Source organism: Quercus robur, chromosome 10, assembly GCF_932294415.1.
Source record: "Quercus robur chromosome 10, dhQueRobu3.1, whole genome shotgun sequence".
Classification (NCBI taxonomy): Eukaryota; Viridiplantae; Streptophyta; class Magnoliopsida; order Fagales; family Fagaceae; genus Quercus; species Quercus robur.
The window spans coordinates 39,914,292-40,026,772 of record NC_065543.1 but is presented as its reverse complement, the minus strand read 5'-3'; the positions used below and the strand labels follow the sequence as shown (position 1 = coordinate 40,026,772).

General features: G+C 35.3%; 7 protein-coding genes across 16 annotated transcripts; 5 read left to right on the top strand and 2 right to left on the bottom strand.

Moving 5' to 3' along the window:
- The first annotated feature begins 15,277 nt into the window (after positions 1-15,277).
- Positions 15,278-17,319, top strand: LOC126701628 (probable xyloglucan 6-xylosyltransferase 5). The gene has a single exon (XM_050399908.1). It carries the CDS (start codon positions 15,654-15,656, stop codon positions 17,034-17,036), a length of 1,383 nt encoding a protein of 460 aa, XP_050255865.1. The 5' UTR covers positions 15,278-15,653; the 3' UTR covers positions 17,037-17,319.
- A 5,518-nt stretch (positions 17,320-22,837) lies between these two features.
- Positions 22,838-24,910, bottom strand: LOC126702969 (uncharacterized). Of its 2 annotated transcripts, none has more exons than XM_050401854.1 (2): positions 24,217-24,910; positions 22,838-23,441 (listed from the first exon to the last, which is right to left on the bottom strand). In XM_050401854.1, exons 1-2 carry the CDS (start codon positions 24,802-24,804, stop codon positions 23,355-23,357), a joined length of 675 nt encoding a protein of 224 aa, XP_050257811.1. In that variant the 5' UTR covers positions 24,805-24,910; the 3' UTR covers positions 22,838-23,354. The 2 variants fall into 2 exon arrangements, with proteins under 2 accessions (XP_050257811.1, XP_050257810.1); XM_050401853.1 differs by having other exon boundaries at positions 22,838-23,444; positions 24,217-24,907.
- A 2,886-nt stretch (positions 24,911-27,796) lies between these two features.
- LOC126703432 (uncharacterized) lies at positions 27,797-30,460 on the bottom strand. The gene is made up of 2 exons (XM_050402391.1): positions 29,751-30,460; positions 27,797-28,479 (listed from the first exon to the last, which is right to left on the bottom strand). The coding sequence occupies exons 1-2, from the start codon at positions 29,753-29,755 to the stop codon at positions 28,047-28,049; spliced, it is 438 nt and encodes a 145-aa protein (XP_050258348.1). The 5' UTR covers positions 29,756-30,460; the 3' UTR covers positions 27,797-28,046.
- Positions 30,461-45,105: 14,645 nt separating this feature from the next.
- LOC126703021 (putative pentatricopeptide repeat-containing protein At5g37570) lies at positions 45,106-52,723 on the top strand. Of its 6 annotated transcripts, XM_050401916.1 has the most exons (5): positions 45,106-47,565; positions 48,647-49,099; positions 50,049-50,863; positions 50,970-51,231; positions 51,776-52,723. In XM_050401916.1, the coding sequence occupies exon 1, from the start codon at positions 45,564-45,566 to the stop codon at positions 47,319-47,321; it is 1,758 nt and encodes a 585-aa protein (XP_050257873.1). In that variant the 5' UTR covers positions 45,106-45,563; the 3' UTR covers positions 47,322-47,565; positions 48,647-49,099; positions 50,049-50,863; positions 50,970-51,231; positions 51,776-52,723. The 6 variants fall into 6 exon arrangements, with proteins under 6 accessions (XP_050257873.1, XP_050257870.1, XP_050257872.1 ...); XM_050401913.1 differs by lacking the exons at positions 50,049-50,863; positions 50,970-51,231 and having other exon boundaries at positions 45,106-45,373; positions 45,477-47,565; XM_050401915.1 differs by lacking the exon at positions 50,049-50,863.
- A 16,181-nt stretch (positions 52,724-68,904) lies between these two features.
- Positions 68,905-76,331, top strand: LOC126703022 (uncharacterized). Of its 4 annotated transcripts, XM_050401919.1 has the most exons (6): positions 68,911-69,126; positions 71,293-71,385; positions 71,543-71,670; positions 71,753-71,788; positions 73,656-74,109; positions 75,029-76,331. In XM_050401919.1, exons 3-6 carry the CDS (start codon positions 71,653-71,655, stop codon positions 75,100-75,102), a joined length of 582 nt encoding a protein of 193 aa, XP_050257876.1. In that variant the 5' UTR covers positions 68,911-69,126; positions 71,293-71,385; positions 71,543-71,652; the 3' UTR covers positions 75,103-76,331. The 4 variants fall into 4 exon arrangements, 1 of the variants encoding a protein (XP_050257876.1); XR_007647915.1 differs by having other exon boundaries at positions 68,905-69,126; positions 69,555-71,385; positions 71,543-71,788; XR_007647914.1 differs by having other exon boundaries at positions 68,905-69,126; positions 69,486-71,385; positions 71,543-71,788.
- A 7,162-nt stretch (positions 76,332-83,493) lies between these two features.
- LOC126701504 (uncharacterized) lies at positions 83,494-92,402 on the top strand. The gene is made up of 18 exons (XM_050399637.1): positions 83,494-83,828; positions 84,433-84,534; positions 84,739-84,821; positions 84,952-85,036; positions 85,124-85,210; positions 85,910-85,971; positions 86,080-86,348; positions 86,436-86,496; positions 86,959-87,136; positions 87,818-87,856; positions 87,965-88,026; positions 88,160-88,196; positions 89,911-89,960; positions 90,065-90,131; positions 90,780-90,855; positions 91,320-91,399; positions 91,479-91,547; positions 92,120-92,402. The coding sequence occupies exons 1-18, from the start codon at positions 83,766-83,768 to the stop codon at positions 92,153-92,155; spliced, it is 1,506 nt and encodes a 501-aa protein (XP_050255594.1). The 5' UTR covers positions 83,494-83,765; the 3' UTR covers positions 92,156-92,402.
- A 16,004-nt stretch (positions 92,403-108,406) lies between these two features.
- LOC126701503 (probable receptor-like protein kinase At5g61350) lies at positions 108,407-111,633 on the top strand. The gene has a single exon (XM_050399636.1). It carries the CDS (start codon positions 108,583-108,585, stop codon positions 111,211-111,213), a length of 2,631 nt encoding a protein of 876 aa, XP_050255593.1. The 5' UTR covers positions 108,407-108,582; the 3' UTR covers positions 111,214-111,633.
- The last annotated feature ends 848 nt before the right edge of the window (positions 111,634-112,481 follow it).

The window sequence follows — 112,481 nt, the reverse complement described above, 5'->3', positions numbered from 1 at the left end:
TTCATGGCCTCAGGAAAAAGACTGGGAGGCTTATGTTTAAGATTTCGTTCACAAAGGCATCTAAAGGAATGTGTTTTAACAAAATAAATTGGAAATAAACCCAGCCAACTTCTTATCTTTGATAATCCTGCTTAGACCAACCATAAAGAAGGCTCTTGTAAATGCAAGGCACTATTTCATATCCTTGTGGTGCCACACAACCCTCTCTGCTCCCCTAGCATGCCCTTTTGCACATAAAGTGCTAATTATTGTAGTGACTGTAACTGTCAGCCTGTATCTTATGGCCTGTTTGGATGTTAAAAAAAGGAGGGAGAGTAAAGTAGAGGGAAGGAGAGTAGTTCAATTACCTTGCTTGAGAGTTTTTTAAGGAAGGAGGGGGAGGGATTTGGAGGGGTTTGGAGGGGTTTCAACTACCTTTAACCCCTCATTTTTAATTCCCCCAAATTGGAGAGATTTGGAGGGAGAGTAGAGCACATAAATTATTAAATATATAAATTACCTAATTTACCCTTATTATATTAAAAAAAATTACAAGGTATTTTAACGTAAAAAAAAAAAAAAAAAAAAAAAAAAAAAAAAAAAAAAAAAAAAAAACACTGTAACCATAATCTCTCTCAGCTCTCTTAACCAAAAATTTCTCTCAAGCTCTCTCAGTTCTCACAGCTTTGTAACCCACGATTTTCTCTCAAGCTCTCTTAGCTTACGCTGGCTCTCTCTTTCTCTCATGACTTCTTCACTCTTGGACTATCTTTCACTCTTCTCCCACACGCCTAGCAGTCTCTCACAAAGGTAAACTCTATTTTAATTTCTGTTTCATGGGTTTCTTAAGTTGAATCAAATAAGTGTGTTCTTAAAATTGTGATTTTATTGGATAATTTCTTATTAATTGTGATTCTATGGGGTAATAACATATTATTTGTGGGTGGGTTTCTGATCTGAAGGTTTTTTTCTTAAATTTTAAAGTTTCAAAGTATTGCTCATAATGTGTTTGATAAAGTGCTTGAGTGAGTCTAGATTGTGAACTTGCATAAATTTGTATATTTTGGCTATGAATCTGTGTTTCTTGTTTATTTTTATTGGGTAATTTCTTGTTTTTTGTGAATGGGTTTCTGATTTGAGCAAATTTCTTGTTTTTTTTTTTTTTTTTTTTTTTTGTGAATGGGTTTCTGTTTTGGCTCGTCCTAAGCCCCAACCAAAATGGTACTCTCTCAGCTTTTTTATGTTCAAGTTTGAACTGGAAAATGGATCTGATTTATGTTTTTGGCATTTGGGTTTTGAGAAAACTATTAGCTTTTAGCTTGAAATCGTGTTTGCTTTCGTTTTTCCCTGTTGTTTGGTTGCTGAGAAAATAATGATATCTGGTCCTTAAAAATGTCTCCCCGGGAAGAACTCTGGTTCTTGCAATTAGTGCTGCCACTAAGGAACATAGAAAAAGAAAACCAAAATTGAATAATGAAGACAGTCAAAAGAAGCATAGGATTGATAAGGGAAAATCTATTCTTAGTTCTTCTAAGAAACGTAAATCCAAAGCAAATACTGCCAGCCCTGTAACTAGTAAATCACGGCAGAAGCGTAAGTCTATCAACTATGAGGTTTCCACAGCTTTGTCAACTGTCTTTTCTAGACAGTGAGTTTGTTGTGTGTTCTAGTCCACCTGTGGATTTAACTAGCTTGTTGGAGGCTGATGCCGTTGGGCTGTTTGTAAGTAGGCTTTGTCCTGGCCCTGTGCTTGTTGTTTAGTTTGTTAATGAATTTCCCTTTCAACCAAAAAAAAAAAAAAAAGTGGATAAAATACATGTATACAGAAGATCTGCAACCAAAGAATGTAAGAAAGGAAATGCCATGGATCTTTTAAGAAAAGATATCAAGGATTCATATTCTTGTGCTATGAATGGTAAAGATCAAGATGAATCTGCTGTAACTATAGAGAATTTTGAAAAGGCAAATGAAAGAATGGTTACAGAGGAGAATACTGATGTCAGTTTGAGAAATCAAGATATTGATGAAGTTCCAAAAATTTATGAAACAAACGTCTCTAATGAAACCAAAGACGATAAAGAAGTGGATTTAGAAATGGGAATGAGAAGCTCTGGAGAAAACAAAATTCAGGAAGCCACCCTGGCTGAATCTGCTTGTGTTGATGGAGAGAAGGTATCTCATGAGTTTTTAGTTAAGTGGACTGGAAAGTCTCATATTCATAATAGTTGGATTTCTGAATCCGAGCTCAAAGTTCTGGGAAAGAGGAAACTTGACAATTATGTCAGTTAGGCAAGTAATGTTCCAAGACAATTTCAGCTTCTAAAAACCTTTTCAATTGATCATTGAACTGTAAACTCTTGGGATTAATTTTTCTTTGGCACCAGCTTGTGTTTATTTTTAGTTTTTCTTTCTAAAACAAGTCTATTGGCAATTACAGATACGGTCATAGCTCATTGTAACACTATCCTTTTTTCAGTGGCTTGAAAACTTTGTTTGCTTACTTTCATTTTTATGCTTTTCACTTCTTAGTTGTCTGGCATGATGCAATGTCATATGAGGCCTTTGATTCAAAAATTGGCTGTACTACCAATGCTACTATAGCCTATGGGTCATACTATGCTCCTCCCATGTGGCTTTGTTGAAATTGAACTTTATATGAAATTGAGCTTAGCTACGACGAGAGAGAGGATGAGAGTGAGAGAGGCTGTAACCATGAGCTCCTGCACTAGCTCCATGAGGTTCAAACTTCGAAGAAAGTTACAAGTTACAACACAGAGTCAAAAATATGTTCAAACTTAAAAAGAAAGTGTGTTGTCAATTAAATTCATGTACTAAGAAAAAAATATATATTAAAAATAATAATAATAATGAAAGAAACACTCGAAATTCAATATTTTGTTGATTTTTTCAGTAAACAAATAAACCAAACATTTTTTTCTTATTTTAATTATTATCAATTAAAGATGGTTTTTTTTAGTATAATAAGAAAGTAGAAAAAATATTTAATCATAGACTAATGTTGATTATTTAATTCACATAAAAAAAATTATCAAAAAAAAATATTCTAACAAATTAATCATAGACCAATGTTGCAAGTCTATTTTCAAATAGGGGTAAATTTGTCTATTTTAATCATTTCCTCTCCTCTACATCCTAATTTTTAAAACATCCAAACAAGGAGAAGGGTTCCTCCGTACTAATTTTAAAAACATCCAAACAAGGTTGATTCCCCTCTACTCTCCTCCCCTCTACTCCCCTCTACTCTCCTCCCTCTCTAAACTTCCAAACAGGCCATTAATCTTGGGGGCACTAGTACTTGTCAAAGCTCTTGCAAAATACCCAATGCCTCATTTTCACTCCCTAGTTTAACCATTGTCTAACCTACAGTACTAAAGCATGCGCATCCATTCACTGGCGGCTCTACGTTCAGGGTGGTCATAGGACCACCTGACCTGAATTTATTATTATTATTATTATTATTATTATTATTATTATTATTATTATTATTATATAAAAAATTTAAAAATTTATGGTTTTTTAATCCTTAAAAAATATTTGTGACCACCCTAAAATTTTTTAGGCCCAACATAATTAAATTTTGAACAAAATTTGGTAACAAACTTAGTTGTAAATTAAGGCTATAACTCTACTTTTTTTCTTTTTTTTTTAATTGTACGTGAATTTTGACAAATCCACAAATAGATACATTTTCTTCTTTAATCCTCCATATTTGCAAAATTTCAAGAAGATCAAAGATTAATAGCTATGTCATCAATCAAATTTTTAAATCTAGAATTTTTGTATTCTAAAATTATTCATAAAAAATAAATTTAAGGATCAAAAGTAATTAACATATGATTGACATGAAATTTGACATGCATTTTAAGAACATAAAAAGAACATGCAATTCAACAATTAAATTTTCAAAATTGACCATGTTAATTTATTTAATGAGAGTTGTAGCCTTAGGGTATAATTAAGTTTGTAGCAAAACTTTATTCTTAAACTTTAGTTCCCTTAACAATATATTAGGTCCTTACAAACAAAAAGAAAAATCCCAAAAAAAAAATTATTCAACTAAAATTTTGATAGAGATGTAACTTGTAACATTGATAATGAGACTATCATGTAAAAATTTCAAAGTAAAAAAAATTTTGTAGAAAAAAATTTGTGTGTGTGTGTGTGTGTGTGTGTGTGTGTGTGTGTGTGTGTGTGTGTGTTTTAATCAATATATGAAGTTCTCTTTTAATTACTGTAAGGACACGATTTGCAACGACCCACACATAATCGTGAGTTCGCATATACAGGGCCCAAACAATACAACTAGTAGAGCATGGGATTAAAAGGCTAGGCTTTAATCACCGGACAGTGGATTAACCATGATTTTGATGGAGGTTTATATGAGGGTAGACCTAACTAAGCCTTCCGTTAATACGGTTTATTTGGATTAGGTCCTCAGACCGTGGCCGAGGAGCGTGATACCATTCTCGTTCTCCCTTCTGTAGGGCTCCTTTTTCTGGCCCCCTCTCTCTTTCCTTGCTCTCTCTATTTTATACTAATCTTTACTTCCTTCTCTGTGTCCACGTGTCAACTTTTCTTTCTAGGATGTAGGTATGTCCTATCAGTCCATATCCGGAGTGGTTGGGGGTAGTTGCAAAAGCTGTATAACATGGTGAGGAGCATGGGCTTGTCAGATGCAAAGCTCTGTACTGCAGTATTGGCAGCTTTCTCCCTTCTCCTGCCACTGTACCGAGTTTTTCCTTTTCTTTAGGCGTTCTGAGGCGCTGAATGTGAGATCGTCCTCGGCACTAGGTCTCCTCGGCCCGGGTCTTGGGCCCTTAATGCGAAGTGGGCTGGGACCTCAAATTTTCAGGCCCCACAATAGCCCCTCAAAATCCTGCTGCCCGACTTTATTGTTGGGGAGGAGGGTTTTGGTAATGTCAGGCCCAAACCATGACTTGCCCAGCTCCGCATTTCATCAATGTCGGGGTTGCTGTACTGGCATGGGGAGCGCGCCAAAGTGTGAGACATCCCTCTAGATTTTCTCAAACGGCATCTTTGACATTTCAGTATTCAAGGCCCGCCATTAATGCGCTTCCTTCACGAGGTTATTCAAACCTTGCGGTTGCAGATGGTGTCGGAAATTGTGCCAGGACTGTCTTGTCTGTAGCACTTATTGGAAACTTGCATGGATTGAATGCCACCGGTTTGTTCCCTATATAAATAGGATAGGGGGCTACTCCTTGTGCATATAAACCCCTCTGCTCCCTTTAAAATCATAATCCTTCTCCCATAATCACAATCTCCACATCCAATATTATCTACCCTTATACAATATGTTTGGGGCACGGGTGGGGGTGAAGGAACTTCACCCGCCACAGAGGCACCGGACCCTTCCGAAACTTAAGGTGGTGCGGTCTGGGCAGGGGAGGCACAGATTTAAGATAATCTTCCATTTGGATATGGTGGGGATGGTACCCCTACCTCTTTCAGTCAAAATCTGAAGCAGGTTCTGGTCACATTAGATTCTTGGTCACATTTGGATATGGAGGCTCATCAACTTTCGGCTCCCTGCACCTTTTCTTCCACGGTGCTGGCCTCAAGTTGGGTTCTTTTGCTACCTAAGTTATAGGCATGTAAAAGTATCGAGGAATGGTCTCCTCAGACAACATTTTGGAACGGCAGCATCCCTTTTCTCTGCACTTCTTCTTTGGCTTTTTTTTTTTTTTTTAACTCCCTTGTATCTTTTCTTTTCGTGTATGTAGTTAGTTTTTAATATAAGCTTATTCAAGCTCTCTCATTGTACGTTGTACTATTTCTTTATCTTAATAAAAAAAATGAATGTGTTTCCTTCTAAATACTTTTCCTTTCTGCAGCAATTATTTTGTGCATGGGCGTGCTATATGTGCATTTTCCTTTAATGACACTTAGGACAGGAAATCAACAAAAAACTACCAAATATGATAACACCAATCAATAACAAATTAGACTTATGAGACTAACCGATATAATGGTCGAGTGCACCATAACACGCGTGAGGTAAGTGCCCGAGAATAAGGAATCCTGAATAAATCATCCGAGAGGATTGCCGAGTCATGTGGAACTTTGGCCTTGTTTCTGATAACACCTGGCCTCTGATCCGAGGACCATACAAGGCCTTGGATCTGTCCAAAACTTGTATTCTTTCTTTTAAGTACTTGGTTTCCCCATAAACTTGAGTCCGAGGACCATACAAGGCCTTGGTTCTGTCCAAAACTTGTATTTTTTCTTTTAAGTACTTGGTTTCCCTATAGGCTTGAGTCCGAGGACCATACAAGGCCTTGGATCTGTCCAAAACTTGTATTTTTTCTTTTAAGTACTTGGTTTCCCCATAGGCTTGAGTCCGAGGACCATACAAGGCCTTGGTTCTATCCAAAACTTGTATTTTTTCTTTTAAGTACTTGGTTTCCCCATAGGCTTGAGTCTGAGGACCATACAAGGCCTTGGTTCTGTCCAAAACTTGTATTTTTTTTCTTTTAAGTACTTGGTTTCCCCATAGGCTTGAGTCCGAGGACCATACAAGGCCTTGGATCTGTCCAAAACTTGTATTTTTTCTTTGAAGTACTTGGTTTCCCCATAGGCTTGAGTCCGAGGACCATACAAGGCCTTGGATCTGTCCAAAACTTGTATTTTTTCTTTTAAGTACTTGGTTTCCCCATAGGCTTGAGTCCGAGGACCATACAAGGCCTTGGATCTATCCAAAACTTGTATTTTTTTTTTAAGTACTTGGTTTCCCCATAGGCTTGAGTCGGAGGACCATACAAGGCCTTGGTTCTGTCCAAAACTTGTATTTTTTTCTTTTAAGTACTTAGTTTCCCTATAGGCTTGAGTTCGAGGACCATACAAGGCCTTGGTTCTGTCCAAAACTTGTATTTTTTCTTTTAAGTACTTGGTTTCTCCATAGGCTTGAGTCCGAGGACCATACAAGGCCTTGGTTCTGTCCAAAACTTGTATTTTTTCTTTTAAGTACTTGGTTTCCCCATAGGCTTGAGTTACAAGGCCTTGGATCTCTCCAAAACTTGTATTTTTTCTTTTAAGTACTTGGTTTCCCCATAGGCTTGAGTCCGAGGACCATACAAGGCCTTGGTTCTGTCCAAAACTTGTATTTTTTCTTTTAAGTACTTAGTTTCCCCATAGGCTTGAGTTGGAGGACCATACAAGGCCTTGGTTCTGTCCAAAACTTGTATTTTTTCTTTTAAGTACTTGGTTTCCCCATAGGCTTGAGTCCGAGGACCATACAAGGCCTTGGATCTGTCCAAAACTTGTATTTTTTCTTTTAAGTACTTGGTTTCCCCATAGGCTTGAGTCCGAGGACCATACAAGGCCTTGGTTCTGTCCAAAACTTGCATTTTTTCTTTTAAGTACTTGGTTTCTCCATATGCTTGAGTCCGAGGACCATACAAGGCCTTGGTTCTGTCCAAAACTTGTATTTTTTCTTTTAAGTACTTGGTTTCCCCATAGGCTTAAGTCCGAGGACCATACAAGACCTTGATTCTGTCCAAAACTTGTATTTTTATTTATTTATTTTTTTTTTTTTACTTTTCGAAGATTAGCCCCTCGACCAAGGTGGGGGGGAAAGGTTAGCTTGATATTGCAAGCCCCTAGAGCTGCCTGTGTCATTGACACTGCGAGGCGTAGCCCCTAGCGGAAATCTATGTCAGAGCAACAACAGCGTGTTGTTGGGAATGAAGGATCTTTTTCAGGCCCTCGTTTAACAGAAGCTTGACTCCACCACCACCAGTGTCAACGCGCAAGCCTTCCCACAGACGGCGCCAATTGTAAGGACACGATTTGCAACGACCCATACATAATCGTGAGTTCGCACATACTGGGCCCAAACAATACAACTAGTAGAGCATGAGATTAAAAGGCTAGGCTTTAATCACCGGACAGTGGATTAACCATGATTTTGATGGAGGTTTATATGAGGGTAAACCTAACTAAGCCTTCCGTTAATACGGTTTATTCGGATTAGGTCCTCAGACCGTGGCCGAGGAGCATGATACCATTCTCGTTCTCCCTTCTGTAGGGCTCCTTTTTCTGGGCCCCCTCTCACTTTCCTTGCTCTCTCTATTTTATACTAATCTTTACTTCCTTCTCCGTGTCCACGTGTCAACTTTTCTTTCTAGGATGTAGGTATGTCTTATCAGTCCATATCCGGAGTAGTTGGGGGTGGCTGTAAAAGCTGTATAACATGGTGAGGAGCATGGGCTTGTCAGATGCAAAGCTCCATACTGCAGTATTGGCAGCTTTCTCCCTTCTCTTGCCATTGTACCGAGTTTTTCCTTTTCTTTAGGCGTTCTGAGGCGCTGAACGTGAGATCGTCCTCGGCACTAGGTCTCCTCGGCCCGGGTCTTGGGCCCTTAATGCGAAGTGGGCTGGGACCTCAAATTTCTCGACCCCACAATTACATTTTGTGTAATTTTTCTTAACAACCACCCTGAAAAATATTCATGGAGCGACCACTGCATCTATTACTCAACCCTCCTTAATAAGATTCTAAATCAATACATCCATCGCCGTGTGATCATTTTTCTATGCAAATAATGTAAACACCCAAATGACATAATTGTAATCCTTGTCTTATGAAAATATAAAAAGAAACTCAATCTCATCATGCCTGTGGTGGGTGCTCTATCCTTTCAAGAATCTATCGTCTAAGTCAAAAGTGATGATGAAATTACAAATTATTTTCAAATTTCTCATTCATTATCATGATAATCAAAATTTATCATACAATTACAATTGATATTTCTCAAATAATTGATAAGGATATTCAAATATGTAGCCATGGACCGAATGGACTGAAGTGGACCGAAATAGACCAAATTGGACCGAAATGGATAAACTGACCACATTGGACCTACTTGGACCGAAATAGATCTAATTGGACCGAACTGGACTAAAATCCATGAATGGTCCAAATGGAATGAATAATGGAGCAGGTGGACCAAAATGGACTGAATGGAGTGAGGTGGAGCACACTAGATTGAAGTAGACCAAAATGAACCGAAATGGACTAAATTGACTGAAATGTTGTACGTCTCAATAAAAACGTAATAACAATAAATGTTATGCTTTAATTTTTAAATTTTATATAGATTATATATTGTTTGAGGTCTTGTTTAATGAAAGGAAGCATTTTGATCAATTTTGATCTTGATCCAGCCGTGGGCCTTGGCAGACTAAGTTAACTTAGTGGGCCCAAGTTAACCAATCTCATTAGATGGCCTTGTGAATTTGCTGCCCATATTAGTGATACTTGGGGCTGATTGCTTGGGGCCGAGATTAGCCAATCTCACATACTGACCTCCCCAAAATTCGTGGGGGAAGTTTATGGGTTACAGACCTTTGGGTTGAATTTTGAGACCCAATTTTAGATTAATTCCAAGTGTTGATTTCCATGGGCTGTGGGTTTTATTAGTGGGCCTTTGGCTTTCAATGGCTTTGTCTATTTTTTGAGATAAGTATTTTCATGGGCTAAAAGATGTGCGAAAAATGAGGTCAACGTACATTAAGTTCTAGATTCAACCATAACATTAAAAATGAGTGATTATTTTTCTTTGCTTTTTCAATGATCTGATCGCATTTAAAAATTCTAAAACATGCGCTTCCTTGCAAGTTAGCTATACAATAACAATGTAATGAAATCTAACAATAATCCTTTGTTTTCCCTCCCCTCATAGTGCAACCAAACATACTGTATTATTAGTCTAGTTTGATGGGTAGGTTTATTGTTGGCAAAATTTACTGAATAGTACGTTTTTAGGAAAATTTTAGGTGGATAGTTCGAAGGTGAAGTTATTTAGTTATGTAAACTTTTTTTCAGAACTCGAATTTGTCAAACTTGAATTCCAACCCAAAAGCGAGTTTATCAAACTCGAGTTTCAATTAGTTTAGGTTGTGTGGCAATCTAACGTTGAATGAAAATTGAGACTCGAGTTTGTTAAACTCGATTTTGGGTTGGAACTCGAGTTTGACAAACTTGAATTCCAAAAATAGTCTACATAATTAAATAACTTCAATCGCACGCCATTCTCCTAAAATTTTCCTTAAAAAGTACTATCTAGCAAATATTGCCCTTATTGTGTCACTTGAATTACATAGGTAAATACTAGTGGATAGATCATGTTTGTATAAGTTCAAGATTTTGCTATAACATAGAAACTGAATTTGATTATTTTGCAATGCTCTTACTATGATCTGATTGTACTTAAAAATTTATAAAACATTGGCTGTCCTTGCAAGTTTGCTATCACAGTTTCAGTGGAGTGATACCTAAGAACCAACACTCTTGCAAGAAATAATCAAACACACCGAGCAAATTCTACTCAATTATTTAAATAGTAGTATTAGAGCATTCACATCTAGGAATGTTATCCCATTCTATTTTATCATCCCAAAAAACTATTTTCTCAGTTATACCATATCATTTTATAACATTTTCAGCATCTCAGCTTTTATTTTATTATACTATATATTAAAATAATATATCTACACAATAAAATAATAATATATTCTAAAGAAAGAGAGAAAGTGAGACACACAAAAGTGCCACGGTACTACTTCAGGCCGTGCAAATTTTTTTGCAATTCTGACCATTTGGCAGTCCAGGTGTTGGTTGTTTTTTAGATTTAATGCTAAATCTGTCCTACAAATGCCGCAGTCGAAATGTGAAGGGTAAGAGCATTAGCATTGGAAAATGCTAATGCTATATTTAAGGGAAATTTAGCATTTGTAACCTTAAAATCATCTACATCAGAAAATGGCAAAGGCAAGTATTGTAAATTTTTTGCAATACTTGCTACAGTGCAATTCTAAAGATAGAATTGCACTGTAGCAGTATTGTATAAAAAAATAATATTTTATCTCTACTCTCTTTCCTCTGTCTCTCATCTCTCTCATTTTGTCTGTGCCCTTCTCTCTCTCTTGTCTCTGCTCTCCGTCTTCTCTCTCGTTTCTGCTCTCTCATCTCTCTCATTTTTTTGAATGGATTTGGTCCGATGGCTCCAGTGATGTTTTTTTTGAATGGGTTTGCTCCAGTGGCTCCGGTGATGATGTTTTTTGAATGGGTTTGCTCTCTCGTCTCTGCTCTCCATCTTCTCTCTCGACTCTGCTCTCTCATCTCTCTCATTTTTTTGAATGGATTTGCTCCGATGGCTTCGGTGATGATTTTATTGGATGGGTTTGCTCCGGTGGCTCCGGTGATGATGTTTTTTTGAATAGGTTTGAATGGGTTTGCTTCGGTAATGATTTTATTTGAATGGGTTTGAATGGGTTTGCTCCGATGATGATTTTTTTGAATGGGTTTGCTCCGGTGGCTCCGGTGATGATGTTTTTTGAATGGGTTTGCTCCGGTTTTTGATCGGTGGCCTGGGTTTCAAATCGGCGGTGTGGATTGGTTGATCAGCGATGTGGATCGGTGGCCTGGCTTGGGTTTTTGATCGGTGGCCCGATTTTTGAATGGGTTTGTGTTTGTGTGTGTGGCTTGGCTTTGTTGCTGGGTTGTGTTTGTGCGTGGCTTTGTTGCTGGGTTCTGTTTGTGCGTGGCTTTGTTGCTGGTTTGATGTTTGTGTTTGTGTGTGTGTGGGTGTGGTGATGGGTTTGGATAGGTTGATCGTTGCATAATGGGTGTGTGTTGTGTGTTGAACCAGTGCTGGGAGAGAGGAATAAAAATGGTTGTTGAAAAGCCCAGGAAAATGAGCTGAACGGTTGGGAAGAAATAATAAAGAATGGGTTAAAAAATAATATTTTAATAAAAATAGAGTTTTGGGATGTGAAAGATTGTAAAATGGTATGGTATATTGATAAAGTGGTGTTTTAGAATGGTAAAATAGAATAGCATTGAAAGCGAATTAGAAGTTAACATTAGAGAAAGACAGATTGCTCAAATTTGGGCATGGCACATGGCACATGGCAAAGAGTGAGACGGTAACGGAGATGGGATCTTGTGGGTCCCTTGGCCTACTATTTGTCTCACCCACGTTGGAAACGCACATGTCAAAGTAGAGCATCATTGGAGAGTGACCACTACGTGCTTGAAAGCTTGCGTGAGGTTGATGTAGCTCAACTACAACCAATAAACTAAGGTTAAATTAAAAGAGCGTGAAGTCCAGTGTGATTAGAGCATTCACAGGCACAGCGGAGTGGTAAAAAAAACTTATTTTATAGTAAGAAGTTATTTTATTTATTTTACAATTTTATTTTACAATTCATTCAATATTTTTATTTTTATTTTTCACATTATATCCAATACTATTCAATTTTTTTCTTAATTTTACTCTATTTCTCTCTCTTCTTTACAACCTCTCTGACTTCCTATCAATGTCTCTCTCTCTTCACCCACAAATCAAACCCTATAGCAAAAAAAAAAACAACTACATAAGCCACCGCCGCCACCACAACCACACCAACATCAGCCACTATCAACACAAACCCATACCAGAAATTAGATAAAAATAAATAAAAACTCGCAACCCACTGTGATACCACCGGCACAACTCGCCGCAACTCACCTCCACACCTAACCAACTCACCACCACAATCTACCACACCATAAACCAAAACCCACCATCATAAGACCCACCACAACCCATGACATCCATGCCACCACGACCACTACATCACCTCACACCCATTGGTAGCCTATAGCCCATCGTTCCACAACCCACAATGTCTCCACTACAAGAACGCCTCCACCACCATACATCAGAGAGAGAGAGAGAGAGAGAGAGAGAGAGAGAGAGAGAGAGAGAGAGAGAGAGAGAGAGAGAGAGAGAGAGAGAGAGAGAGAGAGAGAGAGAGAGAGTGTGTGTGTGTGTGTGTTGAGAACTTAAGACTTGAGATCTGGGACTGAAGGAGAGAGAAAAGATAGAGTTAGTGAAGAGAAAGAGAAAGGCAAATAAAATAATAAATTTTAGGTTTACCAACAAGCTACAATAAGTTGTATAAGAGCATCCACATTGGTGGAGACAAAAATTTAGCTATTTAGCATCAACAAAAGTCACTTTATCTATTTTACCTCTTCACTTCACAATATAGTCAACATCAATAGATCTATATTTTTAGATATTTGATTAAAATAATATAAAGAGCTCATTAAAATAAAATAAAACATATCCACCATAAAAACCTTTCAATAGGCCACAACCACCTCCACCACCACTCCACCAGCCACAACATAGCCAAAACAGCCACAACACAGCCAAAACCAAACCCAACACAGCCCACGGCAGCCACAACCATAACCCACTTCTACAGCCAAAATCAAACCCACAGCCAAAATCAAACCCACAGACAAAATCAAACACGAAACCACCACTAACACAGCCACCAAACCACCATTTTAACCACAACCCACAATCATAAACAAACCCACAAACAAAATCAAAAATTAAACCACCACCATTGCCATTGCAGGAAGAATATTTATTTTGACATTACTATTTTCTGAAAAATAAATCATTTTCCAAAATATATTTTCTATAATACTATTTCATTTTCATATGTTTGGTAACAACTTTAAAATGAGTCAAAAAAAAAAAACCATCTATTAACTTCTCTTATTTAATTTCGTGTTAGATAGAATTATTTTCCTTATTAGCTTCACGTGAGATAAAATTATTTTCCAGAGATTTCTAACAGAAAACATCTCTATCTCATCTCAAGCTAAATAAAGAAAGTTTTTCCTTTAACCCATTTTTTTTATACTACAAAATATAGAAAAATGCAAAATCCTATATCCAAATAAGATTTTTCATTAAAACAAAGGAAGGTTTTAAGTTAAAGAGATATTTATTTATTAAATTTTAATTTTTTTATCACTTCTCAATGCATTGAGATTTAATGGATTCCTGCTTAACAGATGCTGAAATGCACTTGGACGCGGATTAACAAAAGTCACAAACTAAAACACGTGGTACTAAGAAGAACAGGTTGGTTGGTTACTCGCTTTATCTTTTTCTTCCAAAGTCACAAAGTATGAACATACATTTGACGCGTGAAAAGCTGAGCTGTGCAAATTGCAAAACAGTCCGGAGACAGCGGAGGGTCCGTTGACATAAGAGACAGACACACACTTTGAATATCATAAAAAAAAGGAAATCTACCTTAAGGTTACTACATCTGCTTTTCGTGGACTCTTTCTTTTTTTGATTTGCTCATTGAACAAGCTACTCTAGATAAGATGGGGCTGGATGTAATTAAAAACTTAAAAGGCCAAATGTTTTTTTTTTTTTGTTTTTTTTTTATAAAATACTATTTTAATCACTAAATTTTATCAAAAGTTTATTTTTTATTTTTAAACTTAAATTTTTTTTAAAAAAAATTTGTAAAGAGTTTTTTCAATAGTTTAGACAAAAATATGGATAAAATTAAAACTTTTTTCAAAAATTTAGGGATGAAAAACAAATTTTTAGTAAAGTTTAAGTACATATATAAAACATATAGTTTAGAAATGAAATATGAACTTTTCAATAGTTTGAGGACTAAAAATGAACTTCTTAAAGTTTAGAGATGAAAAACATACTTTTGATAAAATTTAGGGACCAAAATAATATTTTTACCATTTTTTTTTGTATTTTGGTAAATATAAAAAAAGCCTCTAAATATCACAAATGGGTACGCCTTTGGCATTTTTTTATTGTATTTTGGGGAAAAAAGTGTAAAAATCAAAGTTTTCAATTCCATTTAAGTGGTTGTTATGATTCATCCATTGAAATAGAATATTTCACTGTTTGTGGTCGATGGTGGTTTTTTATGTTATCCACCCAATGTGGCTAGGTTCAATTTCGATTTGAGCTCCAAATTGACTTGGCTCAACCCATAGACAAGGCTACCAGGCACTCGTATCACCCATATCAATTTGTCGATGTTGTATCCACAATAAAAACCAACTAGTCTTTGACAACAAAAAAAATAAAAATAAAAAACTTATTAAACTTTAATAACCGTAGGGAAGGAATCATTTAAAAGTTTTTTTTTTTTTTTTTTTTTTGGTTACACATTTAAAAGTGACCCAAAATATTAGCTACATTTTTTGAAACCAATACCTCATGAGGTCTTGGTACCTAGGGGTTGGATAATTAATTAACTTACCTTAAGACATAAAATAATAATTACTATAATAATAAAAGATGTCCTTGCTTTCTCAAAAAAAATAAAATAAAATAAAAGATGTCCTTGTGTAACAGTACAAGAAACACTAATGGAGGATCCAACTCCGGATCAGCATATATAATAACAAAACATTGTACATAATATCTCCTCACCTCCAAATCAATGAATAAAATATAGTAATGCCCAAGTAGTACAAGTCGGTGCATTACAAACATGTCTTCCCCACCATCTATCTCACCGCCCACCATGAAGTCATGAACTCACTCCTCCCATCCCATCCATCTTCCTCTGCCTCTGGCCTCTTTCACTTCTCTCCCCATTTTCCCTCTCTCTCTCTCTCTCTATCCTTCTCTCCCTCACAACAAAAATTCACACATTGATATATAGAATTCTGTAGATCTCTTCCCACAGATACAACCTTACCTACACAAAAAACACCAAAAACAAAAAAAACACATTTTTAGATTTGAGACACAGAGAGTGTGTGTGTGTGTGTGTGTGAGAGAGAGAGAGACATCATGGGACAAGAGAACATAACTCAGAAGAGAAGCAGCGGCGGAGGAGGAGGACCGGGTGGTGGGCTACCGACAACCACCGCGAACGGAGGAAGAGGGCGCAGTAGTACACTGTTGCCACGTGGCAGACAGCTCCACAAGACCTTCAACAACATAAAGATCACCATCCTATGTGGTTTCGTCACCATCCTCGTACTCCGTGGCACCATCGGCATCGGCAACCTCGGCTCCTCCGGCGATGACGCAATGAACCAGAACATCATCGAAGAAACCAACCGCATCCTCGCCGAGATCCGGTCCGACTCCGACCCATCTGACCCGGTCAACGAACCCGAATCCTTCTTCAGCGTAAACGACACCTTCGCTCTCGGACCCAAGATCTCTACCTGGGACCAAGACCGCAAAACCTGGTTAGATCAAAACCCTGAGTTCCCCAACCATATTAACGGTAAGCCTCGTATCTTGCTCGTTACTGGGTCTCCTCCTAAACCTTGTGATAACCCAATTGGTGACCATTACTTGTTGAAAGCTATTAAGAATAAGATTGACTACTGTAGACTTCATGGGATTGAGATTGTTTATAATTTGGCTCATTTGGATAAGGAATTAGCTGGGTATTGGGCTAAATTGCCGTTGCTTCGACGGTTAATGTTGTCTCATCCTGAGGTGGAGTGGATTTGGTGGATGGATAGTGATGCGCTTTTTACAGATATGGTTTTCGAGATTCCACTTTCTAAGTATGATAATTATAATTTGGTTGTCCATGGGTACCCGGATTTGATGTTTGAGCAGAAGAGTTGGATTGCTCTGAATACGGGTAGTTTCTTGTTTAGGAATTGTCAATGGTCCTTGGATTTGCTTGATGATTGGGCGCCAATGGGGCCTAAAGGGCCGGTTCGGGAGGAGGCTGGGAAGATTTTGACGGCAAATTTGAAGGGGAGGCCGGCTTTTGAGGCGGATGATCAGTCTGCCTTGATTTACTTGTTGCTTTCGAAGAAGGATCGGTGGATGGATAAGGTGTTTCTGGAGAATTCATATTATTTGCATGGGTATTGGGCGGGATTGGTGGATAGGTATGAGGAGATGATTGAGAAGTATCATCCGGGATTGGGGGACGAGAGGTGGCCATTCGTGACCCATTTTGTTGGTTGCAAGCCTTGTGGTAGCTATGGGGATTATCCAGTTGAGAGGTGCTTGAGTAGCATGGAGAGGGCATTTAATTTTGCGGATAACCAGGTGCTGAAGCTGTATGGGTTTAGGCATAGGGGATTGTTGAGTCCTAAGATCAAGAGGATCAGGAATGAGACAGTTGCTCCTTTGGAGGTTGTGGACCAGTTTGATATTCGGAGGCACCCTGTGCAGGGAAGCAGTAAATCACAGAGCTAGCAAGTAAAACATCTTCAGTGTGTGATAATTGGTAGGTAATTATGTAGTTCCTTAGTTAAAAAAAGTAAAATTAAATTTGATAACATTCCATGTCTAAGTGTTTTTGTTTGTTATGTTGGTACTGTTGTCAGGAACCATAGCATAGAATTCTTTTTTAAACTTAAATTCTTCTTTTTGATTTGCAATGTACTGCCTGTTTCAATTTTTTGTTTCCCTGGCAAGAACCATTAATGTATTTTGCACATTTTTATTTAAAAGTATACAATATGAATATTTTAGTTCAGTATCTGTTTTATTGGGCTAGTAGACTGATTGTTTTTATCAAGAGGAAGCAAGGCAGAATCTCTGAAGCCCTATGATATTGATGTACATAGTTGGAACTAGGGAGCTGTTGAGATATGCCAGGGCTCTTCTGTTGTAGTCTCTGCATGTGACATATCTGACACTCCCAACCCCAACTAGAAGATGCTTTTCAATGGAATTAGATAGCTTTCAACTGCAGGGGTGTCTTATTTAGAAGTAAATAATTTTTATAGTGGTCTAACATCCACGAAGGTTCTTAGTATCTTGCTCCTAAATGCAGCTATTTGCTCTGTAGTTGCTGAAACCTAGGAGATCTTCAACATTTGGTTTTTGTGTTTTACAGACGGCAGTTAGATTAAAAATTTAATTGTAGCAAATCTAGGAAGTAGATCTTTACCATTTAAATTCTAACATTGTTGAAGTTATTTTTTCTTAGTCTTATGCATGACATTATGACCTTGATTACATCCTATGCCAAACTGAGTACTTCTAATTGAGAATTATCCCTATACAAATTCATTTGTGACTACACACTAATCTTTGTTCCATATACCTGCATCCAACTCAGAAGCAAATTCTTAAGTACAAAAAGAAGTGGATGTGGGCCTATGAAGCACGGGTGTGTTTCCAGATTCAAGAGCAAGTGCAGGACTAGGCAATTTTTGAAAAAGTAGGGTGTGGGTGCGGCGACTAAAAAATTATTAAAAATATTTTTATTTTTATTTTCTATATATTGCTAAGCATATTTTTTCACAGTAGATGATAACTAAAACATGATGTTCATAAATTAAATACAATCCACAAGTTTGAAACTAAAACATTGAAATTAGAATATAGGGAGGGAGGCAGTGATGGTTTGAGGGTTTTTTTTTTTTTTTTTTTTAATTTTTATTTTTATAAATATGTTTTTGCACTCTCTTTTTTTTTTTTTTTTTTTTAAATAATAATTCTTACTTGAATTTCAGCCTAATTCAAAGCCGGTATCAGCCTGAATCGGCCGGTATTGGACTGAATCAGCCGGTACGGCTTGAATCGGTTGGTTTCGGCCAGCCGATATGAACTGATTCAACCCGAATCGGCACAAATCCGGAAACGGAAAAAGAAAAAAAAAAGCACCGAAGCGCGGGCAGTGGCGTTGCCCACTGCACCCCGCATCGGATGCCGATGCGGCACCCCTGTAGCCGCATCGGTGCTTTCCTGATGTGGGCTAGAAACTGCTTGCATGTTAACTAGTAATTTAATCTACAACTCAGTAAGGATTTATTATTTTGTACTGGTTTCTTGATAGATCCTTCAAATATGTGTTAACACATTGGACTCCAAGACATCTGACCCATGCCACATGGATTTTGAATATAAGTTGTTCATTTTAATGGGAAGGTTACTTTGGCTTGTGTTCTATTTTTGTCTGATTATTAGCGTTTTCTCTATTTTATGTGGGAGACAAAGCTGATAAAGGTAGGTATCATATATTTTGTTATTCTCTCTTCCTTTGTGGCTTGAAAATAGAACAGGAGTGAACAAGAAATAGTTATAAGTATCAGTTTTGATCCTCTTTACAATGGAGTAAATGAATGATTTAATACTCTCTAGCCTGCTGGTATGAACTCTTAATTGTAAAGTTTGGTTGCAATTCATGGTCTTTGATTGTATCAGTATTTGCATTACAGCCCCTGATATTCTATTCTGAGGAGAAAGCCTTTGAAAATTGTCATAAGTCTTCCAGTACATAATTCTCTTTAGTTTATAACCATGTTTTTGGACCATAAACAATGTCTGCTCTCTAAACTTTATGGTAAAAAATTTTAGTATTGGCATGGGTTGTTTGCATTGCTTCTCTTGGTTATATTGTGTATTGCATTGCTTCTCTTGGTTATATTATGTATTTACTGTTTCTATTGCTCAGTATTAAGCTGAAATCAATAGTTGAATTTTTCTAAATAAAAGAGATTACTGTTTCTCCTGTCTCTTGCTTTTTTGGAGCTGAGACATGCATCAATAGGGATTGTTGAGAAGTTTGACAGCAAGCTTTTCAATCCAAAACAAAAACTCTTTGTCCAAACCAGGTTAGTATAAAACAAGTGCAAATTTGAAACTTAATGCACAAGCATCAAATAATTAATTAAGAAACAAATCAGGTTGAATCTATCTTGACATTGACCTAAAGGGTCTGCAGAAGTGCTAAACATGCAAAGAATCTGTAGATAAGGGCATATCAAACTAGGGCTCAAAAATAAAGTATGATGTATCATTAAAATACTAGATTCGGCTCCATTGGATCGAGTAATATATTATGTTAAGAGTATCAAAAATCTCACATTCGCTGATCAGTTTCATTGGTTCATGAAAAGCTTAAAGATATTAGATGCTAATCCTGGGTTTAGCCACGTTCCCCTTTAATGATGTTTGCTTAGTACATTTGCAATCATGCGTTTATGTTCCCGCACTAGGAGTTGCTCGGTTTGGTTCGGTCGGTTTTTATGGGTATGGCCAAACCGAATATTTCAGTTTGTGAAATTCTCAATTGAAACCAACCGAAATGTCTAGAAATCAATCAGTTTCGGTAGTATTTTGATTTCAGTCGGTTTCGATTGGTTTTCAGTTTTCCATAGAAAAAAACAAAGTAATAGCGCAACAGAGAGAGAGAGAGAGTTGTTGAACAAATTAGAACGATAGAGAAAGAACAGCTTCCAACAATATTTGTTTAACAATTTACACACAAATTCCAACATAAAATTGAAAATATTTTGAATAAGAAAAAGGGTCTAAACAGACAAATTTACCATTGCTACACCATAACAGGAGCGACAATATGTCTCATAGTACTTGAAATATTTGAAATTTTAAAATCAAAACTGAACTGAAGTCAAGGAAAACCAATTGAAACCCAAAATTTCGGTTGGTTTCAATCGGTCCATTTGGTTTTTCGGTTTGAACGCACATCCCTATCCCATGATGTGCAATGTAACTTGATATTAGTTTTCTCCAATATTTTAATAAGTTTTACCAAAAATCTTGTAACTTAATTGATTGGCACCTTAATTTTCAATAGCAACATTCAAAATTGAGATCCCCACCCGGAACTATCGATGTATAAGAATGATATTTCAATATATCATTATAAAAGATTGTAATCTTTAGTTATTTTATAGATAGACAAAATAAAAATACTTTAAGAGTAATATAGTGATTTGATCATACTATATATATGTGTTTACAAATTGAAAATTGCATGATATAATAGCTAATATAGATAGGCATGTTTCATGCTTACTAAAAAAATGCATATATCTTTCCTTTTTCTTCTTCTTCTTCTTCCTTTTTTTTTATTTTTTATTTTTTATTTTACGTTCTTGATTGTGCATTACTAAAAAACTTTTCCCATTTTTGTTGGACATGGTTTCAATTGTTGCAAAAACAACTAAATTTGAGTAAAAATGTCATATTTCAAATCAATTGTTTCTCACATAAAAAAAACCAATTGTTTCTCATATAAATATTAGAAAAATGATGTTTGTAGGGACCAGAAGAACCAACTGCCCAAGCCCACTTAAAATAGTGGCTAGATTGGTCCAACCGTGGCCCAAAACAATGAATTTATGAGAAAGGGAAACAAACAACTAAAGGAGGACTCCTCCCGAGGAGAAAAATAAGGAAGAAATGGCTAATCTTATTAAGTGGATGAACCACTTTCTCAATACAAATTGGCCTGAGAAGACCACACTTACATAAGAATTATTACTGTTCACTCTCTTATCTCTAAGTGTTCTTCTTATTTCTTCTTTTTCTTTTTGATCCCCCTGTCTTCCCCCCCCCCCCCCCAACCCTTTTTTCTTATATACTTCCCCTCTTCTCATATCTCAACTATCAATCCTTACCTAACATACCTCCCATCATGACACTTGTTTCTTCCTGTATCTAAAGAAGGTGGTGGAAAGAATTTGCTTAATTGTGACTTACACTGTTCAAATCACTTTCTCATCAATGTAATTGATAAAGTTGTTGCCCACCATTTAATGCGGAGGTGACAGGCTACTCTAAACTAGAAATTTCTCTTATGACCATTGGTTCTCTCTCTCTCTCTCTCTCTCTCTCTCTCTCTCTCTCTCTCTCTCTCTCTCTCTCTCTTCAGATTCTCGCTCCCACCAAGAATACCTTATTGTGGCATCCCCACAGTTATATGGCAACTCTTCAAATCCATCCTCGATCCTCAGGCACCCACAATATTAAAATTTCATTATGCTTAAAATAATTAATATAACAAAATAAACATATTTATTATATTAGTAGTCTTTCTAATTATATAGAATACATACTATCGTGTTAGTTCCACACACACACACACACACACAAAGGAGTTAGAAAATTTAAAGGATTAAGATCAATTTTAGTGAATTCACAGACATTTGTTTATGACTTTTGTGACAATTGTTGTCAAAGCAACTAAACATGAGTAAGAATGTCATATTCTAAATATATTATTATTATTCCAACTAAAAATTATTTTCTATATAGAGTTTATAAAAATAATCATATAAATTTATTTAATATAAATAATTAATGCACAACAATAGATAATTACGATATGCATTTACTCTTTGGCTAATTCAATGAAATAATACTTTAATATAAAAACAAACTTTAAAGAATTCCCATACTCTCCAACATGAGGTCTCTGTATATATGTATATTGATATTGATGTGCTTCGGCTTAAATAACAGCCATGTTCGGATATGCATGTGACACAAACTTCTGCTTAGAATTGTAAATAGGTATTGTGATTGTAATCTCATGGACACCTAGAGAAGCATACTTCAGTTACCCTGTAAAGTATTAAGATCTGAGCATAAAATATACAATAAAGATGTCATCAGTTATGACAAAACCCTGTGCTTCATATAAAAATGTAATCTAATGGACCACCTTTATCTAACCAGTTCTTATAGTCCTGTAAAGGGCTTGTAGCACTTGATTTATATAAGCTAATAGGTGCAGAGGTGAATATTTTGCTTCAAATGATCAAATCAAAATTTAGTACTGAGACATCAAAAGAAGAAAATTTTCAGTCTCAATGTTGCAGCACTATAATTCGTTTGAGCAAATTTGGTGCAAGAGTTGAAGGTTTCACCATTGAATGTTAGACGATACATCTTTGATGAGGTGTAATACTATGATCCGTGAGGCCAACTTTGTTAAAAGTCAATTGCCAAGTGCCTTAATGAAATATTGGATGTTTGTGAATGTGCCATTAAAAGATGCTCTATGGTGTTGGGATCTGCCTGCAAAATGAATCCAAAACGAGGTGGTATCTTGTGGAGTTGTAGACACAATTGCCAATTGGCTCAATTTGGACAGACTTTTTGTCCAAAGATGTAGTTAGTAAGTAATTGGGACCACACTCCATTTTTTAAGTAGTTGGGACCTTTATAAGTCCATGCATTATTTGCAAAAAAAAAAAAAAAAAAAAAAAAAAAAAAAAAAAAAAGGAGAAAAAAAATAGATGAACAAGCTTATTCATAGGTTCAAATCAGAAGTGCAACACATGCACAAATATTTGTCAACAAGGCACATAGGAAAACGGGTACAAAAAAATAACCTAAGACATTTAACTAATCTTTATACAAATTCAAGAAACTACATTAATCTACTGGACTTGGCACTTCATTAACAAAAAACAAAGACCCAGACTATTACTTGGCCACATCAAATCATGAAGAGTATGGTAAATCTGAAGTTCATTCGAATGCTCAGAGATGCTGGTCCATGAGTCAGTCACATGCTCCAGAATCCATGGAGTTTGCAGAGTTCAAATTGTGGTTTCATGAGTGTTGAGCAATCGATCATTATGTTCTTCCACTTAAAAAAGGCAGTGGTGTTTGGATATGACACAGGAACTGCAACCAGGATTTGAGCAGCACATCAATCAATTTAGTTAATGTCAATTTTAAGCCTCAATGCTTCAAAGTTCTTATGTCAAACGTGATAGTTGCTATCAAATGGCGCCCCTTTTGCAATTACTTAGACATTTTTGATGTCAGATCTCTGTGACGGGCTACCAGAACTTCATTCATTTGAGCAATTTGGTGTAACAGTTGTGTAATCTTCTGCAAAATTATCAAAGCCAAACTTAAGTACAAGGACAAAATACAAAATAAAGGAGAATCTAATAAAAAAGATAATAATTCAGCTATTTATCCAAAAAGAAAAAGTTAATAATCAGCTTATTGCACTGACAACCAAAGAGATGAAGGTCATGATTGTAGATACATATACCAGTTAGAAGTTAGAACCCCTCACGCTAAAGAGAAAGTAAAGCTTTCACAACAGCAAATCCAAGAGACACCCATTTTGCTCACTAGTCAAACTTATCAACTCTAATAACAAAAGTCGTGTAGCTCTGTGGCATTGTTTCGGTTTTTTTTTTTTTTTTTTTTTTGTTAAGTACCAGGTTCAAGTTCCTCTATTCATTTTCTGTAACAATTACATATATATATGCACACTAGTCAAACTCATCAACTTTAATGACAAAAGTGGTGTAGCTTAGTGACATTATTTCGGTTCCTTTATAAGGATAACCAAGTTCAAATCTATCTACTCATTTTCCGTAACAATTATATTATAGTATATATATGAACCCTTTTGGATTTCTGATCAAAGGCCCTATGCAGCACTAAACCAGACAAACAAGCTCACATTTCACATTTCACATTAACATGATTAAGCCCAAAGAGTCTTACTAATCTAATTTTCTGAACAGTTAGTAACACCACCAATTTTTTCTAGTTGGAATTTCCATCAACAACTAAAAACATTTTATCATAACAAAATTTAACACAAGCATTACAACAAACACTACACAATCAATTAAAAACCAACCTCATCTTTCTCCTTAATGGCCTGTATCAAACGACCCTTACTCTCCATTCGTCGCCGCCGCTGCCGAGCCTGCACGAACAACATCCAAAACACCGCCGCCGCCGCCGCGACGGGGCAAAATGGCCAGAATGCCCCTTTGGTGGCATCATAATTTCGGAACGAGGAAACCAAGGCAAAAACCTTACAACGTATGACCTCGAGCCCAACCCCAATCCACCTCGTCACCTCGCCGGCTCGTTTCACCTGGGAATTGGACGACGGCGGCGGAGCTGGTTGTGGGTCCGAGGCAGTGGAATCGGACGGCGAGGATGACAACGATGAAGATGACGAAAATGGGTTTGGCGGTGGTGATGATGAAGATGGAGATGATGACGAAGACGAAGAAGATGATGAAGGTGATAACGGGTGTTGTTCGGAAATGGGGAGATTTTCATGGTTGATAGGTGGGAAGATGGAGCAATCATCGTGGGCGGTAGAGTCTCTGATCACCACCATGGACCATTCTTTCAATTGGATTTTTTTCAAGGAATGGATTTGCTCACATTCATTTGGATCTTCACGAACCAAAACCAGACCATCATCCGCCATTTTTTATTTATTTATTTATTTTCTCTCCTTTCAATTCTCTCCCTCCCAACTATCAAGGAGGTGGAGGAGTACGGTAGTGTGTTTCCAAATGTCAACATAAGACACTTTCCAATATACAGGGGTGTTTGGCAGAGAAGTTTAAATAATGTCGTTTGGATTTTTTTGTTATCCATGTGAGTGGGTAGCTGTGTAATAATGTGTTAAATTGTATTTAAAATGTTCAAAAAGTTGTTTGAAATAACCTATCAAACAGCCCATAAATAGGGATGGCAATGGGGCGGGGTGAGGCTGAAGGATAGGGTCTTCATCCCTGTCCCGCATAGTTTTGTCTTGCCCCATTTCTGCATGACGGAGAATACTTTCTCACCCCATTCCCACCCCTTGAGACCCCACGAAGCCCCGCCCCACCTTGTAAAACTCTATTTTTTGTTAATTTGTCTTACAACTAGTACAATTTTTTTAAATACTTGAAATTACAACTAAATTTATCTCATCAAATCAAATCAATTTTTAGAAAAAATAGAATAATATATCCAAGTGTTTAACAAGACAATCATTAAAAAAAATAAATAAATAAAAATCTCATAGTATAACACATAACAAAATAAAGGCAGAGAATCACATTGGGTAGAATAAAATATGCTAATATTAATATGTTTGTTTAAATAGTAGGGTTTTAGGGTATGTAAAATTTACAATTATAACCTTTAATAACACGAGGCGGGGTGGGGATGAGGAGGGGCGGGGCAGGGTGGGTCTAAAAAGCCTAAACCCATCCCCACCCCGCCCCATGGTACGGGACTAAAATCTTACCCCATCCCCGCTCCACCACCTTTGCAGGGCGGGGAAAACCTGCGCGGGGTGAAGCGGGGCGGGTTAAGCGGGGCAGGGAAAAATTGCCATCCCTACCCATAAGCACAAAAATATATTCACTGTTATTGTCACATTACTGGCATCACTTTGAACTCAAATTATTGCAACTGACTAAAATTCATCGCGGTCTTCTCATTTTATTTTGCTTGAATTGAGTGCTATAAGTTTTAAATTTACTTAATTTAGGTTTTTTTACTCAATTTTGATAAAAAAATTTCCTTAAAAAAATTATATTTACCTGAAAAAATTTATAAAACTAATAAAAATATATATTTTTATTTTTTTTATATAAGAATTTTTTTTAAACCGTTTTTTCTAATTAGTTAATTGCATCTTAACAACAATTTATTTTAACGAAATTGGATAAAATGTCTGAATTAAATAACTTTGAAACTTAAAGGACTCAATTGAAACGAAAGTAAAATTAGAAAATCAAAATGAATTTCAGTTAAACTTAAAAGGTGCACTTTGTATTTTAATTTTATTATTATTTTTTTAGAGATTTTTATTATTATTTATTGGGTAAAATACAATTAACGTCCATATTTGGGCCAATGAGTCCAAGATATTTTAAAACAAACCAACTTATTTCTTAAAATCAACTTTTTCCCTAAAAGTTGGCGGACATTAGCCAAAATTTTAGAAGTGTTGACTATATTTTATCTTTATTTATTTTATATAATTTGATAATTAAGGAAGGGAAAATATGTATCTTGAACATTTTCTTTAGAAACACCAGGAGATATCAGTTCTTACAAAACTCTTGACATTTTTATTTCAAACTATAATCACAAATGTTAATTTGTGTTCAATCATTTCACATAAAATATGTTTTTTTTTAATGGTATCTAGCATAATTTTTATATTATTTAAAATTTTAAATAACATGACATTCAAATATATATTTTAATTTATAATATTTAATTTTAATAGATTCATTTGAATCTAAGAGGATCCTTTTACACTTATTGCACATTTGAGCTACTTCAAAGTTAAGGTGCTTCTCTGTGTTTTTTAGCAAGCCAACCATTTGTTTAGGAGATGTGTTACGCTGTCCACAACATTTCACAACAAAATATAGGTGATTAGTCATTATTGGTTCTAATTTGAATTTACCACTGAAATTACTTTTCTACCCCATCAATACAACCCCTAACAACCTACCACATAAGATTTATTGTGAAAATATTGTGAATATAGTATTTTTCTTTATTTAGTTTCTTCACAGTCTTGCATGTTTTTGGGGGTTTTGGATTTGACAAGGTCTTGGTGTCATTCTTTTTTTTTCCCTTTTTTCTTCTTCTTCTTCTTCTTCTTCTTCTTCTTCGGAAAAATTATAATTTAACTTATTTGGTTGAGAAGTGTTACGTTCACAATATTTTCATAACAAATCATAGGTAGTTAGTTATTATTGGTTATAATTTGAATCTATCATTAAAATTATTTTTTTCCCGCACCAATAACAACTTGTAACAATCTGCCACTTAGGATTTGTTATGAAAATATTGTGAACATAACATTTCTCTATTTGGTTTGGTCTTATCACAATTTACTAAATATGAAATCATTAAGATTCCATCCAAATTTATAGATTTTGCATTTTATAACTTTCAATTACAAGTTTTATTATTACTCTTTTTTTAGAGAGAAGTTTTATCCATTTGGTTTGGCCTTATCAATGAAATCATTAACGTTTCGTCTAGATAAGCAAAGTTTGCATTTTGCAGACCAATTTTCAATTACAGCTTAGCTCCTTTTGGCTTGGCCATATCATAATTTAATCTCATTAAATTTTCAATTGCTAAATTTTGAACACCTAAATTTTATATTAAAATAAAATTGTTTATGGGTCATTATGCGGAACACTAACAGTTTCATTTTAATCCAAACCTTAGGGTATCAAATGTAACAATGAAATTTTATAAACTTAATTGTAATATGACCAAATCACAAGTGGATAAATTGCAATTTTTATGAAACCAATTTAATTAAAAATGAAATCTCTCTCTCTCTTCAAAAATTTCCTCAATTTCTATTTGTTTATATAATTATCTCCCTTAAATTCTCATATACAAAACCTCCAATTTTTTTTTTTTGAGAAACAGAACAAATTATTTAATTGCTAAAAAATCAGATACATAATACTTGTTAATATTATGAGGAATAGATTCCAACCAAACTAAAACAGGAAAAGAAAATCTTGCTCTCTTGGCTAGAGCATGTGCCAAAGCATTGCCTTGCCGACATATATGAGAGAAAGAATAGTTCTGTAGAGAACTAGCTGAATACAAGATGTCCCTAATCAAATGTCCAACAGATGGGTGATGGAAGCACTGATTTTTTATCGCCAAAATCGATATTTATGAGTCTCATTCAAAAATTGAGCTGTGCAAATCAAGTTCTTGAAGAAATTTGACCGCCCTTCTAGCTGCAATAGTTTCCAATACAACTATGGATGATGGCAGGGGGATAATTTCGGATAGGGCCGCCATAATTTCTCCAGAGGAATTGCGAACCACGACTTTGATATCTGCTGCTCCCAATTCTTCAAAAATGGCACCAACAAAATTTGTTTTCAGAGTACTTGGGTCAGGTGGCCTCCAGACAGATTGCTTCGGGGGCTGTTTGTTGACAGATTTACCATGCTGGTCTTGAAACTCCTGAAGGTGCCGTTTTGCCAAATCCGAAAGTTTGCCCAGTGGAGCCACTGCCTCTTTGACTCTGCACTTGTTTCTGCGATTCCACATAAACAAGCAAACCATGATAAAAAGCTCCGAACCTCGTGGGCACTGGAATGTCAACCTGAAAAGATCAGCAAAAGAGAGTATTGGGTTTGTTGCAGCACGCAACTATCAAATTCAATTCCCTAAACCTCCCTAATTTTTTCAGAACCTCTTCATTTAAATAAGATGATATAACTCGTTGTAAGCTTGTGGAGAAGGGTATTAAATGTAGGGTTGTAAATGAGCCGAGCCAATTCGAGAAGTAAAAGTTTAGGATTGATCATTTAGTTTTATTTCAAACATAAGTTGAGCAGCCAAGCTCAAGTTCATTACCGAACTAGATAACACATGTTTAAGTTCGATTCATTTTACCAAACTTAAGCTTGTTCATGAACTACTTGATTAACTTATTATTTTTCAATATGTAGTAAACATTAAGACTAAATTTTTTCACCCATCACAAATCTATGTTAATACTAAATAACTAAATTATAGTTAAAATCAATATTATTTGAGTTAATTAGATAAGATAATTTTTGTCTGCGGACTTAAAAATTAGATTTATCAAATATAAATTGTTAAAAATATACATAAATACATACACACACTACAAATGAATTATTTTCTATTATCAATAAACTGTAAATAATAATGTGATTTTTTATGATAATTCACATAATCTAATCTCAAGCTTATAAAATTACATTTCTATACATGTATACATATAAACATATCATATTAGATATACTTAAATTAAGTTTCATACTTACAAGTTTGTTCATAAGCATATTATTATATTTATAAGGAGAACCGTATTCAAATCCCTCTACTCATTTTCTATAACAATTAAACTATTTCACACACATTTGGCCCGCTAGTCAAACTTATCAACTCTAATGACAAAAGTTGAGTAGCTTAGTGACATTGTTTCGGTTCCTTTATAAGGAGAACCAAATTTAAACCCCTCTACTGATTTTCTGTAACAGTTAAATTATTATTATTATTATTATTATTATATATGAACTCTAATGACAAGGTTTGAGGTCTTTGGATTTTTGAATAAAGGCCCTATGCAGCACCTTTTTTTTTTTTTTTAATAGATAATATAGACAAAAAACATAGGAGATGGGGAAGGAAGGAGTGGGAAGACAAGACTTACTAAACAAGATCACATTCATATTTTACACTCACATGATTAAGCGCAATGAATTTTACTAATCTAAATTTCTGATCAATTAGTAATACCACCTATTTTTTTCTAATTGGAATTTCCATGAACAACTAAAACTTTATCATAACAAATTAGCACAAGCATTACAACAAACACTACACAAACAATTAAAAACCAACCACATCTTTCTCCTTTATGGCCTGCATCAAACAACCCTTACTCTCCATTCGTCGCCGTCGCCACCGAGCTTGCACGAATAACATCCAAAACACCATGGCCGCCGCCATCGCGACAAGGATTAAATGACCAAAATGCCCCTTTGGTGGCATCATAATTTCAGAAAGAGGAAACCAACACAAAAACCTTACAACGTAAGACCTCAAGCCTAGCCCCAATCCACCTCGTCACCTCACTGGGTCTTTTCACCTGGGAATCAGACAGCGGAGCTAGCTGTGGGTTGGAATCGAACAGTGGGGATGAGAATGATGAAGATGGTGAAAATGGAAATGGTGGTGGTGATGAACTGATGATGACGAAGATGAAGATAAAGGTGATAATGGGTGTTGTTGATGTTGTTCAGAAATGGGGAGATTTCATGGTTGATTGGTGGGAAGATGGAGCAATCATCATGAGTGGGAGAGTCTTTGATCACCACCATGGACCATTCTTTCAATTGGATTTTTTTTCAAGGATTGGATTTGTTCACATTCTTTCGGATCTTCACAAACGAAAACCAGATCATCATCACCATTTTTTTTTTCTCTTTTCAATTCTCCCTCCCAACTATCAAGGAGGTGGTGGGAGTAGGAATGTGTGTTTCCAAATGTCAAACATAAGACACTTTCGCACATATAAGCACACACAGAAATTCACTATTTTTGTCACTATACCAGTGTCATTTTCACCTCAAATTATTGGACTCGACTGAAATTCATATCAATAATGTCTAGTGATCCTCCCATCCAATAATATAATTCCATATATTTAAATTAATAAAGTAACGCCCTAATCAATAAAATAAATAAATAAATAACCCTACGGATGAAACCATCACCACCACCTTCCCCCATGCCGAAAAGTTCTCTGTACCACCACCCCAAAAAAAAAAAAAAAAAAACAAACAAACAACATTAAACCACCACGCCATGATATATTTGATCCATGCTTATATCATGAAAAATGGATACAAATTTTTGGCTACTACTTAGTATCGGCAATAGGTCAGGATGAGAAGACTCATCCCTTTCTTCCCTAGGCCTCACAACCACCGCCACAAGGGTAATAAAAACCCCTAATGCGGACTACAAATCAACCACTAGGAGGAGAATCTAAAGCTAATTGGAGTTATGTTCCATCCTTTGATAGAGTTAGGCACCTATTTGAGGGAAAAAATTGGCTTTTGCCCCTTTCAAAAAAACAATCCAGCATTTTGCCCTCTTTTCCAAATTAATTAGGAAAATGCTCCTCTTTTGAAACTCGATTTTCTCAAAATCGAGTTAAGCCCTATAGTGACGTTTCTAAGGATCCTATAGTAACGTTTTAAAGACCTATAGTGGCGTTTTGTAATCCGATTTCCATGAAATCGAGTTATAGGTAAAAAAAAGAAAAAAAAAATTGCATGTAACTCGACTTCATGGAGATCAGATTACAAAACGCCACTATAGATCCTTAAAACGTCACTATAGGCTCCTTAAAACGCCACTATAGGGTTTCAAAAAAAAAAATTTTATTTATTTATTTATTTTTTATAATTCGATTTTGATAAAATCAAGTTTCAAAAGAGGGGCATTTCCCTAATTAGTTTGGGAAAGGGGGCAAAATGCTAGATTTTTTTTTGAAAGGGGCATTTGCCCATTTTCTTCCCTATTTGAGTGAAATTGTTTGGGTGAAGCTTGTGAACTGAACACCTATTAAAATTAAGCTTGTCGTCTTCGGCAGAATGGGCATAATAGCATCCTCAATCTCGCGATCCATCGCCTTATCGAATTAAGACATGTCTATTTCACCAATCGCTCTACCCATTTTCGGATTTATAGCAGCATAATGGTGGTCTGCTTCATCAAATGCATACATTTTTCTAGCTTTAGATTTGCCATCATCCTCACTAAATTCATGCTAGATCAATGAGAGCGAGAATGGTGTCTAATGACTCAAATCTAAATAGCTACTTCTCGTGTTGAATTGGGGAAGGTGGTGGTGATAGTATCGCTGTGAAAGTTTTAATTATTTTTATTTATTTATTTATTTGGATACTGTGATTAGAATTGTTAATAGCATCTAACTCAATTAACTTGTACAAATAACATTATATTATTAGATAGGAGGATCACTGGATATTGTTGAGATGGTCCTCTAGAAGACAGATAATATCTTCTTGAATTGTATGTGATTGTATGTGAGTTCCTTAGCCCACGATAATTTCAACTCAAAAGTGATCATAGTGCTCAGCGAGACTGCTCTAGCATAGTGTTGAAACATTGAGAGTTGCCTTCATAAAACTCAGCCACCTTAATTTATTTTTTTTAGTTTCATAATCATCCCACTCCTGCATCAAGTCCATAGTACCCAACACTGATGCTCTTTCTTGTTTGTGATTGGAGCCCATTACTATGTCCCAGCTTCTTCCACTTCTTTAGGTCACTGTCTGCTTTAATCATTGGGCCTACCTCAAATGTTGCTTTATTAGATCCATATATTACCTTTGTTGCTCAAGTGACCCACTAATCCATCCACCATTGCCATCTATCTCTATTATTCAAAAAAATTATAAACGGCATGCCATTTAGTGTGGGAAAAGAAAGCAACAAAAACACTTTCTTCCAAAACAAAATTGACCGTGAATTGTAGTGTTTCCAATCTCCATCTGTGGCAACTGGCGTGGGATCCCTGGTTCGCCTCAGGGTAGCATGGACAAGAATGTGAGGTCTCACTCTCAACCATGGTTGTTTTCCGGTCGCCATGAATCCGAGGGGTTCACCTCTCACCACGGCGCGATAAGTACTAATTAAGCTTGTTTAAGTGTTTGGATTCTGTTCAACTTTGGTATAGTATTTATGTATTTATTATATGTTGTTAACGCCGGAGCTATATCAGTGATGGTTCAATAATAATAGCACATAATTGTGTGGTTGTTCAATCAATTTGTAAATTGCACTATCCTTTATGGTGGTAAGCTTCTAGAGTGATTGGTTACCTTGAAATGGCATGATGGGTTTGAATTATTGAGCTGAGAGTTGGGTTATAAAACAAGTACACATGGAGTACACCCACGATTAAACCCTATAAAGGTTTTGATAATTTGATAGTTGGGGGAGTTGGGATTTGAACCGCGGACGTTTTAGTTAGAAACACTAGAAAGTGCTAGTTGAGTTACAAGGTTGTTGTTGGCGCCACAATTCAACTCTAAAGTTACAATAATCATTAAAATCTAGTAAGTTTGAAGAAGAAAATAACCCTGACGCATCATCCATTCAAAAAAGATTCTAAAAAATTGCAATTTCAAATCTAAAATGGCCCTTTCACACCCCTCAAAGCTTCTAGCATTCCTTTCCTGCCAAATGCACCACATCAAGTAATGAGGGATTGCATTCTAGATTTGTGAGGTGGATTAGGACTGACCTTTTTTTTAATATTTTTTTTGTAAAAAAATTCGGTGGTGTGGGCATGGGAGGAAACCTTGCCGCTTTTACTTCAAAGTAGTTGTTTTCATGGTAAATTTTAATCAATTTCATGTTTAGGTTCATGGACAGGAGAATTGTCTAATACAGGTTTCTTTTGAATGTGCTGATAGTAGGAGCTTCTTTACTATTTTATTTTCTGTAGGTTATTTACAGCTACTGACAGTGATGATATCTCCACAACTATACAATTCATCAATAAGGCAAGGTCATGGACTACATTGATGGCCATTGGCTGGGAATATGGTGCAAACATGTTGACAAAGTACTTGTTAGAAGCTGGAGAGAATACACTGCTTATAGCTGCCACATGCATAGACAATCCATTTGACTTAGAGGAGGCTACAAGGTCTTCTCCTTATCACATGGCCATTGATTAGAAGCTCACTGGTGGACTGAGATATTCTAAGGAGAAATGATATGTCTACAATATTTTTACAACATTTTTACAATAACAACCAGTAACAACTTGTTACTTAGGATTTGTTATAAAAATGTTGTAGACATAGCATCTTTCTATTCTAAGATCTAATAAGGTTGGTGATTGCTTTCAATCTTCTGTCTATTTTGGTTCAAATGCTTTATGCCCCTCCATTCTAGCATTGTTTTAATGTTGAACAAACATAATCATTGATGTGGTATGCTTTGAATTGTGTTGGCCACCATTTAAGTATAATAACTTATTATTAATTTTTTAATTTGGAATAACTTATGTTTAATGTCTACTTAACTTCTAGGAACTATTTCAAGGCAAAGCAAAAGGGTTTGACATGGAGAAGGCTTTATTGGCAAAGTTTGTTCGTGATTTTGAAAAAGCAATATCTATGGTATCTTATGGTTTTGAGGTACTAGAATGCTTTTATTCAGAGTCTAGCACAAGAGACGTGGTTGGGAATGTGAAGATTCCTGTTCTCTTTATACAGGTCAAACTTATCTAACTTTAATGCCATCATGCTTTAATTTTTGTTCAGGATTAGATTAGTCATGTCTTGCATCTGTTAACTGTTTATAAACTTTAATGCCATCATGCTTTAATTTTGGTTCTTTTCTCTATTTTTTATATTTTATTAATCTTATTAGAGTTGATAAACTAATCTGATTCCTTTAGAGTTTCTTATTTTCTAATAGAAATTTTGGTCTCATCTCTACTGCACACCAACTGTTCGATAGAGAAGACGTGGGTATGTTTAAGAATTGATATGGAAGGCTTTTTTTTTTTTTTTTTTTTTTTTTTTAAAGAACTGATATGGAAGGCTTAAGAACTAGTATGTTCAAGACATGGGCAACAAAGTATTTATCTAATGCTTTGTTTTTATTAGTACACACACACTTACATGCACAGCCTTGTAGCAATACATGCATAGCTCATCATCAGTACATGCACACCCCTGCATCAGTACATGCTCTGTTTTTATTAAATTTAATTGCTTCTCATTTCAGTTGTATTTGTATATTTGCATTGCTTATATAGAGGCTTATATATGTACATTTGCATTGCTTATCAAAGCCCCTTTTTATTTGTTATTGAATACTGGCCATATTCTGGTTTCTTGAGATATTTGCTCCGTGGGGTATGCTTCTTAGAGTCAAACATGGGATCAAATCCTCAAACTTGAAATCAAAACTTGCTAAGTTCAAAACAACAATTGATTTAGTTCAGAATTCTTAATTACTGAATGAAAGGGATTCCTTACACATTATAGAATTATAATTGGATTGGTGTTTCAATCTTTAATGGATTGGCGGCTTTATTGGTTCTGTTAGGAGTTTTCAAGGAGACCCACTATCTCCCTATCTATTTTTACTATGTGCGGAGGGCCTTTCTTCCCTTATACGAAAGGCTGTGGAGACAAAACACCTACATGGGATTTTATCTTGTAAAAATGGAGTATGCATCTCTCACTTGTTGTTTGCAGACGATAGTTTTATTTTTTGCCAAGCCACAAGGGAGGAGGGGCAACACCTTCTAGATATTCTTGGGAGGTATGCAGCTGCTTTAGGACAAGCTATAAATAGTCACAAAACTTCCATCTTCTTTAGCAGAAATACAAGGGATTCGGTTAAGGCAGAAATACAGGCACTATTAGGGGGCAGAATTATGGAAGATTGTGAACCATACCTAGGCTTGCCCATGACCGGTGGAAGATCAAAGGTCAACACTTTCAGAGGCTTACAAGAGAAAATTACAAAGAAAGTGATGGGGTGGAAGGAGAAATTTATTTCAAAGGCCGGAAGGGAGATACTCATCAAAACGGTGGCCCAAGCCATCCCCGCATACACCATGGGAATTTTCAAAATCCCAAATGCCTTATGTGACACTCTAAACTCCACAATAGCTAAATATTGGTGGGGCCAGACGAAGGATGAAAAGAAAATTCATTGGATCAATTGGGAAAAGCTGTGCAGCCCAAAAGCAAGAGGAGGGATGGGGTTTCGAGACATACAAGCTTTCAATTTAGCCTTGCTAGCAAAACAAGCATGGCGACTTATCCATAACACACACTCACTGTTCTATCGGGTGTACAAATCAAGGTATTTCCCAAACTGCTCTTTCATGGATGCTGAGTTGGGAAATAATCCATCCTATGTATGGAGAAGCTTACTTGCAGCAAGAAACATCATACGGAGAAGGTCCAAGTGGAAGGTGGGAGATGGTCGAACTATCGGTGTCAGTACACACAACTGGCTATCTCATGAACCGGTTTTTCTGGGTGAACAACAGCAGGGGATGATGGTTGAGGACCTGATAGACGGGCATACGAAACAATGGGATAGGGAGAAAGTTTTCAACCTCTTTGCACACAGGACAAGGATGGAGATTCTGGATACTGCACTGCCACAGGATGGAAGCCGAGACACCCTGATATGGAAGGAGACAAAATCAGGTGCTTTCTCGGTGAAGTCTGCCTATAAGCTAGCTATACGGATGAGGGACATTGTTCGGAGTGAGCACTCAGAAGCCAGAAGAGACGGACCAATCTGGAGGAAGGTGTGGCGGTTGAACGTGCCACCAAAGGTCCGTATGTTCCTTTGGAGGGCATGCTCAAATATATTGCCAACCAGAGAGAACTTAAACAGGAGAAGAGTGCAGGTAGACCCCATGTGTGGTATGTGCTGCCAGAAGCCTGAATCAGTTGGACACCTTTTGTGGGAATGCCCCCTAGCAAGGAACGTATGGGCTCTCTGTAGTGGAAGAATTCAGAAATGCCCCAATACAGAAGGTGATTTCTTTATGCTTCTCCAAAGGATGGTGAGTAAATTAGAAGAGCATGATGTGGAGAAGTGGGCAGTCATAGCGTGGGCAATCTGGAACGCAAGAAACAAATATTACTTTGAACGGATCCAACTCCATCCAAGAGACATACTGAGGGGGGCTACCGGATTCTTGCAAGAATATCAGAGATTTATGCAGGCACAGCAGCAGAACAGAGAGGCCGAGAGTCAACAGTGAAGCTTATGAAGGGCTAACTGCTACGTAGCAATAGTGGAGTTTTTTTATTATGTTTCCTTTTATCCCCTGTTTCTCGGACTTGAAAACAGGGCATATACTTCCCTTGTACTTACAATGTTTTTACTGAATAAAAGTTTCTACCTATTTACCTTAAAAAAAAAGGAGTTTTCAAGAACTATGTTTATTTTAAGGTACGTTAATAAGCTAGAATCCTATTCTATTCCTATCTCTATTTATAGAGTCAAATTTGGAGAGAGTACGTATTCCTTTCCTCAATATCTATCATCAATAGATATTCTTTCCTTAATAATTATATATTTCTTGTTGTTCTTAATTACTATTGTCTTGTTGGTATGAAAATAAAAGGCAGGGGATGTGTCAATGTAGCTTGTGTAATGAATTATAAGATTGAAATGGTGATAATTTATTATTTATTTAAGGACTATGTTTTTTTGTTTTTGTTTTTGTTACTAGGAATTGATTCGAGTATTCCAAGAGACACATCTTTCACTAATCTTTTAGAAGATAATTATGATGAATATATTTCAGGATCTTCACATATAAGTGGTGAAGATAGTGTTCCACAAGCTCAAGCATTTAGCCAAATGTCTCCACCCCAAGTTGAATCCACAGCTAATAAATTACAATGTGGCAGCAACTTCTCCATACAAGAAGATGTGCTTCTTGTGTCCGCATTTCTCAATGTCAACCAAGATGTAATGCAAAGCACTAACCAAAAACGCACAACATATTGGTTAAGAATTTGGGAGTATTACCACTAGTGGAAGACCTTCACTTCTGAGCGTATGATGGGTTCTCCAACGAATCGATGGTCAACGATTCAATTTTGCACCAATAAGTTTTGTGGCTGTTTGGCAAAAATTGAATCAAAGAATGAAAGTGGTAAGACTAATGAAGACAAGGTACATCTTATAAAGAAATTTGTGTTAATTTGCTAATTTGTTCCAACTGTTTCAAGATAGTAACTATGAACTATTTGTTAAATTTTTAAACTTAATGCAGCAAAAGAGCCCTATCAAGCATTGCAGCGTACCAAATTTCAATATGAACATTGCTGGAATTTATTAAAGTACTCACCAAAATGGTTGGCTATTTGTAACAATCCAACCAAAAAAAAGAGGGAGATCTGAGGCATCTTCACCTTTTAATCTAGAGTCAATAAGTTTAGAGGATGATGATATTCCACAGGTTCCAATTGTAAACTTGGAGAGACCACCAGGGGTGAAGGCCGAAAAAGAAAGATTGAAGAAACAAAAGTGCAAAGAAGGCACGACTTCACATATAGAAGGCATATTGAATGTCATGATGGAAGAAAGAAGAAAAATAAGTGAGAGAAAAATGGCTTGTATTGAGAAAGGACGTCTTGTAGACCAAGAGCATGAGATGGCACGAATTCAACTTAAGGATAAAAAACTTGAAATAGCAAGAATGAAAATGGAATTGGATATGAAAATATCAAAAGAGGAATATGAAATGAAAAAATTGAGAATGGAAAAGCTGAAGGAGGACAATGAAATGAAGAAATTGAGAATGAATCAGATGAAGGAAGAAAAAGAGCTTATGATGGTGGATGTAGGTATGTTGTCTTTAGTGCAGCAAGAATATATTCATCAATGCCAAATGGAAATCCTTGAAAAACGAAGGTCTCGTTCTTAGACTATTATCATCATCAATGCTCTTATTTTGTATATGATTAAAAGAGCTCTTTAAACTTGTTTTGTATATTGGGTCACTCATTTTTGTTTTGCTGCAATATGATCCTATTGCACTATTCATTTTGTTTTGCTACAGTGTGATCCTATTGCACTATATATGTATATCCAAGGTGATGGTAATCTCCGTAGCACATGAAGCTGCGTAATTTCATTTTGTTCTGCAGCACATGAAGCTATGAAATTTGCTTTAAACTCAGTTTTCCCCTTCTGTTTTTCTGATGGTAATCTCCACCCCTCGCTTGAGGCAATTTGTAAGGGAGATGCCTCTGCTTGTAGTCCTTCTTAGTCTTTTAATGAAATTGCAATTTATCAAAAAAAAAAAAGTTGATGTCCAACCTTATTGTATTAAAGCTTTGATTGTATTAAAGCTTTTGTTCTTTTGTTCAAATTTCACACTTCCCATATACAGGGCTTTCGTTCAGATTGTGTGTGTGTGTGTGCACGCGCGCGCTTCCCATATACAGGGGCTCTCATTCAGATTGTGTGTGTGTGTCTGTGTGCGCTTCCCATATATAAGGGCTTTCATTCAGATTGTGTGTGTGTGTAGCTTTGAAAATATTATTGTTGGGAGATTTAAAAATATAGCTATTGGGTATTTGAAAAATATAGTTGTTGGGAATGAATAGAGAAAGAATAAAAAAATATTAAAAAAAGAATAAAGAAAGGTTAAAGAAATAATGAAGAAATAATATTTAAATGAGATAGAGAATGGGATAGAGAATCTGTTGAAAAATGTATTTGAAAAAGTGGGTAGCTAAAAGGTAAAAATCACTGTTCATTCTCCAAACAATACAAAAATTTGGAGAATCTGCTGGAGATGCTCTAACTGTGTGGATTCAAATGAGAATCAATAAAATATTGTCCACTTAATTGTTGCGAAAATTGTTGTAGCTGTAATTTTAGTTTCTTGCGTTTTTTTATAACTTTATTTATCCTAAAATGTAAAATTGACTCTCTAAATTTCATATTTTCTTATTTTTGTCCTTCAAGTTTTAGTTTTATCATTTCAATCTTCTAAGTTTCAAATATAGTCAATCTAGTAATCCATTATGCCTCTATTAAGTGTTGTCGTTTATATAATAGGATTTCTGTTTGGATTTCATCATTTTGTGTACGAAAATATCATCACACAAATTCTTAAACTCTAAAAAATAACCCTATTTTTTAGTTAAATAATTTTACATTTAAAAATGATGTAGCTACCTCCAAAGCCCTTTAGATTGCATCAGAGATTGGTATTAGAGAAGCTGTTCTCGAGGAAGACTCGCAAGTTTTAATGTTAAGGGTGATCAATGACAAAGGTGTTCTGTCATACGGTGGGTTGCTTATTGAAGATATGCGACACTGCTCTTTTTTTTTTTTTTTTAATCAATTACATTACTCTCAAGTTAAGAGATAAGGTAATAAGGTTGCTCACAATCTTGTTAGGTATGATGTGCATATCTCAGACTTTATTGTGTGGATGGATGATATTCCACTACAATTTCTTCATGTTATCCAAGCTGATTTAGCTAGATTTTCTTAATAAAAGCTCATAGTCTTTCCTCTCAAAAAAAAAAAAAAAGCACAAAAATATCTTAAAAATTATGACACTATCTCTATCTCACTTTTAAATATTACTCTGTATTTCACTAAACCCAAAATAAAAAATAACCATATTTTTTTAGTTAAATAATTTTAAATTTAAAAACACAAACCTGTTAAAAAAATAATTTACTATTTTTTAAAAAGTTCCTAAATTTTAGACTTTCAAACTTTTATCAAGTACAGAAATATCTTAAAAATTAAGGCACTGTCTCTATTTCACTTTTAAATATTATTTCAATAAACTCAAAATAAAAAATAAAAGAGAGTCTAGTGTGTGTATATATATATTTTTTTCTTAATTTTTTAAAAAAACTAATAAACGTTAATTACAAAATAAAAAAAAAATAATAATAACTTAAGTGGAACGACGTCGTTCCCCTGCCCGCTAAAAAACAAAACAAATCCCCACCCCCAGGTCTCCCACCCACCGATTAAACTGAGAAAACAAAACAGATTTTTCTAAAAAATAACTATAAAACCCAAACTATATTATAAGTTAGGCAACATTTCAAACAAATTTCATTTCTAACAATTCGCGTTCAGTGGACTCGATTTTCGGGTTATAAATCTAGTATATTGTACTTGAGTTTCCTATTTTGCCAGTAACTGAGGTGGACAAAGCGTCCACGTATGCCTAGAAATCGAGTTCATTGGACTCAGTTTTTGTACATAGAAACCGAGTCTGATAGACTCGGTTTTTGTACATATAAATTGAGTCCAGTGGACTCGGTTTTTGTACATTGAAATCGAGTCGATTGGACTTGATTTCTTTTCGGCCCTCCACGTGTCCTGCAAATCGCACTCAAAAAACTTTCAAAACAACACTCACAGTCTCTCTCATTCCCTCCCACTCTTAGTCTCTCTTACTCTCACTCTTACTCTCATTCCCTCTCGCTTCGTCGCCATCCATCTCTCTCAATCTCATTCCCTCTCCTGCCCTCTCGCTCCATCACCGTCACCCCACCACTCCGTCGCCGTCGCCGTCCCAACAATCATTGCCTTCTAGCAATGATTTCTATCCCAACAACCGCAGGGTATCATTCTCATTTGATCTCTTCTATGTGGTTTTTGGGTTTTATATCATTGTATGAATGATTGTTTGGATTGTCTTTGTGTTTTAGAGAAATGGGTTGTTGTTGTTGGTTTTGCTTATTTACTGTTTTTTTTTTTTTTTTTTTTTTTTTTGGGTGTAATGTGAATTGAGTTGAGTGTCTGAAATGGAGATTAACGAGTTTTTGGATTTTTATTTTTATAAAATGATTATTATTATTATTATTATTATTATTATATATTTCTGTGATTTGAATTGAGTATGAAACTTGGTATGCACAAGTTACGCTTACCAGTAAATAGGTACTAGCATTAATACTATTATATCCATTTTCTTTATAGGAAGAAAATTTGGAATGATATGCTTTTTTAAGAAGAAAGAAATTGATATGAGCAGAATTCTCAGTTTCAATTGATTGTCTGAATTATATTTTGGTACTTGTTGATGGTGGTATTGAGTAGAGTTTCTGGGTTTTGTTATGTAATTTTTAATATAGGTGGTATCTGAATATTTTTTTTTTGCTTTCATACAGAAATTAATTTCAATATCTTGTCTGAGTTGGATTAACAACTTTCTGGGTTCCGCTGGTAGTCTATCACAAAAGTAAGGACTCTCTCTATTCCTTGCAACTGATATATGGGTTTTCTTTGATTACTCCTTTTTTCTAGGTTTAGTGGTAGTGGATGATTTTCTATTGGCATGCATTGTACTTGATAGCAACACAAACAGTGAACAGAACTATATGTTTGCATATGGTGATAGTCTTCCCTATGATCATCTATATTAAAATCTATATACCCATGCACGGTTTCTATATACATTTACATTTTACATTGATATTGTGTTTGAAAACATAATTTCTTTTTTAAATATATCGAAAGTTGAGGGTGAAAAAAAATTGGATCCTAAATATCTTCGTTATAAACACTAAAAGGTACCAATTAAACTAGTAAGGCTCTTGGCACAAGTCTAGTGTAAACACATTTGCCTTGATAGTTTACTGCAAATTTTGAAAGTTTGTGTTTCAAAATTTACACTAAACTCATTTTTCCAAAACTCAATTTAAATGTAAAAACAAAAAATTTCTAAATTTCAAATGTTGCACTTAACTTGTATATCCACATAAAAGTTCAGTGCAAATTTTGAAATCTATGGAAAATTATTTAATGTTACACCCCCCTAAATCAATAACTACTAAACTCATTAAAAAGATGATACCACATTTAGTCTTTAGATTGTGTTTTCAAAACATGATTTAAGTGTATAAAACATAATTTCCAATTTTTAAAATATTATTTGGAAATCAAGTCTTAAGTGTAATTTTGAAAATTTTGCAATCTATGCAAAATTTATTAAAATGTACATAGCAGCACCTTTAAAGTTTAAACGTACTCTTCTTTTTTCTTTTTTCTGTTCCCCTCCCTAGACTATATCCACATTACCATTTTACTTTCTCCTTTCTATGAAGTGTTTTTAAATACAGATTATTATGAAAACCAAAAAACTGTAATGTTCTGATTTGTCAAAGCATTGCTCTAACTCCTCAGAACACATTTGAATGAAAATGGAGAAATGTAGAAGGCTTAATTAATTAGCTCATACTGAGTTTTTGGCAGCATATTGAGTTTTTTATATGTATGTTTATTCCCTATGGTTGATTGTCATACTTATCATTTGTGCAAGAAATTAGGCTATACATTGAGATCCTTGCCAATTCAACATGTGCTTATATTACTCTTGACTCCCTAAACTTCGTGCAGTATGGCTACTGTTCTTGCTCAGATCCCTGATGAGTTCGGTCCTAGTCCCATTGAGGATTCGGTGTTAAGGTTTGTAAAAGAACATCGAGCGTGCGCTGTTTGGGAAGGCAAGGTAAAATTAAAACCGACCACCTACTGAATATTCTCTTCTTATCCTTTTACATTATGTTGATTTTTTTTTCCTTCCCATTTCTGAAATTCCAAGTTTGTCAATGGTATTACTAGCTTTGAATGCATAGTCATGTCCATTAGAGATGTAGTTGTTTGTACAATTTCCTCTACGCCGACTTCCGCATGCAGCTGCAAACTAACATACAACTCAAAATCTGCTACTTGTTCCCATTTTTGCATCTTACTAAACATGAATTTCACATGTTTGTCCTCTATTATCGTCATATATCTGTAATCAATGCATTGATTGAGGACTTCATGTGGAGAACGGAAAGTAATATGTATGTCATGCAAAGCAGGGTTCACTTGCAATTCTTCCATAATTTTTACTTTCAAATCATTCAGGGTCTTTAGCTTATGGCGTATCATCATATAGTAGCACTGGATACCCGGACCTTGAAACATCAATCCATCATAAGGGTTGGCATTGCTAAGGGGTCCACCGTAATATATATTTATATGGGTCATTGTCAACCTATAGATCATCAAATGCAATGGTGTTAGTGACAAATTTATACTGCTCAATCAACATCAATCACAAAACTTTGCGTATGAAATGCCAACAATACTAACCTCAACCAAATTTGCATATACTCACCTCAGGTCACATACAAAAATAGTCATTACCAATTTCTTATTCTTTTAAAATTCCAAATCATTCTAGGGGCATGACTTTCAAAACTCATTCAAATAAGTTATGATGAACAAAAATATTATATACCAACCAGTTATCCATTGAAATCTCTGTTACAAATCTTAAATAAATATATCTTGAAATAATTTATGGTAAAAAGACTACAAATACTATCTTAGGTATCAAACTCATAATCCATTTCATATCCATGATAAAGACCTAAAAGTACTAAATATTCCTAACAATTGATCACAAAATTTAGCACTAAATGTTCCCAATAATTAATCACAATATTAATTTTTTAAAAAAACTTAGCATATTATCACAATATTTACACTAACAAACAAAACAAATATTCCCATATGTTGTAATAACATAGCCCATCACAATATTATATATATTTTTTAAAAGTTAGCAAATAATTTAATCACAATATTTACACTAACAAAAAAAAAAAAAAAATTCCCAATATGTTGTAATTTAATCACAATATTTAGTACTAAATATTTCCAATAATTAATCATAATATTACTAGTCATTATAGATATGTTTTTCTTAAGTAGATTCATGATCTTATATAAATGTGTCCAAATATTTAGACATTGATTTTGCGGTAAGTAATCAAGTTCATCATTCAATTGAGCACTAATGTCAAAACTCAAATAGCTTCACTTGTCATGATTAAATGCAAGCTATCAAAATAAAAGGACTGAACAAAACCAATTTCAAGATATGACTAGTTTTTTGGACATAACATGAGTCATACTTTGAAGGTGATTACACTTTTTATAATTAATCATAATATTAATTTCAAAAAAAAAAAAAAAAACTAGCAAATAATCACAATATACTTACAAATTAACTAATCACAATATACTAACAAATAAACTAATCACAATATACTAACAAATAAATTAATCACTATATACTAACAAATAAATTAATCACTACAACAAATAAATTAATCACAATATTTACACTAACAAAAAAAAAAAAAAACATAACTTTTCCTAATATGTTCTAAATTTTTCTTAAAAAAAAAAAACTAGCAAATAATCACAATATTGTATGAAGATAGCTGAGATGTTGTGTGAGATGAGTGTAGTGAGTGAAGAGAGTTACTGAGTGAAGATACTGAGAAAGTAGTGAGTGAAGAGACGGACAAGAAGGAAAACAGGTCCCAGTTGGGACCCACGGCAACATTTGGAGGGCTGGGGACCATTCATAGAAATTGAGTCCAATAGGCTCGATTTCCAGCTCAGTACCCACGTGACCAGAAACTATTGACGCAGTGGGATGAGACATAGAATTCGAGTTCAATGAACTCGGTTTCTATGTATAGAAACCGAGTTCATTGAAGTAGGAAACTTATATAAATCAAGTTTAATGAACTCGGTTTCCTACTTTGTCCACCTCAGCTACTAGGTAAATCGAGTCCACTAAACTCGAATTGTTAGGAATGAAATATGTTTGTAACGTTGCCCAACTCATATAGTTTGAGTTTTATAGTTATTTTAAAAAAACACCCAAACAAAACATACCTTGGCTCACTCAGATCAGATGATGATGAAACCGATTAACTGAGGGAGAAAGAAAGAGGGGGAGAGAGAGAGAGACTGAGAGATCGACAGGGGGAGAGAGAGAGAGACTGAGAGACCGGGAGAGGGTGAGACCGAGAGGGAGAAAGGGTCGGCGGCGGCTCAACTCCGCCGCTTCAGGAGGCAGCTCCGGCCAAGTACAGCTTTGGGTTTTGTGTTTGATTTTGCTGTGTATTCTTTATTTAAAGCTGGTATATATATATATATTTAAAGTTTTTATTATTATTTTTCTTTCTAAAGATAAAAACCAGAGAAGTCAGAGAGAGTAAGCAAGGAAGAGAGAGAACGACAGCGACGGAGAACGCAGAGAGGTGAATGGAGAGGTGAATGGCTTTTATCCGGCGATGTCAATACTCTAGCCGTTGCTTCTCTTTCTCCGGTGTCAGTAGCAATAGCAGTAGCCTTCCAAAAGCCAAAGCCACTGCCACTACCACCGCCACCACTGCCTTCAATTCAAATTCAAATTCAAATTCAAATTCAATCCCAACTCTCCTCAGGTCTTGCAAGACCTCTCTCCACCTCCACCAACTTCACGCCCACATCATCCGTAAAGGCCTCGAGCAAGACCACTTTCTCATCACCCTTTTCATCTCCCTCTCCCTCTCCACTCTTTCCTATTCCACTTCCGTCTTCAACCGCGTTCTAAGACCCAGTACGTTCCTCTGGAACTCTCTCATTAGAGCTTATTCTCAAAACTCTCATTTCATCCACATTGTTTCACTCTTCGTTCGCATGAAGAGAGAGGGTGGTGTGCCTGACAGCTACACCTACCCGTCAATCATTAAAGCGTGTTCCACCCAGTGTGAGGTTAGCCTAGGGAGTGCCCTTCATGGGTCGGCATTGAGGTGCGGGGTTGAAGGGGATCTCTTTGTTAAGACTAGTTTGATTGACTTCTATGGGAAATGTAAACATATTTTTAGTGCTCGTAAGCTGTTCGATGATATGTCTGACAGAAATGTGGTTTCATGGACGGCTATGGTTGTTGGGTATATAACTTTTGGGGATTTAGAAGAGGCAAAGAGGTTGTTCAATGAAATGCCACAAAGGAATGTGGCATCCTGGAATGCTATCATTTGTGGCCTCGTGAAACTGGGTGACTTGAAGGGTGCGAGGAGGATGTTTGATGAAATGCCTGAGAGGAATGTGGTTTCGTATACTACCATGATTGATGGGTATGCAAAGGCAGGTGATATGGCGTCTGCAAGGTTTCTGTTTGAGCAGGTGCCTCAAAGGGATATTTTTGTGTGGTCTGCATTGATATCGGGTTATGCTCAAAGTGGTCAGCCTAACGAAGCGTTGAAAGTTTTCCTTGAAATGGATTCAAGGGATGTAAAGCCTGATGAGTTTGTTATGGTGAGCTTGATGTCTGCTTGTTCTCAAATTGGTAATTTGGAATTGGCTAAATGGGTTGATTCTTATGTGAGCCGAAGCACAATGGATATTCAACAACCTCATGTAGCTGCGGCTCTTGTTGACATGAATGCCAAGTGTGGAAACATGGAGCGAGCAACGAAGTTGTTTGAAGAGATGCCCAAAAAGGACCTAATCTCTTATTGTTCCATGATACAAGGGTTGTCGTATCATGGGCATGGGAAGAAAGCTGTTGACCTTTTCAATAAGATGCTAAATGAAGGGCTGGTTCCAGATGAGGTGGCCTTCACCGTCATCTTGTCAGCATGTAGTCATGCTGGATTTGTTGAAGAGGGTTGGCACTATTTTGAAATGATGAGATATGAATACTCTTTAGTTCCTTCTCCTGATCATTATGCTTGTATGGTTGATCTTCTTAGCAGGGTAGGGAGATTGAAAGCAGCTTATGAGCTTCTAAACTCAATGCCTGTGGAGCCACATTCTGGTGCTTGGGGTGCACTTCTTGGGGCCTGTAAGCTGCATTGCAATATTGAATTAGGGGAGGTTATTGCTGCTCGTCTTCTTGAGCTTGAGCCACATAATGCTGGTAATTATGTGTCTTTGTCCAACATCTATGCAGCAGCAGATCGGTGGTCAGATGTTTCTCTTGTGAGGGAGAAGATGAAGGAAAGAGGAGTTAGGAAAATAACTGGTCATAGTTGCATTAATTCATGAGAATGAGTTTCATCATATGACTGAATCACAATTCCTCAATACCATGATCTTGAGGCTGCCACATCGGTGAAGTGCTGATCCTATTGGAAGAGCCTTTCCATCAATTAAATGAAGAAAAAAGAAGTGCAAGGGCTGATCGATTTCAGAGTCTTGTCATCCCAACCACAAAGAATTGCAGCAGCAGTTTTCTGCCAGAAAAAAACTGAAATCCTCCTCTCCCATGGTCACTGGGAGAAGTTGCAGTGTAAACATCTTTTATATACATATTTTTTAAAGAAATGATGACATGCCACGCTAATGTAGCTTAAAAGAAGGGTAGCAACAGTAAATGTTACGTTTCAATTTTTGTATACACACACACACATGTATATAATGTTTGATGTCATTTTTTGTTAATTCCTTAGTTGACATGTCATCTTTTACTACTTCTACTAATCATATTATTATTATTTTTGTATTCCTTTACATTCTTTTGTTCACATAATTTGAATTAACAAACTCTTTTTACTTGGAACATTAGTCTTCTTTGTGCATGTATGCATATGTATTTTTGATGCCTTTCCCATTCCAAAAGAGATAAATACCAGTTTTAGTTCTACCAAAATATAAAAAATCTGTACTTTTAGCCTTTTAGGATGTGTGTGAGAATTATAGTTACCTGTAGATGCTCAACAACATAATCCTTGAAATCCCTGGTAAAAAGACTCAGTCTAGTTCAATAATTAGCATTCACAGCATAAAAATCAGAGACCGCCATCAATATGTAGCTCTCTGCCACTTCTCCCTCTGTGGAGTTCAAATCAAGAACTCTTATAACATCATCTGCCATTGACTGTTTATAACACCCAAGGGAAGGCTGAGCAAGAGAAGAATGATGAAAGAGAACTGTAAAACTATGCAAATTGTCATAAAAGCATTTTCTTTGCCGAATTTAGGTTTAGGGGTAATAGAACAAAACATCTCCTGGTTAGTATGACACTAAGACCACCCAAGTCATTTTACGCTGATCCTCGAATCCTAAATCTCTAATTCGATTCTAATTTGAACATATTTGGTGAAGATAATTTCCCAATCAAACGCGTTCAGATAGGTTCTGATTTTGCTAAATTGGAATTAGCAATTTCCTTAACAGTTAGAACTTGATAGGTGAATCTGTGTTAGCGAGGGCGTAAGCAGAGAGCTTCACACCTCATATTGCTCTTTGGCCCAAAAAGACAAAAAAATCCGCATGCATTTACTCATCTTAAAAATTCCTATTTAATCACACCGTTGATTGTCTCTGTCTTCTCTTCTGCTTATAGTCATAGATTCCAATGGCTTTGCAGACCAGTGAAGGAGCCTCATCTTCTTCTTCCACTCCCTATTGGAAATATGATGTCTTCCTAAGCCGTAGAGGTGAAGATACCGGCCATTCTTTTACAAACCATTTATATTAGGCTTTGTCTGACATTCAAAGATGATGCTGAGCTTGAAAGGGGAGAAGAAATTTCACCCAGACTTCTCGGAGCCATTGAATTGTCAAGGTCTTCAGTTGTTGTATTCTCTGAAAACTATGCAAATTCCACTTGGTGCTTGGATGAACTTGTCGAGTGTCTTAAGAAAGGTCAGAAGGTTCTACCTGTCTTTTACAAAGTGGACCCATCAGAGGTACGTAAACAATCAGGGAAGTATGGGTTAGCACTGGCTGAGCACGAAAGAAACTTCAAGGAAAAGGTTTGGAAGTGGAGGGCAGCTCTAGTTGAAGTTGCGAATTTGTTTGGATTGACTTACAAAATTGGGTATGTATTACTTCTGCTTTTATGATTATGATTATTAATTATTATTATTATTATTATATGATAAATCAGATCAATTCATTGAACAACATAAACACAGTTACACCCAGATTCTTAGGAAAAAGGGAGCCTAAGAAACAAACAAATTGTTCAAATGAGAAAGCTATACAATAGGCTCATACTAAACTATCAAAACCGAAGCCAAGCAGAAATTCTCCTTCCAGACCAAATACAAAATCCTACAACCCAGAAGTGGTTTAATTCATCAAAAAGAAACAAAAAACAAAAGTATCAGAAGTTGGTTAGCAAATAGTTTGTTTCCTCAACTAACCAAAGTGTTCACGTGACTACTTGCTAAAAGCTTAAACTAATTTCTTAGCCCCCTCCAAAAAAAAAAAAAAAAAAATAGAGATAGCTCTCAAATCTAAGGCTTAAATGCCATTTACTTTAATTAATAATATGTTAGTTGCAAGTTGTAACACACACAACTAGGAAACTTGAATTTAGTTCATCTTTGTATTTTTGTTTCCAGCTAGTTTAACTCTTAATGTTTCTTTTTCTCTGTGATAGGCAGCGAGTCTGAGTCTGAATATATCCAAACAATTACTAAAGAGATATTGAAAGTTAAATTAAAACGCATGCACTTATTTGTACCTAAATGCCAAGTTGTAATAGATTCCCGTCATAGTTGGGGCCTCACGCATTGTATTTGTACATTGCGAATAAGGAAATATCTCCCCAGTGAGTTAAGGTTGCTAGATTGGCCTGATTATTCTTTTCCTTTGCCATCCACTTTTTGTCCTCATCTACTTGTTGAACTCAACATGCCATATAGTTGCATTGCATTAGAGGAGCCATTCAGGCAGGTATGATTATTAGTGTTTATGAATTACAATTTTATTAAATTTTATTTTAAAGTTTAAGATAAATTTTGACTTTTTTCCTTATACAGGGGATCCCATTAGAAAATTTGAAATATATTAAGTGTGGATCCTGTTAATCCATTATGGAATTTCCTGCCTTGTGCACCCCAAACTTAGAGGTATTGGACCTTTCTAAGTGTAAAAATTTAGTTGTGGTTGATGAATTGGTTGGATCTCTTGATAAGCTTGAAATCTAGATCCTCGAAGGTTGTGAAAAGCTTCAAACTCTTCCAAGAAGCCTTATGCTAAGATCTCTTCAATATTTTGATCTCCGTGATTGCTTAATGCTTGAGAAGTTTCCCAGTATTTTGCCAGGAATGGAAAGTTTACGAACACTATTATTGTCAAGGACTGGTATTAAAGGGTTGCCTTCATCAATTGGGTATCTCACTAGGCTTGAGAAGTTAGACCTAAGTTATTGTCAAAGCATTATGGATCTTCCGGATAGCATCTATAAATTGCAACATCTTAGTGTTTTAGAGATTTCCCATTGTACCAAATTGAAGATTGGTAGAAGTCTGACATACCATTCTTTTGGTAGCTTGTCTGAATATGGGTTTCTAAAGTTGGAATATCTGAATCTCAACAACTGTGAAAATCTAACTGAGTTAGATCTTTAATGATGCCTGATTACTTTCCTGAATTGAAATATCTATATCTAGATGGAACCAATATTCGTATGATCCCTGAAAGCATTAGTAGATTTGCTAGATTAAGAAGACTTGGAATAAAAAATTGCATGCAACTTCGTAAAATTCCAAGGCTTCCACAATCCATAAGAATAGTGTGTGCAATGAACTGTAAATCCCTGAATTCACAGTCACTAAGCTGCTCATTAAGCCAGGTCTCTCTCCCTCTCTCTTAAAGTTATAAATAAAAAATTTCATTACCTAAATCAAATTCATTACGATGCTAAATTGCAGTTTCTTCTATTTGCTAATTGTAAGCAGGCTCAAGAAATTCTAGGGATTTCACCAGTAAAATTTCTCAAGGTGCAAGATCTGGGATCTGACTCAATAGTCAGTAGTGGGTTTGATTTGGGTTTGTCTTCAATGACCTATACGTTTTCAACTGCTGACTCCAACTTCAATCAATTGAAGAAAATGAGAAAATTTTATCGAAATTTGAAGAAATATGCTTCCATTTAAAATTAGCTTGAAAGTATTTTCTTTGTCGTTTCTATATGATTTTCTTGTATTGTTTAATGACAAGGTACATCTCTTTCTTTAGTTGCATTGCTTCATTTGCATATTTTAGCACTTTCACCTTCCTTATCCCTTTCTCTTTTTAATTAAATGCACACACTTCTTGATCGAATTAAGTTTTTGTTCGTATCCATTATTCCATTGATAGAGGTATTATTTAATTTTGGCATAATATGTAAAATAGAATTTTGGTCTAAAGGAGTTAGCACCGATTTTTTTTGAGAAGTACAAACTTGGGCTCCAAATATTTTTGGAGCCTTAGACTTCAATTTCCAATAGGAAGATGACATGTGTTTTGTTTTGGATGGGGTTTTGGAAATTGCATCAGCTTGCCCAATGCTTATGGATGTGGATCTAGGCACCATTGTGTTAGATGATGATGAGTGATGTGTTGCTTTTTGCTTGAAGTTGGGGAGTTGGAGTTAGTAATTAGTATTATGCTAGTATACTTGATATTAACATGTGTTTATCCTAATTATAAATGTTTTATTGTTTATAAATGTTTTCTTGTTATTAACACGTGTTTCTTTTCTTTTGTCCACTGAGGATAGTTTTGAAGTAAAGGTAGCTAATGGATCAAACTTGAGAACACAAGGGTCTTGTCATGCAGTTTCCTTGAAGATACAGGGTAATTAGTTCAAGATGGACTTAAATGTGTTGGCCTTGGGAGGCTGTGATGTTCGGTACATGTTAATATTATGGTCCTTTCCAGATTCTTCAGAGGATTGGCCAGGTGGCCTACTAGCTTGCCTTACCCGATGATTGCTCAATTCACCTAGTTTTCCGTATTTCCTACTTGAAGCTAAAATTGGGTGATAAAGTGATTCCTATTCCTACCTTACCTCTTGTTGATGCTGAGGGTTTGTTTAACCCTGAGCCTATTGCTATTCTTCAGACTAGGTCCAAACAATTGAGAACTAGGACCATCACTGAGGTCCTTCTTCAATGGCATGGTCAGTCTGTAGATGCTGCTAGTTGGGAATCGCTGTATGCACTTCAACACCAATTTCCCCACCTTGTGGGCAAGGTCCTTTGATGGGGTGGGGAGAAGCTAATTGAAGACTTTTGGTAATGTAACTGATTCATGGATTGTGCAGTTGGACAGCAGTAAGCAGCAGTTAAATGTACAGCAGTACAGGTGTAGAAGTGAAGGTGCAATGTGCAGCAGTGTAAATGTACAGCAATGTAAGGTGCAGCAGTGAAGTGAAGCAGTGTAAGCAGTGAAGTGAAATTGAATTTTGACCTTGGGGACAACGTCTCTCTTAAGGGGAAGGGAATGATAGGAGTTATGGTTATAGCTGTCACTGTCAGTTGGAAGTTGGTTAGTTAGTGATGAGCTGGCTTGTCTTTTAGTTAGTTAGCTATAACTGTAGATAAGAAGAATCAATTAGTTAAACATAGCATCATAACTGTAACTTAATTGTGAGTAGTATAAGAAGAATTATGTATTCACTGTAACGATTCATTTAGAAAGTTAAGCAAACACGCTTCCTTATTCAGTCATTCTCTTTCTTCTCTAATCTCTCTCTAGGAGGCCTAGTTCACTACTCTATTCTCTTCTTTTCTTAGTTTCTATCAGAACACGGCAGGCAAAATGACATGTCCGTGCTTTCCAGCAAATGGCTGCCGGCATCAGATCTAGTAGAGGAGTGAGGGTGACTAAGCGATGAAGGAGATGTGGAGTCAATGACAAAGGACTGCCGGACTATGTCTAATCTATGACAGGATGAGATTGTTTTGTTACACAAATAAGGTGAGATGACTTTGGTTTCAATGAGTTGGATTCTGAGTTGGCTTTAGATGGTCTATTCGCCTATTGCAGTTGATATGCTCCCATATACATACAACGAAGGTTCAAATTAAATTAAATAAGCAATCTTACTGGTACAACAATCTTTATATTAAAAGAAAATAGTTGAGTTGGTAAATATTTTTAACTCATAAATAACATCACTTTATAATTCAATGCTTCTTTAAATTTCATTTCCAGTAATTTTACCGTGTTTTGCACGGATTAGCGACTAGTATATATATATATATATATATATGTATATAACTTTTGTTAAACTATTCCATGTACTGCACCGGTTAGTAATTGTTGCTTTAGAGAAAGTGAGAGCTCAAACATGACTCCCCCACAAAGATAGATAACCAAAGAAATATAGTGAAGGGGAAAACATCCTATTTCTTCTTGTCAGTACTAGGCTTGCTTGACATGGTGTGGTTCAATCTGGTCTTCCCCTCCCTCGATTGCCCTGGAAAACTTCTTCCGTCTTGTCAGTGGTGCGGTCATCGCTAACTCAACTTCCAGAGCTTTGAACCTGGCCTCAAATTCACGATGTTGCTCCTCTAGCAGGATGTGTCAGGCCCGGAATTCATTTGTTTGGCTTGAAGTTCAGCAGAGGATTTAGGATCAGCCACATAAGCACCGAAAGACTGAAAAGGAAAAGAAAGATGTCAGTCCAATCCATGAATAAATGGATCCATATATAGTTAGGAACTCAGGGATCAAAGAAGTGTACCTCAGCAGTGAAATTTTGTTCTAAACGTTGGCAAAACTTGTTTATGTGATTGAATCAATTCTGACCACAATGCATTTTATGAACTTTCCCACTACTAATTTATATACGTGGTCGTTCATAACCAAATTCTTTAAAAAACCCAGTTCTTCTTTTTTCTTGAAATTTTAAACCCATTACAATAAATATATATAGCCTGCACAACGGCCACTATTTGTCTAGCCTGCACAACGGCCAGATCTATTACAATATTCAAAATGGTTTGAAAGGCACAGGCCATGATGGTTGTGAAGAGATGATGCTCTGACAAAAGCTTCCTTTTGGCCAACACAAGATGTCACCTTTGAAGTCTTTTTAGAAAAGAAAGGAGCATCTACGTACTTGGTGGAGGCATGCATGCTTCTCCTTTTGCCTTTTGCCATGCTTCTCCTGACATGTTGGACCAAATAAATGACAAAAGTTCAGAAGTTTTTATTTCAAAAAGTGGAAAAAACACTATTCACAGATTACTGTTCACTGATTACTGTTCACGGATCACTGTTCACAAATTACTGTTCACTTTTACTGTTCATGACACTGTTCACTCCGAAATTTTGCCTATTTAAGGGGGGTTGTCCCTTAAATTTCAGGGTTTTTTCAAGTCAAGTTTGACTACTGATTTCTCTTCCCTTAGAACTAGCCTTCTTAGAGAGAGAACCCACTTGCTTCTACTATTACTACTTTGTTTACAACCTTGTTCATCCTTGTTCACTACAAGCCTTGTAATCCTACAAACCTTGTAACTAGGACTAGTTCAAGCTTTGTAACTGTTGAAATCTTGTATTCACCACTACTACTGTAAGTGTTAATCCTACTTTCAATAAGAAGTATTTTCAGTTCTATGTTCATTATTTTACTTGTTGCTACCACCACCTTGGACGGATTACCGCCATACCGGATGGTTTTAAATTGCTTTCATTTATTTTGAATTATTTTTCTTATTTACTTTGAATTATTTTGATATATACTGCTTGGCTGGTTCTACCGCCTTATTATTGTTCTTACTTTCAAGTTATTTATTTTCAAGCTATTTACTTTCAAGTTCTTTACATTATTTCCATTTGCAATATTACCGTGCTTCCGTCTCCTTCTCTTCAGTAGCGTGTCCCCTTTATGGTATCAGAGCCACTCTTTTCTGGCCGGTGGTAGTGTGGTTGTGTTCTTTGTCTCTTGTCCGTATCTACCCGAATGCTTGATATTTCGTTGTTGTGTTCCCTTCTTACCGTCGTTGGCACCACCCTAGTCGTAAAGTGAAGTCCTAGAACCTAGCTGTAAGGCCCGTTTGAGCCAAGAGAGGGCGTGTAGGGCATGAGAGGTATAAGGTTGGTTAGGGTATGTGTTACGAAATGCAACGGTTGTGAGAAAAACATGATAACTGAGTGTTGAACCTAGGATAGTATGAATAAGTTGTGGAGATCCAACTCCTCTATCAGCTCCAGGACTAGTTGTCCTCCTGATATTGTAAATGAAGAAGATCACACTATTGATGATAATGAGGTGATCCCTGATTTTCGTAAATGGACTATTCCTAAAGTTGATACTAAAACTATTTATAAAACTAGTTGTGTTGAAAGTACTTTTCATTCTGCTTATAAAGCTAGAACTGTTGAACAAATTTTCTCTATTTCGAGAATTCATGAAAAATGCTGTTTGTTTACTAAAAAGAATATTAATGACTTCCTTGCTGCTAAAAAATTCAGTTATTTGCATATTGGTATGGTTCAAGTTGCTATTAAACCATTTACCCGAAAGGGTATTAATGCTTCTGTTCTCATGTGTTTAAGAGATGCTAGATTTAAGATTTTTAAAGATAGCATTTTTGGCATGATCACTGCTTCTTTGTATGATGGTCCTGTTTATTTTAACTGTTATCCTGATCTTACTCTTGCTTTGGATGATCCTAATATTGTTAAAGCTTTAACTTTGAATATTGCTTCATCTGGATATCACATGGAAGAGGGTAGTAAGCCTTTTGCTTTGATCTATCGCATTTATTACAAACTAATGGGTACTCAAATGAATCCTTGTGCTATAATGCCTAGAGAACCTTCAGGTAAAACCATGTTAATTCAATGTTCAACTCCTGATGCTAAAATCCAAGTTCCAAAAATGATTCAATGGCAAGATGTTAAACTTCCTAAGGATTGGTTGTTAGAACAAGAAACCCCTCCTGCTAAACCCATTTTTGATGAGCTTGATCTCACCCATATTCAACAATATCTTGATGGTACTGTTAAAATAAGTTTTCAAAACAATCCACCTTTGAGGATCAACGAAGGAAGACATTCCTTTGCTGGATCTGAAAGTATTTCAAAAAGAGATCGTGAGATCAATGAATTTTTGAAAAAGAATTTGGAAACATCCTCTGATTTAAAGCTAAAAGGTATTTCAAGTGATAAATCCCAATTTAGCTCTGTTTACTATTCAACTAAACCTGAAACTTCCACTCCATTTAGTAAAACTGCTAATGAAGATGAGGAAGACACTGTTTCTGTTACTCCATCTGATTTTGATTCTTCTATTGAAAATCCTCCTGTTTACCAAAATCAATTAAGAGTTTTGACTGTTTTAAATGATGATTTTGAAATTGATTGAGATTCTTTGTACAATGAGTTTATGCTTGCTTCAAACAAAACCAAGAGAAAATATTTCCAAGATAATTTTGCTCAGTCTGATAAAGACCGTGTTAAAAGAAAATGGTTGGAAATGATGAATCAATTGAAAAAACATATTTTGTTTTTTGATTTTCTTGAAAACCATTATGTTCCAAATAATGAGGTTTCAAAACAACATTTATATGTGATAAAGAAATCAAATTTTGTTAAGATTGATAAAACCATTGTTAAGTCTAGTCATCCTCCTCTTGATTCAATTTTGATAACTACTAAAAAAGATGAAGTGACAAAAGAGGAAGTGAAGGCCTCTCCTTTCAAAATTGCTGATGATCAAACTCCTATTGTTAGTCTTATTGAACAAAACAATTTTACCAATCAATCTTTGCATATTATTGGTCAACAGCTTGACCGTATTGAAGAAAAAATTGTTGAAAAATCTGTTCCTACTAAAACTGAGAAACCTTTGATTGATTTACCTAGTCAAAGAGAAAAAGTTATGTTTCAAACTTCTCAGTCCAAGACTCTTGAAATTGTTGAAAAAATGCTTTCTGATTTAGAAGTTAAAACTGAGGGTACTTCAACAAGTACTCCAACTGCTCGAATTATTTCTAAAGAAGAAATTATTTCTAAAGAAAATACAGATTCTGATACTGTGTCTTCTGTTTCTGCTGATGAACTTTATGAATGGAATATTGATGGTTTGTCTGAACTAGAAATCGTTACTAAAATGATTCACATGTCTATGGTTAGTATTGCTTATCAAAATAACCATGATCTTGATCAACCTGATATTATTAACTTGCTTGTTACTGGTTTTTCTGGTGCTCTTCGTGGATGGTGGGATTCATATATCACTGAAGAATCCAGAGAGTCTATTAAACATGCTGTTAATAAGAATGATGAATGTTTGCCTATTTTTAATGAAAGTATTGTTTGTAATGGTGTCAATACCTTGATCTATACTATTCTCAAACACTTTGTTGGTACTCCATCCAATATTTCATCCCATGATTATTTAAATGATTTGAGTTGTTCAACTATGTCTGAATACAGATGGTATCAAGATGTTTTTATTTCCAGAGTGATGCTCCGGAAAGATTGTCATAAGTATTATTGGAAAGAAAAGTTTATTGACGGTTTGCCTCCTATCTTTGCTCATAAAGTAAAACAAGAATTAATGGCTAAAAATGATTCTATTGATTATAATAATTTAACCTATGCAGATATTTTCAGTACTATTAAAAAACTTAGTACCAATAGGTGTGATGATAAAAAATTGTTAAAACACCAATTAAGGTACAGATTTAACTTTGTTAAACCTAATTATTTCTATGCTAAGAAGAGAAGTATTAATTGTGGAAAATCTGGATACTTTAATAAAAATTGTAAAAGAAAACCTAGTAATTTAAAAAACAAATTCAACATACTAAATATTGATAATTCTTCTGATATTAAAATTGGTAGTAGAGGTTCTTGCTGCAATGTTATTAAAACCAATGTCCTCACCAAGAGTAAAGAGGATAAAACTTTAGAAAAATTTAATAATAAGAAATCTAAAGAACTGACTGTTAATGATTTACAACATGAAATTAATATTGTTAAACAAGAGATAAGCGAATTAAAACATGATTTTAAAGATATTAAAAGTGATAAAAATAACCTTAAAAAAGGACTTGAGCATAAGGATGGAGATGAATCTTGTCAACAAGCTCTTCTTTCTAATAAAGGTATTCCTGATGATGTCACTATTTCTCAACTTACTCTTGTTCATAAAATAATTCCTCCAAAATGGTTTACAAAAGTTAAAATTGTTGTTTCTCCTGATTATCATTTCACTGTTATTGCTATGATAGATTCAGGGGCGGATATGAACTGTATCCAAGAAGGACTGATTCCTTCAAAATACTTTGAAAAATCTACTGAAAGATTAGTTTCTGCTAATGGTTCTCAGATGCAAATAAAGTATGAATTGAATAATGCTCATGTATGCCATGCTAATGTCTGTTTCAAGATTCCATCTGTTCTTGTTAAGAATATGACTGATAAAGTGATTCTTGGTTTGCCTTTTATAAATGCTTTATATCATTTTCTTGTTGAACATGATGGAATTACTACTGATCCTTTTGGACAAAAAGTAAAGTTCAAATTTGCTTCGAAGTTTGATATTGATACTAATACTGCTTCAAACATGATTCATGCTAAAATTAAACATCTTAAATTTCTTCAGCAAGAGGTTAGATACAAGAAAATTGCTGAACAAATTTCTGATAAATTGTTGCAATCCAAAATTGGTAATTTTCAGAAAATGTTGATTGATGATGTTTGCTCTGATGTCCCTAATGCTTTCTGGTATAGGAAGAAACATATTGTTAATTTGCCATATGTCAAAGATTTTGATGAGAAAAATATTCCCACTAAAGCTCGTCCTATCCAAATGAATGTTGAAACTGTTGAATTTTGCAAAAAAGAAATCCATGATTTGTTGCAGAAAAAATTGATTAGGAATAGCAAGTCTCCCTGGTCTTGTTCAGCCTTTTATGTCCAAAAAAATGCTGAATAAGGTTTTAGAATGGATTCGGTATCCTATTCCCAACAAGAATGACCTTGTCCATAGGTTGAATGAAGCTGTTGTGTTCTCTAAGTTTGATATGAAATCTGGGTTTTGGCAAATTCAGATTAGTGAGAATGATAGGTACAAAACTGCTTTCACCACTCCTTTTGGACATTATGAGTGGAATGTTATGCTATTTGGCCTTAAAAATGCCCCAAGCGAGTTTCAAAATATCATGAATGATATTTTTAACTCCTTCAGTCATTTCACCATTGTTTATATTGATGATGTTCTTGTTTACTCTAGCTCTATTGACGAACACTGGAAACATTTGAATTCGTTTCTAGATACTATCAAAAGAAATGGTCTTGTTGTCTCAGCCAAGAAGGTTAAACTATTCCAAACCAAAGTTCGTTTCCTTGGCTATGATATCTCTGAAGGACAGATTCGTCCTATAGATAGAGCCATCCAGTTTGCCGATAAGTTTCCTGATGTTATCATTGACAAAACACAACTCCAAAGATTTCTTGGGTCATTAAACTATGTTGCAGACTTTTACAAAGATATGAGGAAACAATGCAAACCTCTGTTTGATCGGTTAAAAAGTAATCCTCCTCCTTGGTCTGATGTTCATACTTCTATTGTTAAACAAATCAAAACTCATGTTAAGACATTGCCTTGTCTTGGTATTCCTACTGTTGGAGCTTTCAAAATTGTTGAAACCGATGCCTCTGATGTTGGTTATGGTGGTATTCTAAAACAAAGAGTTTCTTCTGAGTCATCTGAACAAATTGTTCGTTTCTATTCTGGTATTTGGAACAATGTACAGTTAAATTATAGTACTATTAAAAAGGAAATTTTATCTATAGTACTATGTATTTCAAAATTTCAAAGTGATTTGTTAAACCAAAAATTTTTGTTACGTATTGACTGCAAAAGTGCTAAATATGTTATTGAAAAAGATGTTGAAAATATTGCTTCAAAACATATTTTCGCTAGATGGCAAGCTATTTTAAGCGTTTTTTATTTTGATATTGAATATATTAAAGGTTCTCAAAATTCTATCCCTGATTTCCTTACCCGTGAATTTCTGCAGTGTCACCATGGCAAGTAGACGACCAAAAGATAATCCTCCTGCTGAAACTGATAAACAAATTGTTAAAAAAGAACCTGCTTCTCCTCTTGAAATAACCAACCGTTTCACCACCCTAGGAACCATCCCTAGGATTAATTACTCCACTGTTCTTGCTTCATCTTATGATCCTTATGCCTTAACCCCTGTTAACCGGCCCATCAAAACTGTTTTTCCAAAAAATTCCCCTCAATACATCAAAAAACAATATTTCCAACACCTGTTTTATATTGAACCCAACAGAGCCTCTATTTCTGATCCGCTCAGACTTGCTCGGAGTTATTTCCCTCCAAAGTTTCATTGGATTCCGGAGCATAGGGAAAAGAATTTAAATTATTATTCTGATCTTCTGCGCCATGAAAGATCTATTATTATTAACACCATTTCTGATCACAAAGATGTTTCCAAAATTATTTACCACAGTGTTTACTTGGTCAATTTTATTTCTGAAGAACAATGGGGCTCTTCTCTTACATCTACTAGAACAATGCCAAGCTCCCCCATTCCCTATTCATATTATGATTATATCATGGCTTGGTCAAGATTCATGCTGCACCAGAATGAAAACATGTCTCATTCCTGGTTTGTTAACTTTGACAAAGAATTCACTGGTGATTTGCCCCTTTGGTTCAACCGCTGGTGGGCCCAATTTGGTCCTATTACTGATTTATTTCCTGCACCATTGCTTGAAGCTTTCAACAGTTTCAAGAAATGTTTTAGGTGTGATGCTTATGGAGCCAAATTTCCTGCCTTGCTTCATTTTGTTAAAAAATATAAAATACCTTGGATATTGAAATGGCAATATGAGAAAGATGGTGATGTTCTCTCCAGGCATTGGTATGTAAAATGGTGGGGAAAATTCCCTCACACTCAAAAGATCATTACCGCTGTTGCCTTTATTTCCAGAGAATCTTCATCTGCTGCTGCTTTACCCATGGCCAAAGATCATTCCCCTGTTCAAACCCCTGCTCCTGCTGATGCTCCCTCTTCTTCTTCTGGCAAAAATGTTCAGACTAAAAGCTCCTCTATTGACAATTTGAGAAAGAATCCTGATGCTCTTCTAGCTTTACTCAAATGGGCAGAAGAAGCTGTTGCTAATCAGGAAGAATCCAAAGCCTCCTCCGAAGAATCTGTTGCTCAGAACCCTTATTTCCCATATGACCAGGAGCTGTTTGGACATGATGAAGAAACTCCAGATCTTTGAGAAGATTGAGCTTATTTGTCTAGCCTGCATAAAGGCCAAATGCTACACTGTTTACTAAGTGGACTTTCACTGTTAATTTCCACTCCTGATGATAATGTTCAAATGCTACACTGTTTACTAGTAGACTTTCACTGTTAATTTCCACTCCTGATGATAATGTTCTGAAAAGTTGATTCTCCGTGTTTCCCGTGACTTTTAGTCACATCAAGATTGCTTTCAGCAATTTATCTTTTACTGTTAACTTTTACTGTTCATGAGTACTGTTTACTCAAAGCTTTGCCTATTTAAGGGGGGATGTCCCTTAAGGGTTTTTTCAAGTCAAGTTTGACTACTGATTTCTCTTCCCTTAGAACTAGCCTTCTTAGAGAGAGAACCCACTTGCTTCTACTATTACTACTTTGTTTACAACCTTGTTCATCCTTGTTCACTACAAGTCTTGTAATCCTACAAACCTTGTAACTAGGACTAGTTCAAGCTTTGTAACTGTTGAAATCTTGTATTCACCACTACTACTGTAAGTGTTAATCCTACTTTCAATAAGAAGTATTTTCAGTTCTATGTTCATTACTTTACTTGTTGCTACCACCACCTTGGACGGATTACTGCCATACCGGATGGTTTTAAATTGCTTTCATTTATTTTGAATTATTTTTCTTATTTACTTTGAATTATTTTGATATATACTGCTTGGCTGGTTCTACCGCCTTATTATTGTTCTTACTTTCAAGTTATTTATTTTCAAGCTATTTACTTTCAAGTTCTTTACATTATTTCCATTTACAATATTACTGTGCTTCCGTCTCCTTCTCTTCAGTAGCGTGTCCCCTTTATGGATATATATATATATATATGTATTGTAATGGGCTTTTTGACTTAAAATCAGCTGAAAATTTTTGTCATTTTCTTCAACTTATAATGTTCAGACTTTGTCAGAAGAAGCATGGTAAGACCAAAGTAATCATGACAAGATCAAAGTATGAAGATTCCTTTCTTTTTCTTTTTCTTTTGCTTTTCAAGAATCTCAATATGAGTCCAAAGGACATGTCAAAAGAATATGAGGCGCATGCCTAAGGAAATTCTTTATTCCAAAGGGCATGGGACACTAGGGTCACGCCAACGATAGTAAGAAGGGAACACAACAACAGAGTACCAAAGGTTCGGGTAGACACGGACAAGAAATAAAGACATAACAACACTATCACCGGCCAGAAAAGAGTGGCTCTGATACCATAAAGGGGGAAGGGGATGCACAGCTGAAGGAAAGAGACAGAAGCACAGTGTAATATACTGAATGTAAGTAAATAACTTAAAAGTAAGAACAATAGTAAAGCGGTAGAACCAGCCAAGCAGTATATATGAAAATAATTCAAAGTAAATGGAAGCAATTTAGAACTGTTCGTTATGGCGGTAATCCGTCCTAGGTGGCGGTAGCAACAAGTAGAATAATGAACAGAAACTGAAAATACTTGTTATTGAAAGTAGAATAAACACTTACAGTAGTAGTGAATACAGGATCTCAACAGTACAGTTTAACAATTACAAAGCTTGAACTAGTCCTAGTTACAAGGTTTTGTAAGGAAATAGTGGTAGTAGGAACAAGGTAATAGGAGCAAGGAATTCTCTCTAGAGAAAGGCTTCTAAGAGGAAGAAGTTCCAAAGAGAAAATCCTAAGTAGAATTATGTCTTAAACTTAAGGGACAACCCTCCTTAAATAGGCAAAATTTCGGAGTGAACAGTATTATGAACAATAAAAAGTGAACAGTGTCAGTGAATAGTAATCTGTGAACAGTAATCCGTGAACAGTGTTTTTCCCACTTTTTGACTTAAAATCAGCTAAAATTTTTTGTCATTTTCTTCAACTTATAATGTTCAGACTTTGTCGGAAGAAGCATGGTAAGACCAAAGTAATCATGACAAGATCAAAGTATGAGGATTCATTTCTTTTTCTTTTGCTTTTCAAGAATCCCAATATGAGTCCAAAGGACATGTCAGGAGAATATGAGACGCATGCCTAAGGAAATTCTTTATTCCAAAGGGCATGGGACTCATGGAACATCACAGGGACTTCTTAGTAGGCACATGGGACTTTATCATAACATTTTTTGAATATTGTAACAATTTTGGCCATTGTGCAGGCTAGACAAATAGGGGAAAGTAGCAGTAGTCTTGAAACAGTAGTAACCTCAAGAGTGAACTCATCAATTAGTGGAAGGAGCATCGGATGGATAACCATCAAAAGGATCAAAAGGACCTTGTGGAGAATCACATTCATGCTCATGGTAAATAGCATACTGATTACAGAATCCACAATATAAAATTGGCTCAAACACTGGAGTTCTCCCTGGAATGAGAAGACTTCTCGAATTACAATGATCAGCAATCTGCAAATGAGCAATGGCATTAGAATATGGTCTGGGACCAAAGACAGAAATTCTATCTGTGCTTCCTATGAAATGATAATTTTTCCATAAATTTTGAGCAACATTAATAATTTGGTTATTAAAACAATTTCTCCAACATTCTACAAGAACATAAGGATCATCAAAGGACAATTGAGAATTTCCTTCAAACCATGGCCCTTGGTGAGTGTGGCCATTAATGAGAATGAGATGCTTTGAAGACTGGACATTCATCCAGTTATCTCTTTCCTATTTTGGCAACGTACTCCAGCATCTGATGGAAACAAAAGGATTGTTAAATCCTTTAACAGCATCCTGAATAATATGTGGGAGTTGGCTGACTTGATAATGGCCTGTTAATTTTATGAACCTGATAAAGCTATATTCAAACATTTGGGAAAGCCAGTTAGGGTCCCTGTCATCATCATCATCATCTGAATCATCAGCAATATATGAACTATCATCATAATTTATCAAGAGGCCAGGAAATGGGTGTTTCTTTTCATACACTCTGAGAGTACTCCCAAAGTGTTCTTCCCAGTCCAGTTGGACAAATACATTATCAGATTCGTCTAATTCATTAGGATCAGGAATAGTAGCAGTAACAAGTTTCTTGAAATGTTTGAACCATAGGTCAAAAGACCTAAACATAGCCTTGCTTCTCAGAATACGTAATTGTACATCCATCGGCAAGTTGGCAACAACATTTCTTAACAGAGATTGGGTCTTAAGACTCAATCTAGCATAATCAGTGCCCATTAGAGTCTCATTATCCATTGCATGGATTTCCTCTTTGCCAAAGAGTTGACTATTGTAGGCTTTAAGACGACTTCCAAGAGCCTCATTTTCGACAACAGGGTTATTTTCTGAAACAGAGTTATTTTTTGAAACAAAATTGAATCATTTTTGGAACTTGAACTTTAGCATTAGGAGTTGAACATTGAATTAACATAATTTTACCAGAAGGTTCTCTGTGATTTATAGCACCAGGATTTAATTGAGTACCCAACAATCTGTAATAAATGCGGTAAATCAAAGCAAAAGGCTTACTACCTTCTTCCATGATATAACCAGATAAAGCAATATTTAAAGTCAAAGTTTTAACAATATTAGGATCATCCAAAGCAAGAGTAAGATCAGGATAACAGTTAAAATAAACAGGACCATCATACAAAGAAGCAGTAATCATACCAAGAATGCTATCTTTAAAATTTTTAAATCTAACATCATGTAAACACATTAGAACAAAAGCATTAATAACCTTTCGGGTGAGTGGTTTAATAGCAACCTGAACCATACCAATATGCAAATAACTGAGTTTTTTTGCAATGAACTCATTAATATTTCTTTTAGAAAACAAGCAACATTTTTCATGAACTCTAGAAATAGAAAATGTTTGTTCAACAGTTCTCACTTTGTAAACGGGATAGAAAGTAGTTTCAACAAAACTAGTCTTATAAACAGTTTTAGTATCAACTTTAGGAAGATTCCATTTTCAGAAATCAAGGATCTCGTGTTCTTCAACAGTGTGATCTTCTTCATTTACGATAACAGGAGGACAACCAGTCCTAGAGCTGATAGAGGAGTTGGATCTCCACAACTTATCTATACTATCCTAGGTTCAACACTCAATTATACTAAATGTAAACACATTAGAACAGAAGTATTAATACCCTTTCGGGTGAGTGGTTCTGTTTATTTTAACTGTTATCCTGATCTTACTCTTCCTTTGGATGATCCTAATATTGTTAAAACTTTGACTTTAAATATTGCTTCATCTGGTTATATCATGGAAGAAGGTAGTAAGTCTTTGCTTTGATTTACTGCATTTATTACAGATTGTTGGTACTCAATTAAATCCTGGTGCTATAAATCACAAAGAACCTTCTGGTAAAACTATGTTAATTCAATGTTTAACTCCTGATGCTAAAGTTCAAGTTCCAAAAATGATTCAATGGCAAGACGTTAAGCTTCCCACTGAATGGTTGTTGGAACAAGAATCTCCTCTTGTTAAACCTATTTTTGATGAACTTGATCTCACTCATATTCAACAATATTTTGATGGTACAGTTAAAATAAGTTTTCAAAATAACCAACCATTAAGGATCAACGAAAGAAGACATTCCTTTGCTGGATCTGAAAAATATTTCAAAAAGAGACCAAGATCTCAATGATTTTTTGCAAAAAAGTCTTGAAAAACCCATTGGTTTAAGGCTAAAAGGAGTCTCTAGCGATAACTCCCAAGTTAGCACTCCTTTCTATTCTACTAAAGCTGAATCTTCCTCTCCTCATGGCAACGTTGCTATTGATGATGAAGAAGACTCTGCATCTGTTGCTCCATCTGATTCTGATTTTCCTCCTATTGAAAATCCTGTTTACCAAAATCAATTAAGAGTTTTGACTATTTTAAATGATGATTTTGAACTTGATATGGTTTCTTTGTACAATGAGTTTATGCTTTCAAAAAACAGACTTAAAAGAAAATATTTCCAAAATAATTTTGCTTAGTCTGAAAAAGACCATGTTAAGAGAAAATGGTTAGAAAAGATGAATCAATTGAAAAAACATATTTTGTTTTTTGATTTTCTTGAAAACCATTATGTTTCAAAAGATGAGGTTTCAAAACAACATTTAAATGTGATAAAAAAATCAAATTTTGTTAAAATAGATAAAACCATTATTAGGTCTAGTCATCCTCCTCTTGAGCCAATTTTGATAACTACTAAGAAGGATGAAGTGACAAAAGAGGAAGTGAAGGCCTCTCCTTTCAAAATTGCTGATGATAAAACTCCCACTGTTAGTCTTATCGAACAAAACAATTTTACTAATGAATCTTTGCATATTACTGGTCAACAGCTTGACCGTATTGAAGAAAAAATTATTGACAAAACTGCTTTTGTTGAAAAATCTGTTTCTGAAAAACATGTTTTTGTCAAGACTGAGGAACCTTTGATTAATTTACCCAGTCATGAAAAAAAGTTCAAGTTCAAAACCTCCCAATCTAAAACTTTTGAAATTGTTGAAAAAATGCTTTCTGATTTAAAAATTAAAACTGAGGGTACTTCTCGAAGTACAGCCTGCACTATTTCAAGTATTGAAACCATGCAAATCTGTCCAAGAATCAAGTGAAGAAGTGATGTTCTTTAAAGCTCAATATATAGATCGAAATATGTATCTATCGAGATTTAAAAGGTGAAACTTGACAGATAATCTCGATAGTTGTATCTATCAAGAATTACGAAAATCAGTTTTTCAGAACTGTTTTTCACGCATATCCAAGCTATGTGTTTAGGTTTTCTTTTCTCACAACCCTAGACATATATAAAGATTATTTTAAGGGCCGTCTCACTTAATGCAAAGGTTTTATGTAAGCATATTGTGACCGGAGACAATTTGCCCTAGTTCATTTTTCTCTTGAAGAAGTTGCTGCGTTTGTACGCTTTAGGGTTTTGTGACCAAGAAGCTTTTTGATCTTCATCGCCTGAATGAACTGAAGAACTTTGCAGCCAACATCCTTCTTAAGTTGGTGTGTCAATCATGTACTAGGATCTGTGCATCGATTGGTTAGTCACGTACTTGAAGCCGTGCATTGAAAGGAGAGATTGCCACTACATTACAAGTCCAATTGTATATTGGGGTAAGGGTTCAACTGTAAGTTGGTATAAAGTACTGAGATTCTTTTACTTGTAAATACTTTTTTTTGATAATAGTAGATTTTCGGAAGTGGTGACCTTAAATTCACCTAGTAGGGTTTTTGCCTTGGAGGTTTTTATCATTCGTAAACAAATCACCGTGTCAAATTTATTTTCCACTGCATTTAGTTATTTGGAGATTTTTTTGTACTACCACGCATATTGCATGTTAAATTGACTTAATTAATTCACTTGACTAATTAATTGATTAATTTACCTAAGGGGTCAATACATTCTTAGCCTATCAAAAAAGACTTTGTAATGGGAAATTAAAAAAACACAATACCAAAACACATTTAAAAAAAAAAAAAAATCATCAACCTTAAATAGAATTAAGAAGGGAAAAAAATCCACAAGAAAGTAGAGAGAGAGAGAGAGAGAGAGAGAAGAATATAGTTCACCTTAGAAAAATGTTAATCAAACATACAAAAAATAATAATATGATATATTTGTAGAGATAGAAAGATAAAAAATACTTATAGAATTTTTTTATTTAAAATAGATAATACTTTAATTAATTGTTACTTTTCATATATGAAAGCTCGAATTTGTATGAAAACACAAGAGTTTCTTTAGACCTTCAAATTAAAATTACAGCTAGATTACTTTTACTCTAAATTAAACTAAATGTAGAATAAGAGTAAATGAGCGTAAACAAACGATAACACTATCCTAAGTCATATTCATCCATTATCAACGATATAAAGTAAAGCTTAAGAGTAGGGAAGAGAGATGCAAACACAAGATAACATCGAGACGTATTATCGAAGAGGAAACCGAATAACAAAAGACCCTTCAAGCCTAGTCTACTCAATGTACTTGAGCCCTCCAAGCTCCTGCTACCAACTGGCTTCTCAGAATCTTGTCTTTTCTAACTTTCCCGGATCCTGCAATTCAGCCCAAGTGCATCTGCCAATGATTGGCTCCTTCCAATACTTTCCAGCAGCACCAAAACCTCACTTGACACTCAGATTGTGTGTGGCAATTGTTTGGGCTATCAACCTCTTAAGGATTTAGAAATGGAGAGGTAAGAGTAGAGGAAAATCACAAGGAAATATGTAGATGATTGTGGGTATAATAATCTCTAACTCTCAAGTGTATTTTCTAGGGTTTTCTTTCTAAAAACACTCCTTACATTATGTGAGTAATGAGGGTATATATAGTGTGGGTAAAGACTTGGTAAAACAAACATGACAAATTAGTCAAATAGAATGTTTCGCGAGTATTTCGCGAGAAGGCCTTACCCATAAGACACTCCAAGTTGGCGTGACTCTTTGCTTTCTAGTTATGTGCTCTACACGTGGCTTATTTTGCGGGTTAGCTTCTCGCGAGCTTCTCGTGAAATCTACTTGTTCATCCTTTTAATCTTGAGTCTTCACAATCTCACACTCTCATTCCTTACAATTAAAAACCACATAAATACAAGAAAATATAATTAAATAAAATTACAATCAAATTTGGAACGGAATTAAAACTACACATAATAGTTGTAAACCACTTTTTTTATTTTTTTTTTCTCAGCTAGCCTAGGTTCTCATGAGAGGCAAGTATGCTAACCAACTAGACTACAGCGGATTTTATTTTACAGATTCTAGAATGGTGAATAATTTTTCTGCTTCAGACTAAAACACTGGACATCCTCCTTTCTCCCTCTCTATTCTCCATTCCCCTTACCCAATTCCTTCCCCCACATCCTTTACAGCTGCTAGTGATTGCATAAGTGCCCATCCCCACACACTATAATATCAGAGGTGACCCAATCTCTGTCTCTCTCTCTCGATTCTATCAAACTATATTTGTATTTGCTTTGACATGTGTTAGAATGCTTGGAAGCTTACTTTTGTTTTGTGGGTATTCATTTTCCATTACAAATTCATAACTTCATTCACTGTCAAACTTACCTTTACAGTTTATAACCATTGTTTATCTATTTATAGTTCTCATGTTAGATTTACTAGAAGAGATATATATATATATATATATATATATAAATTTTTTTTTTTTTGGGTGATGATAAACAAGTTCCTCGTTTGTGTTTTTAGTTTTCTTGGTCAGTCAGATATTGAAGAAACTATTTTTTTTTTTTTTTTAAATATAGCTCTCTCTTCAGGTTCATTTTCTCATACATGCTCGCCCATGTGATGCGTGCTCATTACGTGTTTGGTAAATTTCCTTATAGAAGACGATGCATTTCATTCTGAAATCTTTGAAATGGCAAAGCTTTTTGCTGCAAAATATCAAGACCCAGAAACACAGACATGTTTTTTTGTCTCTCTACTGCACAATGCTGCCAAACCTGGCACTGCCCGAGCTGCAGGAGCTGTGTAGTGTTGTTTCAAGCACAGTTGGTGGTTTGGATGAATTAGAGTTGGGGTTAAATAAATTTACAGGTTCTTTAACATCGTCACTTGTGACCCAGATAATAGATTCTTGCAAGCAGGAAGCACCCACTAGAAGATTGCTGAGATTCTTTTTGTGGTCTCATAAGAATTTGAAGTGTGGTTTGGAAGACAAGGATTACAATTATGCCATTCGGGTGTTTGCAGAGAAGAAAGATCACACAGCAATGGATATATTGATTTCGGATCTTGGGAAGGAGGGTCGGGTAATGGACACTCATACTTTCAGTGTTGTAGCTGACATGTTGGTTAAACTAGGGAGAGAAGATGAGGCATTGGGTATTTTCAAGAACTTGGACAAGTACAAGTGCCCCCAAGATGGAGTTACCGTTACTGCAATTGTTAGCTCTTTATGTGCAAAAGGGCATGCTAGGAGAGCGGAGGGGGTTGTGTGGCATCACAAGGATAAGATTTCTGGAATAGAGCCTTGCATTTACAAGAGACTTCTTTATGGTTGGTCTGAGCAGGAGAATGTGAAGGAAGCACGAAGGATTATCAAAGAGATGAAGTCGGCTGGGTTTATGCCAGATTTATCTTGCTATAACACATTCCTTAGATGCCTTTGTGAGAGGAATCTTAAACGTAATCCTTCCGGTCTTGTTCCTGAGGCCTTGAATGTGATGATGGAAATGAGGTCTTATAAGATTTCCCCAACCTCAATTAGTTATAATATTTTGCTTTCTTGTCTTGGAAGGACAAGAAGAGTGAAGGAGTCTTGTCGAATTCTTGAGATAATGAAGAAGTCAGGTTGTTCTCCGGATTGGACTACCTATTATCTTGTTGCAAGGGTATTGTATTTGACTGGGAGACATGGTAAAGGTAATCAGATAGTGGATGAGATGATTGGGACGGGGTTGATACCAAATCGTAAGTTTTACTATGATTTGATTGGTATTCTATGTGGAGTTGAGAGGGTGAATCATGCTCTTGAGCTCTTTGAGCGAATGAAGAGGAGTTCATTGGGTGGTTATGGGCCAGTTTATGATGTGCTCATACCAAAAGTTTGCAGTGGAGGGGACTTTGAGAAGGGGAGAGAGCTTTGGAATGAAGCCACGAGATTGGGTGTTACTCTTCGTTGCTCAAGTGATGTGTTAGATGCTTCAATCACTGAGGTTTTTAAGCCAACAAGGAAATTGGAAACAACCAGCCTTGCGGACTGCTCCACAGCCAAGAACTGGGAACAAGTGACAAATAATATTGAAAAAGCAAAGAAGAAAAAGAATTATATGAATAAAAAGAATGATAAGAAGAAAAAGAAGACTTCCACTTCAATTTGATTAGTTTATATCTCCTTCTACAAAGCTGTCATGACTCATGAGGCATTCTTTTTCTGTGAGCACATTTATAGATATGTTTGTTGGCAATCAACAAATGTAATGTTCTGGCTGAATCATAATTTAGAGATTGTTCTCCTCTGGTTGTATAATTTGATGTGTCAAAAATTGTATTGTGTTTGTGTTATTGCAGTCTATGACTTCCCTTCAACTGCCTTAGTTACCATGGTCATTTATCTTGCAGAGTCATGCCTATTGATCCATGCCTTGTGGGAGAATGTGACATGTTTCTGGGAATGATGGACAACTTATGTTCAGCTTGGCCATCAGAAAATTGGTGTGCATCATCTGGCTAATATATTTAAATATTATAAAAATTGTTGCATAAAATATTTGTTGCTTAATCGAATTAACTTTAGCAAATAAATCTTGTACTTTTTCTTTTATTTTTATTTTTATTGATAATAGTCTTCTTCCTATTTTAACATATGCAGTTCAAATGCCACATTGGCGTTGAAGATTTCATTGACCTCTATCTCTAAGAGGGTTAGAGGGGTCTCTGTAGTTTTCTATTTACATTATTTTGGATGTAAGGAAAAGAAAGATGAGAAAGCAAAAGCAGGTGAGGAAGAGCTAATTCCTTTGTTTGGTGTTTGAATGAAAATGGAAGAGGTAATTCCATTTTGGCCCTCAATTTCACGTAGGTCCTATTTGGAGGGAGCCCAAAGGAAAAGAAGCTGGTAATTATCATCAAATGCTTTTTATATTGAGAAATTACTCTGATATCTACAATCTTACTGTTTTATGGGCATAAAGTAAAAATATATATTTTCCTTTTTTTTTTTAGCAAATCAAACAAAGGCAAGATATATATTATTTTCTTCCCCCACCCCCACCCCCCCCCCCCCCCCCCCCCCCCCAACACCAAAGCACACCTACAGAAAAACTTTTGCTCTTTCCTTTACCCCCCCCCCCCCCCTTCATCACTCTTTTCCTCTCTTTTTCCTCCTCAAGTGTAAGAAAACATAGCATTAGTTGAGTTAGTTAAGTGGTTTATTGTTTCACTCATAGTCTTAGCCACCTTAGATGAAATTTCTTGGCATCAGAATTCACTAGCATTATGGTTAATAGATGGGAATTGCAACACACGTTTCTTCATAGATTGACTGATTCTCACAGACGTATCATTGTTCAATCATTCGAGAGGCCTGGAGATGGATGATATAATTTATGAGGATGAATCTGCAGTTTGTGAGCAAGTGGTGCAATTTTATAAGAAACTATATCGGGGACCTAATGCGGATGGGTTAGAGTTTGCTAGTATTGATGAGAATGAGAGGCAATTCCTTGAGGGGAAATTTGCAAAGGAGGAGGTCATATAGCTATAGGTGTTGAAGGAGATGAAGGATTACAAAGATCCAGGTCTGGATGGGTTTACTAGGGCATTTTTTCATAAAGTGTTGGAGGGTGGTTGAAGCAAATGTTATGGCTTTTTTTTTTTTTTTTTTTTTTTTTTTTTTTTGCAGATTTTCATAGGCATTGTGAATTTGAAAATCTCTCAATGCCTCCTTCCTTGCATTGATTCCCCAAAAAGAATAACACCAATAATTTTAGGAAATTTTGGCCCATTAGCCTTGTGAGAAGTGTGTATAAGTTTGTAGCAAAGGTGTTGGCTAATAGAATGCAATTCATATTAACTCATCTTTAGGTCACATAATGCTTTTGTTGGAGGCAGAAAGACATTGGATTCAGTTCTTATTGCTAGTGAGTGTTTGGATAGTGGAGTAAAGAGTTGTATCCTAGGAGTGATTTGTAAGCTAGATATTGAGAAAGCCTGCAATCATATGAATTTGGACTCATTGATTTATCTATTAGATGGGATAGGATTTGCGGAGAGGTGGAGGAGGTGGATGCTTTGCTTGTGTTTCTAGTGTCTGCTTCTCAGTTCTGGTCAATGGTTCCCATGCTGGCTTTTTGTAGCAATTCTCAGTTGTTAAAGCAAGTGGATTCTTTACCACCACTTCTATTTATTTTTGCTATAAAGGTGCTGAGTCAGATGCTAAAGTAAACTGGGGGAGAGGTTTTATCCGTGGTTTTTGAGCAGGGCTTAATGTGTCTAATGGTTTGAGTATCTCACAGTGAGCCACAAATTAGGCCCACTATGTCAGGGTTTGATATGCCTGTGAGAATTAGCCAATCTATGAAAGGAAGGTGCTTTGCTATCCCCTCTTTTAATTATAAAGCTTGTGAATTCTGATGCCAAGAAATTTTCTCTAGGGTGACCAACACTAAGTTTGGTTCCTCTTTGTTGATAATTAAAAATGATTTGATATTTGGGGAGGGGGGATTTGAATCATGGATGTTTCTATTGGAAACATTAGGAAATGCCATAAACACTGTTTGATTCCTAGATTTGGTTACTTAATGCTAGTGTCTGATACTCTTAATATGATTCTCTGGCTCTCTTGAAGATGTGGTTGATAATGGCAATGACAGTGGTTATTGTTATTATTATTTATTTATTTATACTAAAACCCCCTGCTAAAAGACTTGGTGGAATTTAACCGTGCATTCTTGCAAATGATATTCTGATGTGGGGATGTGCAGTGGCTGACAGCAGTGGAGCTGGGACTTCCGAAGGGCCGCCATCCTCTCCTAAAAGATGTGGACGTTACCATCAACCCTTCAAAAGGCTTAGCTCTTGTGGAAAGCAGATCATCTGATAAGAATGATGAGGTTGATAAGCTCTCGGATCTTACTCAGCCAAATGCTTTGAATGGATACTCTGTGGATCCTATAAAGGGTATTCTTGAAGATAGCAACACTGTTGCTAGTTTATGCTTAAGTTCCAGACGAGATTCCCAAGAAAATTTGGAGGCTGAAGATGCAGGCCTGCAAGAAATGGAAAATGGTGCTTTGCAGCAGATTAGCTCTGTTGATTCAGAATTGGTCAAAGAGGAGGAAGTCAGCTCAGTAGATGGTGAAAGAGGTCGAGGGCTACAGACAGCACAAGTGGTTATGAATATGCTTGATATAACCATGCCTGGTACTCTAACAGAAGGTAAGGCTTAGAATTCTTATTTCTATGATATTTTTGCCATGATGTCACTTCCACAATCATATTAATGTTTACTATTGTTATTAATCGCCTCTTTTGACTCTTCCTTTTTATAATTCCTGTGTACTAGGTTTGTGCTCCTTTTTATTGCACTTTTTTAATGAAATTACTTATTAAAAAAAAATATCGCCATTAATAATTTCTGTGTGTTCTATGCACCTGCAGTGAACATAGAAATTTTGTAATTTGGCAAAGTTGAGGTTGATTTTCGATTATTTGTATTATGTGCATGTGAAGTCAAAGTTAGTTAGACTGTATGATTTTCGTATGTCATTTTATGTTGGTCATGTATGTGGATTTATAATTTGCGTTAACTAATTATTAATCTATGTTGTAATCTAGATTAACAAGATTTTGATTGTGTTTTACATTGTTGTTGTCAATGGTTTTTATTTTTCCTTTGAAGATAATTGCTTGCTGCAAATGCTAATTAGTATTCTTTCCATTTTCATGTTTTCTGGGGATTTGATTCATGTTAATGCTTATAAGTAGAATGTAAGACCTTTTACAGCTAGAGAGGAATATCTGATTTCTTTTGATATTTGACTTTTCATCTGGCCTGTGATGATTAGACTCACATTATCTATCTTGGGAGGGAGAATAAGAACCTTTTTAGGAGTCGCATCAATTAAAATTATGTAGAAAATTAATTGTTTTCTGAGACATTTCTACCTGCTACTTGATATTATGCATTGGCCATTTTTTTTTTTTTAAATAAAAAAAAAAGGAGGATTTCTACTGACTCCTTGGTGACTGGTGGTATTTGGTGGGGAATGCTAATTTCTAACATGTATTTATTGTCACTTCATTGCTTACCATAATTGTATATATTTATTGACATTCATTTTATAATAATGTCCAGGTCTTGACTGCTGTGGATCAAGGAGAGACGCTTGTGAAAGCTTGGCAAGATGCTGTGCCAGAAGATGTTCGTGAAAAGCTTACAACCGCTGTAACTGGAATTTTGCATACCCAAGGCACAAACTTAAATTTTAATGGACTTCTTGATATTGCTCGGATCTGATGTTTCAACAGGATTGAAGGCCTAAATCCAAGAAAAAGTTGGAATATCAGGTGGAGAAGGTTTAAACACTGACCATCTTTCTTCAGACCAGATAAAAAGGGCTGATGACCTCACGGATAGCTTGAATGACGCTCAACCTGGCGTAGGCAAACCTACTGGGGATCTAGAATCAGATCCATCTCAATCGACATGGGGTGATGGAGTTGATATATCTGGTTCAGTCAAGGACACCAGTGAGTCAGGAAATAATGATGAATATTTCTCTAAAGAAAAATCTGCTCCATATCTTTACAATGGTGAGCTTGGATCAGAAACAGATGTCAAGCCAACAATTGATGAGAAAAAAGGTCAGGATGGTGGAATAGCTCAAATAGAGGAAAAAGAGGAGAATAATAACTAGGAAACGGGAGATTTTTGAACTGACCAAGGCAGGGTGGCATCATCCAGTATAACAGAAGTACTTCCTGGGACCTCCTCTGATGCTGATGCGATGGGAAATTAACAGGGGTGGATGATTCCACCAGTGGCTGTGAACAGTGTTTTTGGTGTACTAGAAAATATGATAGCTCAAGTGGAGGAGGGTTCAGATGATGAAAATGGAGACAAGGACAGGAATGGCATTAAGGAGAAGAAAATTGATTCTGGTTCCGACCAACATAGCATCATTGATGACCACAAATTGGACGAGGAAGAAGAAAACAAAAATACACAAAGCATTCAGTCTGATAATTTAGATGATCCTTTTGTATATAATCACCATGAGATTAGCATTCATTCACAGCAGATACAAGAACTGGAAGGGTAGAGGAGGAAACCACACAAAACCTCAATTCCTCTAATGGGAAAAGTATGGATAGGTCTCAGGGTAGTGAGACTAACATCCGTGTTGCTCAGTACAAAAATGAAAAGAAGGATCAATTAGCTGGCAGCAAACTTCTTGCTGATAATCCAGATAAGCTTAGACATGTAAATAGTATTCCACTGCACGTAACTGCAAATCCATATGGGACCTCTTTATACACTGAATATTTACGTATAGTAGTAATTATACATATGGTAGTGTAACTTGTCTTATCTCTTGCTCTTGTTATATGATTAAAAGCTTGATTCAGCTGTGCCTTCCCAACATGGCCATGCAAAATTGACTCTTTCTGATTTTATCTATTCGTCTGTGCTTTTCCACCGCTGTGGTAGTTTGTTGATCTGTTTTAGGTTATAAAGTTTGCTCTTTTTCAAAAGAAGATAGGGCTAGATGGAGAAGGTGGTGAGACGTAATCATGTGCCCAATTCAATGATTTAGTTGGGCTCTGTTAAATGTATTGAAATAGAATGGAATAATGGGTCGTTATTTAGGGAACTTAGGAAGGACATTTATCTCATGTGATAGTGGTGTATGTATTGTGATCATAGATCTGAGATTGGGATACAATGTTAAAAGTACTTATAACTATCATAGTTACTTTTCCCTCTTCCTGAAGCACATGTTCCTTCCCATAGATGCATCCACATTAGCCATGGCCTGCACTTTGTCATGTTTTGCAAACCTGAATGTCTGCTCTTGTGACACTAGTGTAAATGGATAATCTATAAATTGAAACGAGTGCCCTCATTTTTTAAAATTAAAAGATTTGTTGAGTCATAGTGCCTAAACCAGACTAGTATTATATTATTTGACAAAGGCATTATAACAAATGTTGCTTATTTTTTCCTTCACTTATGAATAGCTACTTAAGTACTTAACAACTGAATCAACTTTTACAACCTATTTCTAAAGCTGAACTGTGTATATGTTTGATATTACACATATCACATGATTTCTTGAAGATGCGAAAGGCTGAACTTCTTTATTTCTATTAGATGCTCCATAAATTTCATGATTCTTGATTTCATTGGAATTTTTTTTGTGGCTGTTTTGTTTCTTTAGTCCACGTCACTTCTTGGTGAACTAGTGTTTTTTTTTTTATTTTTTTTTATTTAAAATCTTAGCACCCCAACTATATAAAGATATTATTAGAACACAGGAAAAATTCAGGACTTAAATAAATAAATAAGATGAAAATCTTTTTTTTTTTTTGAGAAGCCCCTAACAATGGGGATTGTTATTGATTAATAAAATGAAGATCAAAATTGTAAACATCATTCGTGTCTGGAGGAACAGACTCCATCCAAACGTCCAAGGGATTTGTAATAGGTCGTCTAGCAAGTTTATGAGCTACGCCATTATCTTGTCTCTTAATATACTGAAAAGATACATAACTAAATAAAGAACAAAGGGAAGTAATGTCTTGCAAGATATGCCCAAACGCAGAGTGAGACATATTGCCTTCCTTGATAGAATTAATAATCACTTCGGAATCACCTTCAACTACCAATCTGTCAAATCGCAGCTCCATAGCGAACCAAAGAGCTCAGCGCGCTGCTAACACTTCCACCATCTCCACCGAAGCAGGTAGTGGAATCTGCTGTGTCATAGCAGCCATAACTAATCCGACATCGTTACAGATTATAATGCCAAGGCCAGCCTTGTTGTCTTCTGCAAAGTAAGCTCCATCAAAATTAACTTTGAGTAAACCTGTTGGAGGAGGGCGCCATCTCACAGACCTCGCTGTGCGTGGAATCTTTATGTGAATAGGATGCAGCTGCTGATATTCCTGTAGGCCGTCGCTAGCCAAGGAGCTGATCTTAGCCAACGGGAAGGTCTCCTCCTTTGCCCGAAGCTTGTTTCTGCGCATCCAGATAAGAGAAATCGTCCAAGCAAACAGAGCAAAGCGTGATCTGTCCTGCTGGGCAAGCTGAATCACGTCTAAAAAATTGGAGACAACGTTAGTTCCAGCCCCCAAGTCAGCAAAAGACACCTGCCAAACCGTTGAGAGAAGTGGACACTTCCATAGGGCATGAAATGTATCTTCAGGTTCCAGCTTACACAGTGAGCATGTGGTCTCTGTTAACAGCTTACGGCGGGCCAGATTGACTCTTGTAGGTAATGAGTCATTCCCAGCACGCCATAGTAGCAGTCGAATACGGTTTGGGACCTCCAACTTCCAGATTCCGTTCCAAATGCTCTTCATTGCACCCATAGTAGACGAACTAGCACCAGCACCATTTCCACACTCCATCTCCATGAGCAACTTGTATCTGGACTTGACAGAATAGACCCCATCATGGTTCCTCGGCCAGATAATTTTATCACATCTGTTAGAGAAACTCAAGGGAATTGCTTTAATAGTTGAAGCTTCCATGGGCAAAAAAATCCTATCAACCTCTGCCTCTTTCCAACTGAACAGTTCATGATCAATCAAAGTGGACACCAAAGCTTCTGAGCTGGAGTCCGAAATGGGAGAAATGACCCTACCACTATCAATACCTGGTAGCCATCTATCATGATATATCCTGACTGCAGAACCGTCTCCAATCCTCCATCTCATACCCCGCATAATGACTTCCCACCCTTTGAGCATACTTCGCCAAGCATAGGATCCATTTTTTTCCTTAGCATCAAAATTTGATCCATTAGGAAAAAATTTTGCTAATGATAAAAGTTTAGTAATAAAAGTTGAAGTAACTTTGTAAAGTATAATAAGTAGTCAAACTTTAATACGACTTTATGTTTTTAAATATAAAAACTTTCATGTATTTTTCAGAATAATAAGAAGCTAACATATGTGCTAAGTAATTGTTTGGAGAGATTGGGACACAATCGAACCTCTAATTTTGTATTGTATGATAGTTCGTCAATGGACTTGTTAGACTTTTATATTTTTCAATTTGAATACTGTGTTTGTAACAGGATTTATCCTAAAACTGGTTTGGTTCTTTAGTTTTATTGAGTTTTCTTTTTACCCAATATATATGTTGCATATTTAATATTTTACGAAGTATGTTTCACAGGTCACATGTATTTTATATATATATATATATATATATATATATAGCATTTGCATGCACACTAGTAGAGAATAGAGATTGCAATTAAGGAAATAGCCGGATCATAGATACCCTCATTGTCGTCTTCCCATCCCACTCATTGGGAATAAAACCCTCACTTTAAAAACATGGATGTTACTACGTGAGCGTGGCTTCCTCTTGATGAAGTCATGAAGCACACGTTTGACCTTTAAGCACCATATAAACCACAAACTCCAAGCCAAAATTGCCGTTGTTCTCTCTTCCTCTCCTACTTTAAATTATATTAATTGTTGACCTCAATTACATTATAGAAAAATTTTATAGCTCATTGAGTGTACCTACCATGTTTAGTAATAATATAAGATAATCTAGGATGCACAAACACTTTATTTGGAGTGTCGTATCTGTATCGTAGTTGTGTTATAACAGTATCCTATCAATCATATTAGATTATAGTTTTCAAAAATTGTTTGTGTTGCTGTATCGTATCCGTACTTGTCTAGTGGTTCTTGTAAACAGGTGCTTCACTTGTCTTCGTCGGTTGCCGTTTACAAGAGAATCAAGTCGGCCCTCTCTTATATTCTCTCTCACCCACATAGCCTCCAACTCATTCTCACATGTATATATATATATATATATATATATATAATTAGCTCTAATAATCAGTAACTATCCCACTAAATGCTTAAATTCCATTCAAAGACCATAAGATAAAACAACAACATAAATTACATGGCGAAACAAAACCCATGTATGCAATGCACATATGGAGTAAGAAAGTGAATCTGAAAAGAGAGAGTGAAATAGCATCCTAAACAATGAGTGGGCAAATCGGCCAGGATATGTTAGGAAATGGGGTTAAAACAAGAACAACAATACCATAAAATAATAGGCTGACTTGACTTGCTGTTTTTATAAGAACTAATGTTTGTCTCCTCTCCTAGGGTTTGTCAATGGACTCCTATTTTTTGCTGTTGATAAATTTGTCAACGGACTCTTAAGTCCTAACAAATTGACTCAAGATTTAATAGAGCTTAAATTCTACAAGTAACACTACAAAATGCGGGGGCTTTGGGCCGCGTTTTTGAAGCCGCGGCTATAAAAAACGCGGCCCAAGATAGACTAAAGCCGTGTTTTATAAAAACGCGGCTTAAAAAAACCTTAAAGTCGCATTTTAAACGCAGGGCCATAGAAGGGTTCTGAGGCTGCGTTTTTTTTGAGCTAAAAACACGGCCTAAGGACCTCCGTATTTAATTTTTTGGCAAACTCTTTTTTTTTTCCTTAACTGTGGCATCATTTTTAAAATGCGTCTCTAGCATACCTGAAGTCGTGTTTTATAGACGCAGCTTTAAATTTGGTCTGAAGCCGCGTGTTTAAAACGCAGCTTTAAATTTGGTCTGAAGCCACGTTTTAAACACGCGGCTTTAGTTTGGGATGGAGCCGCATTTCTCAAACGCAGCCCCAAGTTTTGCCTATAGCCGCAGGTTAAAAACGCAGCTTTAGGATTTGTATAAATAGTAAACTAAAAATATTTTCCACCCATCGCATATCAACCTCCATCTCTCAAGCCCGATCTTAACCCTCACCCTCCATCTCCAATCTCAACCCTTACCCTCCATCTCTCTGATCTCAAGCTAGCCCTCACCCTCCACTTCCAAACCTTTCATCTCCAACCTCTTAACATTTCAAATCTTTGGTTGTTTCGCAGAGAGAGAGAGAGAGAGAGAGAGGGAAGCTAAGAGAGGTAATTATGTTTTTATTTTTTGTTTTCAATTTTTGAATTTAGGGTTTTAAGTTCTGTGTTTAATTTGAATAGAAATTTAGGGCAAAGTTCTTTAGGTTCTGATTATTTTCCGTTTCTTTTTTTGTTTCGCAATTATTATATTTGAATTCTAGGGTTTTGAAATAGTTTTATTTTGAAAGGTATAGGCTTTTGTTGATTCTTTGATCTGTTGTTGTTTATTTTCGAGCTACATCTCTCTCTGTCTCTGTCTCTCTCTATTTAAGCTTCTTTCCTTTTTTTTAAAACAGGGTCTTGGTATTTCTGCTTGTTTGACTCGGTGGAAACTGGAAACGATCTCTTTTGCTCCGAAATTTCAAACTTTGGAAGCTCATTTCATCTTTCAAGATTGAAGGGTCTTTCTTGGATTCTTTGACTTTCTAGTATATGTGTTACAATAAATAAATGAATATGTAACATACACATGACAATGAAAAAACACCATTGCAAAGTTAGAAGAGTTTTTTTTTTTTTTTTTTTTTTTTTTTTTTTTTTTTTTTTTTTTTTTTTTTAATCTGAGATAAAATTCTATTTTAGAATAATCTAAGTGTATATGTATTCGAAAATTTTTCATGGAGATTTAAACTTTGACTTTTGTCCTCCACATCCCATAAGCATTTATACTTGTGAATTATTTCAAGAATACGTCGTGGTTTTGAATAGAGTTACTACCTTCAAAATACTATTAGAATCGTTACTAATGATTAGAATCAGTCAACTACCACTTAAAAGTATACTTTTATGCACAATTCTACAAATATTTTAAGCCTCTAATGTTTTCACTTGACGCATCAATTGAGTGAATTGGCTTTTGCTCAATTAAACCATTGAACAAACTTAAATTACTCTTAGATAGAAAGTTCGCTTGACCTTGCATGACATTTCTCTCAAGACTGATCATCAAATTGAAACTTTGCTCGACTTTGCGTGATACATTGCTCGAGAAAACTCTAGACAAAAAGTTCATTCAACTCTCATTTGAGCGTAATTTTAAACATTTGTCTCATTCATTCTTCCATTTTCAAAATGGCATTAAAACACACACCTAGACACCCACCCACACATATATAACAGGGTGTGAGCTAACTTTAAAAATTACATATTATGTCTTTAATTGATAAGTTTATGAAATTGTATATGAAATTGTGGTGAGTTTAATTATTATTATTAATTCAATTTTGTTAAACTTCAAAAATCCTTTTTGAATAATGACCGTATGAGATTTTTGTGTGTTTTTAATAGATATGTTCATGGTTTAAATTCCTCATCTCTTATTTAAAATACAAAAACCTCTTCTTCTTCTTTTTCCCAAGAATGGTCAATGAAATTTGCTATTGTCATGAAAAGCATGTACTCCCCACACCACGTATACTGTGTGTAGTCCCGTGCACAATTATGTATTTTTTTTAGAAGAGATTCAAATTATACATAGTATTTGCTTACACTTTTTAAAAACCATACATTTCTAAAATGTGTAAAGGTTTCTCATATATATAATTTAGAATTTAATTATATTTAGACTCTTTGGTTTTTTTCATCCAATAATTCACTTGTTATAAAAATTAAAAAAAATAAATAAATGGATATGTGGCGAAAAATTGAATTTTAATTGAAATCCAATTTAGAATCTAATTGGATTTGGACTCTTCGATTTTCACACTCAATAATTCACTTGACATAAAATTAAAAATTAAATAGGACACGTGGTGTAAAATTGAGAATCCAATTAAAATCTAATTGGATTTTCTTTGAGTTTTGTCTATTAATATACATATAAATAACTTGAATTTTACATGTGTGAATTGTAAATTTAGTTTTTTCTTTTAAATTTAATTTATTTAGGAAGAAAGAAAAAAGAGACAGAGTAGACAACGAAGAAGTGAGTAGAAAATAGTATCGCATGTTTATAGGAAAATTAATAGATGTGTTGACAACTTAAGCCAAGATGAGAGCCGTACAAATAACTGATTCCTGTATTTTGAATGACTCACCGTCTGTAATGAAAAGTTTGCTGGCTTTTGATAAAGTTTAGAATTTTTTAGATCATTATGATCTTATTAAAAAATAAATAAATAAAAAGGTAAGCAAAGCAAGCAGCTGAAGAAGCGTGTATGCACGCGCAAAAAAGGAGCGTGGATGTAGATGTAAAAAAAAAAACTAGCTCGAGAGAAAAGAAAAGACAGTAAAAAAAAAAAAAAGTAAACTCTTAAAATAAAATTGCAAAAGAACAGAACAGAACTGAGCTGGCCACACCCCAAAAGTCAAAATCCTATCACAAAATTAACAATCATTTCATTTCATTATACTATTAATTATTACACCAACTAAGAATTGAATTAAATATCTGAGTAATGCTTGGGGTACATGACTCACCATCACATATTTATCAATTACAACTCATCATGTGGAAGATTGTGACACAAAATTATGGAAGATTATGTGATCTTTATCATTCCTCAAATCTCTTTCTATTTTATCACAGCATCAACAACCAACTCTCCCTCTCAATCTCACTCCTACAATCTTTCCCATAATTCTTTTTATTTTATTATATATATATATATATATATATATATAAAAAGAGAGTCTATATATATAAAATGTAATTGTAATGTAATTCCAAAAATCTGTGAGCCCCTGTTTACAAAAAAAAATCTGAGAGCCCCTAAAATCTTTTCTCTTATCCAAAAGAGCAGAAAGACCACGTAGTGGAATTTGGTCCGTGTATGCAACGAGGGACATAGGGACGCACACGAAGCTTTTATTTATATTTACTCACACTCACTCTTTCTAACTCCAAATTACAATTCCAAATTCCAATTCTGTTCTTTTAGATTTTTTTTCTCTTTCTATCTAGAAAAAAAGTGTGTGTAGTTGATCAAATTCTCAATGTCTGGTGGTGAAGCATTGTTCAGTACGGAAGGGCTTGATGAAGTGGAAGACTACATTTGGGTTAGCTTTCTCTTCCGTTAATCTTTGAAACCGAAAAGGCAACTGTTTGAGTAAATTGAATCGGATTTTGATTGCTTCTTTTTGTGTTTGGTTGCTGAGAAAATTATGGAAAACGAGAAAAAAGAAGAACAGCGGAATTGTTGTTTTGTTTTTTTGTTTGTATAAGCTGAAATAACCAGAAATCGTTGCTCAACTTGAAATTGGAAGAAAATTGAGTTTTTTTTTTTTTTTTTTTTTTCAGTAACCAATCAGTGCGTTAGTATTTTCTTCGTCCGAATTTGTTTGTTGTCTTTTGTATTTTCCTTCAACATTGTCTGGTTGCTGTGTACGGAGAAAACAAAAGTGATTTGAGTTTGATTGCGTGATTTCCCCGCCCTTTCCCATTGTTTGGGTAGTGAGAAAACCAAGGAATTTGAATTGATGGAAGTTATTGTTTTGGTTTTATGTGAAATGGTATCTGTTTTCTGCAACAACTAAATTGGCAAAAAAGACCAAGTTGGTTTAGCTCGTAATCTTTCTGGAGAAGAATTGATCATTTATGATGTGAGTTTAAATGCTTTGTTTGTGAATTTGAATGAACTTGTAAACATGGATTGAATTGCAGGCGAATGACAAAGAGGGATCAGCGGGTTGGGACACATTTGGTTATGTTAATGAATTTGTGCAGAGTGGAAACCAAGCATTTCGAGACAATAAATTGGAAGAGGTGGGTGTTTTTCATTTAGAGCGGTCTGTCAATCTTTGTAGTTTACTGACACATTACTAATTTCTTGTGAAAGAAGAAATAGTATTCAATCGTGGATAGAAACCCGCTCATAAAATGCTTTGAATACGAGCTTTGACATGTACTATATATGACTTTACCAATGACACTATATTAGATGAAATTGCTGATCCAGTTTCTTTTCAGGCAATCACTTGTTACTCAAGAGCCAATAACATCAAACCAGGTGATCCTGTTATCCTCGGCAACCGAAGTACTGCTTATATCAGGTTAAGGATCATTTCATGGCTAGATTAGTGATTTGTGCTTGATTGCATGTCTTTAATTACATTCAGAGCCATTAACATTCATTAACTATATAATAAATTTGTTGCAATGAAAACAACTTCATTCAACCAGGATTAGCCAATTCTTGAAACACAGACCTCCAACAACTTCTGAATATAGACCATTGAATGGGCTGGATCCTACAACACATGCTGAGGTATGTGTTATAGCTTTGCTATATATGCTTAAAAAAGAAATTTCATTTGCATACATTCTAACAAGTATTGGTTATCTATAAATTCAGCTTGCTTTGAAGGATGCTGAGAAGCTAAATAGCATCCGAAAGGATTCGGTAAAATCATACATTCTAAGGGCCAATGCTCTCATATTGGTATGAATATATTTCTATCTTTTCTTTTCTTTTTTAGCTTTCTGAATTTATTTTAATGTACTAGGGGGTGGGTCCCACCCTCTCATTGTCTGCACATTCAAACTTTAAATGGTGAATGTGAAGAATAAAACATGTAACCCCCCAATGTGGTGGGGTGTAAGCCTCAAGGCATATGTCGTTTAAATTATGGTTTTCTATATTTAAAACATATAAAAAGAATTTGGGATTGTAGAAAAAAAAAAAAAACAAAAAAACAAAACAAAACAAAACATTAATAGTCCTCCGTGGATGATAATTTGGATAAATGAAAATATTAAAAAGTGTGTGAGGTTAGAAATGAATTTGATTATGAATACTTGTTAATTAACCAATTGAGGGAAAGGTGTGGTGGCCATCGTAGATGGTTTGGTTATGACCAGTAAAGTTGATTACTGCACTTAAGTAGAAGACACCAGTCATTGATTTGGATAGAGTAGAATGACAATAAATTGTTGGAAATGTAACACATGAACACTCAAGTTGATCCCAAAAATGTAATTTTCTACATGTTTTTTACATGGAACTTTTAGTTTATTCTTATATCAGGATAAGAGGCAAAATCCTTAATGTATTATAATCTTTTTCCCTCCATCGATGTTTGCATGTATACCATATTTGTCACATTGATGTTGAGTCGTTGACCTTGCTTTGTATCTACAGTTGGAGAAGTATGACATTGCCCGGGATGTTATTCTTTCAGGTCTTCAGATTGACCCTTTTAGGTGAATGTAATTTCATTTAATTGTTAAATTCTGTTGGAGATATGGTAATACATTTTTCTTTAATTTTTACACCGTGAATGGATCTTGTTTGTTCCTGGAAATATGTAGCAATCCTCTTCGTGCTTCTCTTCAGAATTTGGAGAGAACATCAGCCAGTTTAATTGGGAGGAGAGAAACATGTAGCAATCATCTTCATGCTTCTCTTCAGGAATTGGGGGAAATATCAACCAGTTCAATTGAGAGGAAAAGCCATGGTAGGCCAGAACGGACTGATGACTTCGATTGTACGCTATGCCTGAAGTTATTATATGAACCCATTACGACTCCTTGTGGGCATTCTTTTTGCCGCTCATGTCTATTTCAGTCCATGGATCGTGGTGAGCACCATGCTGCTGTTGATCAAATTTTCCATAATACCTTCATATCACATTATTTTCTTCTAACTTCTTTATTAAAAATCTTAGGTAACAAATGTCCATTGTGCCGAACCGTTCTTTTTATTAGTCCTAGAACATGTGCAATCAGGTGAGTTGCTTATGTGGCAATGATAATTGAAATTCTTGTGTTAATGGTTTGACTCTAGAAAATCTTTATTCTACCCATGCTGTATGAATTGAACACGTTAGTCTGTATAGGAGCTGCCGTTCATTGGTTCAACCTTGGAGAAGTAGTTTGCAAATACAATCATTTATGCATGACTGTATCCGTTTGATTTGTAGGCCCCATGCTGTCCAAATTAATGTTCAACTTTGTTAAGGAGCTCAATGATACGTGTAAAGGAATTTGAAATATCTTATTGGGTCAATATGAGTCTAGAAAATTCTTTTGATATGGACCTTAAAGTCAAGTTATCCTCTTCACCATGCATGCCGTGTCATATTAGTGAGAATGGAGAAAAAACTCTTCTTTCTGGAGTTACTCTTTTGCTTCATTTGTTGTAATAAAGACTGTTTCTACAATATACAATCTCACTTGGTTTTTTACCAGTGTGACACTTAACAACATTATACAAAAGAACTTCCCAGAGGAATATGCAGAAAGGATTACAGAGCATGAAAGTTTGACAAACCTTGGTGTTGATTTGATCCCTCTTTTTGTCATGGATGTTGTCATTCCTTGTCAAAGGTTTCCTCTCCACATATTTGAACCCCGGTACAGGCTTATGGTGAGTCAGTCAACTGATTACCATTCTTCTTTTGTGGCTTTCATATATTATAATGAAATTAAGATAAATGGGTAGATTATGGATGTGGTAGTAAATCCATAGGATGACTACCTTTGTATGCAACAGAACATTTTGGGAACCCTTGCATGAAATAGCTAAGTTTAATTAGTGTCCAATTGATATTATTTTATTCGGCAAAAAGAAAAAATGATATTGTTTTATAATTAAGAGTGAGCACTTGTCAAGTATTGTATTATCATCAGGGATTTTGTTGCCTCATCTAATAGTGTAGATGGTAACAACAAGAAATGCTCCATAGAAACAGAAAGGAATAATTATTATCCCTGGCTGTGCAAAAGCACATGTAATTGTTTCTAACAATGTGGTTAAGCATGCAATTGAGTAGTCTTTTGTTGGTTTTGTTGCCTTATTGTAAGCTTCTGCCTTAAGATAAATACATGGGAAGAGGTGTCATAACATAAATCTTAATTTTCTGTCTGATTACTTACCAAAAAAAACAAAGAATTTCCTGCTTAGATATCTCAATCATTTTTTATCTTTTTTTCCCCTTTGGAAGTATAAAATAAAAATGAATCCAGATGTTAACTATATCTCCCCAAAAATATATTTGTATACAAATAATGTTAATGTTATCATTATTAATGTTTACTTGACGAACAGGTGAGGAGGATAATGGAAGGAAACCATCGGATGGGAATGGTAAATTCTTGTCACTGGTCCTTTTCTTTTTCTTTTCGTTCTTAAGGTATATGTTTGACAAAGAATTCCTCACCGTTACTGGGTTTGGTTTGTCTGTTAATCATGTAGGTTATTACTGATTCTACAACAGGTTCCATAGCCGACTTTGGTTGTGAAGTAGAGATTACCGAGTAAGTTTTTTTTTATCCTTTTCACCTTTCATAAAATTGCTAGCATGCATACCATTTACTTGTTTTCTTCTGAACGTCACTTTTTATATACCATTTTCAAAATTTAGAGATCTTGGTTTGTTTATTGATGTAGGTGTGAGCCACTTCCAGATGGACGTTTCTATCTAGAGGTGAATGATTTCTTCCTTGTATTCATACATTTGCACTTTTCTGAACTGAATTCAATGCAAATGTTATTTTACTTTTGAAAATTAATCTCTTATTTTTTCTACTTACATACATTTATAACTTCAAGTCTTTTTGCTTTTATGACCAGAAAAGGCCATTGCTTTCAAAAACTTTGATGAGGCATTTCCTTGTTATGAAGCTTTTGGTTAGACTGGTTGCATTTCTTTTAAGATTGCAAATTAACACTTGATGAGCCATTGTGATTGTGATATAAGGTTATCTTGTTATTTGGGAGAAAGTCCACGAAGTGATTCTTTGGAACTCACTAAAGTTTTATCTCCTTATAAGAAGTGTTCATAACAATTTGTATAACCTACCAATGTGAAGGAATGGAGCTCTATTTCATATAAATTGGAGCAAATGAGCTCTAGGTCAGGTGGGCATAATATATATATATATATATATATATTGGAGTCTGCTTGCAAGGAATAAGCTTGTTACTGAACCTTCTTAGCCTTTTGCCATGCAAATGCTAAAACCTTGTGGTGATCATGCATGCTTTTATAATGATGTGGCCTCATTCAAGACTTTGATACCTTTGACGATATTTTTTAATATGATGAAATATAGGAGTCTAACTGACATAGAAAGGAAGAAATTCTTGGAAAAGTAAATTACATTGATCAAAATAATGGTCTAAATTTGATGCAGGGAGTAGTTGGAACCCTAAAATGTGTAGTCAAGCCATTGAGTCTTATTTTCATTCTTCTTTTCATCAATGATTTGCTCTTTTTATCTTACAAAAACAACACACACACACAATTTTTTTTAAAAAAACCAAAGATGTTGGGGTACTTTACGGTCTTTACCTTTCCGAATTTCTGGCCTTGGTTCTTAATTTGGGTTGTGTTATTGTCCTCACATGGATGTTAGTATCTCCTGACTTAGAGTTTAGTACTTCCAATATGTTTAAAATGGTTTCACTTTAATGAATGTAGAGGTAACAAATTTTAATAACTTCTAACATGAATGCTTTTTAAGAATTGTGTGATACAACCCAAGTCTAGATGTGATGCCTAAGAAAATCTACATGTGAAGCCTACCCAGCACCGTGTGAATCATAGCTGATCCCATTTTTCTTTAAATTTTTATCACAAAAACATATCGGAGAATTTACCTCATATCATCAAGTATCAGAAACACCAAAAATCAACCTGGTTTCTATTCTTTCAAGACTGTTCACAAAACTCAGAATTGCCCCTTAAACCTAGTCTTTCTTCATCAAGACCAACAGAAGTTCCTAAGCTTTTACATCATTAAAGCTAACCTTGGCAACCGCAAAAGCTCTGAATGACTTCTTACCAGAGAATGCACTGCAAACAAAACCACTGCTTCCTGCAGTGTTATCTACTAAATTAATTGACAATCCTATCTTGTTAGTTATGTATGATTGACTTAGTTGTGCTTCCCTACTACACATTTATAGGTTAAGGAATTATTTATGCTTTTATCCTAAGGTTGGTTCAGAAATAGTTTTTAAATTTTTCCAAATATCTTGTGGATGAAGGTAGAATCCAAACATGAAGGGAAACATGCTTCTCATACTCATTCCACGTTAGCATTTTGGGACTAAGGCTTGGTTGTTATTATACATATGTGGAGTTGTGGTCATTTATTGTTCCTTTTCTTAAATCCATTTTTTATGTTAATAAGCAGATTGAAAGTCGACGAAGATTTCGCATCATCCGATCTTGGGATCAAGATGGGTGAGTTGATCTTCACACATTTGTTTATTGCTATCTATCATATCGTCTGCAGTTTTTTGTTTTTAAGTTAGATTTTGTGCCTTGATGATTTAACTCTTATGCAGTTATCGTGTTGCGGAGGTTGATTGGGTGAACGATATTCCACCAGAAGGAACAAGAGAAAGAGCAGAGGTAAGCTCACTGCAAGTTTGGCTTTCTTGTGAGTGTGTGTGTATGAGAGAGAGAGAGAGATTCCACCCCCACCCCCCCACCCCCAACCCTCCACACACAAAAAAATAAAAAAAATAAATAAATAAATAAAAATAAAGGAAAAGTTTTAAAAGGATAACAAGAAGCATGAATTATAATAGCTTGCTTAGAAGTAGGAACGTCAATATTTAAAGATCGCAAGGAGGTACTTTATGTTACCTGGTAGTCATCTGTTAAGCATGGTCCTGGCTGTTCAGTTGTGTCTCTGGAATTTTAGTATGATATTTTAATAGATGTCTGCAGACATTTTCTGGATGTTTTATTTGCAATTTTAAATGCTTCAACCTATGCTGCAAATGGTAGTGTATAACAGCTTAATGCCAATGTGTGAAAGTCTGCTGGGTAAAGAAACTTAAATAAAACATAAGAACTAGGAAATAATCTCGGGGTTCATTCTGAGTATTTAATTTCCTTAATAAAATGAGGTGTCAAGTTTTATATTTTGTCATTCATACAACATCTTGTAGCCAAAATTTGAAAGTACAGTATATGGCATGCACTATTAGCGGAAGATTTGTAGGGCAGCTTATTTTTGCTTTCACCTTTATGGATTTTTTTTTTTTTTGACAGTTGCAGGAATCGACAAATAATGCAGCAGAATTTGCTCAGTCATGGATAAGGCGACAAAGAGAAGCAGCACGACAAGGTAAAACTCTAAGGGAAGGGAGGCTAATGCCAATTTGATCAGCATTGCCGTAATCCCTACCTAAAGTTATTAGGAAATATTGATTGAATCAAATAAATATTTCGTGATGTCTACCCTAGCAAATATCAGTGTGCTTTTTTCTTTTCTTTTTTTTTGGTTGCCGCCGGGAGGGGGGAGGGGGTGTGTGGAGAGTTGGGAGGTAGGAGAACTGACGTCCTGTTATCATTATTTATTTTCTACATGTAAATAAGGGCATTAAAGAATGCTCAAGGGGTTTCATGATGGAGCCTAGCAAATATCAGATAAATGCTTCATTGCTTTCTGATACTAATAGGGGAATTTGTAAGACACATTAGCCTGCATGTAGTTCGCCATTGCACAGTCATATGGTTTTACCAAGGATATTGTCTTGTCTTGCAACTTTGCAATTTATTCTTGTGGTTAATGGACAATTCATACTGCAGATCCAAGAAGACTTGAGAAACTCCTTAACTTTGAAGCAATGAAGCCTACACCGCAAGATCCTGAGCGCTTCAGTTTCTGGGTATGATTAAATATTTATATAAAATATGTGGGGCTGAACCATTTTTTAGTACTGAGTGCTAATTTAGGCTTAGCTGCAGCTTGCTACCCTGTCAAATCGGAGGCCTCATGAAAAATTGGAACTCCTGCGCATTAGAGACACTAGAGAGGTATGGAACCTTTCTTTTCTTGTTGCGAAATTAAATAGCAGTACCAGGCTGGCAGATTGTGATGTTTACCATGCAGTGCTGTATTTATCTCACACGAGCTCCTTTTAATAATTCCATTTAAGATATTCCCTAGCCAACACCTTATATAAGCATTGATCCATATTTTGCAACTTGGGAGGGAAGGTCATATGGGGGAGAAATATGCCTTGGTGCACCACTGGCACAAAAGTAGTAACTTCTCTTAAAAGTGATTCGCTAGGCTTTGATATCAGATTGATAGAACACCAAGTTAAAAACCAAGAATATTGTTGTTGTCCGCACATAAAATAGATTTATTCCTGGGGAGTATTAACGTCACTGTATAAAATTATTGCATAAATATTTATATTTTGTTGATTGCTTCTTACTATCACTCTTAGCTCTGTGTAGCTTCTCCTTATGACCCAGAAAAAATGAAAAATGATAAGAAAAGTAATTCTCATTGTTATAAGCCAATTTGGAGGTTCCCTTTGTAACATGAAATATTCATACTCAAAATATACTTATTATCACTTTGTTAATTTTTCTTGCAGAGGATCAAACGCGGACTAATATATCTTAGAGCATAAGAACAGAGCTGTCGGGTACGGTGAGGAAAGTTGTAATAGATTCAATGCTTCAATATTGTGATTAATCATCAGTAAATTAAATTAATTTACAAGTGATTCAAAGTTGTGATTGGTTATCAGTAAATTAAATTCATTTGCAAGTGATTCAATATTCTTTGGTCCACATACTATAGATTGTGGATCCCTATTTCATTGTAACCGAATTATAGCTCAAATTCAATAATATTAACAAACAGTTTTTTCTACATTCTTGCTGTTTTCTGTGAATGGTCCCTCTTTTAATTCTGCTTAATTAATCCATTGAACTTCTTTGATCTGAAATTTCTAAGGAAACCAAAAATGTATACCATAAAGCAATGATATAAATGCAAGGTGGCCTATCTTTTTGGTTCTGCCAGAGAAATCTTAATTCAACTGCTGTAGACGACAGGTATCAGTAATTTTGACTGAAAAGTTCCTGGATCATCTTTGTCTGTGGACCATTTTTGTTAAATTAGATTCCTTTTTGATTGGTTTTTCGTGTTACTGATACAATCGTGCTAGCCATGATCTAAAAAATAACCAATTTTTTAAATCCAATATTGAAAATCGTTTTTTTTTTTATTAATATTTTTCAGATCCTATTGATTCGCAAGTCATCAACTGACTTTTATTAGGAGAATCATATCTACAATACCCCATTGCCTGCATTGCCCTTTTCCTTTTGGTACCGGTTTTTTGTGGATCATTTAATTTCAATATTTTTACAAAGGGAAAAGTTAATAAATGCGACATCAGTTTAAGAACTATTTTTAGAAGAAACAAGCCTCATCACACAAGCTTCGTGCATGCGATGAAGCTTTTTTTTTTTTTTTTTTTTTTTTTTTTTTTTTTTTTTTCTAGTGGTCCTATTTTGTAGAAAAAAAATTGTGTAGGGTTGCATTTTTATATATATAATTTTTATTTTGAAAATCTAATTTATAAGTGAATAAATTAATTTGAAAATTAATAGGAGAATGGTCTTATTTTTTAGGCAATATATTAGTGGGAGTGAGGGAGTTGCATTTTTACTAGATTGTTCTTTAATTTTGTCTCTACTTAAACATAGGAGTGTAGAGGCATTTTTGAACTAAAAAATGAGAAATCCAAACAGGGGAAACCCCTTAAATAATAGTATAGAAAAACTACTAATTTTTTGACAACTTTTTATATTTTTCTTAAAAGAAGTATTAAAATTTAAAATTTTCTTAAAATAGTTCATTAACAAATGTGTCAACCGTCAAGGACATCCATTAACATGATCCACATTTACAAAAATAAGAATGTAAATCTCAAGTGAGTTGGCTCAAAATTCTACCAAATTTTTCCATAGCCTTGTTTTATCGTTGAGACTTAAGAGGCAACTTTGTTTCTGAACTTCTTTGTTTTGTTTTTATTTTTTATTATTATAAATCAATGGTTCTATTAATCGGTGCCTTTAGGACATTTGTTAATGGACTATATTAGAAAAATTTTAATGTCATTTTCATGGGAAATATAAAAAACTGTAAATGAAAGTTTTTTTTTTTTTTTTTTCTATAAAAAGCTTTGTAAGGACTGAAATTGTATTGGACCCAAAATAGGATTGGGTTCTAGCCCAAGTGGCCCAAACAATTAATTTGTAGAGCGTGGATGAAAGAAATAGATCTACTCCAAAAGAAAAATTTGGTAATTTAAGACTGTCACACGAAAGATGAGAAAATCTGTCCTCGGATTAACTCGAGGAGTTTATATTATATTGTACTTGTTAAACAATAAGATTATACGAGAGTTCGCAGTCTTCTTCTCAAATTCCTTGATTTTTCTCCGATCCCCTTTTTTAGTACATCTTCTCATGTTATATACTACAATCTTGGTAACATCCCTACAACACACGTGTAGGTTAGATTCGGGAAACTCCTTCCTGTTCCATCCAGTAACTCCCAGAACCATCAACCAGTAGCTGTAAGGCTGCTGGATCACTGTTCAGGCATCACTTCCACATTAATGCGACCAGAGAGTTGGTTGAAAAGTATTTAATTCGGAGGTAGCAGCCTTTGAAGATATTTGTTTGCCCTTTTCCTTTTCCTGCACCTTGCCCAACGTCCAACCCTTATTTGTGATGTAACTTTGAAAAAGGTCCATGATGATATGACACTCTTACTGACCTCGGACACTAGATACCGAGGTGGTTTTTCTCCTCAGACATTTGTTGGACTTATTTCTTATCATCTCTACTCTTCTCTTTATTCCGTTCTTCTTATAATTTCATCTGAACATCCTCGGATAGTCCAATGTCCTCGGATTGGGTCATAGGCCCAATTAGTACAGCCTTAACAGTACTTCCTAATTAAATAGCCCCCACAAGCTTCTAAAAAGTTTTCTTAAACCAATACTCTTAGGATATTTGTTAACTTTTCCCAAAAATCAACATCTTTCTCCCCTTTTATATATGGGTCATGCTAACAAGTGTCCTTAGAGCACTCATTAATAATCCATTTTAGGAAAATTTTAATACCACTTTTATGGGAAATGAAAAAAGTTGTTAAAATATTAATTAATTTTTTTTCATTTCCCATAAAAACTTTCTTTAAATAGATTATTAACCAGTACTTTAAAGACACTCGTTAGCATTTCCCTTTATATATATATATAACAAATCACAATGAAATTTTGAAAAAGAATTTGGAAACATCCTCTGATTTAAAGCTAAAAGGTATTTCAAGTGATAAATCCCAATTTAGCTCTGTTTACTATTCAACTAAACCTGAAACTTCCACTCCATTTAGTAAAACTGCTAATGAAGATGAGGAAGATACTGTTTCTGTTACTCCATCTGATCTTAATTCTCCTATTGAAACTCCTCCTGTTTACCAAAATCAATTAAGAGTTTTGACTATTTTAAATGATGATTTTGAAATTGATTGGGATTCTTTGTACAATGAGTTTATGCTTGCTTCAAACAAAACCAAGAGAAAATATTTCCAAGATAATTTTGCTCAGTCTGATAAAGACCGTGTTAAAAGAAAATGGTTGGAAATGATGAATCAATTGAAAAAACATATTTTGTTTTTTGATTTTCTTGAAAACCATTATGTTCCAAATAATGAGGTTTCAAAACAACATTTGAATGTGATAAAGAAATCAAATTTTGTTAAGATTGATAAAACCATTGTTAGGTCTAGTCATCCTCCTCTTGATTCAATTTTGATAACTACTAAGAAAGATGAAGTGACAAAAGAAGAAGTGAAGGCCTCTCCTTTCAAAATTGCTGATGATCAAACTCCCATTGTTAGCCTTATTGAACAAAACAATTTTACTAATCAATCTTTGCATATTATTGGTCAACAGCTTGACCGTATTGAAGAAAAAATTGTTGAAAAATCTGTTAAAACTGAGAAACCTTTGATTAATTTACCCAGTCAAGGAGAAAAAGTTGTGTTCAAAACTTCTCAGTCCAAGACTCTTGAAATTGTTGAAAAAATGCTTTCTGATTTAAAAGTTAAAACTGAGGGTACTTCTACAAGAACTCCAACTGCTCTCACTATTTCCAAAAAAGAAATTACAGATTCTGATACTGTGTCCTCTGTTTCTTCTGTTCCTGTTGATGAACTTTATGAATGGAATATTGATGGTTTGTCTGAACTAGAAATCGTTACTAAAATGATTCACATGTCTATGGTTGGTATTGCTTATCAAAATAACCATAATCTTGATCAACCTGATGTTATTAACTTACTTGTTACTGGGTTTTCTGGTGCTCTTCGTGGATGGTGGGATTCATATCTCACTGAAGAATCCAGAGAGTTTATTAAACATGCTGATAAAAAGAATGATGACTGTTTGCCTATTTTTGATGAAAGTATTGTTTGTAATGGAGTCAATACCTTGGTCTGTACTATTCTCAAACACTTTGTTGGTACTCCATCCAATATTTCATCTCATGATTATTTAAATAATTTGAGTTGTCCAACTATGTCTGAATACAGATGGTATCAAGATGTTTTTATTTCCAGAGTAATGCTCCGGAAAGATTGTCTTAAGTTTTATTGGAAAGAAAAGTTTATTGATGGTCTGCCTCCTATCTTTGCTCATAATGTAAAACAAGAATTAGTGGGAAAAAATGATTTTATTGATTATAATAATTTAACCTATGAAGATATTTTTAGTACTATTAAAAAACTTAGTACCAATAGGTGTAATGATAAAAAATTGTTAAAACACCAACTAAGGTACAGATATAACTTTGTTAAACCTAATTATTTCTATGCTAAGAAGAGATTTGTTAACTGTGGAAAATCTGGATACTTTAATAAAAATTGTAAAAGAAAATCTAGAAATTTAAAAGACAAATCCAACATACTAAATATTGATAATTCTTCCGATATTAAAATTGGTAGTAGAAATTCTTGCTGCAATGTTATTAAAACCAATGTTCTCACCAAGAGTAAAGAGGATAAAACTTTGGAAAAATTTAATAAAAAGAAAGCTAAAGAACTAACTGTTAATGATTTACAACATGAAATTAATATTGTTAAACAAGAGATAAGCGACTTAAAACATGATTCTAAAGATGTTAAAAGTGATAAAAATAATCTTAAACAAGGACTTGAGCATAATGATGGAGATGAATCCTGTCAACAAGCTCTTCTTTCTGGTAAAGGTATCCCTGATGATGTTACTATTTCTCAACTTGCTCTTGTTAATAAAATAATTCCTCCAAAATGGTTTACAAAAGTTAAAATTGTTGTTTCCCTTGATTATCATTTCACTGTTATTGCTATGATAGATTCAGGGGCAGACATGAACTGTATCCAAGAAGGATTGATTCCTTCAAAATACTTTGAAAAATCTACTGAAAGATTGGTTTCTGCTAATGGTTCTCAGATGAAAATAAAGTATGAATTGAATAATGCTCATGTATGCCATGCTAATGTTTGTTTCAAGATTCCTTCTGTTCTTGTTAAAAATATGACTGATAAAGTGATTCTTGGTTTGCCTTTTATAAATGCTTTATATCCTTTTCTTGTTGAACATGATGGAATTACTACTGATCCTTTTGGACAAAAAGTAAAGTTTAAATTTGCTTCGAAGTTTGATATTGATACTAATACTGCTTCAAACATGATTCATGCTAAAATTAAACATCTTCAATTTCTTCAGCAATAAGTTAGATACAAGAAAATTGCTGAACAAATTTCTGATAAATTGTTGCAATCCAAAATTGATAATTTTCAGAAAATGTTGATTGATGATGTTTGCTCCGATGTTCCTAATGCTTTCTGGCATAGGAAAAAACATATTGTTGATTTGCCATATGTCAAGGATTTTGATGAGAAAAATATTCCCACTAAAGCTCGTCCTATCCAAATGAATGTTGAAACTGTTGAATTTTGCAAAAAAGAAATCCATGATTTGTTGCAGAAAAAATTGATTAGGAATAGCAAGTCTCCTTGGTCTTGTTCAGCCTTTTATGTCCAAAAAAATGCTGAAATTGAAAGAGGAACCCCAAGATTAGTCATTAACTACAAACCACTGAATAAGGTTTTAGAATGGATTCAGTATCCTATTCCCAACAAGAATGACCTTGTCCATAGGTTGAATGAAGTCGTTGTGTTCTCTAAGTTTGATATGAAATCTGGGTTTTGGCAAATTCAGATTAGTGAGAATGATAAGTACAAAACTGCTTTCACCACTCCTTTTGGACATTATGAGTGGAATGTTATGCCATTTGGCCTTAAAAATGCCCTAAGTGAGTTTCAAAATATCATGAATGATATTTTTAACTCCTTCAGTCATTTCACCATTGTTTATATTGATGATGTTCTTGTTTACTCTAGCTCTATTGACGAACACTGGAAACATTTGAATTCGTTTCTAGATACTATCAAAAGAAATGGTCTTGTTGTCTCAGCCAAGAAGGTTAAACTATTCCAAACCAAAGTTCGTTTCCTTGGATATGATATCTCTGAAGGACAAATTCGTCCTATAGATAGAGCCATCCAGTTTGCCGATAAGTTTCCTAATGTTATCATTGACAAAACACAACTCCAAAGATTTCTTGGGTCATTAAACTATGTTGCAGACTTTTACAAAGATATGAGGAAACAATGCAAACCTCTGTTTGATCGGTTAAAGAGTAATCCTCCTCCTTGGTTTGATGTTCATACTTCTATTGTTAAACAAATCAAAACTCATGTTAAGACATTGCCTTGTCTTGGTATTCCTACTGTTGGAGCTTTCAAAATTGTTGAAACTGATGCCTCTGATGTTGGTTATGGTGGTATTCTAAAACAAAGAATTTCTCCTGAGTCATCTGAACAAATTGTTCGTTTCTATTCTGGTATTTGGAACAATGCACAGTTAAATTATAGTACTATTAAAAAGGAAATTTTATCTATAGTACTATGTATTTCAAAATTTCAAAGTGATTTGTTAATCCAAAAATTTTTGTTACGTATTGACTGCAAAAGTGCTAAATATGTTATTAAAAAAGATGTTGAAAATATTGCCTCAAAACATATTTTCGCTAGATGGCAAGCTATTTTAAGCGTTTTCGATTTTGATATTGAATATACTAAGGGTTCTCAAAATTTTATCCCTGATTTCCTTACCCGTGAATTTCTGCAGTGTCACCATGACAAGTAGAAGACCAAAAGATAATCCTCCTGCTGAAACTGATAAACAAATTGTTAAAAAGGAACCTGCTTCTCCTCTTGAAATAACCAACCGCTTCACCACCCTAGGAACCATCCCTAGGATTAATTACTCCACTGTTCTTGCTTCATCTTATGATCCTTATGCCTTAACCCCTGTTAACCGGCCCATCAAAACTGTTTATCCAAAAAATTCCCCTCAATACATCAAAAAACAATATTTCCAACACCTGTTTTATATTGAACCCAACAGAGCCTCTATTTCTGATCCGCTCAGACTTGCTGGGAGTTATTTCCCTCCAAAGTTTCATTGGATTCCGAAGCATAGGGAAAAGAATTTAAATTATTATTCTGATCTTCTGCGCCATGAAAGATCTATTATTATTAACACCATTTCTGATCACAACGATGTTTCCAAAATTATTTACCACAGTGTTTACCTGGCCAATTTTATTTCTGAAGAACAATGGGGCTCTTCTCTTACATCTACCAGAACAATGCCAAGTTCCCCCATTCCCTATTCATATTATGATTATATCATGGCTTGGTCAAGATTCATGCTGCACCAGAATGAAAACATGTCTCATTCCTGGTTTGTTAACTTTGACAAAGAATTCACTGGTGATTTGCCCCTTTGGTTCAACCGCTGGTGGGCCCAATTTGGTCCTATTGTTGATTTATTTCCTGCACCATTGCTTGAAGCTTTCAACAGTTTCAAGAAATGTTTTAGGTGTGATGCTTATGGAGCCAAATTTCCTGCCTTGCTTCATTTTGTTAAAAAATATAAAATACCTTGGATATTGAAATGGCAATATGAGAAAGATGGTGATGTTCTCTCCAGGCATTGGTATGTAAAATGGTGGGGAAAATTCTCTCACACTCAAAAGATCATTATCGTTGTTGCCTTTATCTCCAGAGAATCTTCATCTGCTGCTGCTTTGCCCATGACCAAAGATCATTCCCCTGTTCAAACCCCTGCTCCTGCTGATGCTCCCTCTTCTTCTTCCGGCAAAAATGTTCAGACTAAAAGCTCCTCTATTGACAATTTGAGAAAGAATCCTGATGCTCTTCTAGCTTTACTCAAATGGGCAGAAGAAGTTGTTGCTAATAAGGAAGAATCCAAAGAGTCCTCTGAAGAATCTGTTGCTCACAACCCTTATTTCCCATATGACCAGGAGCTGTTTGGACATGATGAAGATACTCCAAATCTTCGAGAAGATTGAGCTTATTTGTCTAGCCTGCATAAAGGCCAAATGCTACACTGTTTACTAGTGGACTTTCACTGTTAATTTCCACTCCTGATGATACTGTTTACTAGTGGACTTTCACTGTTAATCTCCACTCCTGATGATAATGTTCTGAAAATTTGATTCTCCGTGTTTCCCGTGACTTTTAGTCACACCAAGATTGCTTTCAGCAATTTATCTTTTACTGTTAACTTTTACTGTTCATGAGTACTGTTTACTCAAAGCTTTGCCTATTTAAGGGGGGATGTCCCTTAAGGGCTTCTCAAGCAAAGTTAGAAGCAAAGTTTTAGTTTTGATTTCTCTTCCCTTAGAACTAGCCTTCTTAGAGAGAGAACCCATTTGCTTCCACTACTACTATTGTTCTACTACTACCTTGTTAATCCTTGTTCACTACAAGCCTTGTAATCCTACAAACCTTGTAACTAGGACTAGTTCAAGCTTTGTAACTGTTGAAATCTTGTATTCACTACTACTACTGTAAGTGTTTATCCTACTTTCAATAACAAGTATTTTCAGTTCTATGTTCATTACTTTACTTGTTGCTACCACCACCTTGGATGGATTACCGCCATACCGGATGGTTTTAAATTGCTTTCATTTATTTTGAACTATTGTTCTTATTTACTTTGAATTATTTTGATATATACTGCTTGGCTGGTTCTACCGCCTTATTATTGTTCTTACATTCAAGTTATTTATTTTCAAGCTATTTACTTTCAAGTTCTTTACATTATTTCCATTTACAATATTACTGTGCTTCCGTCTCCTTCTCTTCAGCAGCGTGTCCCCTTCCCCCTTTATGGTATCAGAGCCACTCTTTTCTGGCCGGTGGTAGTGTGGTTGTGTTCTTTGTCTTCTTGTCCGTGTCTACCCGAACGCTTGATATTCCGTTGTTGTGTTCCCTTCTTACCGTCGTTGGCGCCACCCTAGTCGTAAAGTGAATTCCTAGGACCTAGCTGTAAGGCCCGTTTGAGCCAAGAGAGGGCGTGTAGGGCATGAGAGGTATGAGGTTGGTTAGGGTATGTGTTACGAAATGCAACGGTTGTGAGAAAAACATGATAACTGAGTGTTGAACCTAGGATAGTATGGATAAGTTGTGGAGATCCAACTCCTCTATCAGCTCCAGGACTAGTTGTCCTCCTGATATTGTAAATGAAGAAGATCACACTATTGATGATAATGAGGTGATCCCTGATTTTCGTAAATGGACTATTCCTAAAGTTGATACTAAAACCATTTATAGAACTAGTTTTGTTGAAAGTGCTTTTCATTCTGCTTACAAAGCTAGAACTGTTGAACAAATTTTCTCTATTTCGAGAATTCATGAAAAATGCTGTTTGTTTACTAAAAAGAATATTAATGACTTCCTTGCTGCTAAAAAATTCAGTTATTTGCATATTGGTATGGTTCAAGTTGCTATTAAACCACTTACTCGAAAGGGTATTAATGCTTCTGTTCTCATGTGTTTAAGAGATGCTAGATTTAAGATTTTTAAAGATAGCATTCTTGGAATGATCACTGCTTCTTTGTATGATGGTCCTGTTTATTTTAACTGTTATCCTGATCTTACTCTTGCTTTGGATGATCCTAATATTGTTAAAGCTTTAACTTTGAATATTGCTTCATCTGGATATCACATGGAAGAGGGTAGTAAGCCTTTTGCTTTGATCTATCGCATTTATTACAAACTAATGGGTACTCAAATGAATCCTTGTGCTATAATGCCTAGAGAACCTTCAAGTAAAACCATGTTAATTCAATGTTCAACTCCTGATGCTAAAATCCAAGTTCCAAAAATGATCCAATGGCAAGATGTCAAACTTCCTAAGGATTGGTTGTTAGAACAAGAAACCCCTCCTGCTAAACCCATTTTTGATGAGCTTGATCTCACCCATATTCAACAATTTCTTGATGGTACTGTTAAAATAAGTTTTCAAAAAAATCCACCTTTGAAGATCAACGAAGGAAGACATTCCTTTGCTGGATCTGAAAGTATTTCAAAAAGAGATCGCGAGATCAATGAATTTTTGAAAAAGAATTTGGAAACATCCTCTGATTTAAAGCTAAAAGGTATTTCAAGTGATAAATCCCAATTTAGCTTTGTTTACTATTCAACTAAACCTGAAACTTCCACTCCATTTAGTAAAACTGCTAATGAAGATGAGAAAGATACTGTTTCTGTTACTCCATCTGATTTTGATTCTCCTATTGAAAATCCTCCTGTTTACCAAAATCAATTAAGAGTTTTGACTGTTTTAAATGATGATTTTGAAATTGATTGGGATTCTTTGTACAATGAGTTTATGCTTGCATCAAACCAAACCAAGAGAAAATATTTCCAAAATAATTTTGCTCAGTCTGATAAAGACCGTGTTAAAAGAAAATGGTTGGATATGATGAATCAATTGAAAAAACATATTTTGTTTTTTGATTTTCTTGAAAACCAGTATGTTCCAAATAATGAGGTTTCAAAACAACATTTGAATGTGATAAAGAAATCAAATTTTGTTAAGATTGATAAAACCATTGTTAGGTCTAGTCATCCTCCTCTTGATTCAATTTTGATAACTACAAAAAAAGATGAAGTGACAAAAGAGGAAGTAAAGGCCTCTCCTTTCAAAATTGCTGATGATCAAACTCCTATTGTTAGCCTTATTGAACAAAACAATTTTACTAATCAATCTTTGCATATTATTGGTCAACAGCTTGACCGTATTGAAGAAAAATTTGTTGAAAAATCTGTTTCTGTTTCTGAAAAACCTGTTCCTGTTAAAACTGAGAAACCTTTGATTGATTTACCCAGTCAAAGAGAAAAAGTTATGTTTAAAACTTCTCAGTCCAAGACTCTTGAAATTGTTGATAAAATGCTTTCTAATCTAAAGATTAAATCTGAGGGTACTAGTACTTCTACAAGAACTCCAACTGCTCTCACTATTTCCAAAAAAGAAATTATTTCTGACGAAAATACAGATTCTGATACTGTTTCTTCTGTTCCTTCTGTTCCTGCAAAAAGAATCTTTGATAATGATTTCCCAGAAATTAAAAGATTTGTTGGGAACTCCAAACCCATGTCTTTTACAAAAAATTGGTATCCAAAACCTACTCCTCCTGATATGCAGTTTGAAGAGAGATCTTTTCAAACACAGTTTTCTGTCTCTGCTGATAAGCTCTATGAATGGAATATTGATGGTTTGTCTGAACAGGAAATCATTAATAAAATGAGCCACATGTCTATGGTTGGTATTGCTTATCAAAACAACCATGATCTTGATCAACCTGAAATTGTTAACTTGCTTCTTACTGGTTTTTCTGGTACTCTTCGTGGATGGTGGGATTCATACATCACTGAAGAATCCAAAGAGTCTATTAAACATGCTGTTAAAAAGAATGAAGAAGGTTTGCCTATTTTTGATGAAAGTATTGGTCGTGGTATTCCTGATGGTGTTAATACCTTGATCTATACCATTCTCAAACATTTTGTTGGTACTCCATCCAATATTTCATCCCGTGTTTCTGATTATCTAAATAATTTGAGTTGTCCAACTATGTCTGATTACAGATGGTATCAAGATGTTTTTACTTCCAGGGTGATGCTCCGGAAAGATTGCCATAAGCCTTATTGGAAAGAAAAGTTTATTGACGGTCTGCCTCCTATCTTTGCTCATAAGGTAAAACAAGAATTAATGGGTAAAAATGATTCTATTGATTATGATAATTTAACTTATGGTGATATGTTCAGTACTATTAAAAAACTTGGTATTAATATGTGCAATGATGAAAAATTGTTAAAACACCAATTAAAGAATAAAAGAAAAGCTAAATATGAAATGGGAAATTTCTGTGAACAATATGGTCTGCCTCCTATTGCCCCTTCTAGGCAGAAAAGTAAAAAACATGATAAAAGCCATAAAAAATACAGAAATACCTTTATTAAACCTAATGATTTCTATGCTAAGAAGAAAAACGTTTCTAAAAAACATGTTAAACAAAAACCAAGTAAAGGTAAATGCTTTAACTGTGGTAAACCTGGACACTTTAGTAAAGATTGTAAAGAAAAACCTGGTAGGTTAAAAAACAAGTTCAACATGTTAAACATTGATGATAATGTGCAAGAAGAATTATTTAGAATCCTTGAATCAAACACTCCGTCTGATTCTTTGGAAGATGATTTTTCTTCTTCATCTGATTCTTGCTATCAATCTGCTGATGATTCTTCTGATTCTCCTAATATTAAAATTGGTTGTAGAGATTCCTGTTGCAATGTTATTAATGCTCTCACCAAGAGTGAAGAAGATGAAAAACTGATAATTCAGCTAATAAATCAAATTCAAAACCCTGAACTCCAGAAAGATTATTTAGATAGGTTTAAGAAAAACTTAATAAGAGATGAAATTGGTAAAAAACCAAAATCAACCATAAGTTTTGAAGAAACTTTGGAAAGATTTAATAAAAAGAAATCTAAAGATTTAACTGTTAATAATCTCCAAAATGAAATTCATATTGTTAAACAAGAGATAAATGAATTAAAACATGAATTCAAAAGCATGAAAAGTGATAACCATAATCTTAAACAAGAATTGACAATGCTAAAACTTGATAAAGATCTTAATAAATCCAGTAACGAACAAAATGAGCACAGTGATGGAAATGATTCCAGTCAACAGGCTCTTCTTTCTGATAAAGGTACTCCTGATACTTTCACTAATCCCCAACTTGCTTTTGTTAATAAATTATTTCCTCCAAAATGGTTTACAAAAGTTAAAATTGTTGTTTCTCCTGATTATCATTTCACTGTTATTGCTATGATTGATTCTGGTGCAAATATGAACTGTATTCAAGAAGGATTAATTCCCTCAAAATATTTTGAAAAATCTATTGAAAGATTGGTTTCTGCTAATGGTTCTCAAATGAAAATTAAGTATGAATTGACTAATGCTCAGGTGTGCCATGATAATGTTTGTTTCAAGATTCCTTCTGTTCTTGTCAAAAATATGACTGATAAAGTGATTCTTGGTCTACCATTTATTAACGCTTTGTATCCCTTTCTTGTTGAACATGATGGAATTACTACTGATCCATTTGGACAGAAAGTAAAATTCAAATTTGCTTCAAAGTTTGAAATTGATATTGATAATCTGTCTTATAAGAAAGACTCTCCCATGAATGAACTTGTTCAAGAACTAATAATGAATTCTGATGATTTTAAAGGTAATTTTCATAACACCAAAATGTTAAAAACTATCCATTATCCTAACAATATTAATGATTCTTTGCAGGAATCGGTTAATGATGCGTGGATAAATACCATTAATAAGTGGGACAATAATAATATTCATATTTATACCACTAGTAAGTGGATTATTATGGAAAGGAAAAAGGGAAAAGCTCCTGCACAGGACTATTCTCAAAACAAAAGGTTCCCAGCGGGACGACCTTTTAAAATGCATGAAGGCGCATCTTCTGGTGTAAAACCCAGTGGATCAACATCCCTTCAAGGAGATGTCCCGGCAGAGGTGACATACTCTAATGGTGATATATTAATTGCTTTACAGGAAGTTTTATCAAAAAATCTACAATTCCACAATGGAACCTATTCAGAATTACCAGATTCTATTAAATTCATTCTTGATAACCTCCAGTTTGCTTTTACCAAAAACCACAGTAATGTTTTTCACAAAACCCTTAGAGCCCTTGAAATCCACCTTGTTAACCTTACTGCCCAAAACGAGATTTATATGAGCCATTTTGGTAACCTTATTCCAGAAAATGACCTTGCTTCAAATATTGACTTCGTTCGAGAAAATAACCTTGTTTCAAATAATGAGGCTCTTGTGAGCCGTCTTAAAGCCTACCTTAGTCAACTCTTTGGCAAAGAGGAAATCCATTCGATGGATAAAGACTATAATGGGCACTGATTATGCTAGATTGAGTCTTAAGACCCAATCCATGTTAAGATGTGCTGTTGCCAACTTGCCTTCAGATTTACAATCTCGTATTCTGGATAGCAAGGCTATGTCTAGGTCTTTTGACCTATGGTCCAAGTATTTCAGAAAACTTGTTACTGCTACTATTCCTGACCCTAATGAAATAGACGAAGGTGATAATGTCTTTATTCAGCTTGAATGGGAAGATCACTTTGGGAGCAGTCTCAGAGTACATGAAAAGAAACACCCATTTCCTGGTCTCCTTATTAATTTTGATGATGGTTCGTATTTCACTAATGAAGATTCAGATGATAGTGATGATGATGATCCTAATTCTAGCTGGCTTTCCCAAATGTTTGAATATGGCTTTGTTCGGTTTGTAAAGTTGACAAGTCATAAACAGGCCAGCCAACTTCCACAGATCATTCAGAATGCTATTAAAGGGTTTGAAAACTCTTCCACAAGACCTTTTGTTACTATTAGATGCTGGAGCACTCTACCAAAATGGGAGAGAGATAACTGGATGAATGTTAACCCCTCAAAGCATCTCATTCTCATTAATGGCTATACTCACCAAGGGCCATGGTTTAAGGGAAATTCTCAATTGTCCTTTAAAGATCCTTTTGGTCTTGCAAAATACTGGAGAAATTATTTTAATAATCAAATTCGTGAAGTTGCTCATGATCTATGGAAAAATTATCATTTCATAGGAAGCACAGGAAGGATTGTTGTTTTTGGTCCCAAACCCTATGCTGATGCCTTTGTTCACCTACAAACAAAAGATCATCCTGATCTAAACAGTCTCCTTATCCCAGGAAAAACTCCAAAGTTTGAGCCAATTTTATATTGTGGATTCTGTAATAAGTATGCTATTTACCATGAGCATGTATGTGATTCTCCACAAGGTCCTTTTGATCCTTTTGATGGTTATCCCTCCGATGCTCCCTCTACTGATTGATGAGGTCACTACTATTTCGAGACTGGTGTTACTTTATTTGTCTGGCTTGCATAACAGCCAAGATAAAATACTGTCCTTCACAAATATGTTGCGGAAAATCCGGTACTGGCTCACTGGCTCACAATACTCCGGATTTTGCGGAAGATTTTGATTCTCTTATTTGTCTAGCCTGCACAATGGCCAATGCTCCAATATTTACTACTGCTAAAAGTTGATTTTCCACTTTGATGCTTACGAAGGATTCCGGAGATTAATGTTCACGTGAAGACAACAAAATGCATGCCTATTAGTTCCTTTTGTTGGCTTCTTTCTTATTGGCTTCTTTTGTCTCTAAAGGACACCAATAATGAGGCCTTGTTCCTACACTTATAGGGCACTACGGAGGATTCTCAAAATCCTACAAGTTTCCTTAGAAGATTGGGTCAAAAAGAGGAGAAATTCCAATTTTTACTATTCAGTCACTATTCACCTGTCACTATTCATCGTCACTATTCACTGTTACTGTTCATCCGTTACTATTCATGACACTGTTCACTCCGAATTTTGCCTATTTAAGGGGGGTTGTCCCTTATGTTTGGGGGCTTCTCAAGCAAAGTTAGAAGCAAAGTTTTAGTTCTGATTTCTCTTCCCTTAGAACTAGCCTTCTTAGAGAGAGAACCCATTTGCTTCCACTACTACTATTGTTTTACTACTACCTTGTTAATCCTTGTTCACTACAAGTCTTGTAATCCTACAAACCTTGTAACTAGGACTAGTTCAAGCTTTGTAACTGTTGAAATCTTGTATTCACTACTACTACTGTAAGTGTTTATCCTACTTTCAATAACAAGTATTTTCAGTTCTATGTTCATTACTTTACTTGTTGCTACCACCACCTTGGACGGATTACCGCCATACCGGATGGTTTTAAATTGCTTTCATTTATTTTGAACTATTGTTCTTATTTACTTTGAATTATTTTGATATATACTGTTTGGCTGGTTCTACCGCCTTATTATTGTTCTTACATTCAAGTTATTTATTTTCAAGCTATTTACTTTCAAGTTCTTTACATTATTTCCATTTACAATATTACTGTGCTTCCGTCTCCTTCTCTTCAGCAGCGTGTCCCCTTCCCCCTTTATGGTATATATATATATAGATAGGAGAACCAAAAATAAAATTTTAAGGTATTGGGTGGCACGCTGTTTGGGCATATAAGGTTGTTTTTTTTTTTTTTTTGGTTTGATCTGGCATATAAGGTTGTTGGTAGTTATAAATAAGAAGAATCACCCTAATGGCTTCAAGGGTCCAACGCATAGCTCGCTATCCCTTCCAACTTCTTCCATTTCTTTTTACCAAGTCTTTCATGTTCATCATCAAAATCTCCAAAACATTACAACTCTGCACGTTTTTTTCTCTTACTTGCTTCCATTCCAACAAACTCATGCCTTTTTCTTGTTCCTGCTCTTTCTCCCCAACAGCTACGCTCATTTCTATACATACAAATTCCTCCGAAATCTACGTACGGTTTTTCCCACAACAACACCACCAAACCAAACTTTGTTAACCCTGTCCTTTCTTGAACATTTTGATTTTTTTGCTTTTGGCGCATCCCCATTAGGCCTATTCTTCCACCACCGCCAAAGCCACCACCACCATTATAATGAGAGGAAACAAATGTAGGGCTTCATGGTCTCAACCCTACTTCTCATTTTCTATTATCTTCCTCTCCTCCTTCTTCCTATTCAACCTCACAAAATTTGCTTCAGCCAAAAGCAATGCATCTTCAACATTCACACCTTCTGATAATTATCTCATTGATTGTGGGTCGACCCAAGAAACCCGGCTTAAGGATGGCCGGACTTTTAAGTCTGATCATGATGCTACTTCTCTCTTACAAACCGAAGAAGATGTACAGGCTTCTGTTGATTCCATTTCTATCAATGTCTCTTCCTCCATATCTCCTTCGTCTTTACCTTTATTTCGCACTGCAAGGATCTTTCTTCAAGATTCCACATATACATTCTTTGTTGCCGAACCAGGGTGGCATTGGGTTCGCCTTTACTTATACCCAATTGATCACCCCTCATACAATCTAACAGAAGCTGTTTTCTCTGTCTTCTCTGGTAAAATTGTTCTCTTACACCAGATCCAAATCCAGGACAATACTTCATTGGTGTTCAAAGAATACTTGATCAGTGTTTCTGGAAGATTATCCCTTCAATTTAAGCCCAAGAAGGGTTCTTTTGCATTCATCAATGCTATAGAGGTTGTCTCAGCTCCTGACTCGCTAATCACCAATATAGCAACCTCAGTTTCTCCACTTGGAGATTTTAATGGGCTGTCTAACTCTGCTTTCCAAGTATGTTACCGGTTAAATGTTGGAGGGCCAACCATAACATCTGAAAATGATACATTGTCAAGGACATGGGAGCCTGATGGCAAGTATAACAAGTTCCTACAAGGGTCTAAAAATGCATCTGTGTCTGGCAAAATCATCAAATACCCGGAGAGTGGGGCTACTCCATATATTGCTCCGAGTTCAGTTTATGCATCGGCAGTGCATATAGAAGATCCACTTACAATGCAACCGAATGTAAACCTCACATGGAAACTGAATGTGGATCCAGGTTACTCCTATTTGATCAGGTTGCACTTCTGTGATATTGTGAGCAAGGTCCTCAACAGTTTATACTTCAATGTATATATCAATACTATGGTGGGAGTGTCAGCTCTTGATCTCTCGTCCCTCACCAATGCTCTTGACACTGCTTATTACAAAGACTTCGTGCTCAATGGGGATGCCATCACAAATGATTCCATTTTGGTTCAGATTGGCCCGTATCAATCTCAGTCAGCCAGTCTGGATGCAATTCTTAATGGATTGGAGATCATGAAGATGAACAATGAGGCGAATAGCTTTGAAGGATTGTTTACTGTTGATGGATCATACAAGGGACCAAATTCAACAACAAAGAAATTGAAGATTGTAGCTGCCGTTGGCCTTGCATTGGCGGTGGCAGCAATGTTGTTGCTGGCCATGGTTTTTGTCCGGTGGCAGAAGAGACCCGAAGGTTGGGAGAAGCGAAACAGCTTCTCATCGTGGCTCCTCCCACTCCATCGCAGTAACTCTAGTTTCTTGTCTAGCAAAAGCAGCTCTCGTAGGTCTAGCCAATATGGTTCTCGCAAGAGCAAGAATGGTTACTCTACTTACTTCTCAACCCAGGGTTATGGCAGGCTCTTCACTATTTATGAACTACAGAATGCTACACAAAATTTTGATGAAAAGACGGTGATTGGTGTTGGAGGGTTTGGAAAAGTGTATCTTGGAGAGTTGGAGGATGGAACTAAGATTGCCATTAAACGAGGAACCTCAGGTTCTGAGCAAGGCATTACTGAATTCAAGACAGAAATAGAGATGCTCTCCAAGCTCAGGCATCGCCACCTTGTTTCGCTAATTGGGTTTTGCGATGAGCAATCAGAGATGATCCTCGTATATGAGTACATGGCTAATGGACCGCTTCGTGACCACCTATATGGTACAAACCTCCCTTCTTTGTCATGGAAACAACGGCTTGAAATTTGCATAGGTGCTGCCCGTGGATTGCATTATCTTCACACTGGTGCAGCACTAGGTATAATACACCGTGATGTAAAGACAACAAATATTCTTCTTGATGAGAATTTTGTGGCAAAAGTTTCTGATTTTGGCTTGTCCAAAGCTGCACCAACATTGGATCAAACGCATGTAAGCACAGCCGTGAAGGGTAGCTTCGGGTACCTTGATCCTGAGTACTTCAGGAGGCAACAGCTTACCGAGAAATCTGATGTGTACTCATTTGGCGTAGTCCTTTTCGAGGTATTATGTGCAAGGGCTGTCATAACCCCATCACTGCCAAGGGAACAGGTCAGTTTGGCTGAATGGGCAATGCAGTGTCATCGGAAGGGCACACTTGAGAAGATAATTGACCCTCATATTGCAAGCAGCATAGACCCTGGATCATTGAAGAAGTATGTGGAAGGAGCAGAGAAATGCCTGGCAGAACATGGTGTTGATAGGCCTGGAATGGGAGATGTGCTGTGGCACTTAGAATATGCCCTGCAGCTTCAGGAGGCATCCTCACAGATTGCTCCTCCAGAAGATAGTAGTGAAATGATCCTTGCTTCCGAAAAACCAAGCAGCAATTCTTCTGGTCCTAGTGAAGAGCAAGTTGTTGTTGTTGTTTATGATAATTTAGAACTATCACCTGGTTCTCCTTTATTTTCTCAGATTAAGAATTTCCAGGGAAGGTAAAATCTGGTTGCAATAAGAAGAGATGAAGGTAAGTATCAGATTGAGAACTTCAACGAGGACTTGCATATATTCAAAGGTTTGAGTCCACTTCTATAGGTTCCCCTGATCCTAGCTATTTGAGTAGATGGATAACTGCCAAAACTCACAAGTTAAGTTGGAGCAAAAGGATTAGTCAATATTTCTATTATGCATTTGGTAGCTACTTGCTAGTATATATTGTGCTGTTCTGAAAGCTAGCAAATATCTCTCTTCTGTCTACCCCATTTTCCTATAATGCAAGCTCAGAGATGAACTCTATAGTTCCCTTGCTCCCAGCTGTGTCTAAGTGGATGTAATGAATTGTTGCCAAAAAACTCCAAAGCTAAGTTGGTGTCAGTAAATATTTGTATTATGTATTTGGTTGCCACCACAGGTTTAGAACTTCAGATGCTACTTTTCATATTTTATTGATGACTTTTTTGAACCATGTCTAGGTTGCCAAAAACGTGTTAGATTCTCATCAATTATACTATTGAATCATATGTTTTTAATTCCACAATCTATGAAGTGGTTCAATCAGACCCCGAAAAATTCATAAATTTGTAGAATTCATAAGATTGTACTTGTGCTTATATGTTGCTCTTGGAAATTGCATGCTTTTTTTTACAGATGAAGGGAGAGAGAGATCTTAAGACTTAAGAGGCATGAGCTGAATTCTAGTGTCTAGTATATATTAATTTCTTGTATCTCTAGATTCGCGAATTAGCAGTTTTAACTTTTAACTTTTAAAGCCTTAAATCTGTTTCTTGCACCATCTTAGAGCATTACTATTGGTGGTGGTAAACACCTCCAACTCCAATTAGTGCCCAACATTCGTGGAGCCAAACACAATTTTTTTTGCCTTCTTGCTACAGTGAATTTTCAAGACTAGCAATTAACTGTAGCAAGGAAGGCATAAATTTTTTTTTTTTTCACTTATTGGGTTTCGTGGCAGAGAGGAAGAGAGAGGAAGTGGGAAAGAAATTAATTTAAAAATGAATAGTGTTTGGCTAATGGGAAAAATAAGAGCATTGATGCTAAGTGTGTTGTGAAATTATGTGTTAAAATAAATAAAATAACTTTTTGAAGTGTTAAATAATAAAATAGGGAATTTGGTTGTCTTCTAGGTGTTGAAATATAATATGTCCAGTTGCAATGAGTGGTAGAAACTGCAATCAAATAGGAGAGGAAAGTTCTTCGGCCTGTAAAATTGCTTAGTAGAGCCAACATGGGCTTGGATTTTTTGGAGG

Bases quoted from the DNA above. Each gene is read 5' to 3' on its own strand.
- LOC126701504 (XM_050399637.1), top strand. From the start codon at position 83,766: ATGTCTGGTGGTGAAGCATTGTTCAGTACGGAAGGGCTTGATGAAGTG. The intron at 84,535-84,738 runs GTGGGTGTTTTT...GTTTCTTTTCAG, and splicing joins GAGACAATAAATTGGAAGAG to GCAATCACTTGTTACTCAAG. The intron at 88,027-88,159 runs GTAAGTTTTTTT...TTATTGATGTAG, and splicing joins TGTGAAGTAGAGATTACCGA to GTGTGAGCCACTTCCAGATG.
- LOC126701628 (XM_050399908.1), top strand. From the start codon at position 15,654: ATGGGACAAGAGAACATAACTCAGAAGAGAAGCAGCGGCGGAGGAGGA.
- LOC126701503 (XM_050399636.1), top strand. From the start codon at position 108,583: ATGAGAGGAAACAAATGTAGGGCTTCATGGTCTCAACCCTACTTCTCA.
- LOC126702969 (XM_050401853.1), bottom strand. From the start codon at position 24,804: ATGGCGGATGATGGTCTGGTTTTGGTTCGTGAAGATCCAAATGAATGT. The intron at 23,445-24,216 runs GTTGGTTTTTAA...ATAATTTTGCAG, and splicing joins CCATTAAGGAGAAAGATGAG to AAGATTACACAACTGTTACA.
- LOC126703021 (XM_050401913.1), top strand. From the start codon at position 45,564: ATGGCTTTTATCCGGCGATGTCAATACTCTAGCCGTTGCTTCTCTTTC.
- LOC126703022 (XM_050401919.1), top strand. The intron at 71,789-73,655 runs GTAATTATCATC...GGGGATGTGCAG, and splicing joins GCCCAAAGGAAAAGAAGCTG to TGGCTGACAGCAGTGGAGCT. The intron at 74,110-75,028 runs GTAAGGCTTAGA...AATAATGTCCAG, and splicing joins GCCTGGTACTCTAACAGAAG to GTCTTGACTGCTGTGGATCA.